This window comes from Populus alba, chromosome 8 (genome assembly GCF_005239225.2).
Source record: "Populus alba chromosome 8, ASM523922v2, whole genome shotgun sequence".
NCBI classification, from domain to species: domain Eukaryota; kingdom Viridiplantae; phylum Streptophyta; class Magnoliopsida; order Malpighiales; family Salicaceae; genus Populus; species Populus alba.
Genome location: NC_133291.1, coordinates 10,104,030 through 10,237,011, shown reverse-complemented (window position 1 = coordinate 10,237,011; position 132,982 = coordinate 10,104,030). Strand labels below are relative to the sequence as shown.

At 34.3% G+C, this 132,982-nt stretch overlaps 16 protein-coding genes across 31 annotated transcripts; 3 read left to right on the top strand and 13 right to left on the bottom strand.

The window, feature by feature from the left end:
* Positions 1–10,011: 10,011 nt before the first annotated feature.
* Positions 10,012–11,931, bottom strand: LOC118055236 (uncharacterized). Of its 3 annotated transcripts, none has more exons than XM_035067089.2 (4): positions 11,626–11,931; positions 10,991–11,391; positions 10,659–10,825; positions 10,012–10,408 (listed from the first exon to the last, which is right to left on the bottom strand). In XM_035067089.2, the coding sequence occupies exons 2-4, from the start codon at positions 11,256–11,258 to the stop codon at positions 10,298–10,300; spliced, it is 546 nt and encodes a 181-aa protein (XP_034922980.1). In that variant the 5' UTR covers positions 11,259–11,391; positions 11,626–11,931; the 3' UTR covers positions 10,012–10,297. The 3 variants fall into 3 exon arrangements, with proteins under 3 accessions (XP_034922980.1, XP_034922972.1, XP_034922964.1); XM_035067081.2 differs by having other exon boundaries at positions 11,648–11,931; XM_035067073.2 differs by having other exon boundaries at positions 10,991–11,931.
* A 9,072-nt stretch (positions 11,932–21,003) lies between these two features.
* Positions 21,004–25,971, bottom strand: LOC118055231 (nucleobase-ascorbate transporter 6). Its single transcript, XM_035067059.2, has 14 exons — positions 25,311–25,971; positions 24,758–24,855; positions 24,487–24,663; positions 24,284–24,384; positions 23,935–24,010; positions 23,780–23,839; positions 23,471–23,655; positions 23,037–23,133; positions 22,489–22,575; positions 22,105–22,163; positions 21,887–21,978; positions 21,740–21,817; positions 21,495–21,655; positions 21,004–21,398 (listed from the first exon to the last, which is right to left on the bottom strand). Exons 1-14 carry the CDS (start codon positions 25,423–25,425, stop codon positions 21,180–21,182), a joined length of 1,605 nt encoding a protein of 534 aa, XP_034922950.1. The 5' UTR covers positions 25,426–25,971; the 3' UTR covers positions 21,004–21,179.
* A 7,126-nt stretch (positions 25,972–33,097) lies between these two features.
* LOC118055220 (uncharacterized) lies at positions 33,098–36,623 on the bottom strand. Its single transcript, XM_073410725.1, has 5 exons — positions 36,371–36,623; positions 36,119–36,279; positions 35,948–36,028; positions 33,537–33,660; positions 33,098–33,444 (listed from the first exon to the last, which is right to left on the bottom strand). The coding sequence occupies exons 1-5, from the start codon at positions 36,515–36,517 to the stop codon at positions 33,397–33,399; spliced, it is 561 nt and encodes a 186-aa protein (XP_073266826.1). The 5' UTR covers positions 36,518–36,623; the 3' UTR covers positions 33,098–33,396.
* Positions 36,624–41,449: 4,826 nt separating this feature from the next.
* LOC118055208 (xyloglucan O-acetyltransferase 1) lies at positions 41,450–43,550 on the top strand. 2 transcript variants are annotated; one of them, XR_004688626.2, is made up of 3 exons: positions 41,450–41,896; positions 42,022–43,365; positions 43,497–43,550. XR_004688626.2 is itself a non-coding variant. In XM_035067033.2 (2 exons), exons 1-2 carry the CDS (start codon positions 41,707–41,709, stop codon positions 43,110–43,112), a joined length of 1,281 nt encoding a protein of 426 aa, XP_034922924.1. In that variant the 5' UTR covers positions 41,450–41,706; the 3' UTR covers positions 43,113–43,550. The 2 variants fall into 2 exon arrangements, 1 of the variants encoding a protein (XP_034922924.1); XM_035067033.2 differs by having other exon boundaries at positions 42,022–43,550.
* A 3,226-nt stretch (positions 43,551–46,776) lies between these two features.
* Positions 46,777–51,748, top strand: LOC118055188 (GCN5-related N-acetyltransferase 5, chloroplastic). Of its 6 annotated transcripts, none has more exons than XR_004688623.2 (4): positions 46,777–47,515; positions 48,405–48,710; positions 48,919–49,050; positions 51,610–51,748. XR_004688623.2 is itself a non-coding variant. In XM_035067003.2 (3 exons), the coding sequence occupies exons 1-2, from the start codon at positions 46,797–46,799 to the stop codon at positions 48,694–48,696; spliced, it is 1,011 nt and encodes a 336-aa protein (XP_034922894.1). In that variant the 5' UTR covers positions 46,777–46,796; the 3' UTR covers positions 48,697–48,710; positions 48,919–49,209. The 6 variants fall into 6 exon arrangements, 1 of the variants encoding a protein (XP_034922894.1); XR_004688619.2 differs by having other exon boundaries at positions 51,595–51,734; XR_004688625.2 differs by lacking the exon at positions 51,610–51,748 and adding an exon at positions 49,959–50,096.
* On the bottom strand, positions 49,130–52,484 carry LOC118055171 (probable serine/threonine-protein kinase PBL28). The gene is made up of 7 exons (XM_035066989.2): positions 52,361–52,484; positions 52,060–52,247; positions 51,576–51,774; positions 51,337–51,497; positions 51,071–51,175; positions 49,953–50,075; positions 49,130–49,845 (listed from the first exon to the last, which is right to left on the bottom strand). Exons 1-7 carry the CDS (start codon positions 52,428–52,430, stop codon positions 49,609–49,611), a joined length of 1,083 nt encoding a protein of 360 aa, XP_034922880.1. The 5' UTR covers positions 52,431–52,484; the 3' UTR covers positions 49,130–49,608.
* A 2,572-nt stretch (positions 52,485–55,056) lies between these two features.
* On the bottom strand, positions 55,057–60,513 carry LOC118055163 (WAT1-related protein At3g28050). Of its 2 annotated transcripts, XR_012170631.1 has the most exons (9): positions 60,177–60,513; positions 60,019–60,081; positions 59,824–59,937; positions 58,056–58,287; positions 57,806–57,964; positions 57,435–57,586; positions 57,091–57,271; positions 55,777–55,914; positions 55,057–55,321 (listed from the first exon to the last, which is right to left on the bottom strand). XR_012170631.1 is itself a non-coding variant. In XM_035066984.2 (8 exons), the coding sequence occupies exons 1-7, from the start codon at positions 60,353–60,355 to the stop codon at positions 57,118–57,120; spliced, it is 1,053 nt and encodes a 350-aa protein (XP_034922875.1). In that variant the 5' UTR covers positions 60,356–60,513; the 3' UTR covers positions 55,602–55,914; positions 57,091–57,117. The 2 variants fall into 2 exon arrangements, 1 of the variants encoding a protein (XP_034922875.1); XM_035066984.2 differs by lacking the exon at positions 55,057–55,321 and having other exon boundaries at positions 55,602–55,914.
* A 703-nt stretch (positions 60,514–61,216) lies between these two features.
* LOC118055153 (probable long-chain-alcohol O-fatty-acyltransferase 5) lies at positions 61,217–62,554 on the bottom strand. The gene has a single exon (XM_035066977.2). The coding sequence runs from the start codon at positions 62,362–62,364 to the stop codon at positions 61,318–61,320; it is 1,047 nt and encodes a 348-aa protein (XP_034922868.1). The 5' UTR covers positions 62,365–62,554; the 3' UTR covers positions 61,217–61,317.
* Positions 62,555–64,178: 1,624 nt separating this feature from the next.
* LOC118055128 (threonine--tRNA ligase, mitochondrial 1) lies at positions 64,179–74,500 on the bottom strand. The gene is made up of 20 exons (XM_035066948.2): positions 74,074–74,500; positions 73,759–73,996; positions 73,613–73,672; positions 71,662–71,751; positions 70,841–70,915; positions 70,595–70,723; positions 70,409–70,498; positions 69,436–69,524; positions 69,254–69,350; positions 69,087–69,173; positions 68,624–68,708; positions 68,250–68,344; positions 67,895–67,927; positions 67,719–67,805; positions 67,205–67,297; positions 65,900–65,992; positions 65,580–65,801; positions 65,104–65,175; positions 64,842–64,913; positions 64,179–64,482 (listed from the first exon to the last, which is right to left on the bottom strand). Exons 1-20 carry the CDS (start codon positions 74,316–74,318, stop codon positions 64,387–64,389), a joined length of 2,148 nt encoding a protein of 715 aa, XP_034922839.1. The 5' UTR covers positions 74,319–74,500; the 3' UTR covers positions 64,179–64,386.
* Positions 74,501–75,364: 864 nt separating this feature from the next.
* Positions 75,365–78,305, bottom strand: LOC118055138 (ATP-dependent Clp protease adapter protein CLPS2, chloroplastic). The gene is made up of 4 exons (XM_035066959.2): positions 77,849–78,305; positions 77,364–77,462; positions 76,836–76,945; positions 75,365–75,807 (listed from the first exon to the last, which is right to left on the bottom strand). The coding sequence occupies exons 1-4, from the start codon at positions 78,093–78,095 to the stop codon at positions 75,727–75,729; spliced, it is 537 nt and encodes a 178-aa protein (XP_034922850.1). The 5' UTR covers positions 78,096–78,305; the 3' UTR covers positions 75,365–75,726.
* Positions 78,306–81,239: 2,934 nt separating this feature from the next.
* On the top strand, positions 81,240–84,544 carry LOC118055113 (uncharacterized). Of its 4 annotated transcripts, XR_012170574.1 has the most exons (4): positions 81,240–81,598; positions 82,001–82,551; positions 84,064–84,240; positions 84,369–84,544. XR_012170574.1 is itself a non-coding variant. In XM_073411017.1 (2 exons), the coding sequence occupies exons 1-2, from the start codon at positions 81,245–81,247 to the stop codon at positions 82,430–82,432; spliced, it is 786 nt and encodes a 261-aa protein (XP_073267118.1). In that variant the 5' UTR covers positions 81,240–81,244; the 3' UTR covers positions 82,433–84,544. The 4 variants fall into 4 exon arrangements, 1 of the variants encoding a protein (XP_073267118.1); XR_012170572.1 differs by having other exon boundaries at positions 84,064–84,544; XR_012170573.1 differs by having other exon boundaries at positions 83,890–84,544.
* Positions 84,545–85,031: 487 nt separating this feature from the next.
* Positions 85,032–87,340, bottom strand: LOC118055101 (gibberellin 2-beta-dioxygenase 6). Of its 2 annotated transcripts, none has more exons than XM_035066904.2 (3): positions 86,538–87,338; positions 85,758–86,079; positions 85,032–85,403 (listed from the first exon to the last, which is right to left on the bottom strand). In XM_035066904.2, exons 1-3 carry the CDS (start codon positions 87,029–87,031, stop codon positions 85,170–85,172), a joined length of 1,050 nt encoding a protein of 349 aa, XP_034922795.1. In that variant the 5' UTR covers positions 87,032–87,338; the 3' UTR covers positions 85,032–85,169. The 2 variants fall into 2 exon arrangements, with proteins under 2 accessions (XP_034922795.1, XP_073267117.1); XM_073411016.1 differs by having other exon boundaries at positions 85,261–85,629; positions 86,538–87,340.
* Positions 87,341–95,172: 7,832 nt separating this feature from the next.
* On the bottom strand, positions 95,173–103,126 carry LOC118055068 (uncharacterized). 3 transcript variants are annotated; one of them, XM_073411021.1, is made up of 9 exons: positions 102,525–103,126; positions 101,764–102,352; positions 101,341–101,440; positions 100,767–100,823; positions 100,098–100,215; positions 98,343–98,422; positions 96,724–96,785; positions 96,517–96,613; positions 95,626–95,940 (listed from the first exon to the last, which is right to left on the bottom strand). In XM_073411021.1, exons 2-9 carry the CDS (start codon positions 102,144–102,146, stop codon positions 95,872–95,874), a joined length of 966 nt encoding a protein of 321 aa, XP_073267122.1. In that variant the 5' UTR covers positions 102,147–102,352; positions 102,525–103,126; the 3' UTR covers positions 95,626–95,871. The 3 variants fall into 3 exon arrangements, with proteins under 3 accessions (XP_034922785.1, XP_073267122.1, XP_073267123.1); XM_073411022.1 differs by having other exon boundaries at positions 101,764–102,254; XM_035066894.2 differs by having other exon boundaries at positions 95,173–95,723; positions 101,764–103,120.
* A 6,153-nt stretch (positions 103,127–109,279) lies between these two features.
* Positions 109,280–114,651, bottom strand: LOC118055059 (uncharacterized). The gene is made up of 5 exons (XM_035066854.1): positions 114,383–114,651; positions 110,826–110,924; positions 110,624–110,720; positions 109,928–110,102; positions 109,280–109,689 (listed from the first exon to the last, which is right to left on the bottom strand). The coding sequence occupies exons 1-5, from the start codon at positions 114,401–114,403 to the stop codon at positions 109,629–109,631; spliced, it is 453 nt and encodes a 150-aa protein (XP_034922745.1). The 5' UTR covers positions 114,404–114,651; the 3' UTR covers positions 109,280–109,628.
* Positions 114,652–116,786: 2,135 nt separating this feature from the next.
* On the bottom strand, positions 116,787–123,169 carry LOC118055051 (inactive leucine-rich repeat receptor-like serine/threonine-protein kinase At1g60630). Its single transcript, XM_035066842.2, has 2 exons — positions 120,278–123,169; positions 116,787–117,765 (listed from the first exon to the last, which is right to left on the bottom strand). The coding sequence occupies exons 1-2, from the start codon at positions 121,605–121,607 to the stop codon at positions 117,107–117,109; spliced, it is 1,989 nt and encodes a 662-aa protein (XP_034922733.1). The 5' UTR covers positions 121,608–123,169; the 3' UTR covers positions 116,787–117,106.
* Positions 123,170–125,359: 2,190 nt separating this feature from the next.
* LOC118055042 (uncharacterized) lies at positions 125,360–131,932 on the bottom strand. The gene is made up of 6 exons (XM_035066831.2): positions 130,203–131,932; positions 127,824–127,879; positions 127,506–127,736; positions 126,438–126,729; positions 125,950–126,146; positions 125,360–125,790 (listed from the first exon to the last, which is right to left on the bottom strand). Exons 1-6 carry the CDS (start codon positions 131,274–131,276, stop codon positions 125,637–125,639), a joined length of 2,004 nt encoding a protein of 667 aa, XP_034922722.1. The 5' UTR covers positions 131,277–131,932; the 3' UTR covers positions 125,360–125,636.
* Positions 131,933–132,982: the final 1,050 nt, after the last annotated feature.

The window sequence follows — 132,982 nt, the reverse complement described above, 5'->3', positions numbered from 1 at the left end:
TCGACAGTTTCAAGTGAGCACAATTGCGACAGTTCTTGGAATTACCCCGGAACACCATTAATGGCTCCGATCAGCGGGAGGGGAGTCTCCGATTGGCATACATTCTGGTGTTTATGGGCATGGGATATTTGAGTGAACAACACCGTGGAAAAACCAGTCCATATATAATTAATATATTGCTCTCTTTGTACAAGGCCTTGTAGTTGGTTCCAACGACGCGGATCCCAGAAGCCATGGTGTGTGTCGGAATCAACTTGGTTATTTATGTAATATCTTGAATTAATGTACTTAATTGGTCGTCGTATACGTACGTACGTACAAACCAATTTACTTAACGTGGCGTTTTTTCATTAGACCAGCTTGGCGAGAGCCCTGAAGGTTGGGACCATGTTATATTGTTGGCAATAAAATACAGTTCATCTTTTAATCTCTCCGACTAAAAGGTCAAGTTAAACAAATAACAGGTCTGGTTTGGTGTTCAACAACTGATATTTTTTTTATTTAAATGCTTACGAACTTATTTATTATTTATTATTGTGATAATAATTTTTTTTAAAATATTTTTTATTTAAAAATATATTAAAATAATATATTTTTATAATTTATTTTTTCAATATATTAAAGTAACATAAAATATATATAAAAAATTAAAGTAAAAAAAATAATTTTTTATTTTTCAAAAACATAAAAATAAATAAATTCTAAAAGATAGACTCACATTGACAACTAACAAACTGCGGTCCTTGGATCGTGATTACCAAACATATATATAAAAATCAAAATCTTATCCTTAAATGTAGTAAAACCCGGAGTCTGTTTATGCATAATTGCATCTACATGACCTTTATATTTATAAATACACATATATACAAGCAATTCTAATAAACGCAGGTATAGTTACAAATTATTTTTTGTTTAAAAATATATAAAAATAATAATTCAAATTTTAACAAAAAACAAGTTTAACCTCAGTTACAGGTGGAAGGCTTCTAATTTATTTGATATAATATATATATATAAAAAGTTGAAGCTGTAAGAATTTGGATTTTGTTAGCAGATGGGGACCACCACTATCCCCCACCATGCTATTATGCCAAGTGAGTTTGTGTTTGTTGATTAATTAGTAAATGGTAGCTATAATAATTCACCTATAATAGCTTATATCAAAAGAATGGATGCTATTAAGCTGCAGCCACTGTTCATAATCATCAGCGGCAAACACTCTTGGGGCCAATAAGAAGAAGGTTTATCTAACTACTATCAATAATCATGAGCCGCGAACACACTTCCGACCAATAAGAAAAAAGGTATATCAATCTCGATTAACTAGATCTAAATTGGGGTTTATATAGTTATGTTTTAAAAATATTTTGAAATTTTTTAGCTTTAAATTAATTTTTTTTTTTTGTGTTTTTAGATTATTTTGATAAGCTTGTATAAAAAATAAAAATAAAAAAAATATTATTTTAATGAATTTTTTAAATAAAAATTACATTGAAAAACAATTACAACTATATTTTTAAAATACCCTTCTCAAAATTTAATTTTTTTTATTAAAAATTATTATTTTTTTTATTTTCAGATTAATTTTTAATGTATTCATTTTAAAAATAAAAAAATATTTTAATAATTTTCTAAATAAAAAATACTTTAAACTTCAACTTAGGCTCCCTTTCTATAGCACCACTGTTCGTTCTCTTATCCAGACGCGTCATTTCTTCTTCCTTTTTCGCAAAAACAAAATGGTGTTCAAAGCGAGGAATCCTAAGTAGAAGCCAAAAGCCAAAAATCCTTTATCCCTCGCAAAGAAAGATGTGCGTACGTATGGGAGTGTAGGGAGCAGAACCCTACTCTCTACCTCCTTTCTTAGGGAAATTTCAACTTTATTTTGCGGGCATGACAAAAATGGAGGACCCTAAAATTCAGCCTTTAAAGATGATTTTTAGTCTTAACATCGTGCCTCGTGGGGTTGCTGTAAAAGGTTTATTGGCCCCTTGGGAACTAAAGAGTTCAAAAGATGGAATGATGCACGCAATATATCTCAGATATAGCCTGTGATTCTCTGCTGAATGCAAGACAGCACCTCTCTCTCTAGTCCATAGGGCACTCAAAAGTCGCCATCCTCTGTGTCATACTTTAGCCAAGAAAGAAAAGCTAAAAAGAAGGGAATATCTGATATCGAATATTATCCCACCTTGTACCTCCACAAATTAACATTTTGTCTTTCTAATAGTAGTAAATTCCTGACCTCAGGACAGCCACTATACGCCTACTCTTGCTCCTGTATCAGAGTATTTCCTCCCTGTACGTTTTCCGTCGGATCATGAACTTCACTGTGTGTGTTTATACAGCAAATTACATGTTCTGCTTGGCAAAATGCGTGTGGATAATGTCGACGCCATAAATAATGCTACTTGTATATGTTCATTACAGATGTCTTGTACGTGGAGTATTAGTATTGTAATTGCTAGCTAGATCATGATTTTATAGTTGAATATTGCCTGTAATGGGGAGGCTGAATATAAAAAAAGGAGGGGAACCCAGGGCTGGCTTTAGCTTTCCAACTCACATGAACTTCTTTGGATGCCATGGAAAAAGAAACTGAAAGGGAAGGAAGGGAGACTACTACTCTCGAGGGAGCGTCTTGCGTGTTTGTCGTGTTGTTCTTTATTGCCTTTGTGGTAGTGCTCGGACCTCTAAGGCAAGAGTGGAGACAAAAGGGCCTTCTCTTGTGTTCTGTTCAGTCACCAAGTTGAACAGCACCATCGATGACCACACCCCCTCGATCTCGCTCGATCGCACCCATGTATCACGAATTCGAGCGAATAGCACTATATATTCATGAAGAGATGTGTACACACACACACCTTATTAATTTATCTTAATCTGCTCTTTATAAAACGCTATTATATACAATAATTATAAGAAAAAACCCAGCAAAGCTGGCTGTGAGAAAATTAACGTTGCGGGTGGTAATTTCAAGAAAAAGAACGCCAAGGCTTCCAAAAATGGCATGAATTTACTCGGTTTGTGTCAGCGCGGTAGAAAAAGATTGGAAGGTTATTTGGTTGATCGATGCAAAAAAGACATTGCTGTTTAGCCGAAAGCTTCAATGTACTCCGCAGTTTCTTTAAACAAAGATGAGAAAAAGGCTAAAGAACAAAGCAAGTATGCACAGTGACAAGATTGATTGTTGATTAATCAGGGAAGGAGGGGAGCTTTATCAGGAAATTGCTTCTACTTTTTGTTGTTCCTATACAGTAAAAAGATGGGGCACACGGCCTCCTCCCATCAACAAAGCCAAAAAAACCCTTGTCCTTGAGGGCTGCACCTGGGTTTTCCAATAGAGATAGTTTGCAAAGGTTAACTTCAAAGAAACGACGTGGTGTCCATTGGAGACTGGTGTAAAGGATCCAACATGATTGGAGAGTGCCGAATTCGAACGCTGCTGGGAAGGGTTTGATGGAGAACTGGAGAGCTCAGCAACCGGGTTTAAAGGAAGATATGTTTTCGTGTTTTGTAATTAAAAAATTATCATTGATAATTAAAAGATCCCCATTAAAAATAACAGGATTTATTTACTATGTTCAATTAATTTAACTCTTCTTCATGGCATTTATGAGCTTTGTACTTGTTGCTAATTAATGTCCAATTAATTAAAGAGCAATTAAGAAAAACACAAAGCGACAATCCATCCTAGTGCACTCCACATCACGTTGTTTTCTAACTTCAGACAACGGGGTAAAAGAAAGAAAAGGCGTGCCGGAAAAGACGATCAAATTTCATTCTCTCGAGCTTATATATTTGCTAGCTGCGCAATATGTATACATGTACATGGGGTACCAAGCAAAAAGCTACCCTTCGAGCAAAAAGCTATTTTAGGTTTTGATTACTCAACGCAATTTCGAGTAAACTGTTCACTTTCTCTTGAAGGGTGTTTTTATTATTTACCAGACACCCTTTTTGACATGTATAACTTTCGATTTTTTTCTCTGCTCGGTTCCCTTTAGTGCTGCTGTTCACACCACAATGGAAAGATCTTGAGGTTAGGTTAGATGTATGAACACTGACCTGTGCATTTTTATACCCTCTCGAGGTGCTGATTTTCGTTCTGCCGAACATTTCCATGTGCCTCCATATACAATACCACGAAAAAGAAAAGGAAAAGAAAGAACTAAATCTTTGTGTATCCACATGTTTTTCCTCCAGGCCCTTTTTCCATGTTTAATGATGAGAATGTCCCTTCAAACATGAATAGAGTTTTTTTTTTTTTTTTTATATATATATAAAAACCCAGAAGAGAAAAAAAGGAAAAAAACCATGAGAGTATTATATAAACATGAACATCCAGGAAGAAATTGAAATGACTCGTAAATGCTTGTATGATGTATGATTATCTTTTCATATTAAATCAAATTAAGTGTAGATCTTTTTTATGAATGCATGTTAAATATCTCAAATGAAAAATTAAAAAAAAAATCAGATATGTAGTTGTGAATTATAGAATAAAAAAAATGAAAGATTAGTAATATGATTTTTTTTGTATTTGTACTTGCTTTAATTTAAAGTAAAACAATAACAGCTGGAAATAAAGGAGTTAAACAAGCTCTTAGTTTGGACATGCACCGTTTACTTAAAACTAAAATCAAGGAGGAAATTTAGTCGCACAAAACCAATCCTGAGCTTCTTGACCAGGAGAGGCCCATTTTTCTTTTCTGGGTTGACATAATTCAGCCTTATGTCTGTGGATTGCAAGACCCACATGTTTATAACTCATCCATTCAACAAATTCATTTTTGCTCAGAGCTTCTTCTCGCTTGAGGTAGTTCTTTTAATTAGCCATAGTTACAAGTTAAAAAGACCTTGATGGATTGCAAATAATTAAGAGAAATATGTAAACGAAATTTGAGCATAACCTATTTGGGAAAATGCTTAAGTGGGCAAAGCTGGCTATTATTTTTCTTTCATGGAAAATCATACGAATTTTAGTAAGGAGCTTAATATATTGAAAATCAACATGCTGGATACCTCATTGTATTACTAGAGAACTTCTTCTGGTGAGTATATATTTTAATTTATGGGTTGATGATAAGACAGACCGCCGGCATCTCTGTATCACTTCACAGCTTAACGATCAGATTCATCGTCACTTAACATGGTGGGTATGCTATAAGAGATGATAGAAATTTGAAAGGTTGGGATAGTGAGAAGAGCCCGTTATATGATCTGAAATTCACAACAAATAATGTCTGCATGCAGAGCATCAAAACATGGACCTACCTGTCACCATACATGTAATAAAACTTCAACAGAACCGGAGGCCCTGTTTCACGGTCAGTATCCTTGCATTGGAGTAGAAAGCATGCATTTATGTTGGTGACAATATCCTTAGTCGTCATTAGCATTAAAAGTGTGCCTAAACTAGCATTAATAATTTAGTGCCAGCATTCTTACAATAAAAGGAAAATCGTGCATCGAGAATGTCCACTAGATTTTCCTGCGCACTCAGGGTACTAGGTACTTTAAAGGATTCTTACAGTAAAGGATTCAACACAACGTAGTTGTTTCATCTTGACTTTCTGTAAGAAAAAAATATTGTTTTATCCTGTTGACTGTCGATGTGATTTGTGTGGTCCTAGGATTTGACGCTATTCTCTACCTTGAACGTGTATGGATTATCATCCACGAAATCAGTTACAGGTGTCTCCCAATTCAACTTGAATTTGATTTATTGTACATGGCCGAGTTGTGAAAAACAGGTTCAAAAATTAGTAGAGGATATAGAAGGTGACTGGAGAAAGGAATTGTCAACATGATATGATAGCAAAACTGCTGATCATGAATGGAAAGGTTGTAAAAGTGTTGAGGATAATTGAGTTCGACAACAGTTATGTGTTTCTGGAGTTCAAAGTGGCTGATATGCCATTCATTTCTTGTTCATGTAAACCGAGAGTGATGTTACAATCTGATGAGCAAGAAAGGTCGTGGTAAGAATTTAACCCAAAACACCAAATTGGGCACAAAATGACGTGAAGTTTGCTTTCTATGTTGAACTTTGTGGGTAGTGGTTTGCATGTTTCTGGCAAAGCTAGTTAATTTCAGATAGCCCTGTAAACCATCAGAGCTGCGTTCCTTGAACATAAGGTGCAGTTTCATGGTTAATTTGTCGAGATCCTTTATCAGCTTAAAGTAGCCTCCCCTCTCTTCTCTTGGTGGGTTGGAGAGTCAAATTTAAAACATTATAGTTGACAGATATTTATAGATAAATTTTCTACCTGGTATAATGATTTTGGAAAAGGGAACAATTCTAATCTTTAAGCATTGATATGGCTTTCTTTTAAAGAATGACCAGACTTTGTTATTGAAAATGAACAAGAAGAATGTCCCTGGGAAACGATTCAAATGAGCAATTTCTAGCAGGTACAGTGGCGGGCAAGAGGCAGGTTTTGTATTTTTTTTTTGTTTGTTAAAGAATAATATAAATTATATTTTTATTGAGGCTTTATAATTGTTGTAGCTACTGGTCTGATTGCAGGCTTTGTAGTTGTTGTAGCTGTACTTCCACTTCTTTTTCATCAAACATTACTGGTATTAATTTGCTGCTGGCTTGTACCTTGTTCAATCCAATTCCAAGTGCTCTCCTCATTAAAAACAACATCTGGACTGATGACAATCTTTTTCGTGGTGGGATTGAACAATTTGTAGGCTTTTGAATGTTCCCTGGATCCAAGAAACACACATTTTTCACCTTTGTCTTCTAACTTTTTTCTATTCTCATCTGGAACATATGCATATGCAATACAACTTTAAAGTGATCAACATATAGCTTTCGTCCGTTCCAGGCTTCTTTAGAAGTCATGTTTTGAACAACAAATGTAGGACTGCAATTCAAGACATATATGCTTCATTTCATAGCCTCTGGCCAGAAATTCTTTGGAACTCTCATATTTGCCAACATGCATCTCACTATATTTAGAATAGTTTGGTTTTTCCTCTCTAATATTTCATTTTGTTGAGGTGTGTATGCTACAACTAATTGTCTTTGAATTCCATATTCATCACAAAAAAATTCAAACTCTTTTGAATAAAATTCTCCAACACAATCGTATAGTTTTAATGGTCCTGTCTACTTCTTTTTCAACATGTGTTTTGAAGCTTTTGAATGCATTAAAAGCTTCAGATTTCTCCTGTAAAAATTAAACCCATGTTTTTCGACTGTAGTCATCAATGAAGGTGATGAAGTATCGTTTACCTCCATTTAAAGATGGGTTATTGGTCCACAAAGATCAGAATGAACTAGCTCCAAGATCTTCTTTGCTCTCCATGATTTTCTTTGTGGAAATTCTTTATGATGTTGTTTGCCAATAACACAGTTTTCACACACCTTGTTGAGAGGAATATTATTGGGAAGACCAATTACCATGTTCTTCTAAGAAAGAGTCTTTAAACCATTGAAATTCAAATGGCCTTAACGATAATGCCACACCAACATTGAATCAATCTCCCTAGCTATAAAGCAATGTTGGAGAGTCTGAATTTGCAGCAGAAACAACCTATTCAGTGTCATCTTACCATAAGCAATTAGATCCTTTGTAGGATCATAAACTTCACAGGCACCATCCTTGATTGTAGCCATGTAACCCTTCTCTTGTAGTTGTTCTAAACTTAGTAAATTGCTTTTCAAATTAGGAATATAAAATACATTTGATATAGTCTCAATTTTATCTTCTTTAGTTCTGATTTGGACATAACCCTTTTCCATAACATTGATTTTAGAATAATCACCGAAACTCATAATAGAGTGTAAGTCTTCATTTAGATGAGAAAAGAAAGACTTACTACCATACATATGATTGTTGCAGCCTGTATCTAAGTACCAAACATCTGGCTCACATTTGTTATCCTTTGCATGGAACACCATCAACAAAGTTTCTTCTTCTTTGTTCTCTATAAAGTTTTATTTTTGCCACTTTTCTTTGTTTTAAGGCAGCTGGGTATAACATTCAGAATGATAATGACCAAGGTTGTGACACCTATAACAATCCATATTAGTTTTTTCAAATGTTTGTTCACACTCTCTCCCTTTGCCTCTATCTTTGTTATCTCAACCTTTGCCTCTATCTCTTCCTCTCATGAGTGAGGATTCATCAAAGGTAGAAGCCTTTAAAGTATGCTCCTCTGTGATGGCCCTTCATTTCATCTTTTGTTCATATACTAACAAGGAGCTCTGAAGTTCATCAAGAGAAAGAGCTTTTATATCCTTTGATTCCTCAATTAAGCAAACAACATAATCATACTTTGAGGATAAAAATGTAGAATCTTTTCAATAATGATAACATCGTCCATTTTTTCACTATGAAATTGCATCTTGTTGGATATCCCCGTGGTCTTTGCAAAATGATCGGTGACTAATTCTCCATCCTTCATTTGTAGAGTCTCAAAATCTCACATGAGAGCTTGAAGTTGTGAACACTTCACCCTTGAAGAGTCTTGATATTTTTTCTTCATAGAATCCTATATTTGTTTGGAGGTATCTTTGCTAAGAATTGTCTCTAGTATAGAACAATCAATGGAATGAAATGAATAATTATTTGCCTTCAAATCTTTTAATTTCAAGTCGTTCAACTCTGTTTATTGTGCTTATGTTAAAATGATCCCAACTTCTAGTTATGTTATCCCAAAATCAACCACTTGCCATTACTCTTTTGATCATAAGAAATTCTCCATTAGCATGCTCCAATGCTTATAATGACCATTAAAACAAGGAATTGTTGCCTACATAAAACTTGTCTTTGAAGCCATCGTATTACTGCTTATGCAAAAGAAAGAACATGTAATAAAAGAAAGCTACTGCTATTGTGGACTCTCACAAAATAAAGTTACTACTAGCTACTGCTATTATGGACTATTTGTGATTCTCACACTATTTCGGGACTCTTACACTTTTCTCTTCTATTTGAGGCTCTGATATCAATTGGATTCCATAAATTAACGACGAAAAAAAAAATTTTTTCAAGGACACTTAGATTTCCCCAAATCTGAAACGGTTACGAGTTCGAATCTCACAATCCCTATTTATTTACTAAAAAATAAGAACAATGTAGTGCAGGTCTGTGTAAGTTTCAAGTTCAAAAAGCTTTCATTTAAAGAGGTGTGTTAGAGAATAATATAAATTATATCTTGGGACCTTATCTAATAGCTTAAGTTACTGGATTGAAATATTTCTTTGACAAAGTTTTCTTTCTAATTCATGTTATTCGATAATCTGATCAGGCTAATAAAGGGGTGTTTAAGCCTTAGCTCCTGTTATTGTAAGGCTACATAACTGATTGAGAGTGATGGTAACCATCAGCATTTAAGCCATTTTCTATTTCTTTTGGACCATACAACTTGCTAAAGTTCTGTAACTCCTAATTCCATTCTTTCATCTATGTTTTTTTTTATTATTATTATTATTATTATTTATTTTGAAGCATGGTTCCTTTTCTGATCTCGTAGGAGCCTTGCATTTGCTCGACTTGATAACAGTTAATAATTGAGCCCCAAAAGAAATATCTGACCTCACAACAAAATAAGGACAATCATTGAGACAACTTCCATCAATTGATTCCAACTTTTGTGCTTGTTAGGCCCAGCGTTGGCAGTGTCTCTATATGCTACCTGATTGTTTGATGCTTCAAGTAAAAACGCAGAGGATTAACATTTTAGGTTAATGCTACCTAACTTGTAGTGTTGGAACCAGTTATTTAGTGACTTCTTGCACTAGGACCATGGAGGACGACGACCTGGGACTTTATAGCCGGAGCCATTCACAGATGAGCTGTGGTTTCTCTCAAGGGTAAGAAATTTCCTGGAGCACCTTCGTCAGCAAGGGCATCTCTGTTTTGGATTGCGAAGCGAGGAACTCAAACCTACCAAACTGATTTTTTTTAGTTGTATTTAAGACCTTTTTCCAAGTTGTCTTGGCATTTTATTCGAATTCCTGATCATTAACCTTAAAGGCACAGGATATGGAGGCAACATAAAATATAATTGTTAAACAATATCAGATCCATTGCCTCTTTTGTAACTGTACAGGAGATTATTACTTGAGAATATTTTTTCTGCTGGGAGCTTAAGTTGACAATGGCACAGATAATTATCCACCGCCTTTGGTTGAATGGCTCTATTTTGCTGTGTATAAGACAATACTGGATGCATGGCACATCTGTCCATTTACTGCCAAATTCTGTTAATGGTGAAAGCAATCTGTTGCGCCTTTTATTGGCTATTAGGCAGGTTGTAATTCGACATATCCTCAGCTTGCAGCCTCAGAGATACTCTGTAAGGAGGGGCGCCATGACTTTGACCTTTGTGAAGCAGAGTTGATTGATGGCGTCCTGTGTCGATGTCTTTCATGTTTGGGTTCCTGAATTATCACAGAATCATTAGAGTCGTCATTACTTTGACTTTCGAACAGGGTTCAAACAATTAATTTTTTATAGTCGTTCTTAATCCTATTCAACATGCATCAAGATTGTTGGCGAAACAGAGCAGCCCTGTTCTTCTTTTTTGGCTCTGCCTCTCTCACTTGTATTAATTTGTGCATGTTATCTAGACAACAGTTACTATTTCAGAGTGGAAAAGAGAAAAGAAAAGTAGGTGAGAGGGAGAGATACCTTGCAATCCTTCTCTGTGTTAGGCTTCTTTTCTGCCTCACAATCTGTGCTTCGCTTCTTCTCTGGTGCTGCTACCTGCAGCTGTGACTTATTCTCGTCAACCGGCTCTGGCTGCTGCTGTCTCTTCAGTTTTGCGTACTTCTTGGCCCGTATCACCTTCATAACTTCTATAACCACATAGGAAAAAGGGAAAATCAGAATTTTATCTCCATACATATACTCGGCAGATCTTGGTTAATCAAAATAAGCATCATAGATGGAGAGTATTGAGAGACTAATCAATAATCACAAGCAGCAGCATTCTAGCGATATATATATAAATATATTCCAACCTTGAGTAGTAACAAGGCGATAAGCATGACCAAGTGTAAGAGTATCGCTTGGCCTGAGAAGCTTAACACGGGTGAACTGCACAGTTTTGACGTGTTCTTGGTTTTCTTGATCCCCAGATACAGGCAATGGAATGATCAAAGAAACATAGTGACCAGGGTTCATCCTCATCACCTCACTAACGCTAACTGGCCAATATAACCTCTCTATCTTCCCACTTGGATGCTGTATAACCAGCGCTGCAGCATCTATGGCTTGACAGTTCCCCATCTCTCTATTCTCTGTCAATCCCTCTAGGTGGGAGTGAGTGAAAGAAAGAAAAGGATGAAGAAAGATAAGGAAGGAGGCGAGGTGAGGTGAGTTGAGGTGAGCACAAGTCTCTTTCTACACAGCTCCCATCACCCTACAAATATGAGTACTAGTGTTAGTAATAAAGCTCTTATTCATCAAGCACAAGCAGCAGGCCATCTCTCATTTCCCAACTAACTCTCCTCTCCATGTGGGTCAATTTAAAACAAAAAAATAAAATAAAAAATTGACATTTAAATTCTCGGTATCGCTAAAACACAACTAACATCAATATTAAAGACTAGCACTTATCAATACGCTATGCAATATCATTAATTAAAATAAGTACTGGTGTTTAAAATTATCGGCACCGGCATGGATCCTGGAAGCTGGTGGGGTTGCCACGTGGAGAGGCGTCAGGAGATGGAAGCGTGGCCGGGCATCCTCTCCGGTATCGACGGGGCCAAAGGTTTTGACATTAATTTAAAGAGTTACACTATGATTTTTAGACGTGCAAATATAGATAGATAGAGGTTGTGCTATCTTAGTTCGGTTTGCTGCCGCCTCAGAATATAATGCCCGAGGCAAGGGTTTATCAGGTCAGGCGTGTGCGAGGGAGATTCCCTTGCTTGGACAAGGACACCCCCTCATCTTATCCACTTCCTTTGCTCTTCGCCTATTCTTTCTCACAAAAAGTTCATCAAAACTTTGGATATTTTACCACGTCCGAGCTTACATATTGCTTGAATTTCTATAGATTAACCTTGCAGAGTTTTCTTTTCTTCTCTTTTTTCATAAAAAAAAAAAAATGGAAAGGTTAAAGTCTTCTCGAGTTACACAATAGAGGGTAATTACCTCCTGTTACATAGTCATAATTGAAAGAAAAAATGTTCATTGGAACTTGAATCTTGTTTTAAATGCTAAATCTAGAGGCAATTAGGCATATCACTGCTAAATTAAATTTGCTTAATTACCTCTTGTCGAAGTGCTTTAGATGTTCTCATTTTCACATATGACATGCAGGGCATTGCAGCCATATAAGCAATTTAAGAATTCGATTTATTTATTTTTTTAATTTTTTTCTCAAGCAATTCTATACATGCATTGTTGGTTTGAATATATTATCATGTGATTGTGGGGTTTGTTTTTGTGGTCCGATATGCTTTAAATGTTTTTTAGTTTTAAATTAATTCTTGTGTGTTTTTGAAGTTTTCTAGCTATTTAATTTTAAAAAATATTAATTTAATAGATTTTCAAACTAAAAAAATTTTAAAAAATAATTTTTATTATAGATAAAAAAAAAAAGTAGCATAACTTTTTTGTGGGAGGTCCACAGACCACAGTCCGATGCAATTCAAATGGACTCAAATTAAAGTGACACATCTTGGTACAGAATAAATATTTTGTGCTTTAATTAATACATGTTAATTAACCAAATTAACAAGTAAGACAATTTTTTAAGTGTGTGGAAGGAGGTGGTTTTATGAATAGATGAAATGGAGACTCGATCAGCCCCTCGACGATCCAGTCAAGGGTGTTTTCGTCTTTTACCAGGATATGAAGGTATGAGCTATGCAAGATAGAATCATTTCTTAAATTAAAAAAGAAGAAGATAAAAGAATTAATCCCTTGCCTGCCTGGACATGTATTTTGGGACGATCAAGAATAGCAAGGAAGAATCTCTTTCTGGAAGGTTGTACCCTCTTTCCATTTAATACATTAAAAAAATAACAACAAACAAGACAAAAATAAATAAATAAAGAAGGAAAAAGGACGGATATATACTAATATAGGACCAACCAGCATTTAGAAAAGAGAGGGGAGCGAGAAGGAGGCTGCCGGATTTGATTGTTTGGAAGCAAAACCCACCGGCAGCCACCAACTAAAGTGTCAGTGCTGTGTCTTCCCTCGCAAAAGCCAAACGTCGACACAGGGATCTGACGCGATCGAAGATAAAACCCACGAATCATTTGTTTATTTATGTCTAGCTATCTAGGTCATCCGGCTGTTCATAATTTATGAATTCGTGATTGGATTACGAGCAGGATAACCTAACTGGGTTTTACGTTAAAGAGAAAAAAGGACAGTAATCTTCGTGAGGATCTTTGACTCTTGTGCTAAATCTACAGAGGTCCATGCTAGATTATCAGTTTCCCGATACGTATGAAGGGTTTACTTCCATGATCGATTCACATGTGTGCAAACATCTCTGATTACTTGTCAGTGCATGCAAGCCATGTGAGGTGTCGGGGTTTTTCGGATCTCATATTTAATGGTGAATGGACTCTTTCTTGTTCAAGCATGACTGCTGTAGGGGACTACACCCTCTAATTTAAAATGGAGGGTCCTTAGCCTCTTGTGACAATGGCGAGGCAACCATGTACTATTAAAATGGTAGTGGTCTAGAATCTATATTTATATGCTCTCCATATCATGCCAGTGGATGCAGCTCAGACTTTACATTAATGTTGAGAGATTGTAGCTCCTTGTGGGGGCAGCAAGATTAGGTCTCGTATCCCTCTATGAACATTCTAATTTCCGATCATAGCTTTCCTACCAAACGCCGGAGGATCAGTCCTGAGGGTGGTCTTGCTAGTGGGGTTATCGCTGTTTTCTTTTTTATTGTTTATACGACACGATGATCATCTTTAAAAAAGAAAAAGAAAAGAAGTTGCTTTCTCTACATTCTTCCCCTTTAATACAAAACACGAACTATCCATTCAAGAGTGAGTACTTGAAGGAATGTCTATTGCAAGACAATATGTGTAAGTTTAATTATAAAAGAGGAGATGGTCTTGAATGTTCACCTAATTAAGCTATCAGCTGGTGCCCACCGATCCCTTGGCGGTCGTCGTTTATGTACAGCGCTACCAAATATTCCAGCTTGTTAATGGACGTAAACACCATCACAGGTCAGTACGATTTGTTCACCAGCAGATCACAGAGAAACTAGATTTGTGTAATCCCAGGAACAGGAAGGTGGATATGGAAACAGTAAGCTAGCTAGAGGCATGTTCATGAGATTATGCATTTGTGTAATTTACTCCCTAATTAACCAGATCGTTTCCAGGTAAGGGTTCCATGAGCAATCTCGCACTCTTGTTGCTATTGGTTTCCAAAACAATGATTAACCAAATTACTCTCTGATTTTTGCTGCGGTATGCTATGATTATCCCTCTATTTAGCAACCAGGTGGACACTAAAGGGCTTGCTTTTAATGAACATTACACTAAGCTCGACGTAATCAGAAAGGAGAGGAGCATTGTCAACAAGCACTAGTGCTAAGATGGAGGGATTGGGATCAATTTGAAAATACAAGAACATACGTGTCCCATTTAGGGAAACGAAAAGGTTATTATATTCATTAACAGTGGTGTACTGTAGGAATATAATGGGATTTGCATCAACAGCATTAAATTAAGGTCAAAGATGTGGGCTTTCTCCACTTTTTAATTATTTATTGTCGTACGTGCATCAATAGAAAAACTAATCTGCCTAGTGTTTTACTGTTTCTTCTTTTGAATTCATTCGTTTTCACATTCTTTTAGATTTGCCTTTCCATTTTGCTTCAATTAGCTTATTATTGGTTCTGCCGTGTCAAAAAAAAATCCCAACGTTTAATTTATGCTCGATTTAAATAAAAAATTGGATTTTTTGTTTAATAAATAATTGAAAATAAATAAATTGAAATTAAGCTTAGTTTTAAAAATATTGTTTTATGCAACAAAGTGGAAGTACGCTCAAGAATCGAGGAAGGAAAGGGGAGGAAAAAAAAACTGCTCTTCATAGACCCATTGAAGTCTCATTGATTACGTCCTTGTTGGGAAATGTAGCCCAAACAAATATTTGTGAAAATTCAAAAAAGAAATTTGTTAATTTTAGATCATGTTTATTTTTTAAAAAGTAATTTTTAAAAAATTATTTTCAAAGTTTTTTTTTATTTATTTGTTATTAGAAAAGTTGGTCAACGAAAAATATTTTTCGGTTAACAGAAAACACTTTCCGGTCAACAGAAAGTACTTTTTAGTCAAAAAAAAATTTGACTTGGTTTTTAGGAAAATGTTTTCCCTTTTAGTTGTGTTTGTTTTCTGAAAAATGATTTTCAAAAAATCACTTTCCAAACTTTATTGTGTTTGTTTGTCATTAGAAAAGTTGGTCAACGAAAAACACTTTCCAATAAAAGGAAAATTTGGCTTTGTTTTCAGGAAAGTGTTTTCCTAAAAAATTTGGACGGGAAACACTTTCCAGAAGTTGTGAAAAATTTAAAAATGTTATTATTTGCTGATTATATCAAATTTGATCTTCAAATTTTTGATTGCTCTATATATACATATATATATATATATATTTATTTATTTTATTTTCGAATATTTATTTTTCAATTTCATCTCTTAAAATTTTATTTTTATATTAACTTTGGTCCTTATTTTTATAATTGGTATTTGCTTTTTTCTTATCATTTTTTTATTGAAATTTTTTATCTATCAAATTGGTTCTTATTCTTTTGATTATTACTTATTTTATTTGAAATAATTTATGAAATATTGATTATTATTATTTTAATTTCTTCATCTTTTTTTTTATTTATTTTTTAGATTTGATCTCTATTATTTGATTATTATTTATTTTATTTGAGATAATTTATGAAATTATATTTTTTTCAATTTTATTCTCATTCAACTTTTTAATTTGTAAGATTTGTTCCTTAATATTTTAATAAATTTGAGAAAAATAAAATATTAATAAGTTATTTTCCAATTCATTTTCCATAACATAACCAAACACTGGAAAATATTTTCCAACTTATTTTTCATTACACTATCAAACATTGAAAAATACTTTCCTGGAATTCACTTTTCCTGGAATTTATTTTTTCAAAAAGAAACTACTTTCAGCAAATAAATGGAGCCTTAGTAAAAAGATATTTTACTTCCAAACACCCCTTCATATATAACTTCCATGAAAAGTCCATCGATCTAAACGATATCAAGGCTTTTTTTTTTTTTTTTTTTTTCATTAAGTTTAGTCGTTGAATTATAATAATTTTTTGATTGAGTTGTGATTTTTATTATACTTGATTCCAAAATTTTTTTTCAATTTAATCCATGTTTTTCTAATAAATCTTTAATTTAATCTCTAGTTTATTCCAACCCAAAACCAACAAATACCCTTAAGAGATGAAGGAGAAGGAAAAGTAAAGAGATAGTCCACATTGTGGTTGTTTCAATGCATGACCGTAATTGTAAATTTGACGGTTTAGCTTGTTAGCTAAAATTGATTGGTCAATTTAATATATTACTGGTCAGATATTATATGAAAAAAAAATCACCCTGAAATTAATCAACTTGATCTTAATTAAATAAGGTACATCAATTCAAAAAACTATATATTTTTTAAGCATGTGCTTCTCGGTTACAAGATCTCGGCTTTTTTTTAATGTTATAACAAGCACCAATGCTTGCACATTTCTTTTGAGGCTGTGTAAAAAGATAATTTGACCCGCAGCCGAGCATAGTATAACTTTCTAGTAATGATCTAAACAAACAGAGCCTAAAGATTTTAATTAATACTATATGCATAGCCTTATCAGTAGTCGGCAAGTTCTTGAATATTGCATTAATTAAGCAACCTTCTTCTTACGCGCACCACGACTATTTTGAACATACTGCAAGCCCAGTAGGCAGTGACAGGCTGGTACTCTTGAGGATCGAACTCGGGACAGTTCAAGCCTTAAAGTTGACCACTAAGCTAGACCCTCAAGTGTAATTAAACAACCTTTGTATATATGGAAGTGTGATGATCAATGCTAGCATTGGTATATTCTCTTTATAATGGAGAATTTCAATGGTCCTTAAACTATATAATGCAGCTGCAAGCATCTTCTTCTGCATTCCAATTTCCAGCTAGTGAACACTTTTTAACTTGAAAAAGAATCAATCCTTTGTAATGGTGGGAATTGTTGTAGGAGATATTTGTGAATATAATAATGGGTATTTTTTTAAAAATTATTTTTGTTTGAAAATATATTAAAATAATATATATATATTTTTTATTTTTATAATGTCTCCAAAGACTTATAGTGTGAAAGACGTGGCATTGTTATTTCACAAGGAGCTCACTAAAGTTATCAATGGAAGAATAAAAAAATTCTCCTATTAATAATTATCTCCTATAATTTATGGATAGTGATACGCTTCTCTTTGATCAAGATCCTACTATGATGTGATTTTATAATCATAAATTGGCATCTTTATAAAACATAATTGGGTCAAAGTAGGTTATGAGCTCGAGGAAGGGGGAAAAAAGATTGCAGGAACTTTGTAATCAAGTACAACAAAGGAAACAAATGAAGGTAAACACAGAAAGATTGAGCATTAATCATAACATATTTTTTTTTATACAAAAAAAAACTAATAGTTTGAACAACTTTTTTGTTTTCTCTTTCAAATGATGCCCTACATTTATATGCTTTTTATTTTTATAAATGTATACGGTATCAAAGTCTAAATTCCAATAGGAAATGTAAAGTGTTTTTTTTAAATAATTTTTTATTTAAAATATATATATATATATAATATTTTTTAGATTTTTTTTTATTTTTGACATTGATACATTCATAATCAAAAAAAAACATTTTAAAAAAAAATTTATTTAATATTTTATCAAACCAAAAACATTTTTTAAAAAACACTTAAAAAACAAAGCACTCTCAAACACCTTAGGGTCTTTGTAAATCTTTTGCAGATAAATCATATTCAAAGTTGAAATCGCTTGCTGGGAATTACAGAAGAAGTAAATATATATCAAGACCAGCTAACAAGTTATAAATCAGTACTTATTTTTATAAAATTACGGATAGGGGCTGGGGCCCTGCCAGCCCTCCCCCCTCCTTCCGCCAAGCTCCGGCCACCAACAAAAAATCTTGATTGTATTTTTCCAATTGGCAAAATGCAAGAGGCATTATTAATTACATAAAACATGTTATGCTTGCTAAGTTTTGCTAAATACGTGATTTGTGCTGGCGTTTGTAGGAAAATTCATGCATGGGGAAAGAAAAAAAATCCACTTTTCGCAACTTTTGCAGTTGCTGATTGAAACCTTTGCTTACCGTGCATTATACGTGAAGATAAAAGGTACTTGACAAAAAAAAAATGAATTATTGGGTCTGGCAGGGACATGGCCGGTGGTTACATGAGAAATCAGACATAGACACGACGGCTGTGTGGTGGTCGCCTTGTCACCCTTACCCATCTTATGTTTATCATGTCAAGAATGCCGATTGTCTCACTGCGTGGAAACACTTTTAAAGAATATTCTATGCATCAAATTAAGGTAATTTTTCACATTGCGGTTAAATTATGTTTGTTAATAAAAAATTTAGTTTAAAATTATTATTGTTTTAATACATATAAAAAAAACTTTAAAAATCAAAACCTGAAACATAACTTTGCTTCATGTTAGACAGCAGCTTCAGCTTGCTGTCAATCTAGAAAAATCCATAGAAATCTTAATCCCTTTTTTCCTTTCACTAATTAAACATCAACTTAAAGTACCGATGCTCCGTTTGAATTCTGATGGGTAACTCTGTTGAATGCCCAGTACGCTTCCTGGGATTTCTTTCTTTTTCAGCAGTATTTGTCCGAGGTTGTTTCATGAAACATGAACAGTAAAGATTATTTCCAGTTCGGACAGCTTTTTTCTTCATTTTCTCATCAAACATGGCACCGAGGATGCTATACACGCTCCTATCTGTCTTAAGTTTTGCCAAATAAACGCAATGATCAATGAACAAATAAAGGTGCTGTATGAGTGATTGTACCTCAAAGTTGAAAACTGGGTATCTACATCAGCTAAAGTAACGGGGCGGTAGAGACTTGAACCTAATAAAGTGGCGTGCGTTAAGGGTTGATTTCAAAATTCTTTACAGGAGAGACACCGAGATCAAAGAGATTTGGCAGAGCTATTTTGATCAACTATTCGATTCCACTCATCAAATGACTTTGGGAACCTTAGGATTCCGTAGGAGGATGGGGACCTCAGCTACACCAGTAGAATTAGGTCTCCTAAAGTCAATGAGGCTTTGAAGAAGATGGGAATAGGAAAAATATGTGGCCGGAGGGTATCCTTTATTGAAGCTTGGAAGTGTCTCGGGAACATTGCAGTGGCATTAAGGATCTGTCTTGGCCTAGTTGTGAGTGAGCTAACCAATGGCAAACAGGCACGAAGCACCGTGATGTGTGCTTTTTGTCAATGATGTGGTTTTAGTCGATGAAATGAGTGAGTGACTCGACAAGATAAGCCATGGAAGAGTACCCTTAAAAGTAAGGATTTCAAAGCTCGGTGGAAGCAGGACGACGAAGAACATGCACCGAGTTTAGTTCTCCTAAATGGAAAAGAGGTTAGATACTTAGGAATTAGGATGGAGTTGTGTGCCGAAGTCTAGTTCTCCTAAAAATATTTAGATTCCTTCCTCCTAAAGAATGGAGAGGCAACATAGAATCGAATAGAGGGTGACTGAAGTTGAGGAGTTCTCCAATTATGTGGTATAAACATAAAATTCCTACCCAAAAAAAAAAAGTATAAGAAAACCATTTAAGTACAACATGGTATGGATAGTGGTATTGAAGGGTTTAAAATCTAACGGCGGATCTATAACTTGATGATATAACATGACTCATAAAAACCGACTTCATTTATTTTGAAATTGAGATTTTTGTCAAAGTTTTTTATTACTCATTACGAATCACCAAGCCTAAATTGTTTATAATAATTATAAAAATAAGTTTATATATATATTTATATTATGGTATGGATTTTTAGTATAAAACATTATTAAAGTTAGGAATTATGATGTTTCAGTATCAAATTTAGCTATGAGTATATGTTTATCCAAAATAAAAAGAAAGTGAATTTTAAATTAATTTCAAATAACAATGTTTATAACATTGTGTGCTCTGAAATTATAAAAAAAAAAATCATGAGAACGCAGAGAAGAAAATATATGTAAATATTTACATGACTTGGTATAATTTTCAGAAAGAAAATAGGAATGAATTCATTAAAAAAATAATATAATGAGAGAAAGAAAGGCAACAGTTCGAGATGGGCCTAGCACTTAGTCCATGTTGCAGATTAGCACACAGTCCGGCCCAATTGCAGCATCAAAAAAGGAAAAGAAGGCTCCCAGATCATCAAGCAGAGAAGCTTTGACGCGTCGTTCAGGTTGGGCTTCTGTTCTGATTTTCATAGCTTGCCGGCCATCATGCAAAACCATCTTTCAATTTTTTTCTCAAAATGCATCAAAACGTGGTTAATGATATTTTTGGTATGTATACCTCTTTAATTTTTTTTCGAGTATATCAGTTTATATTTTTATTATTTAAATGTGTGAACTTTTAATTTTTTTAATCAAGTGTTTTTATTAGATATTGTTGAGTACATGCTTACATAATCATTAAATTGTTGATGTGTTGATCACATGTATATTTATTGACCTAACAAGTTTTTGACCTTTTTTCAAATTATCCAAAATCCAATGGAGGGTTAGATACTTCGTGGTTCCAATGAAATTATATCCAATTTATTTATTTTGGTTATGTCAGTGGTTGAATTGTAAAAATGATTTTTTTAAAAAAAAAAATTAAAAACGAAACATGCCAGCCAAACTGTCTCAATGCTAACCAAGCTCTACTTCAACAATTTGAGATCTAAGAAGAAACATGACAGCTAGAAGAAAAGTAAAGAATTAAACAATAATTATACATGCATTTATACCACTGAAGTTTACTTGTTTTGTTGATCTGAGATGAGGAGAAAAGGTTCGTCTTGTAGTGTAGTGCCCAAAACGAGACATACGAGGGCATGAGAGCCACAAATATAAGTTCAAAATTAGATGTCGGAAGATCACACTGACGGGAAGAACTTGTTGAGATTGAAAGGCAGAGAATAAAATTCTTCACTTCTTGTGTCTGTCTTGAATGACCGGAACCTGTCCCACCAGTGCATCCCTCTGTCCTTCCTGGTTACCGTGTCTTTTTTATGCAATGTGACATCCAAGAACATTGCCAAGAAGCCAGCAACAAAAGGTTCTGACGAGAATGGCACGTTGATCATGTCATTGAACTGTCAGAAGATACAATATCATGAGCTTCCTCGTCGATGAACGGGACAAAATTGGTCAAAAAATCTGATAAGAGGGAGAGAGTCATAAGCAGTTACCCATCTTGCACCAGTGTGGACGGGGCCATAACCATGAATTGCTGTGTACTCATTGAAGTATTGTGGTATTGAAAGGCCCATGAAAACAGAGAACCCAAGAATAAACTTAGTTTTGAAGCTGTTTAGGTTGCAGAACTGGAGGATACTGAGACCTGCTGAACCTGTTCATATGATGAAAGGACTGTGATTTCTTGGCCTTGAACTGGATTATATGGTAAGAACTCAAAAAATTCAATAGGACATACCAACGTAGGCAAAGAAAAGGCAATATAAAGCTGCAATAATTGGAGCTGGAATTGAAGCAAAAACAGCTCCAAATTTTCCTGCGGGGAAAAGCAAGTAAGCAGTATTGTACTTTTTAATGGAGAGAGAGAGTTACATGATTCACTCACCAAGAATGGAAAAGAAAATCATGAACCCTGCTGATATTTGAACAACCCTTCGACTGCCAACACGTGTCAATGCCAACAATCCAGCATTTTCACTGCAGTTAACCGAAGCAAGTTTCTGATTCCAGTATAAGGGTGAAATAGAAAAGGACCAAATTTGGTGGGAGATTAAAAAGCTTTTTCAGTTCAAAGAAAAGGAGGATTCTACGCGTGAATCTTACACAGATACTGATGATCCACTCCCAGTTCCAAATATTCCGGAAAAGAGAATTCCAACTCCCTGAGATCAACATGAAAGAGATAAATAAAAAAAAAAGGGTTAAAACACTTCGGAAAATCACTCAGCCAACCAATCAGGTTGCAGTTACAAAGGGTGTCCAGCTTCAGCCATGGAAAATTCAGTGAGATCGTATCATTCTGTCATATCATTTAGTTTCAACTTGTATATAGTACGTTCAAAATATGCAAGGGCACGTAAAAATTTGAGCTTGATTGACTATCTATAGAAATTTGATTAAAAGAGAACTGCACCCTCTATATTTTCTGTTTGTGTACGTGTGAAACAAGTACACTGCAAAGTTTATAGCAAAACATAAAAGCTATACCTGCCAACCAACACCACGGCTAAGTATGGAAGGTGGAACTGGAGTTGCACTTGCATACCTAGATACAGCAATGAAGGCACCAGTGGACTGTTTGAACACAGTGAAAAATGAGCGAGTAAATTTCACATATTATGAATCAAGATACAGCAATGAAGTTACGGGTTGACTATTTGACCACGGAAAGTGGAAAATGAGCAAGTAAATTTCATAGATAATGAATCAAGAAAAGCTATCAAGTCCTAACAAGGTGTCGTCGTCAAGTTAAACATTTCACGGAGTAAAAAACTCAAGTTAAACAGAGGTTTTCTCCAAGTGTTGAACAAGAGCCAGAGATAAGGTGATTCCAAAATTTGTAATACATGCGGGGGGAAATAACATATTTGAGGCAATTTAATTATTAAATAGAAGAGAAACTGCCTGCTTCAAAATTTGTTGGGTTCGATTCCATAAGCATGAGCTGAGGAATGAAAGAAATTTGGAACACTAAATGGAGAAGGCACCAATTCATATTTAGTAATGCATCTGAGTCATAGCCAAAAGCAACCAACCTCTACTAGTGCAACAAATGAAGTAGCCATCATTGCAAAAGCCTCTCCGGCATCAAAAGTAGGAGCTCCCCATTGGAAAGGGTATGGAACTCTTATCCTACACCAAACAACATTATACAAACAACTATGAGGATCGGTGAGCACCGAAAATTATACTACATTTTGACCTTTTATTCATCAGAGCTGTGACTTTAAAGGAATATCACCGAAAATTATACTACATTTTGACCTTTTATTCATCAGAGCTGTGACTTTAAAGGAATATCCTTTTGATTACAATTGAACACTGTAATTAGTCGAATATCCTTTTGATTACAATTGAACACTGTAATTGGTCGCTTAAAGGAAAAACCCTAGTTTCTCATCCATATAGTTAATTTTGATGTGACATCAAAGTATGTTCAGGTTAAATGAAGATTCTGTAAGAGCCTTACCAAGGAGAAGCACCTATAATTCCTGCTCGGTCAGTTCGGCAGCTAGTTTGGGTTGTGGGTCCTGCATTCTTATATGCCCCACTGACAGTGAGGAGGTGAGCATAGATCCACACAATGACCACAGAGAATATAACAGCAAACCGATCAAATACAGCCCTCTCCCCTCGTATCAAATGGGGCATATACTGCAAAAGCAGTCAAACATTATTTACTCAAATATACACAACCTCCAAGAAGTAAGCCAAAACGTTGATGTTCTCATTAAAGTCCTCTAATGCACTTAAATGCACAGCACATAGGGATTTATACCTGAGAGAATATTAAAAGAAAGATGATCTGTGGTAGTCCAATCTCCACACATTTTGCAAGCTAGAAATCCCAAAGCCGAAGTCATTAATGAATACTAGTAGTAGATGCAGTTTTAAACAAGACCAAAGGAGGAGGAACGGAGCTTAAATACATACTAAAGGGAAACCAAATTCATAAAGCCCAAATCCAGATAGAGCAACCAAAGGAACGGTAGATAATGGACTCAAGAGCCTGGAGAAACACAAAACGTAAAGTGATTGATGTTATTGTGAGAAACTTCTTCGGTATAACCAAGCCATAGTGACTTTCCCAATTATAGAATCTGATAATTATTTGCAAATCAAGTTAGTATATCATGCCCAAGTCATTACAATTCAGAACTAAATCAAGTAAAACAAAAACTTAACTAGATGAGAGAGGAGAGCAGTTCAACAGAGTGAACTTCAATTAGAATGCTGCAAAAAACAACTGGCAATGATTTTAAATAACAAGAATTTATAAAACCTTGCAACATTTCTCCAAAGGCCACTGAAGCCAACAACAATCTGAAGAGTTGAGGCAACAATGAGGGCACCTTGAATTCCACGCATTATCTTTTCAAATTTCTGCAACACAAAAGATAGTTGAATAAGAATCATATATATCAAGTTCAATGTACACAAAGTTTAGTAAGGCCGTATTTACGCAAGGGAAAAATAAAAGGTAACCTCGACAGGATCCACAATGGCACTGTATCGACCGGCCAAGACAATCGAAATGGTAGTCGGCAAATAGCTATAGGAGCCTCCAATAACAGCAGGCAGGCGAGTACCAAACAATGTTTGCAAAAACGTATTTAATCCAGCCACGAATAGCAATGTTTGAATCATCTTCGCCTTTTCCTCCTGAAAACAGTAAGGAATTCACATAAATTTAGAAACAAATACATCGTAATTGATATAACAGAAGCAATAAACATCAAAGAGCAGAATCGCTTACATTTCTGCCCCCCATCTGAGGAACAAGAGTAGTGGGTATGAGCACTGTTGTCCCAAGCATGACCAAGTAATGTTGGAAGCCAAGCAGTATTGCCTCAGCTGCATTTTTTGAAACAACCCCAAGTATCATCAAATCAAGAAACAAATGGAGAGAAAAACGAATAAACATACAAATTAAATGGATTCTATCAAATTCATAAAAACTACAGCAAATGCCAGTACAAGCAAAAGAAAACTAGAAACCCCAATGCTCAGAATGTAAAGATTAACTGATTTTGCACTCAGAACAATTGAACCAGTCATGAAGCACCCAAAAATGATTCAAGAAAAAAAGAACAATAATGACCAAATAAAACAACACGGGAACAAGAAAACTTGGGATTTATAAACAGGAATAGGAAAATTTAAAAGGTGGCAACAAGGAAAACAGGGGAAGTGCAAACAGAAGCATCAAATGGGGTGATAACATGCATAGCAATGGGCTACTAAATATATATAAAAATGTAATATTCCATAATATACAAAAAAAAAAAAGAAATAAAAGAGAGACTGACGCCAAGGAGGAGGGCTAGTAATGCAGTAAGCAATATTTGGAAGCTGATCCTTAACAGGATGTGGCTGCAGCTCTTCCTGCTTTGGTGGTGGCGCGGGTCCTCCACCTCCTGCCATGTCCTTTCTCTCTTTGCTGCTCCTTTTGCTCCTTCTATCCCAAATCTCTCACAAAAATATATATAGTAAAACCCTAACAACAAATACCAAACCACTAAAACCAAGATGCCGCAATCTCCCAAAACGAACAAAAAAAAGAAAGAAACCCCAGAAAACCAGCTAATAAGATAAGAGGCCAAGCCCTGACTCAAAGGAAAGGTGAGTGAAATGATAGCTGTACTAATTAGTAAGAGAAAACAGGGTTGGAGCAGTGAAATTAGCAGAAAGAGAAGGTACAAGGAACTGAAGTAAGAAACATGGTGGTGCTATATATAGCGTAGTACGACAGCCAAGAAAAGAACCAGCTGTCCACCTGGTGAGCAAGCAACGTAATAAAGGTGAGTGTGAACGAAGGCAGAGAAAAAGAAAGAGAGGAAAAAAGCAAAAGCTAGTCTCCCCCAAAGTGAGAGAGAAACCAAAATATACACCTCCCTCTCCCTCTCAGCGCAAACCAAAGGAATCTGCCCCCCTCAAGCTCTCTTCTCTCATTGCTTTTTATTTTTATTTTACGTTGGGTATATTTTCTCTCTCTAGAGATCACAGCCTGGTTGCATCCAGTAACTTCCTCACCAAGTTTGTTATTTGTGTAAAATATCAAATGTTATATTTTAAAATTTCTTTATATTACCCCTATAATTGTTTAAGAAGTTTCAGTTTCACCCTTTTTGACTACCTAATGACTATTAAAGAAAACTCACCTTTCTTCGTATTCTTATCAAATGGGCACCTATATGTCGGCTGTTTTTTTTATATATATAAGTTACTTTTAACTATCTTATAGATTCATTAATGTTCCACTTCAGTGTTTATAGTCTAAGATTTTTCAATTCCACTTCTATATTGTTTTAAGAATTTTCAAATATTTCACCTATTATATACTATTGGATCGATGATAAAAAAAAAAAAAAGTTAAAAAATTTATCTTGTTGATATTTAAATTTTAACATTTCTTGTATTTCTTTTGCTTTTCTTCAATGATGATAATTTTATTTGAACATGATGGACAAAAATTATCATCGTAAAAAAGCACTTGAAAACTAAATTTAAAATTTCCTATATTTGGTTAGGGTAACACAAGAATATCTTGGAAACTAAAAGGGTAGGATTGAGAAATTGTATGTTACAAAAGTTAGAAGTGGAGCATTAGGAGGGGGAAAAAAAAGAAAAAAAAAATTTACGCTACTAGTAAATATCCTCTAGCTAGAAAGAAGAATTATTATTATATTAACTAAAAGCTTAAACTACTAGCTAGACAGATCAGATTCGGAGCAGAAGTAATTGATAAATCTTTATGCTTTCCCTTTTCTTGTGTTACTCTCCTGCTAGTTACTTTCTAGCTAGATAATTTATTAACTACTATACTCCCTATATATTTAGGCAAATTAATATACTGCTACTCATCGTAGTGGTGGGAGAAATTAATCCAAAGGGGACGTGTTAATTTGCACTGCAATGAGTACTGCTACGTATAATGTGCGGGCAATTTCTTCAAAATAAAGCAAGGGATTATGCACAGTAGAGATAGATAACATTTTTTATGTTGTTGCCGGGAAAGGAATATCGGATTTTGTAAGACCGATGGTGATTAGTCTCTCTTTCCCTTCAAGTGTTTGTCAAATCTCTACGCCAACCCCAGTTTTCCGTTCTGCACCTCTCTCTGTCGTTAATTTCTTGCTTCTGGTTCATCCGGTGGGTTCTTATAGATGAACAGGCCTTAATTTGGAAGTCAAAATTAACCTCATCTCTCTCCCTCTCTGTACACACAAACATATATTCACTCCTTCGTGCATGCATTAATTCCCAATCATGTTGTTGTGTTGTCTAGCTGCTGGTAATTCTACATTTGCCACATGAAATATATGCTGTGCTTTATTATCTGCTTATGCTGCAGGGAAAAGATGCATCCTCTATGGATATATTGTATGCCTTCTCAGTTGTCATGCAAACATATCTACAAACAGTTGGGGAGGGTGGAATTGATTATTGGGTAAAAAAAATTGAGGGCTAATAATTAAGGTCTAGAATGAATATATGCCTAAAAATCAGAGACTAGAGTGATTTAAAAAAAAACATTTGGGAGCCCATGGGCGATCGATGGCTCCTCGACCTATGCTTACGTGCCTCACCTGCATGCAAACTTCTCATAAAATGATAGTCATTTTAATTGACCGCCTATCTTATATTATATATTATATACATATGATTTAACCGTTAAATATCATATATATAGGTTATAAATTTTTTTTGAGAAATATATATTAAAAAAATCATGAACGGCTGATAATTAATTTCTCAATGATAACTTTATCATATTATAAATAATTATATTTTTATCGTAACTTTTGTGGAGGTTAATTTTATTACCCATGTTTAATGATATTTATTTTGATGTTTACAAGGAAATATATGCAACTCACATGTTACTTAATAGAAAACAATAAATAGAATGTACATAAATGGCTAAAAATTCAGGGAGTCTTTTGTATGAATTAGCTCTCAAACTTTGGATAAGCGTGCATGGCCTATGACAATTTATAGCTATATTACGATACGATCCACTGATATATTCATCTACTTCTGGGAGATGTTGATGTGTATTTATTTCTTATAACGTGATTTTCAAGAACATGAAAGTGATTAGTTTGTGTTAAAAAAAAATAAAAATTTTATGTCTTTGTTGGGTTTTAATTATACATTCCTGAAAATTCATAGATAATTTAAAATAAAATTATAATTAATTTTACCCTTAAATTAAGATTACTATCATTAGTAAAAGTATGAATATTGGTCCATTTAACAACAAATAATTTAGGTAAAAATATTTGTTCTTACATTTTGAAAGAAAAATTGTCCCTTGTTTTAGATGGGATGCAGTGCCCAACATTGTGTGAGAAAAAAAAAAGGACAAATTTTCTAGAAATTTAAGACTTTTAACCAGAAAAAATTTAAAATGTCTTTAAAAACATCTTTATTTGTATTAAAGAAACATCTTAATTTAAAATTTTAAAAGGTTAAAAAGAAACATTCTTATATTACTTTAACGGTAGTTCCCTAGTTATAGGCTAAGCCGGAGGATGCGGTTGTAATCTAATTAATAAATATATTAATTGTATTAAAGCATTGCTTATTATATCATATAGTGTATTATTAATTTAAGAAATCTTTTTAATATAAGTTTTTTATGTCAAAGGTAATATCCAAATTTTTTTAAAACACTTGATTTGTTGCAAGTGTAATTATGCTTTTAGAGATACACTAAAGGTTTTGATTAAATAAAAACCCATGTTAAAAATGAATATCTAACCACATATTTCCTTAAAAAAAAACTATTAACCTTATTTAAAAAAAAAAAAAAACCTTATTAATATACCCCTTTAGTCTTGGGCAAACTCACTTTTCCCATCAAGTTCTTATAGCACGCCCTCATCTTTTCTTTCATTAAAAGAAGGTTTAGTGTTGTCGCTCTCATATCTAGAATAAATTCTTATGGTTAGAGATTTTTGACTAATAAATATGTCAAATCTAAAATATTTGGATTCAATATTATCAAGTTTTTAAAATTATATGAATCATTCTAGATTATTCATTAAAATAAAAAAATATTGAAGGTATGATAAATCAACATATTTCTTCCATATAAAATTATTCGTACTGATATAATAATTTTTCACATTCATAAGTGTATCATTATATATCTGTTGTTAATATCATTAGAAAGCAAAAGACCTTCTAGTTTTTTTTTATTTTATTTGAAAACAATAAAATTTAAAGACTACAAATAACTCTTGAACCATTTAAGTAAAAGTTCATAACTTTTTTATCTCATGAGATAAACTTATAGATTTCATAGCATTAAATTCAGTTAAAAATTCAAGAATAAATATCTTTATTTTTAAAATTTAAGATTCTTTTCAAATATTTATTGTCTTTCCTATATATATTGACTTTATTATCGGAGGGTCTTTCAGTTTCCCAATTGAAACTATTTTTCTAGGTGTTGAAGTTTCAAGTCTATAATTTCTAAGACTAAAGAGATAAAATCCAAGGACTTGAATATATTAATTAATCATTATTCAAAACACTAAATCACTTGTTATTTATATATCTTGAATTTTGAAACATTAGAAACGATCTATGATATGTTTTGTCTGGAACTCTATTAATCAAATTATCATTGAAATTAATCATAATTATCGTTGAAATTTTATATTTACGATATCTAAAATATTTTTTCAATCTCCCAAATGATATCTTGAAATTAAAAATTATTTCAAAACTTTAATTAAACTTTTGAGATTTTAGTTTTTTAACCTGAAAAATCTAAGTCTTAAAAAGGTCAAATCATGTTATGATTGGGTTTAAAATTGATTCAAATGAACTCATATCAATAAGTAAAAAAAAAAAAAATGATGTTTTTTGGATTCCAGTGTTTAGTGGCTTTTAGCTTTTTTATATATATAATAAAAAAGAAGAAAAATTATGATCTCCGGTCTATATAAAGTAATTATAAAACTCACAGCTATCAATAAACTATTTATATTAGCTGAGAAAAAGAAAGTGTATTAATTTTAACTAAAAAAATGATATTGACACGTAAAAAATGTTCAAAATCCCTTTAACTAGCAAAATAATCAATTAGTGAACAAATTACTTGCGCAATTAAAGTATAATCGACAAAATCACATAAAAAATGAAGAAGAAGAACAGGGTAGAAAGAAAGGTAAGAACTCCTGTCTTGGGATGCAACGTTATTTTCAAAAAGCGCCATTATTTGGTATTGCGTTTGGAATCAGAGTTAAGTAATATTTTTTTTATTTTTATATTTTAATATATTGATATAAAAAATAAAATTTTAATATATTTTTAAATAAAAATATTTTAAAAAACAATCATTTCTTACATTTAAATTTCAAATATCCGTTTCACTCCGGCGCAGCACCGGTCATTGCCGTTGAGCTAAAGTTCGGAATTTTCATGGTGGACGCCATTTGGCGACCCCACCTAAAGGTCCTAAAACAAATTTAAAACGGGAAGGAATCCCTGCCCGGCGTACAAAAGCAGCCTCGCCTTCCTCCCTCCACCCTTAAGACGTGATTATCAAATAAATAAATAGACATGGATGCATCAACTTTAGAAAAAGCAAAGGAGATCAAAAAGCATCCTCTGCACAGAAACCCTAAAAATAGCAGGAACTTTGATTGATCAACTCCTCAGCCTCCACACTCATTCAAAGAGTCTAACTTTCAAAATCTTGATTAATCTATCCTTGTACTTTATTTTATCTTACAACTTCATCCTCCGTCGATTAGTTTCCTTTTATTAAACTCCAATTTTGTCAAGTAGAATACTATATAGTAGTTATGTCTTAAACATTAAAAAAAAAAAAAAAGGGATGAAATGACTTCAAATAAACAACTCAATTTATTTATTTTAAAAAAAATATATATTTATAGTTTTAATGACAATGGAAATGCCCAAACGAATCTTTACACATACTGATATGTCACCATCTAATGTGATTTCGGTTGACTCGGCAAGACCCAGTTACAAATATGAATGCAACCCGTTGATTTTTTTACTAAAACAGCGTCGTTTTGATTTATAAAAAAAAATTGATTCGGGTGACCAGATGACCCAGTCAAAACCCAGAACCCGGAGCCTTGGACTGGAGCGGGTCTAACAAAATAAGGTTTTTAGTTTTGTTTCCAGGTTTTTAAAATTTTCTGGGTTTTAAAGTTTGATTTTTCATTTATATAGTGATTTAAGGTGCATTTTCATATAAAAAATGGCAGAATGATATATGGTAGAGAATATAAATATAGAAGGGCATGTGAGAATGCAAGATTTACAAATAAAATAAACGTGAGAATGGTTCGATAAATAAACAAGGATAGATAAATCAATATCCTAGCATCGAAAATAATAAAAGGCTATGTTTTGTTTTTATTTTTCGGTACTCGTTCTTTAATTTCTTTTACAATAAACTAAAATTCTATTTAGTGAAATTTATTTTTGATTAAACACCAGAACATTCTTAAGAACTTCGCATACATGATAGCATAAAAATAAATAAATTTCAACACATAAAATGATATTAATATCAATTACAGAGATGAAATAAAATAAAGAAATGAAAAAAAAGAAGAAGAAGAAGAAGCAATGGCATGCTTGATGTCTTGTAAAGGAAGAACAACGCAGCATGGTGAAAATGATCGGGAGACACGGTGCTCCCTCTCCCTTTGACTACTGCTTAATTGCTGAGGCTTTTTGCCTTTGGGAAATGATGTGGTTAGAGCCTAGAGGTCTTTTTCAGTACGGCCTAAAGCGAATTTTTGTTCCCAAAATAGGTCCCATCATTTTGGACATGAAAAATTTATAAAAAAAAAATTCGAGAATTTTTTCAAACTTTAATAATAAGTTCTCGTTTTTGCCGTGTCTCCTACAAATACCTACAAGCCACTGATGATTAGGTAATTTTTTGAATTGTGTTACTGGTACTTTTTTAAATAGTTTTTTAAAAATATATATTAAAATAATTTTTTTATTTTTATCATCAATACATTAAAAAAATTTTTTTTAAAAAACTAAAAAATAAATTTAATTCTTTTTTATATCAAACCACTTTTAAAATACACCAAAAAACAGTTATGAACGCGCTCTTTTAATCCTTTACTTCCCACACAACTTTAGAAATAAGATTTTGCATGGAACATCTCTTTGCTTGCAAAATATTTTTCTAACCTTTTTCAAGTAATTTTTTTATCATTTATTTTTTAAAACAAGATAAGATACGGATTATAATTTTATCTAAACTCGATAAATGCTAACTCAAGTGGCTATAAATTTTTTAGATTCGATCAGGTTCATTAAAACCTGAAGAAAAAATCATTGTTTGAAAAATTACATGTATAACAAGCTAATTAATATTAAATAATTGTGAATTATAACATTTAAATTCAGTACATGTTCGTTTTATAAACACCCCCGAAACCTAATCATATTTCATACCCTGTCAGATTCACATTGAGTTTATATAATTATTTTAGATTCGGGTTCAGGGTTCATTCCATATGGAAAGTAAAAGACTCAACCCAGAAGTATTAATTGTCATCCCTATGATTGTGTTTGATTAATTCAAGCAAATAGTATATGCTACTTTATTTTCAAAAAGATTTAACCCTGCTCCTAGATACGACCACCCATCCAGGTTAGTCAATGGAGTATCATATCATCCGAATTTAACCTAAACAAGTCAATGTTTTAGCCAGTTTAAATAGAAACCTAACCTAGTATCCGAGTCTAGCTGTCAGGTTTCGGTCTAATAAGCCTAGGTTTAACAACAATGCACTCTACCGATCACATTCTACTTTCTTAGCAGACAAGGAATCCCGTTAAATAACCTGATAGAGACAGGTCTCAACTACATAATTGTAGACAGAAACGACTACAAAGAAAGCACTGGGCCGTCTTGCTTTCAACCCAAGAATAAAATATTAAACGCCCGATCACCACACCTTAATAGCAAATTTACAGGTAAAACTATATGGTAGGAGCTCAATAATGACGACTGTGAAGAAAATGACTGAGTATTTTAGTGATAGTTGGCAGCAGACTTATTTCACACACAGCTGAGGATATTGCAGCATGCACTTAACTTTTATTGCTAAAGAAACCGGGTTAACTTACCCATGCTTTACCGCACAACACCTGATAATGATACAATTAAATTGCCAGTTGGAGCACAGTGAAAGAATTGCTACAAGTTAATTTCTAGGTGAAAACTAAAATTCCCTTATCAATAAAATTAGAATCGTCTTAGCTTATGGAATTATGCTTTTCCCAGAGATGGCTGTGCCGCAGTCTGGTGGGTACCCGTAATAATCCATTTCACAAGGTGCTTCCCAGGCAGTCGCGGGATGAGAAGTAAAATCTTCACCGACTTGCACCACGAGCTTGCAACCTCTTCCTCTCGAGCTCGAGCTGCAAAGGGGCATACATGAACAAATCATTTTCTTTTTCTACTCAAACTTCTCAAAATAACACAAAATTTTGTACCCTGTTCAGTGTCTTACCACTTTCTTCACCCGGTCATTAGCAGCAGGAGTTCCTCCACTGACGCAATCAGCTAAGTATGGACTACTAACACGCACTTCATTCATAACAACTATGACTGTTTTGTCCCAGCGAACTGGAAGCCTGATTATATATACATTGACACCACTCGCAAAATTAGCCACTTCATGTGATCGAATTACAATTTGCATAAAAATATATAATATTGCAACTTGACAATAATTCATAGCCAAAATTTAAATGACACAACAAGACAAAGGCAATGAAGAATCTCTCAGAAGCTTATTCAATCAAGAATACGTGTAAATACACACACAAGCAAAAACAAAAGAATCAGCGTATTGTCCATGCACTCAAGACTGTGAAGGTCAAATGGTAGTTTACAGGTGCACAGCAACTGTTACTATATGTATGCTGTTGCTTCCGTCCAAAAACCTGTGAAGTCACTGCAACAACAGCAATGCCTGAATCCTAAAACGTATAGATAAGTTAATCAAGGAAATATATAGTGAAAAAGAATATGCTGCCTGGCATGAGAAGTTACAGTTAATGTCAGCGGTAATTCACTATTGGCTCTATAAAATGCTCACTCATAGATCCAGGAATAGTCCTTGCTGACATCACAGTCTCCAAATCTAGCGCATCCATATTATTAAGTTCATATAATAAATAAGAGTTCACCGGTATAAACAAACAAAGCACTCAAGAATAACATGCAGCTGGTCCAAATCAGTAGTGAATCCAGTAGCGATCCACAGAGCAGGAGGGATAAAGTGAGAGGAATCAATCATCTTTCATAGCACAGACAACTCTGATTCATGGGCACCGGTAATCAGCTAAACAGGTGGGACAACGAGGCAAAAGTCTTTCCGTGGATTCCTTACCTCAGCTAAACATAAACAGCATATCATCTGAATGAATATAAGAATAAACTAATTAAAACAAAAGTGTTATAATTTCTTAATTCCAGTTTAAATCCCTAATCTGTCACATCTTCTAGCAGTCAAATGCCCCTTTCTTCTTTCACAATTGCTTCCCCTTCAGTTTTCATATCAATTAATGACTTGTAAAAATACAGGTTCATAATTCAAGCATGGTTCACCATTACTTAAACCAGTGGTTCCGTAGGGTAGCTTATTCAACTTTTTAGCAGTCAATTTCATTTGATACAAACGAATTTTTTGGATAAAAGAAAAATTTGTGAGTGAAGAAAGGGAATTGAATTATAACAAGGAGAAACATTTGATACCACAGAGCCAAACACTATAAACAAAACTAGCAATTAAGATGGACTGCATGTGAGAAGAGAACTCACGCCAATATCATCCAGAGCTTTTTGATCTCTCTTAGCACCATCTGAACTCCACATTGCACAAACAATGTCCCTAACTCGTACATAATTTTCAAATCCTTCTCATCTGATTAACCAAACAAAGGAAATCCTAAATCCATTTTTAGCAGTTTTCCTAGAAATCCTGCAGTTTAATCTGTTTCAAAGCATCTATGCTTTGCTCCCAGACTTGGTTATCCTTCAACAATATTCAGACCCTAGGCAACTTACATATTTTGCATCAGTTCAAAGCCTCCACAATCCCAATATAGCAGATACCAGCCAACTAAAAAATACATTAGTCAAATTTCTTTAGCCAGTCCCTATTCGAAAATCACTCAATTAATTCATCAGTGAGTAAAAATAACCATCCTCTGTCAATGCTGAATCAATCCTATCACACCATTCCTTCAGTTCATTTGAGCTATACATGCACATCTCATCTTTTAGCATTTTCTGTTTCATATTATAGCCAGTAACCCTTGTTCAGCTCCAGCCTAGGTCATGCAGCATTGTGCCGTAGGCTACATCTCCCAATGCTCAACAATCAAATATCACTAACAAAATGCAGATTTCTAACCTTTCAGGCCCCTAAATATGCACTTTATTTCTCACCCTCTGATGTTTCCTTCTCTGTATCAAATAAAAGAATTCCGCTAAGAATAAACTATGTGCATCTATATAAACAACCTTGTCAAAGTCCAGTACATTAACGCTTCATCAATAACAAATCTATGGCAGCTTCAGAGAGCAAAAGCATACAAGGAGTCCAACAAAAAGCATTGCACGAAAAAACAATCTATAGCATAAATCAAGATTATCCGTGATAATTTCAACTAATATAACAATTAACAAGTAATAAGCTTTCTTACCAACTTACAAGTACGTATTCTATCATCATATTGCCAGGACATCTACAACCTCTTACATTATATGTTAAAACTCAAAAATCATTGCAGATTATAACGATTTGCGTGTGAGAAACTACGTGAATTCAATGAACAAGAAAAAATTTAGAAACAAAATACACTTGCTAGCAACAAGATATAACCCCGGAGGAATAAGAATAAGGGCACATACGTCTTAGACAAGGCATCAAAAATGCTCTGCGCCTCAGCAGTAACTCCCACTCCAATCCTCTCAGCATCTGCTTCTGCTTGCCTGCAAACCCAGTCCAATCAAGCGTTTCCCACAAGACTTGAAAGAGAAAAAAGAACCACAAACCCCCAGACGGGTTACAATGAAAATCACCTTAAAGCCAGTTCCTCCCTGGCTTGAAGACTATGGAGATCAATATAACACTTCTTGATGTCAAGTGGGTCCTCAGCTTGACCCAGCAAAGAAAACTCCTTGATATAATTTGCTTTCAAAAACCTTATGTTTCTCTTCGGCCCATGTTTCGGTCCCTCTTGTGAAACAAAAGAGTCAAGAAATCCCAAACAAAAAACACAAAAGTACTGATATTTAAAAGAAATATAAAGGAAGGTTAAAGTTAAGGATATGAAGAACGAGAATGTTGGAGGGGCGGTCGAAAGTCATGACTTGTCCATTGAATTCTTCGCCTAAGGTAGTTTTGATAGAGAGCAAGCAGCCCACCGCAAAGTCCTCGCCGCTGCTGCTGTTGGTGATGTTGCTACCTTCCATGGCCATGCCTGCTGTCTATTGTTCCTGCTCTTGATTCAGCTTTGCTTCCTTTCGCCCGGCTTTTCTTTCTTTTTATTTTTTGGGGTTATGTTTGAGAGCTGGGATTCAGTGGGTTCGTATGGCCTGAAAGCCCCATTTATTGTGTGGGCTGGGTGTTCAATCCTGATTTATTAAATTAAGAGATTTTTTTGAAAAATAATAACTTTGTTTACTTTAGTTTTATTTTTCTTTGATATTTTCATGTTGTTCTTGATGTTAAAAATAAATTTTAAAAAATAAAAAATAAAAAAATATATATATTTTCAAGAAAAAAATACTTAAAAAAAATCATTATTATACAATACAAATTACAATTTTAATTTGAATTTTATTCCATTTTGTTTCTAGGCATCATAATTGGAAAGAAAAAATTGAAAAACCAGTCTCTTTTGATGTATTTTTTTATTAAATGTATATAAAAAAATTTAAAGGAAAAATTTAACATTCAAAACATTCAATTCAAAAAATAAAAAATATATATATCCAAGTAAATTGGGGTTAACATGTTCAATCCACAATTTAGACCATGCACTCCATTGAATTTAATATTTTTTTATTTTCATAATCATTTTTTTGTTTAATTATACCTTCGAACATAAATTTTATATATATATATATATATCAAACAAGAATTTAAGGGGAGAAAAAATAGGAATTGTTTGTGGGGCTAAAATAAAAAATAACCTAATTTTTAAAAAATTTGATAAAAAAATGAGGTTTTTTTTTCTGGTTAACTTAAAAAAAATATTTTAAGATCAAAAAAATGATTGTGTTTTTTTTTAAAAAAAAATTTGAAGAGGTTAAAAACATATTAAATTTTTTTTTTTTAAAGTAAAGTATTTGGGCTTCCCACACGCCTGACCTATGAAAGGGCATGGCTTGTGAGCTAGGCTTAGTCCATAAGAAAATCTCAAACAGCAAATCATTTGTTGGTCTAGATTCCAACAAACCATAATTGTTGAAAAATCAGACCCTGGGTATTGTTTGGCCAAAAAAATTGATTTTTTACCTATTTATTTTACCTAAAACACCTATTATCCTATACACCATAAACACCTTAAGAAACTCATCCAATGCCTAAAAAATAAAAAATAAAAATACAAAAACCCAAAACTAATCCTAAAATAAAAAATATTGTCAGACTTATATTTGTTTTTTTAGACAATTTGAAGGTAAGCAAAATATATAAGTGAAACTTCCTTTATTAAATGAAACATATTAATACATAAATTGACTATTTAAGTTGCTGAAATTAGTGTTAATGGTGATTTTTATTATTGCTAGAATTCAGTGATTTTTTTTCTTTTTCCTTAAATCATAAACTGGAAAAAAAAAAAAAACAAAGTTTTGAAATGATTTATAAGATATTTTTGACAGAGATCAAATAAAATATACAGCAAATTAAAAATTATCTATACAAAGCTAAAATTAAGAAATCTTGCCAGGCATGGGAAGATGTATTAGGCCGCAAATTTATTATATCCTTGGATTAGTTATTGCACACGCGTAAAATTTCAATCGCTGAGAGTGTATTTAATTTTGATTAACTTGTAGACTGGTCTATTAAATAAACAAAATTTACGTAAGTGTACGCACCATGTCAAAATTACTGTGATAATCACATTGCCTACTCGCTAATTGTCTCTTCATAGTTTATTTTGTTAATACATAAGGATATATATATATATATATCTCGTTTCATAAGGTTTCAAGTTAAAATAAACATACTTGAATGTTATTTTATATGAATTCCTTTTCTTTCTTTTTTGATACGTATAACATTTTGTTTAAAATAATAATACTATAAAAAACAAAGTTATTATAGCACGATGACATTAAAGAAAAGAAAGTTGATTGGTAGTGTCTAAAACGTAAAAAAAATATTATTTCTGCAGGGTTTTTTTTTTATTACCGTGTTAATTCATTCATTCATCTATTTTAAAAAAAAAATTAAAGGTAAACCGTCGTCTGGAAATGAACGACACCATCATAGCCATTCACCTCCTCTGGCCAAGAAAGGTGGGTGCAATATAATGGCCCCTTCAGCATCATTTCTCTTGCGACAACTCAGCTGGCCTCCTTTTCTGTCTCGGCATGATGCATTGTTGGTCCATTATTCAAGAGCCAGCGCCTGGCATAACATTATAAAAACATTTATTCCTGTAGACTTCATTTTCTTATTATCTCCCGCGTGATCCGTGGTCTGTGGCACAAATTACCAAAAGAAACTAAAAAGGCTCACTTATTACTGCACACGTAGATTTATCCGTACTGTAGAATGAAATAGTTAAATGATGATTTTACTCCTAGAACCACCAAGCATAAATGGTCGTGGGAGCGTGCTACAATAATTTTTTTACTGTTTTTTTAACGCAACACGATGACTGGTATATTCTTCGAGTGAAAAATTAATCACTGACAGGCAGCGTTATTTTTAACATTAAAATGATCACACTGTCCTTGAACTAAAATTATCTTTGCTTTTGGGTTAAGGATTTTTTATGCTCCTTTAGCCTTTTTTTTTTTTTTTTTAATTATTAAGTTGATTAGAAATAATTTAATATTTAGATATATATAAATATATTTATTAATTTTAAAAAGTTGTTAGCGTTTCTCTTTCACGCGGATACATATGGGTGCTCTCGTGCTATTCAGATGGCATGTATAGTGTTTTTCGACAATCAAACCTAGGCTTTCACAACAACGTTTTAATTCACATTGTCATCTGGTGCGTGGTAAAAGATGAGAGTATGAATAATCTAGAAATTAAAAAAAAAAAAAAAACATCACATTTGAGATTAAAAAGAAGAAAAAAAAAGCATTAACCAAGACAATAATTAACAAATAAAGGCAGCAAATAAAAAAAAGGGAAAATCAGTTTAATTGATTTTTTCTCCTGGTTTGATTTTGTAATTAATTTTTTACTGGTTTCTACGGTTTAATTGGGTGGTTGTAATTTTTTTTCTACACCCCTGTTATGGTTCTGCTTAGGAGTATAGTTATAGTTGTTTTTCAAAATGTTTTTATGCTGAAATATATTAAAATAATATTTTTTATTTTTTAAAAAAATTATTTTTAAAATAACGCATCAAAATGATTCGAAAATATATATAAAAAATAATTATTAATAAAAAAATTAAATTTTTATGAAAACGTGATTTGTAGGTGGATCACGTTAGTTCAATATCTGGAATATATTGGGCCATTAAATCTTCTGTCCTTGCTCTGGATGCAACCATACATAACATAACATACAGGATGTCTAGATCGGATCTGAATCATGTATTCCCAGCCTAGCCAATGCAGCCATTAGCTGGAGAAAAATTATATTGTTCTCTTTAGTTTTGAATATTACAGATAAATATTTAGCTACGACGAGAGGTCCACTCCCGTGAGCCACCGGAATAGATTCTCATCGTTTAGCTAGCGTTTTCTAATTAACAATACAGATCGTGAAAGCATCGTGGTATAGCAATACGCATTCAAATTCATGGCAACTTGTCAAGGTGCGTGCGACCTCCCTCCCTCCCTCCCATACACAAAAGGTCAAAGAAGCAAAACTCCAAATTATATTGCATTCTTTACTTGGCAGGCTCATACATTTATTCAGCAAAAAACTAATATATGAGTGTGCTGAGAGCATTTGAAAAAAGCTGGGGGGTGCGTGCTTCAAGACATGATTGAAACCTAGCTCTCCCCCACTTGCCCTTCATATAATCGTGTGTGTGTGTGTGTGTCTATATATATATATATATCACTGGAAAACGTGGAGAAGGTCATGTGGACATGGACGATTGGAAGAGAAAACACAGTCACGTCAAATACAGGTTTTTTTTTATTAACATGTTTGTCTTTCTTGCGATGCTGGATCTCGATTTCACATGGTGGTCATGGTTTGCTTTAATTTTTTATTTTTTATAAATTAATATATTTTTAATAGTTTTAAATTATTTTAATGTGCTGATGTTACAAATATTTTTTTTAAAAATTATTATTTTAATATATTTATAAATAAAAAAAACTTTTAAAAAACAATTCACATCACATTTTGATGCTGAGTATTTCCAAGTGATGATGCTGATAATTTCCAAGTAACGAATTGATTCATTCATGCAATCTATTTAGCATTTATGCTTTAGCTATTTCTTGAGAAATAAAAATCGTTTTCTGGTCCAGCCAAACAACGAGTTAAAAGGATAACTACTTTTAATTATTAAAATGTAACATTACTATATACAACACAAATTAATGTTAATTTTATGTTATCTTAACTTATATTGTGCTTTTATTATTCTCTTACAATTTATGTGATTAAAAATATAAAGCAAAAAACAGTTAGAAATTATTTTAGAATCGTAAGATATTTTTCCTTAAAATTAACTCTCCGACCAATATAATGGCATCCTGCATGTCGGAAATAAACAGACAAAAGCAATACATTCATACCTTAGTTAAAGCCTCATAGAGATTTTACCCACACGATGTAAAATAAAGTTATTCACAATTTCTTAAAAACAAAGGGCATTATTTTATTATTTTGCTTTTTGCAACAGATGAATTTACTCATTATTTTTATTATATTTTATTTTATTGGATCGAATGCACTCATAGCCTAACAACCCGCAACGTGATTTAATTAAAGCTTACTGTACTTTACCCACAAAAACATAATATCAAGTTTCAACTCAAATTAAACTTGGAAAGTTGAATCTAAAAGCTTTTAAAAGACAAAAAATAAAAACAAACCCCACAAATCATACAAAGAAGAGGAGGGCACAGGGCTTGTACCAATCGGCAAACAAACAGACGTAAATACCCACAAGGTCCATAGATCAGGAAAAGGAAAGGATAAAAATAGGTCAGAATAGCAAATACTAGAACTACAAAAGAAGGGTAACAAGTAATATTCACAAGGAAAAAAAAGAAAAAGAAAGGTGATAAAGAGGAGTAATAGAGTGAAGCACCACTTGTTCCAAGAGCTATACAGCTTCGTGAAATGAGGTGGCAGAGCCATAATATAAATGGAAAAGGAGACGAGATTCTCGGCGTGACTCTGACTGCTCCATATCAGACCACCGCGACATGATCTCTCTCTTTCCTCTTCTCCCTTATCTCTCTACACTTGGCCAAACCATCTCTTCCCCCAGCATTTCAGAATGGGCAGCCCTTTCAAAGACCACCACCACCACTTCTCTCTCGCTAAGAAGCTTATTCCTTGGACCTTTTATGCGATGCTCCCTTTAGTTCTCTTTCGCTTGTACTTTTACCCTTACCCCTTCCACCACATCACCACTCCCATTCTCACCTCCTCCTCCTCCTCTGTTTCTTCTCCCACTCCTTTCGAAGGTACACTCATTTACTTGAAAATCAAAAGTAAACTACGAGTAATATTTCTTTAATTAAGAATTTATTGAAATCTTGCTTTACTCTTTGACACCAACAATGGCTTTTCATTATGTTCTTTATTGCAGAAGTGGAAACTTCTTGTGACTACACCACTGGCAAATGGGTCCGTGATAAAAGAGGTCCGTTGTATAACGGCTCAGCCTGTGGTACAATCAAGGAAGGACAGAATTGCATCGCTCATGGCAGGCCCGACATGGGTTATCTCTACTGGAGATGGAAGCCAAAGCATTGTAAGCTCCCAAGGTTTGAACCCAGTACATTCCTCCAACTCCTTAGAAACAAGCATTTAGCTTTTGTCGGTGACTCTATGGCGAGAAACCAATTGGAGTCACTTCTTTGCATGCTATCCTCTGCCTCTGCCCCTAATCTTGTTTATCGAGATGGTGAAGACAATAAGTTTCGTAGATGGTTCTTTGAGTCTCACAATATCACCATCTCAGTTTACTGGTCCCCATTTCTCGTGAAAGGTGTGGAAAAATACAATACCGGTCCCAATCATAACCAGCTGTATTTGGACCACGTTGATGAGAGATGGGCTGCTGATATGAATGGAATTGACATGATTGTGTTATCAATTGGTCATTGGTTCTTACATCCTGCAGTGTATTATGAAGGCGATCAAGTGCTGGGTTGTCATTACTGTCCTGGTCTTAATCACACTGAGATTGGATTTTATGATGTCTTGAGGAAGGCTATAAAAACCACACTTAAGGCTCTAATTGACAGGAAAGGGGCTAATAGCAATGGTATTAATGCATTCGTGACTACCTTTTCTCCTGCCCATTTCGAAGGTGACTGGGATAAGTTAGGTGCTTGTCCAAAAACCAAGCCTTACAAGGAGGGAGAGAAAGCACTTGAAGGAATGGATGCAGACATGAGACAAATTGAGGTTGAAGAAGTGGAAGCAGCAAAAATGAACTCTACACACCTTGAAAAGTTCAGATTAGAGGCACTTGATGTTACCAGTTTGTCATTAATGAGGCCAGACGGTCACCCAGGTCCATATATGCATCCATTTCCATTTGCCAATGGCGTTACTGAGCGCGTGCAAAATGACTGTGTGCATTGGTGCTTGCCTGGGCCTATAGATACTTGGAATGAGATATTGCTTGAGGTTTTAAAGAAATGGGACTATGAATCAAGAAGAGAAGAATGAGTCATGACAAGGTTACTGTGTAAGAATGTTAATTTCGATCTATCTGGGCGGTGGCTGGTTTCGACTGATCAAGAAGATGGGATAAATGGTGCCAACCATGATGATCTTTGTGGACCATGCTTTGGTCTGGCTAAAATGTATAGACGATGTCAACGTAAGAACATGGCCATGGTCCCAACAATTTGCAACCTTCCGCCGAGGAATTTGTTTGGGTGTGGGTTCGGATGCTGCCTAAACCCCTTTAATTTTAAATGTAAGTTTCTTTTTATTTTATTTTTTCAAGTTTACCCATTTCGCTGTGGAGTATGGAGATTTCTCAGTCAAAAAATTTACTTTTTATTGGTATGGAATAGTTTCCATGATATAAAATTATGGTCTGTTTAGGTGAATTGAATTGATCAAAGCAAGAGGCAATGCTGGTTCAAGCAAGTTGCAATACTGCAGATGTTGTTCAAAAACAGACTCCCTCGAACGTTTATTTGCTTACAACTGTGGCGGCATGCTCGCCGTCTCCCAAAAGTCAAATTGAAATATTATTATCCATAGCAATAAAATAAAATAAAATAAATTGAAACTCTATTCTCTTTTGATCTTTGTGGGGTTCCATTTCTTTGAGCTCAAAAACCTATGCAAGGGATCCGAAGTTTCTCCATGTGGCTTGTTCATGACGATGGAGACCTCGTTATATCACTGAATTCTCAATCATATTCCTTATTTATTTATTTATTTAATATGAATGTTTGGACTATCTTGTATATAATTTGATTAATTTTACAGGTCTAAAACTAATAACCATGTGAGTTTCCAATGACTCTAAAATTTATAAACTCGAATTAATAACTTTTTTAAAAAACAAATCTAAAACCTGATTAGTTAAGTTACACCTTTATATTATTCTCAATCATATTCTTTATTTGTTTTTATTCAACAAAACTATTAAGTGATCACATGAAATCTCGTAGTTTTTTTTTATTATTCTCAATTGATTTTACAATAGAATGGGAAGTAATTGCACAGTAATCTCTAATATAATTTATATATAAATTGACTATTTATTTTTCTGAATTGTTGATTTGACAACAAGTAATGTGATCTTATCATTTACCACGTCCTAGCATATTCTAAATCAAGAACGAATGATGTAGATTAAGTATATTTACAAATTATCAATCAAGAGGTCTTCTACCTATGTTGATATGGGAGGTTCTACAAAGCTGAAGATTCTTACTTATCCTCCGCAGTATATTCTATATTTAATTTAATACATGATGATATTACTATAAAGTTTATGTATTATAAATGAAAGTTTTAAATTTGTCGTCAAATTTGCTTCAAGTTCTTCGATGCAATAACTAATAAAAACATCAAAGACCATTTGATTAATACAGGATCAACAATAAAGATTATGGCAAAAAAAATTACCAGGAACCATGAAGACCGGCGCCGTGGCGCGGATCTCCGGGCTAGTGATCATCGGCTACTAGCCCGGAGATCCTTAAATAAGCATAACAGACAGGAGTTTACGCGATGCTTAGACGATCCATTACACATTGATTGTTTTGTGCAGCACAGACAGAATCTGAGGATTAAAGCCCAAGATTACATCTTTGGTATGAACAATATATCAACGAAGCTGCTGGTAAGCTTCCAGGATCAAAGAAATTGAGTGGAATCTGTAATAAAAGAACCAAAGGAACAATATTGAAAACATTGTGCCACCAAATTGCTCTCCGTTCTCCTTTTCATTTAATAAAATTCATGAAACTGAAAATCAAAATATGAAACAACATGGTTATAAAATTGAAGAAAGCGAGCTTGTGTTCGAAGAGATTGTGGAGGTTAGAAAAAGAGAAGTAAATGGATATTGGTTTATATATATATATATATATATATATATATATATATATATAAAAATAGGGTTTGTATTGTAAATGGTGTTTTTTAAAATATTATTTTTTAAGTTAATTTCAATAAGAATTAGGTAGGAAATCATAAGCTTTTTCAGTAATTCAATTTTATTTGAAATTTAAATTATTACTGCATAAAGATTCCAAAGGAATCTAAAAAAATAATTTAACCCTAAAATTAATTATACATCAACAAAATACAATAAAATAAATAGTAAAAGTATCAGATTAGGTAATGGTGGCTATCTAGGTAAATCCAATTTCTACTTCACCCAGTTTAACTCAATTAAATTGATCAAATCCGATTTGATTAAATTATTTATATTAGTCAGGATACATAAATGTTACTTTTAAAAAAATATAATATGAATTATATGTAAATGTTACCTTTTTAAAAAAAATTACATATATTATTTTTTTCGAAGCATAAAAAAGTGCCCACAATATTGACCACAAAGTCAACGATAGATTTTGTGTTCTTCACATATATAGATATCTGTAAAGTTCTATAAAGGCATTTTTAATGGCAAAAGTTATTTGGCATGGGCTAAATTTTCAATTATAGTATTTTAAATAATGTGATTTTTTAATTATGTGATGCTCCAATAAAAAAAGAAATATTTTAAAAAGTTATTTTATAGTTTACATTTTAAGACAAAAAATAGCTAGTTAAAATTTCCCTTTCATTTTATATTTGAAAAGGTAGTTAAAGTTTTCGTTTTCTTTTATATTTTCCCTTAAAAAACATATAGGAATCACTCTTTATTTTAATAAAAGAAGTTTTAACATCCCATATATAGCTATTTATTAAAGATCCAAAATCATTAAATAAAATTTGATAATTATATTTTTCAGCTCTTGTTAAAGATGCCCTAACATCTATATCATAAATAAAGTATCTACACGAGCGTGGCTAATTGGAGGTGGAACTTTTATCTTAGAAAGAATGTAAAGGCGAAATTGAAACAAATGGAATTTTCTTTTTACCACGTAAACAGAAGCTCATGAGGGATATTGCAAGTGGCAAGGACTTGAGTGAAAGATCAAGAGGCATTGGGCTCTAAGCTAATATTAGTCGGCGGTAGGTAGGTGGTGTTGGAAATATATTAATATATATATTAAAATTTATTTTTAATATTAATATATTAACATAATTTTAAATAAAAAAATTATATGTTTTTTAAAAATACAGTTCTAAAAAAACCCTACTTAATTCTCTTTCTTAAAAACAATCATAATTTATCTCAAACTTTTATGTTTTATTATTATTATTATTATAATTATGAATATTCAAGCATATATTTTAATTAATTAATTAAAAAAAAATAAATTTAAAATCTAATTAATTAAACTATACGTTACCTTTCTGCTTTTGATAGATGGCAATGATGCTGCCTGCTGTAAGAAACCCACGGCTTATAATTTGTGTGCATTTAGTAAAACGGTTTTTTCTAAAAATACTTTTAATTAAATATATATAGTTTTAGTTTATTTTTTATTTTTAATATTAATATATTAAAATCATATAAAAATACATAAAATAATTAATTTAATATTTTTTAAATAAAAAATTGAAAAAATAACTTGAAAAACAAAAACAAACAATTTTTTAAATAAAGGAAATTAGAAAAAATCTTCCTCGACTTTCTGGATTTGATCGATGGCGATAATATTGCTTGTGTTTATCTCATTAAAAAAAAAAAGAAAAAAAAGAAAAAAGAACAGAACAGAACTGGAACAAACTACCCTTCCTGTCTGTCTGTCTGTCTGTCTATCGATGGCTGCAGCAATCCCTGTCTCAGTTTCTCTCATTCTCTCCTCAGATTCTCAACCATCCCAAAGCCTGCCCGTAATTCTTTCACCTTCAAATATACAACACCCTTTCCTTTCTCTCCACAAATCTTTCAATTTCAGCTCTAGATTCCGTGTCTCCTCAAAATGTTCCTCTCCTTCTCCTTCATCCTCAACAACAACGACGACGACATCAACAGAAACAGAAACAGAAACATCTAGTGCTTCCATCACCTATTCATACCTTGAGGATTCATATAAAACAGGGAGGTTCTTGAGCAATGAAGAGATTGAAAAGCTTAACGCACTTCAAAATTTCAGATATTATCAACAACTGGAAACTGGGTCTATGTGTGTTAGGCTGATGAAGCCAGAAGAAATGGATATCACTGTTAAATTGCTAGCAGATTCATTTGTTGAGTCTATGTTGTTGCCTGTTGGTTACGTATCTTTGTTGAGGTACTTGGTGAAGCAGTACTTGATAGAAAGGAGAGCTGCAATGCCGCATGCCGTTACGCTTATTGGGTTTTATAAAGGGAAACAAGAGATGAATACTGGAGAAGAGAAGGAGGACCTCGAGGAGTTGGCAGGGACTGTGGAGGTTTGTTTTGACAAAAGGGGTGCTAATACTTCTCCTCCCACGCCTACCTCTCCAAAGAATGCTCCTTACATTTGCAACATGGCTGTTAAACAGTCACTTCGTAGGTAATTGATTTTTGCTTTTACTTTTTCTTTTTGTTTGGTGCTTAGAACTAGGAATTTGTAGTGAAAATATGGCAATTATACTCTTACTTGGACAATAGACATTTCTTGATAATCTTGTGAATTTTGTCTCGTATTAATTTATGACTAATGGGAACCTTCCGTAAACATTTAACTCTCAACCAACGACCGTTCTTTGTTCTGATTAGTTACAACTAAGTTTGAGAATGTGTGATTGTGAAACCATAGGATCACCGAAATCTTTCATGAACAAAAAATAACTTAAGGAAGATTGATAACATGTCCATTCAAGTCTTCGCTATCTGAGTATTCAAATAGGATTGGATTTTTAAGCTGGCGAGGATTTATGAGGATAATTTAGAGATAGACATATGGAATTCGAAAATCTTACTTGCATTCATGCCCGGATATGGTTTGGCTATTTCATCTTTTCTTTTTCTTGCGCTCTAGTTCTACCAGCACAAACACAACTTTGTAACGTGCTAACTAATTAAACAACACCAAAAGTTAGATCAAATTGATAGGAGGATGATGCTTTAATATATTATAACATTACCCGTTGAGAGAATTAGAACAGGATAACCTTTGTTACACTAGTATCACAGAGTATAGTTTAAGATTTTTGGATTTATGGTTTCTTTGATAGGCGGTGCCTTGTTTTACGACTTCATGAATTTGCCGATGCCTTCATGACATTTCCATGATCCACACTTCTTCAAAATACAGTTTATTACAATTTTATATGTTTATTGGTAGATTAATTACCTGTGCAAGATGACCCTAATCCACTAGACCAGTTTCAATACCTGCAGCATCTAAGTACAGTGTGTGGAACTAGAGTGGTTTAATTTAATGCGCGTGGAACTTCCAGGAGGGGAATTGGCTGGAATCTTCTGAAGGCAAGTGAGGAACTTATTTCTCAGATGAGTAGTGTGCGAGACGTGTACTTGCACTGCAGAATGATTGATTTGGCCCCCCTCAACATGTATACAAAAGCCGGTTACAGTATTGTTAAAACCGATAGCATAAGGGTCCTGTTGATGTTGCAGAGGCGCAAACATTTGATGTGCAAGAAACTTGCAGTCTTAAAAAATCCTTCTGAACTTGATATTCCAGGCTCTGATACGGAATTATCTTCACAATTGGACATGTTGAAATCATGACGTATGCTTCTAAGGTACATCAGACACTGTCTTGACTGGACACATAATTTTTCACGCAGCTCCCCTGTATTCATTTGCATTTGTTTATCATCTACATCGGTCCTTTACTTTCTCATCAATCTCATGAACATCTTTGTTTTCAAGCTTTTTCTTCTTGTTGTTACGATATTTGAATTATTGTCCGCAGCACTATCCTTATTCAAGATTTGGATTCTGGTTCAGGTCCTTCAGGGTATAGTCTGGCCAGCTAGTGGTGATTATCCAATTTGGTTGATTTTGGCCAGGAATTCAATCCGATGGTCTGGCATCTCGTTGTAATTTATCATATTTATGGGGAAACCTATAGTGCTACAGGTAATCTGCATCAAACATATGAAAGGCAGAATGTTAATATGTTTAAGATTAAGCTGGGACATAAAGTAAAACAAGAAAAAAAAAAAAAGGAATTCAGTCCCTCTAAATTTGGTTATGAAATCTCAATGGAACCTGCCATATTACAACTTTTATCAGCTGAAGAATGTGTTCTCCATGTTTCAACATGACATTAATATACAAAAGTTGTCATTAAGTGGAAAAAATAATTAAAGCAAAATGTTGATGCTAGACACAACCAGATATACAAATAATGTTTCTTGCTGATTGTAGTAGGTTCTCAGTTGTTTGCTCTCTGCATTTTTATGGTTCAAGTTCCTTACCTTAAAACCATGTTTTTTGGCCCACCTTAAAATTTTCTGCTGTAGTTAAATTACCAGAATTCTTTCTCCAGAATGAATCATTTTCTTTGTTGTGCGCTTACACTTTTAAAATCATAGGTCTGTTGCCTTCCAAGTTTTAGTAACCAAATGAAGCAAAAATAGAGGATCTTTATTGTTGATGTGACATTTTCAATACTGACGAGCCATTGGGGTTTTATTAGACCATTTTGAAAGTCATCATGCCCTTGCCGATGGGTTTTGAATTTATATAAATAGTTGTCTGGAGTTCTTTCACACATTCGGCCATGGAGGGTCTCTCGCTGCTCTCAATGCGGATGCAGCGTGAAGCCAATTTGGCAAACATGGCTATAGATTCCAATGTGTATGAACTCCGACTAAGCTCTGGATCAATTACCTTGCGTAGTTTCTTCCGATCATTCAAAATATGCCTAACCTGAAACGTAAAGGATCATTTAATTAGTATTTCAGCTATGATCATGGTTAATCTTCTCTAATCCTTGAAACTATAGCAGAAAATCTGTTGGGATGAATTTGCCGTACCTGTAGGACAAGGTTTTGATCACTCGGTCCCTGGTTCAAGTCCACCGCTCGACGTCCAGTTAAGAGCTCAAGAAGAACCACTCCAAATGCATAAACATCACTTTGTAAAGTGAGGTTCCCTGTCTGCCATTAAAAGAAACGGGCTAATCCTCAGATCTGACTTGCTAATCAAGCTAAGTAGCAAAAAGTAGGACTGAAGATTGTTCTGCAATAGTTCTGACTTCATCTAAGGCGTAGACTCCAACTAATTAGGGATTGAGGAGTTCAAGGCCTAGGTGCCTAACTAAGCTGAGTTAAGTTGATAATGAAGAAAGATGAGTTTTCATTGTACTTGGTTCAAAAAAAACTTGATGTTTGCCAGAGATTCTCAGATCCTTGCCCTGAAGGATAATTTGTTTTATTGTGCTGCTTTTTATTGAAAATGTTCTGTTCAAGAGTAGAACTTGGGTGGTGATTAATATGATTCTAGGCAGGCTGAGTTTAGAGAGTTTGTGGTGTAAACGTTCCTTCTGTTTGTATTTATTTGATAAACAAAATGGAACATGCAATGTTTGGTGTTTTATTATTTAAAATTGTCGCAACAACTGATACTTCTGTTTGACTTTGTAGTTGCAAATGAACCAAGAAATAATGCCAAGGAAAGTTGTGGAGGATAACTTTTAGTTTGTCTAAATGCATAGTTTTTATTTTTAGATAAAGATTACTTAGATCTAACAATTTGCTGCCGGTCAAATTTCCTGCCTTCTTTAATGTAAGACTTCACAGCTAGCAAGCTCTGCAGAGCTGCTAATCTGGTTTGTTCCTTGCTTGTGTTTCTTGGGAGCTTGGAGAAGTGAGTAATTAACTCTCAAGGCTAATTAGGTTCGTCTAGTTAGAACTCATAATTCTTAGCTATCAAGAAACATTTCTTCCTCGTACAGACCTGTCTAATCACCATGCTTAAGTGAGGTTGCAAACTGGCCATGGCTAAATATGTTAAACAGGTATTATTGTGATGGCTAAACATGAACCTTATATCTTAATTACGAGCTTATTCATGAAAAGAAATAGAAATTGTTGTTAAACAACAGTAATCGCTGTTTAGACATGCAAACAAGAAATTAAATAAAAGTGCTTACTGATGTATACTCGGGATCAAAATACCCAAATGTTCCGAGAACTCTTGCAGTCACAAATGTCTCCTGCCCCTCCGGCATCAACTTCGCAAGACCAAAATCAGATATCTGTAAAGGATAGGGATACAAAGTTTAACTATATGCTTTTCATTGTGATATTTGTAAGTATCAATTTTTTTATCAGCAGTAATTATGAACCTCCCTGGTAATATGGGACATAAGCATTTGTGGGTTCGTTGAGATTTATTAGAAAGACTCATAATTGTTACCTTTGCTTCAAAATTTTCATTTAGAAGAATGTTGGTGGACTTGAAATCTCTGTGGACAATTGGTATGCCAACAGAACTTGAATGTAGATAAGCAAGTCCCCTTGCTGCTCCGAGTGCCACTTTTAACCTCGAGGGCCAATCTACTTTTGCCTTTCCAAATCCTAGAATTCAGATGCAGATTACTAGATGTGCAATTAACAAGTGGGGAATGAGAATAGGATTTTGAGTGATAAACTGACCATTTAAATGATCCTGCAGATTCCCATTTTGCAGATATTCATACACCAGAAACCTGTGCTTCCCATCAGCACAATATCCAATCAAGGAAACCAGATTTGGGTGCTCAAGCCTGCTCAAGATGTCAACTTCTACACGAAACTCCCGTTCCCCTTCAGCTTCTTTGAATGTTGGCAGATCCATTTTCTTGATTGCTACAACCTTCAGATTACAGAAGAGAAGCAAGCTTGTGTGTTTTTCTAAAACTGGATTCAACTCTTCTTTGTTTTATCTCTTATAGTATATAGGAACTAAATTTGCTGAAGGTTTCCGAGAACTGAGAACTAAAACTGCATGCGTGAGCTATATATCTATTTGGGAAGTTCAGAATTTTAGCCTAATTGTCATTACAGACTTTTATTTGAACGATCATGTTAAACAACCATATCACAGGCTTCTTTTTTTTTTTTTTTCCAAGCATGATAAAATTCTGTTAGAAAGAAGTACCTCTCCTGACCGCAGGATGCCCCTATAAACTCGGCCAAATCCCCCTTTTCCAAGCAAATATTTTTCACTGAAAGAGCACGTTGCCTCTTCCATTTCCTTGAGTGTGAAAATCGATGATCCATGGCTTCGCTTTGTGGTTTGAGTTGCTTGGTCTTCAAGTTGCCAAAACTCCACAGGTTTATAAACCCCTGAAAAGTGGGTGCACAAATTTTCAAAATATGAAACTGCTCTTTTTAAATTTGCAAAATTGGGTGAGAAATTTTGGAGGTTATCAAAAGAAGAGGAGAGTAGGAGGACGTACAAGGGTCCGAGTGATCTTGGGACTTCCTTCTCCGTCGCTTGTTCCATGCTGAGACTAACCCGAAAGGCATAATGGTCTTCCTTGGGTAAATTTAACCTCTGCTTAAATCTGAACTCTTATGTTTTAATTACGAAGTTTAGTTGCTAGAATGTCAGTAAATACTATGAGGAAAATCATCTGATGAGTGCGTGAGCTTAGGAGCTGGGTTTTGGGGGAGAGATGTGTCAAGAAAAAGAAAAAAGTTGGGGTACAAGCAAAGAAGGGGTTGCTAATGTGGTGTTTTCGGCAAAATGTACCTTTGGATTAAGAAATAAGATTTAAAAATAACTTGCTTTGGAAAAATACACATTTTTACAACAAGAGGAAGTTATGTATTTATCCTTGCAGACTGATGAGGATTCCAACTCTGCCTTTACAGCTTAATAATTTTCAATGCTATCTCGTAGGAAAAATAAATTTAATATTATTTTTTAGGGTTAAATACCTGATGCAATTTAATGACGAGCCCACTTTTTTTTTTATATTATTTCTCTTAAGTATTTGTGTGTGTGTGTGTGTGTGTGTAAAGAAAACGATGAAAAAAAAAAGTGAACTTTCAATTAGATTTCGTTAGCTGTTTAACAGTTATGGGGAATATTGAAACATATTAAAAATTATTGTTATAAAATTGAAAAATATAAAACTATAGAGTAGAAGCGGAATTTTGATGCATTGATATGAGCAAATTTGAAGTTTACCAAGGCAAACACATTGACCCATGCTGCCAATTGTTTGTTTTTGGGATTGAAATGATGTTTTATGATTTTTTTTTAAAAAAATATTTTTATTTAAAATTAGTTTTTTTTATATTTTTTTATCATTTTAATATGTTAATGTCAAAAATTATTTTTAAAATTAAAAAATTATTTTCATTCAAATGTGTTAAGTACTCTCTTACTTTTGTTCTTTGGTGCTTTTTAGGAAGTGTTTTTAACTTGAAAAAATATCAAATTAATGTTTTGTTTTTCTATTATACTAATGTTAAAAAATAAATATAAAAAAATTATTTTAATATATTTTTAAACGAAAAGCTATTTTAAAAAGTATCTTGCCCCACAATTCTAAATATACATTATAAAAATATTAATTTGATATTTTTTCAAGTAAAAAATTATTTTTAAAAAAAACATTAAAAAGCAGAAGCAAAACCTCTCCCAAACTTACAAAGTTGAACTTAGCAACATGACATTAACTATCATTTCATTTTTTGGGAAGCTTGGTGATTAGTATTGTTTTAGATTTTTAGACGGGGCTTCAATATTGGCCTCTGGAAGTAAAATCACACCAAATAGATTGCTTCAATATTTTTAGGTAACCAAGACATCATTCACCAAAATAGTTTTTTTTTATATATAAACCTAAAATATTATTGCTCGTATATAAAATCTATCTGTTTTTAGATCAGCCTTAAATCTCATTAATTATATTGTTTCTTGAAGCAACCTCGAGTCTATAGTTTTCTTTAGGGTAATCTATAGGGTTTTGGAAACTTTCTACATGACATCACATATTCTATGTGAGATTCTTGATTTGCTCGAGTCTTTGGGGTTTAATGGGAAGGATTTATTTAATTAGGATAAAATGTGTATATAAATCTATTTGTTTTTATATTTTAAAAATATTTTTTTTAAAAAATAAAATTTTATTCTTTTATTTATTTTTTATTTTTTGTGTTTTTACATCATTTTAATGTATTAATATAAAAAATAATAAAAAATATTTCCAAGCAAAATAACATTTTAAAAAATAAACGTCATTATATTTTCAAAAACATCTTATAATTGCTATCAATCATCCATCATCTTATTAATTGACAAATAAATTAACCTTAATAATTATGAATCATGACCTTTTGACCAATAAATTAACTTAGAAGACTGCTAAAACACCTTGCAAACAAAGTTCCAAAAATCATTTATTCGAATTTAAGAAAATTACAGAAATTTGTATTTTATCTTTTAGTTTAAAGCCTTGAAACTCTGAAGTTTAGCAATGATTGGGGTTCAAAATTGATAATCTGGTATGAATGAATTCATGGTAATAATACATTTCATTTGTTTGTAGTCTCGCTACAAATAGTAAAAGATGAGGTCTGGATCTAAATAACCTATAGCTCACGTATAAGATTAATAGAAAAAGAATAATGCTAAATTATTAATAAAATACTGCTAGAAAAAAATCGCCACGTTATTTTATCTTGAAAAGGATAACAATAATTATTTTAAATTTAAATATAGATAGTACAAAAAATAACCCACGAGTATCCATCGCCATGACATTCCCAGAAAAAGATAAAAGGAAATATTAATCCCATTGCAACGTACATCTCTTTCTTGAAGGTTTGTCACACCATCTAGTCACATGCTTCGTAGAACACAAAAAGAACGAAAAATCCTGCACGCTTACAATCTGTTCTTTAATTTCTAGGATACGTAGACAAACACGTAGTACTAGTTTAACATTACTGTAACTCTTACAATTACAATTTAAAAAAACATTAAAAAAAGCTATAAATTAAAGTTTTTTCAACTATAATTTCAAAAAAGATTTTTCAATAGAATTTATATAAGACTTTAGTGGTGAATGTTGTTTAACAACACTACAAAAACAAACTAAGCCTTGGTGATTGTCCTTGGCCATATGACCAAATTCTAAGCCTCAAAGATCTCGGGGCCGGCGGTGTTCTGTTAGGTGTTTCCGGTTTCAATCGTCGCCATCCTAATCACATCACCATTTCTAGCAACTCACCACTCTTCTAACAAGTCATCAGTAACTATCAAGTATTATCCTTCAGCCATATCTAAATTAATGAATCGAAAATGGCTTCCATTATCTCCTTAAGAAACATGGGTACGACCTGAGCTATTTTTCCTTTTGAGAAATTACATATTTATTTCATTTCCCATATGAAAAGTTCAGCGCCTGACAAAGAAAATATCCATATAAAATAGAAATCAGAAAGTTCTTTCAGGTCATGAACATATCCGTCTCTTCAAATTGACATTCCTTTTCTAGACACTGATGTCAAAGGAAATGTGATATGGAGAAAAAGAAAGTCCATTCATTCTTAACTCAGAGCAACCTGTGGATCACGCGTGCAAATTCTGCCTTCATGATATCATACATATTTAATTATATATATTTAATAATATTTTTTAAAATTTATTTTTGACATTAGCATATCAAAATGATTTAAAAAACATTTAAAAAAAAATCAAATTTTTTTGAAAAGAACGGTTGAACCGCACTACCAAACACCTCCTATACAGGTGAGAGAACAATACATAATTGTTAATTAACAATCCAATAAATGTGGAGATTTTCAACAGATATTTAACCAGGATGAATTTCTTTCCCTTTTTAGGAAGTGAGCTTACCCTGTGCATTGCTGTTGGGTTCCAACTCTATTCCTCCTAGACATTAATCATCCCACTGAAGAAGGGGCTGACCTTCCTGATCTCACGACCCGAGTGTCTAAATACTTTGGTCATTCCACAAGCTGATATCTCTCATCTCTACATTATCAGAAACCGATGTGTTTATGCATTTAACATAATATTTTATCTGGACTTCTTCCTCCAGTTATAGACATACAAGAAACATGAGATGTTATCATTTGTAAATTCAAACAGCTTTCACGCAATGACTTTGTACAACTCATTATAAAAGGGAAGAAATAAAGAACAATACTAGAAAATGATACTGACACATTGACAAAGAAAAGCAGTAAAATATTTTCTAATTATTTTATCAGTAAAATATTGAATTTCTTCAAAACAGCGTTTTTTATAACATTTAGACTAATGATCAAATTTTAACAGTTAGTATCAATGGTCAAATTTGACGACATGCCCTGATTTTCCCAAAAAATTATATTTTGAAAATACAGTAGATCAAATTGAAAAATTTTGTGGTATTTAAGGAATAATTAGTAGCATCCTGTTAGTTATTTTTTGAGCTCATTTTAAAGAAAGAAACATACAAAGAAGAAAAAATATAAAATTAATGACCTACAAAAAATAATAAGAATATCTTCACCTATAATATCTCTATCCTAGTTATATCTTTTTATTTTTTAAAAGTAGACTCAAAGAATAACTAATACAATACAACTACTTACTCACTGATCACCCATAAAATTAATCTATCAAATCAGAAGTCCAGGCCTTATCTTACCAATCCATATTTTAGGGGTAAAAAAAACCCCAGATCATATTTTAGGGGTAAAATACGCCATTAAACCCCAGATCATATAAGGAATATTTTTGGCTGGTTCAACGCAAGCAGCTCTAATCCAAACCCAAACCTATTCCACATTAAGCAACCAGATGCTACTATACTACTGGGTGCATGAGTTATGGTACAATGTCGATCATATATTCAGAATGTAATGAGATTCATTTTGAGTTAACAAGCTTTCAATTAGCTAAAAGCACGACTGATACATAGGAAATGACTCCACGAGCTCAGTTGAATAAGAAATTGGAAGGGAATTACGGATAAAAGAAGCCAGGTAATGAAGTCCTGAACCACTCAATTTTCAACATAATGCAAGGGCAGCTTTTAACATGGGTGCCTTCAATGTGCTTACAAGCAGGCTTGTGTGTCGATCAAATGTGGTGCGAGCACTTGTTTTTTGTGTATGCATTCATGCATGGGTATGGTTTGTAGGTAAAGAGAATTGAAATTACCTTTCTTTTGTTTGCTGTACAAAACTACTATGTTTCTTCTGCATGGCTTCGCAGGAGTGGGACCTTTTGGCTGCTTGATTCAAAGCTCCTTACCCCATCATCCACTCCCACCTTTTCTTCTTTGGCTTTTCCCCACATCACCGAATAGAACCCGATGACAATCACAGTTGCACCGACCAAACTAATTATTTCAACTAGAATGGTAAATGATGTGTCCTTGTGTCTTCTCTTTATTATAGAGAGAAAGATAATATAACAAGGTAGGAATAGAACCAACTTGGCAGCATGATAAAATATCAAACCTATTACCACCTTCAAACAAAAAAAGAAAAAAGAAAATATACCTTCCAAGATACAAAGTATCCCTTAAGCAGATGATACTAACAGCAGCTGCGATGACAATTCCCAAGGGCTTGAACATTGCAACAAAAACAGGTCCTGTCTTATGCAGGCACCAAGTAGAAACGCCAACTTGGAATGCAGAGCCGAAAACTCCCTGTGTTACAACTTATTAAAGTTTTAAGTCATTATTTTCAAGTTAAAGAAAAACAGACATCATTCAGAGAAGCCAAGTAGGAATGAGAACCAAAATTGCTTACACCAATCCACAATATTAAAGCTTGCATTGGTAGGTGCAAAAGAGATTAAGCATGTAGATAGCAGATTATTATGTCTTTTTCTACATGAAAAATATGAAGATTTTTTCACTGCTTACCGAATACACAACAGCAATCCATCTTACAGTAGGTTTTAAACTCCAAGCACCAGGGTCCCTCTCCATAAACAAACAAACTATTGTAGACAGAATGGTCACAGTGAAGCAGTAAAAAAAGACTACAATAAGCCCTGCTGGATATTTCTTAAGGATCAATGCCTGAAACATGAAGAACACTAGTTAGAAATTCTTTTTCTGTAACTGTTGAAACTAGTTTTCATTTTCCTTCGAGATTTTTAATAAATATTACCTGTATAATTAGCCATGCAGAAGCCATAACACAATCAACTGCAAGGAGCAGTCCTCCAATAATCCAATTTTGCTGCTGCGAGAGAAGCTCATGAGGCAAGTTTGAAGTAGAGGGTGCCATCAGAAGTGGGGGGCCCTTATAGTAACAGACAATGAATGCCCCTGCAACCGATACTATTGTTCCTGTTGATTTAACTAAGGCACTGGAGCTCCTCCAGTCAAGTTTCTCCATCCTGAGACAACCGGTCAAATAGATTTATACCCATGTAATGTTTATGCTAATTTATTTCAATACTATTTCCCAGTAGCATCTCCAGTCTGCAAAAATTTCGCTGCTAGTCTTAATCAAGTATTTCAGCTCTATTAGAGAGCAGCACTTTTGTTTTGTTTTTATTTTCCTTTTGACAATAGAAATTCTGGACAAAATGGAAACAAAAACAAAGCAGCAAAAACATAAGGAAAGAAAAGAAAAGAAAATCAGATTCCAATGTCAAGGGAGAGCAATGGAGAGTAAAGCGACAACAGACAAGCTCCAACCTAGTGGTTCTTTGCCAACATAAAAAGGAAATTAAATGTACAAGGATAAATTTCTGTCTAATTTTAATAATTTCATTCTTAGAGAATTTTTGGTGAGTGAAAGATGGAATAGAAGTTGTAAAATGGAAAACCCAACTGAAGTTGATATTTCCATTGCCAACCTAAGAAAGCTGCTCTAACTTGTAGAAGCACTGGTTCCTTGAAAAAGGGCTTGGCTTTATTTAGAAGAATACCCTAGAAAACAATGATTTTGCAAAAACCAATAAAAACCTTTGAAAAAACTCAGGGCATAATCTCATGCACAAAATGAAGTAAACTAGGTGAATCTCTCTGCTGAATCACTAATTAAAGTAAGATCCATAATAACCTGCAGGCTTCCTCCATGACACGATCTGAGTACCCTTCATTACTAGCCCGGCCATTAGTAAGTAGGTTGCAAGTTCCAACGATGTCCAAGAGAAAATCTCCCACTCCAGCTTTCTTGTGATGAAAAATCACAATGAATCTTTAAACATCCAATATAAATAGGATCTGAGGGAAAACAATAAGGACCTGACTTGGAAAGGGCCCCTCAGATGCTAGCTCCTAGTGTGTATTACCGAATCAAAAAAAGCTAGAACTTCTATTATTGAGCCTAGAACATATTTAAAGAAAAAGAGAAGAAAAAATCAGATGTAGTGGTAATGAATCAAAAATTTCTTGTTCCAGCTTCCAAGCCCTACAACATGTCTATTGCTCCTAATAGTATTCCTTCTACAGGTTTGTCAATAGCTCTTGGAAGACACGTTCTCCAAGAGTTCTCTCAGTGATTGAGGAATTTATTTTTCCCCAGCATTGTGTTCAAGGCTCAAAACAGGATTCTGATTACTCCAATATGACCTGGTCAGCCTTCTTGATAGGTTTTCCAAGTGACTGGAAATTAAAAATTGAGCTGCTTTAACTTTTAACTAATCAGAAGTTGGACATCTTTGGATGCTGCCTGCCCCCAAAATCCGATAAGAATTTTTTTATCTAATAGCTATAAAAATCAACAGTATCAACATGCACGGACCTGACTTTTTTTCCATCTGAATTAAATATTTAAATGCCGTTAGTTTCATGAAATACCAGATAATATCATACTCACCGATAGAAAAGAAAGGAAATATGGACGTCAATTCTACTTTAAGAGTTCATCATAATTCATGGAAATCAAATTCAGTGAGTAAGCAAAATCAAGAGGAGAGGTTAACCTGAAAGCAACGGCAAGTATGAAAGTAAGACCAGGAATGAGGTTGAGCATGGCAGTGCCAAGTGTAGCAGAGCTCAAGTTAATCCCAGCATACCCAAATATCTGCGCCAACCAGCTGAACAAACATAGCAAATCATCCCAATCAAAACCAAATAAAGAAATAAAGACTCAATCAAACAAAATCAAAATCGCATACCCAAATAGACCAAGCAAGAAGAATCCACAGAGAATAGGGAAGGTGAGTGGAGGTCTCTCTGATCTGAAAAATTATGTAATCAAGGAATTTGAAACCCAAGAAAGAGAAACAACTTTTATTCAATAATAGCGCATGGGATGCAATGAAAAGTAGAATACCTGTGAAGGAAGAAAGAAGAAGGGAGAAGAATGAGGGAAGCAAGGGCATTGGAGTAAAGGACAAAGATGAAATTGGGCATGCCATCTGACATGGCTGCTTTGCTTAAAATCATTAGCCCAACTTGTGCACACTCTGCCATTACCATCCCCACGAATGGAACTGCTGCTTTCAAACCCATTTCCACTTAGCAGCAAGACAGCTGCAGCGATGTGCTATTAATGAATGAACTCCATACGTTGAATCAATATTCAGACAGGCTTTTCGGACCTCCTTGTCCCTATCACGAGGACCCCGTCTGGCATTTCGTTCCGTGTGGATAGATTTTGATTTTTTTATTTAAAATTAATTATGATGGTATTAAAAATAAATTTTAAATTTTATCACGGGTTTTTTATTTTCTTGTTAATTAGTGTATGATTGTCTAAGTTAAACATCAAATTTCACTGTACCGTTAAATATTCAATATACTTTTGTTTTTTGTGGCCGCCAACCTCCACGTGGACTTTAAAATTGCCTGTTGTCCTGTTCTATGTGATTTAGAATATAAATAAAATAAGTCTGTATATATATATATATAAAAAAATACTAACCCACCACCATGATAGTATTCCGTAATATTTTAATTTAAAGTTGTGTTTAGTTTGATATTAAAAATTAAGTGGCAGGGTTGTAAAAAATCAGTTGAAATGTGAATTGTTATGGCATGTTTCGCAGTGTGGTAGCGGTTGCTTTTCAAATAGTTTTTTATATCGAAATACATGTCGATAATGTTTTTTTATTTTTTAAAAATTATTTTTGACATCAACACATCAAAACGATTTAAAAAAATACAAACCAAACTTAATTTTAATAAAAACAATAATAATTCAAATTTGCACCAAACGCAGAGAAAAAAGGTGAAGTGTGAATCGTGGCGGGCGTTTGGTTTTTTAGTAATTAATTAGATATAATGGTGGAGATCAATATATATTAAAAAAAAAAAACTAAATATGATTTTAAAAAATAAATAATAAATGCTAGTGGAACCCAATAATAGATGTAAAATAAAAAAGAATGATCCTCTGCCACACTGATAAAGTTTCCCAGCACAAAAGTCAAAAGAGGTTAAATACAATTTTATGCAACGTAAGAAATACAGCATCAAATTAACTTTCCTATCCATTTGAGGCCCTCTTCTTTCACGAAGTGAAAAAACATCTTGCACTCCTCGATTGCGTGTTCGTCGGCACCCGATCTAATTAGTGGCGGAAAGAATAGCCACATGGCTGTCATCATTACGAACCCCACCGTCAATGGCCCTGAAACCGCCCAATGCAGCTGCCATCTACCCCCAAACCACCTCTTCATAGCAAGCTCCACGACCAAGCACACCCCTTGCAGCACAAAGAACAGCGTGACTTCCCAAGAAGGGCTTGCGCGTGTGACGCGGTAAAATAGGAGCTCGTGCATGAGACCGGAGACTAGGAAACAAGCCGCCACTGCCGGGAGCGGGGCCCACTGACCTAGCAGGGATCCCAAAGAAGACCTCACGGGTTTGTACACGGTATGGCGCAGTAGGTTTGTTACCATGAGGTTCCACCTTCTGCCCCAGAAATCTTGCAAAGATGTTGACAAATAAGGCTCATTGGACGGTGGTTCTAGCTCCATGTGTAGTATGGCATGTCCCGTAGCGTTGAATACACCGAAAATTATGTCCACCAACAAGTATACCATGCAACAGTACAGAGCAAGGACCAATTTTTGGTGAAACCTGCCCTTGTAATCATTCACGCCAACTAAGACGGCAAGAAGCAAGACTTTCGTCGCCAAATTCAGAGCTAATTTCGGTGAGTTTTGGGGTGTTTGAGAAGATGGGTACTTTTCATTTTGCTTTATTTTGATGGGAAGGAGAGCTTTAGGGATGAATTGAAGGAGGGAGTTGGATTGGTCACACGAAAGCGGGCCGTGATCGAAGGCAAAGAGGGCAAGCTTGAAATTGGCTAACCAGGAGATGAACAAGGAGGCAATAGCATTTGGAAATAAGTAGGAGAAGTAGAGAGGAAGGGTTATGAAGAGGTAGAAAATGGGAAGGAGAGAGACAAGCCTAAGCTTACCTTTTGGGATCTTGGATGATACGAAATGACAGTAGATTAAAGATGCCAAAACTGAGAGAGATGCCTTGATCAAGTTCTTGATTTCCCCCTCCATTCTTGCCTGTTTGTGTGTTTTTCCGTTTCCAATAGCTTGTAATTTGTGTCTGCAAATGGCTTTTGATTTTGAGAATGCCACGATGACATATACCTCTTTGTTTTTATTGATCGTCCACCTTACACAGCCCCGGTCACTTCGGTGCGCTGCCGACTTTCTTTACCACCGCACTACCTGACAAATCCTAAAGTATACTTTCTTTCCTTTCGGATACAAAGAATGTGATTCCATTTTTCACTGAAAAATCAACGGTGTTAGAATTTCTTACATGTATTATTTATTAACACACTTAAAAGTACTTGACATTTCAATATAGCAATAAACACGGAAATGGAAATCCTTTTTCATTTTTGGTACTCATAATTTTAGATATATTTTTGTTTTTTATAAAATTATTATGATACTCAATTTAAAAAAATTATGAGTTAAATTCTTTAATTTATTTTTTATTTTTTATATAATATTTTTTACTTGGATTTGATAGGTTAACTTGTATTGGGAATTTCTGAAAAATGTTTCAGATCACATGCCTTGTCGACAAATCTTAAGCACCAAAAACTTGCTTTGTTGAGATACAAACAAGGCTGGGAAACACAGAAGCCCAGCGTCCACCCAGAATAATATTAATTTTAATATATAAGTCAACAATAACAAACAATAACAACTTTCGTTCCCTGCAGTAACAATTGACTAAACTAATATATTAATATATATTTTAAAAAAAAATAAATAAAGGGGTAATTACCCCCCCCTGTGGCTCCGACAGGAGGCATCAGAGTTTTATTATCGCACAATCTTTCCCGGTACTTGTGGTGTTGCATGTGATCTCATTTTCACGTGCTTCAGGAAACTAGGGTTACATTTTGAAAATTTGCAAACTTTTATCACTTCTGATCAGGCCCCTATATCTCACAAGACTGACATCGTGATCTCTGCGTACCTCGTGTGCCAGGCGAGCAGCACTGCCTTATCTCACATTCTCAGTGAAATCCGGACCATGTATTAGCTTAATTATACGTTTTCGATAATCAACAATACTAGTTTACTCTAAATGTGTTTTCGGAAAATAAATCCATACATGCTTGTACTTGGGCTTTCTTTACTTTTATATCTTTTCTCTTTTTTTAAAAAAAAATTAATTAATTTACTAAACGGTCATAATTGGTGTTCATAATATTTATTCGTAACCCACCTTTTCTTTTATGAGCAAAGCAATCATCATGCATTTGAAAATATAAACAACGCCTTTAGTTCTCTGTTCTCGTGTGTGTTTATAACTAGTACGGTTTTTGGCCTCTAAAATATAAGACTGTTATTGGACCTATCAACCACAAGTTCTTGTTATTGAATAAAAAAGTTAAAACAAGACATTAAAGACGAGGTTGGTCCATCAACACCATAGAAGTACAGATACTGATTTCAATTTTCAAGCGCAGAAACCAGGAATATGAAAGACCTGCAATGAAAATAAATCCTGGCCTCTCTCGCCATCACGAGGACCCATTCACGACGCAAACAAGGAAAGCAAATTTAAAGACAGCATCTCTGTTGCTTTCCCGTCTGCTGGTTGCTCGATGAGTACATCTGTAGAAAAAGACCAGCTTTTCCTACTTCTCAGTACTTGACCAGTCTTCTCAATACTGAAAATATCTATGGATCCTCAAGATGCAACCATTGCCAGGTTGCTGGATAACTAGTTCTTACTAGAACACTGTTCATATGTTTTTATTCATTGAATAAAGACATGAAAGTTGGTGCGCATAGAAACAGACATGGAATTGAACATAAACCATCGTAAGAGGAAAGCGAAAGCCTGGAGGAATTTTCCCTTTCTTCGAAATCCAATGTGTAAATTGGGGAATAATGGGGGTGGGGGTGTACACACTCATACACACTAAAAGATTCTCTATTCTTTTCCCTTTGATGGGAAATCAACCTAAGAAGCAGCTGTTGCTCAGAAGCAAAACGTATAGTCATAGTACAAGAACACTAGTAATAATCACTTTGAACATGCGTATCCACCTAACGGAAATCTGCAACTAATTCCTTGAAGAGTCCGAGTAGGCTCTCAATACTCATCACTGAATGCTCAGCGTTATCTCTCACCCGCACACTCACCTGGAAACAACGCAGGACAACAACAATTATTTTTTTTTATTGGAAAAGAGAAGAAAAAACAGTCCAAAAATAGATCTTTTAGGAGAACACTGGGATATTATTTATTATAGTTTATGACAGTGGTTCCAAAATAAAAGAGTTTCCTAGAGCATAATCTCCAGATTCATGCTTAATATTTGGTGATTCCTAATTGAAAATAAGCTGATGATCTACATGGATTTGGAAATCCACAAAACTAATATTCACTTGTATCTAAGGCAAGTAAAATACTAAGTATCCCTATAAAAAGCAGCAGGTCATACTTGTTAAATCAAGCAGTCATGTATCCTTAGTTCAATTAATAGAAAAACTGTATTTACCTGTCCAGTTTTGGATTCCTCTTCGCCAACAACCAGTATATAATTGTACTGTGCCAACTGAGCTTCTCGTACCTGAACAAAAGGCTAAAAATTTACTAAAATCTAATTGTGTAGCATCCATATTTGCAATAATAACCACTGAAAGACCACAATTGAGCCAATGCATGTCACCAGAATCCAGGAAGGGCATTCATAACAAAAGAATATGTTATTGGTTTGTAGGATACTAATTTGATGTCAAGGATGGAAGTTGCAAAAGCACCTTTTTCTGGATCTTTCTGTCGGTTGCGTCCACATCGACAAAATAGCCAGCTTCATGAATCTGATCCCGCACCTATTAATTGTAACAAGAAAATGCATTGATTTGTGTTCAGTGCTATTAGGGTCCAAATATGATAAATAATACAATCAAAAAGCTATTTGCATTGCATCATTTCGCACCCAAAACTAGATCAATCCACAACTAAAAAGGACTCTGTAATCCACTATCACTGCAAGGATGGAATTAGTGAATCAGTTTCACAAACATGGGGCTCAGGTGAGTATCATGTCAGTAAATGTAACAAGAAAACCAAGACCCCTAAAGTCATGTGAAGTAAAACCCCATCACCCTGCATGCATTCCTATGCCCATCATAAGGTTAATGAAATTGTAAGGGAGAATTCAAGAGTGTTGACAAGCAAAATTTTATATGATACACTCCTCATCTAGGGGTTAAAAAGCATACAGCAAACTAACCTTTAATGCATAAGACTGGGATTTCTCAGACACAGGGCAGACAATTGCTTGACGGGGACTAAGCCAGAAGGGCCACTTGCCCTTGTAATGCTCCAATAGTATAGCAAACATACGCTCAACAGAACCTAGGATCGCTCTATGTATCATAACAGGTGCTTCACTTTTGGCTTCATCCTCTGCTGAATATTCCAACTTAAAACGATCTGGAAGCTGGAAGTCAAGCTGAAAACAGAGACAGACATTCATTCATTACATGAAAATTCTGTATTACTGTAAAAAAGCCAGAAAGCTAGAAAAACATAAATGTCAGCAATCTGAACCTGCAATGTGGCACACTGAAATTTCCTCTTTAATGCATCAGATACACTGATATCTATCTTTGGTCCATAAAATGCACCATCGCCTTCATCAATCTGTAGAACATGAACCAAAATAACATATCAGAGTTAAAGCAAACAAAAGAAAAATGAAAATATGTAATAAAGAAACCAATTATTTTCTAGACACTGCAATTGGCTGAAATTTTCATAGGGATAGAAATGGAAATAGGAAATAAGAAAAACCAAAATTCATCTATAAATCAAACCACTTTCTGTAGTTGACCACATTCTTCTAGACTTCAGAAAATTGGCATAACTTTCATATGATCCAAAGCCTCACATCTAATCAACGAAGCCTAAGCACAGTTAAATATGTTGCACCTAACTTTCATATGATTCAAAGACTCATCGAATTGATGAATTCTAGGCACAGTTAAATATGTTGCACCTAACTTTCATATGATTCAAAGACTCATCGAATTGATGAATTCTAGGCACAGTTAAATATGTTGCGATGGGTACAGTAACATACTCTAAACTCTGCAAGGGAAACTAAAAGGCAGTTTGAACAGCTACAGCCTCTGGTGTGTTTTCATCAATTGGTAGATGAACTAAAGATTAAAAATTCTGAATAAAAAATTGGGAAAAGTACTAATACGTTAACTTTTGAAAGATAAATGATTATAAAGTTCTATGATGCTTTTTTGGACAAATAAGTTCACTTTTATAATTTATCTTAAAAGAAAATTCTTATTTGGTTATGATAGCTATATTACCCTCCATAGTTAACAAAATTACAATTTGGAGTGCTTTTTATTTTCTTTTTCTTTGTTTTAGTTTGTTTAAACAAATTCTTATCACCATTTTTTAAATATTTTTTCTCAATTGTAAAATAGTTTATTATTGTAACCAATTGTTATTATATTGATATAATTCTAAACCTCAGAAAAATTCAAATGTAATTATGATTATAAAAAAGAAATAATAAAATTCTTCTTATTTGTAAATCTTAATTTTAAAAAGAAACAAGATCAATTATAATCTTATTTTTGAAATATATTGTCTGGATAACTTCTTTGAAAGAAAAACTTGATAAGTGAACTTGTTGGTCTTCAAAAAATATCATAGAACTTATTGATATAATTTTTCCAAGGAAATTAATTCTCTAGAAAATCTATAGTTGGCAGATTGCAGATGTCAGAGGCACGACAAACTGGCATGAAGAAGAATTTCAACTGCATATATGCAAAAAATCAGCAACCAAGAATTCAAGCAAAGACCTGAAGTACCTAAGAATAACATTACCTTCCATGGCTTCCCAAACTCATCCAGTGCTTCTGTAAGAGCTTTCTCAGCTTCATCCCATGTTTCCAAGACTCCTAGGTATTTCTCTGGCCTCTATAATACAGACATCAGGAGGCACAAAATAAAAACCTTTTTTTTCTTTTCTGGGAAGCAAGACACTGAAAAATCATCAATTTCTTCAAGAAAATGGGAAATGATAAACTTAATTTAAAAAATGTTTTCAAAAATAGCTGAAGAACAGAAAAATTGCATCAGTTCAAAATGGCTGAACCACAACTATCTAAACAAATTCAAAATATCTCCATCTATCTTTTATGCCTGGAACAAAGCTTGGCTTGGTCAAGGAATAAATCATTCTGTATATAAATCCACGAAGGTAAAGGCAAAACGATATTTTTTGAATATTAAGATTTTTCAAATTCAGGTTTCATTTAAGAACATGCAAAATTTTATCCGAGTTGACAGGATCGTTTCCCTAAGCAATCAATTTGCAAAAAATTCAAGCTCATCATACCGTAGATAGCTTCAGCTCATAAGTGAATCCAAATTTTCCATAAGTATAGTCAATGAATTCTAAGACACCTCTGACTTCATCTTTTATCTGAAAAACAGAACACACCATTTCTATTAGGGTTAGGCAACAAAAAGACATTTAAGAGGTTAGTCAGGTGTCAATGTAACTTGTATTACCTGAGATTTCCTGCAGAATATGTGAGCATCATCCTGTAGTAGCGAAATGCAAGACAAATGAGGGACAGGAGCAGATACAATGATAGCCATGTATTAAAAGCTAAAGTGATGGATTGGAAAATAAATAAATAGATTACTAGTACAATGCCACAGCTAACGACTGATCACATCAATATAGATGAGCTCTTGAACTTTGTGAAACTTCAACACCACATATGTGGTAAGAGTTCATTGCAGCTCTTAAAAGAATACGGATTAACTCAGAAACCTAAATTCATAACTTTTAAGTACAGAGCAGGCAGTTGCGCCACTAGGGTTAAAAACCTAAAATAAGTTTTTTTTTACTAATGCATACCTGCTGAAATCTTCGAACACGTGTTAGTCCAGTGAGTGCACCACTTGCTTCATTGCGATGCAAGGCCCCAAAATCAGCCAATCGAAGAGGAAGTTCTGGAAAACAAATCTAAACATTTAAGATAGGATGGCAGGAGTATAATGGACCCCACTCAAACATTCAAATCATTAGAGCTTTCCACAAACAGTAATTGCATCCTTATAATTAAATGCACATAATTTCCATACCCATGACACAAGAACACTCAAAAACACCTCAGCAATTCTGTTAAAAATAATCAAAGGGAAAAGAGTGCAAACAACCCTCACCTCAGCCCCCCTAAACAAACATAAAGATGATAAAAGTGGATAAAATTTCAAAGAAAATGAACTTACCTCTATATGAACGAACTCTATGTTGAAACATCAAACAGTGCCCAGGGCAATTCATTGGTTTCAGTCCAAATTCTTGATTTTCAATCTGCAGCACACAAAGTATCATCACGGCATTTTTTCTTAAATTCCAAGACGTAAAATAAGAATGCTCTCATCATTCAAAATGAAATGCACTGATTGTAGGTCCTTTGCAGTTCTGATCATTCAGAACTTTGCAAACATAACCCCTAGAAGAATTTTTTCACTTTACATAAATTTTTATTTGGTGCTTGTCAATCCATCAGCCTACCAGGCATGTTTTCACACCCCCCCAACAAAAATAATAATAATCAGTCACATGTATATCTGTGCTTATTTCCCATAATAACCCGTTATCCTTCAACTTCACACTGCAAATAACTTGCACCAATTGATCATCTACCTGTCCTCTTCATCAGAATTCAGAAAACTATATTTCACTCACCTCAAGCAGAAACATATTCTCCTTGTAATTGGCAGCATGACCAGATGTCTCCCAAAGTTTCATGTTATAAATATTTGGAGACTTAACCTGCCAAACTTGATAAAGTTAGGTGCTCAATTTTAGACATTATATAATATAAGATCCATACAAGCATTTATAACTTCAACCTCTTCGTAACCTCTTCTTCTGTACTCATCTTTTATAAATTGCATTAGTTTGTTGTAAACCCGAGTTCCATGTGGAAGGAAAAACCAACTTCCTGGACTGAAACACACCAAAGATGCAAAATCAGCATCATGGAATGCAACAACCTATAGAGATGAGCAAAATACAAGAGCCCATATCACACCTCAGTGGATGACAAAAGAATAACTCCTGCTTAATACCCAGCAACCTGTGATCGTACTTCTTTGCTTCTTCCAAGAACTGCTTATACTCCTGCACAAGAAATTAAAGTTCAGAAAAGAAATGGTGGCTTCTTAAACCAAAAATAATATAATCACATTTCCCATTTTCATATCACTGGTTTAACCTCTCCAAATCAGAGAAAGCTCATAGTTTTGCTAATAGAGATTAAAGATTCTTATGGAAAATAAACTAAGTGTTTACATTGTCCGATCTGTGCCACGCAACCCTGTTACACGTTTTTTTATACACACAATGCTGTGGCGCCTTTTCCAGTTTAATCAGACAGTAGGCAGCCTCCCTCAACAGTACACCTGAGCTATTGACTCAAGACACAACTTCTCTATGTCTTTGAATTTTTCTTGAGAGACACAAATCTAAGGCTTCAAAACAATAGTTCCGATTATGATTTGAACTCCTTGTTGGTTTCATTGGTTTAACTAGAATGACCGTTTGTTTAAACCCAACATTCATAGGCAAATCTTCTGTAGCAATCACAAATTTTATTTTGCTTTTGCTTTTGCTTTTATGGCACACTGATAAGTGCACACCATATGAGAATAAAGCAACCTGTTTCGGTGTTTATGTGAAAAATTTAGTCAGGGTATACACAATAAAACATTTTTTCCAAGAGAAAAAAGTCAAGACAAATATTTTTCATTCCCTTGTTTTTCTTTATTGGGACTTTTAACAACCAATATAGCAACCCTATGAATTAAAAATCTACCATGATATGAGTCATTATATGAGCCCATAACCCAGTTTGGACACCAAAACTGAAATCACACAAAATCATACACCATTTGAAAGCATTCAACACAACTAAATAAGGAACAGCACACAGTTGAATGTTGCAAAAGTCTCTGCAATTGAAAAGTAGAAATGCAGTTCAAAGGGCAGAGAGATGAAAAAGGCACCTGCAAACGTTTTTTATCAGGATAAGAAATTCCATACACTCTTTGTAAACTTTCACGATCTCTATTGCCTCTCCAATAAGCCGATGAAGCCTGCAATTACAAATTCAAAAGTAAAGCAGATTACATTTGATAAAGCAAATTGATTGTCTATGAAATAATGATTAAAAACACATGATAAAGTATCACCTTCAAGCATGCAAGAGCTTTCACAAAGGAGGTGTTAGGTATATGAGGCCCACGACACAAATCTACCAACGGGCCACATCTGTATACAGTTATAGTTTTGTCTGCGGGCAGATCTTTGATTATTTCAACCTGATAATAACCAATTTTTGAAAAAAAATAATGAGAAAGGTGGATTTCTTTTGTTTAGGAAGGGAAAAAAACCATTAAGAAATTTTTGTTTCAGATAAAACTGATACTTAAACTTGCCTTAAAATTATTGTCTGAAAACATCTCAAGTGCCTGTTCCCGCGATACTTCAATGCGCTCAAAAGGTTGTTTCTCCTGAAATGTAAAAGTTATCAAATCAGTAAGCACAACTCAACTGCACCACTAAGAACATTGAGAGCATGATGAAAAAGAGACATTGGTTACAGTAACCATGCATCAAAAAGAATCCAACAAATTAGAAAATCATTATAAATCTTGTGTTTGTATTCATGTGATGCAATCCTAACAAATATACCAACCCAACCCATCCCCACTCGTTATAATTAGTTACATTCTATATATTTATTGCATGAATAGCAATTATCTGCATGCCCTTCCACATGTTAAATGTATCCAGCTCTCATATACAAATATTTAGAACAAGAAATGGTTATATACAGTACTCTCTATCATTACTAACTTGACATTTTAAATCATTTACCCTGTTAAGTCACTTCTTATATTAACAAAATTGCAAAACATACTAACGATTGTCAACAAAAATAAGCAACACGTCAACCCAACCAGCCCTTGGTCGTAATAATGAGCTATATTATATTTATTTATTGCATGAAAAGGAATTATCTGCATGCCCATCCACATGTCATACAAAAACAGCTCTCACGGGAAGATGTTTAGAACAAGAAAAAAGAATCAGCTATATAACACTTTTATATAAACATATTTGCAAATCATACTCAAGATTATCTACAAAAATGAGCAATATAACTCTGCTAGACCAACAACAGTAAGCCTTCCTTTATATACTAGAGAGCCAAAACAACAACACGGCGATGCTGACTTAAAGGATGAAACAATACCGCAACAGCTTTCAACGCAGCTGCATCAATCTTCTTGAAGTGATCATCATTCAATCCCAATTCACCATAGAATGCATCATAATAGAATCCCTGCAAGAAGAACATATGAATTTCAAATTGAAACTTAGATAGGGCTTCAAAAAGAAATGCAGCGATGGAAGCAAAGGGCATGATGAAAATGATAATATTTTGTTGTTGGAGAGGGGGATTTATATAACCATCTAGATAGTTTCCATTTAAAGGATAAAAATGACAGAAAATTGTGCTGAATTAACACGAGCTCATACATTAAATGGTAAAAGAGATGATACGGTCCTGACAGAGCACCTAAAAGGGCCTCTGAAGAGCAATCATCAACAGGACATTATAAGAAAAAAGTTCAGCTTCATTGAAAAAGAAACACAAATCTCTGTACCATAAAAATGGGGAATATCACAGAAATAAACTTTCAGATATTACTCGTCACACGCACGTGTGTGTGTGTGTGTTGCTTACCCTGTCTGATAATTTAAACCAGGGTTAACACTAATTCTCTCCACCCCCTCCCCTTGGAAGTTTGATCTGAATCATGTGATCCCGATCGTTGTACATTAGCTTTCAAGAAAGTGAAAACTGGCAATTGCTTTCTTTATTATTAAACTTCATGATAGATTTGCCAGTACTTTTGTTTAAATATAGCAGTAAACATGTGAAACATATATAAACACATAATCAGAGTTGAAGAAATAAATTATTAGTTGGAATCTAAAAAGTTGCATATTTAGGTTGGACTTTTCAATTGTTGCCCTTAAAAAAAGGAAAGAAGATGATTTTGTACAGCTTCATGATTGAATAAAGTCAAAAAAATTTGGGGGGAGAGATAATTTGCAAGCTATTTTGTAGGCCAGGGATGGAAAATTTCTTTTTTGTAAGTTTTTGAGTACATGCACCAATATAAATATAATACTTCTATCTTTTGACTATACACGCATATATATGGAAGACCAGTATAAAAACAAATCACAACCCAAAGTAGAGATCCCTCATACTGCCTTCCGGGGGATAGCAAACACAATACTGTACATCACGTTCCAAGCAACATTTATTGAAACTCATATATTTTCTCTTGGAAGATTCCCAGCACACAAAACAACAATATAAAAAAAGTTTTCCTTACACTTACAACCATGAAATTCAGAATGAAAAAATTAAATAAAACCAAGACACACATTAATAGATATGAAAAATCTTTAAGGATAAAAGAAAATCCAAGAGAAACAATCTAACCTAACCAACCAGTACAATTTTTCATAACTCTTTGGTTGTTACTTAATCTAGCAGGCTGAATAGCTATCAGTGGAATTAGATGTACATTAGTGGAAAATAAAGAGATGGTTCATAAACCAGTCTTAAGAGCAACAGTATTAAATCATACTATATAGGAATACAGGTTGAAAAACAAGAAGACGGTTGCAGAGACTTAAGCATGGGAACTAAGTCTTGTAAGTTAAATCATCTTTTGTCCACATCAAATAAGACCCCTCGTCACTTTCTCATCTTAACTGACCGAATAGGCTCCAAACTTGGATAAAACGTATGTTCCCACCAAAAGCCCTTGAATCTAGGAAAAAGATGGTTTCTTATGTTCATTTCAACACGACAAACAAGTAACAGTTGTACTTGGTTCCATAAACTGCACTGCTGGTATAGTGAGTCTCATTATCAGATCTCTTGACAATTTTTGTGAGTTGTGACAGGAAATGATCTCACCAATAATTATTGACAACAGGTTACAAGAGGCAGACCTGATCAAGAAGTCAACCAACTTGGCAATCCCAGTAAAGTTTATTTTGTTATTGCAAGAACAGACATTATGGAAATAAGTCACATTGAACCAGAAACCATAGCAAAAAGGTCAACAAATAGAGGAATATTTGAATTTCCACGTATGTAAAATATATAAATATCATACCTCTCCTCTAGTAGTACAGGGCCCAATGCAAAGCTTGCAACCATACTCCATCTCAAGAGCCTGAACCTCACAATGATTAAACACGATATTAAAACTGAAGTAAAAAGATAGTAGTACATTGCCGCTAATCAGACCAGCACGAATACCTGGCCAAGAATGTGAGCACTGGAATGCCAAAAGGTGTCGCGTCCTTCGTCACTTTCAAAATTAAAAATCTTGAGCTCACAATCATCCTCTAAAGGCCTATTCATGTCCCACAACACTCCGTTGACTTGAGAGATCAACGCGTTCCCAGCCACACTCTTCCCAATCTCCTTTGCGATATCCATAGGAGACGATTCCCATCTTTTTCCTTCCTTCACTGTCCCGTCAGGCAAAGTAATCCTAAAACCAAAACGAAAATGAAAAAAAAATAGAATACAATTTTTTTTCAAAAAAATAGAGAAAAACTAGGGTTTTACTTGATGAAGTCGTGGGGAAGGGATTGGAGGCGGGAGAGTTGTTGAGACTGAATGGATTGGAAGAGCTGGATGCGTTTAGGGATTGCTATATTGAGATATTCTTCATCTCTTGCGTGAGACTTGGAGACAGCCATTGCCGTGGAAGAGGAGAAGGAGAGGAGACGGCGAGGAGAAATAGAAAGAAGTAGAGGAGAGGAGGATGAGAAACGGCGGAAAGGTGAGAGCAGCCGGGAACATATGCACATAGCACACAGAGACTGCGTGGGTTTTCCCCAGGAAAGTGGTTTAAAGGGAGTTTGGGCTATGGGTTTTCTGTACCTGTCGTCGGGATCGAGAAGTGGCCCATGTAATTACCCCCAAGGAGAGTCCCGCTCTAGCCCGTTTTCTTTATAGGCTTTTTGTCGTTGTTGGGCTTAACCTACAAGTCCCCTCAAATAGTCCTACATTAGACAAAACCCAGTCGTTAATCGACGCGTTTGCGGGACACAACATGACCACGGTCCACGGGTTTTTTTTTTTTTTTTTTTTAAATGTTCTGGAAAAACAAACCTACACTTCACTCATCCTCTTTCTATCATCCTAGCGGATATCCAGTTCTTAAGAGATCGTAACTGGCAAAGTGGCAATGCTACTTCAATCATACATTTGCGGGAAGGTAACTTTTGCGTTGATCATATGGCTACGATTGGGGGGAGGAGAAGCGGTTCTGTCCTCCTCCTGGTTTAGCTCCTCTGTTCCTTGCTGGTTCAATTGGAGTTAGCTTTGTTAGGTCCTAGTTTTTTTTGTTTCTCATTATCCAAAAAAAGAGTCTGAGCCAGTGTTTTCTCATGGGGATTCTCCTGCCATCAATGAGGCAATGTGAATGACTTGTCTGGATAATTCTTTTTAGAGCATGATCAAGCTTGCAAACACCAATTAAAAAACAAAACAAAAAAAAACCTTTGTTAGCAGGTCTATGAAAACTAGCTATCAAGGACGGCAGGAGCACTTTCTTGGCCTCGCCCAGTAAAGAGTCTTTGTTTCTTTAATCGATTGAAAATTGGTTAAAAAGATGCACAAAATTTTACAGGATATCATGCAAAACATGCCAGGCAATTGCCACCACCGGCAATGAAAGTAGCAAGATTTAACGTGCTTGCCGATGCCCTAATAAATTTTAATCACGTACAGCTTGCTGCTAGTTGGGAGCACTATAATTGAAGACACGAGTGACCTATTTTGAGTTTCAGCATTCCAAACCTTAAAATTGCTAGCAACAGTGGTGGAGGGGAAAAAGGATGGCAAGAGGCCCTGGTGATGAATCGCACTGCAGAAGTCATCATACTAGTAATTTAACTACCAGTACATATTCTACAGCCACAAAGCATATTCTAAAGAACTATCGGTTCAAGTTTCGAAGACAGTGTATAATTAAGCTCTTCTAAAGAACTACCGGTACATATTCTGCAGCCACAAAGCATATTCTATATTCAATATCAGCAAAATAGAAATACTGATCCTGTGTCTGAATCTCCTTCCCTGTTCTTTGCCTTTTTATGATTTGAAATGCCAATTCTCTTCTCCTTTCTCCTCAAAATGAAAAAACTTCGTAAATTTCAAAATTGCCTTAACCTTAACTTTCATCTCGCATCCACTGCTTTATAGCTGACAGCTTTACACATTACTCGAATCTGGCTCAATCACTGATCGTAATCCACCATGTATCATCATCTGGGAATAAAACTCCGCATGTTCCTGCAAGCCAGATTCCACATTTCAGCTATTATTCATCTTAGATAGCTTAACCTGGCAACTCATTCAATCATGGTTATCTAAATCCACCACCAAGTTCAAGTAGGACAACGGTGGTAAGGTGAATGCTAAACATTTTATCCATTGTCATGTTAAAAGCAGCCATCAATATAACATTTCCACATCATAACTGCACCAGCCAACTCTGCTGTCTTGTTAGGAAGACAATATGTGGTTTACTATAAAAGCAACAGTAATGATATTTCTTTCAACAAAATATTTTGTTAAAAGAAAAGGAGATTACGTGCTGTGTGTGTAATTGTGTATGAGTGCTATTACATGGATGAACGTCTTAATTTTAAATCACAATGCCATATAACTTGGATGGTACTTTCTCATTCCTTTGGGGAGTCGTCTATGATTTTCTACAGCAGTTATCAAGTTATGGTAAGGTTTAAAGTGTGATTTGAGTAAAACGAGAACGCATGTATGCTTTGTATCTTAACTAATGCACTTGGGGCCCATCATGTAACTCAACATTTGTGCTTAGCTACAAAAGCAATCACTCTGACACCAGTTGTTGACTTGCATGATATGCTGCCAAATGAAAATAGCTCTTTATTCATAGTACAATAAACAAAGGACAGCTATGACAACCGTTCGGTGTGTGCTTCTGGATGACAATGGGGCCAAAGGCAATATTTTGCAACGAGGTTGCTAATCTGCATGTCATAAAGGAGGTTATCATGCTGTTTATGTATATTTTGAAGTGAGATATTATCATGGCACCGCAATGACCTGCATTTTACAGCATGTTACGATGCAGGGAGGTTTGGTTACTAAAGGAGTTTTAAACAAAATTACACTACATTAAGGTTTGATTGATTAGACAACCCTTAGTCTTACCCTGACAATGCATATTTCTAAAATGAATATTATGCATCACCACGTAAACATTTAAGACATTGTTCAAACAATTATGCAGAAGCAAGATCTTCGAATAGCTTATATGTGCAGCGGAATAATTATACCTTAACTGTGACGATAACGACTGCTACACCTTTTTCGTGTGACTCGTGAAATAGTTTTCTAGCATCCTCAGGTGTGACTGATGGCACAGCTCGAGGTAATACCTTTGCAACTACACAGAAATGGACACTCATAGCAGTAAGTACAGAAGTAAAAATGTGAAATACAATATTTTAACTTTTCCTATAATTTGCTTAGTTCGCAGAAAAATTGAAAGTAAGAAGCAAAGAACTGCCTTCTGATTTCTAGCTTGTTAACTTTCAAGAAGCTTTATATATGCGGCTTTACACTGATCAAAGTTAGCAATTTTAGAACCCGAGAGCATGAAAATTTTATGCTTCCATCTACTTAATTGTTCAATTAAGTATTCAAATAGCCACTCCGCACACAGTACAGTGGGATCCATTAAATTCCGTAATGCTTGAGGCAACCAAAAGAAATCCATAAATTAGCCTTGCTGTACTTCTAGAGGGTATTCAATTCATCATTATTTGGATACATAAAAGGAGAAAGACGACTTAAACTCATACCTAAGCTTTCTGAATGGCGGCTATCATCAATTAGCAAGACTCTATAACTATCTCCACTCCCAACTCCTCTCTTATCCCTTAGTCGTCCGATATCCCCTCCTGTTTCGACAAAGAGGAATACAAGTAAGAAATCCAAAATCTAGCAATATAATCCACCGCAACTTTCACGGGTGCTAGCTATTAAAGGAATACAAGAAAAAACTGCTTCAGTTAAACCAAAAACGAAAAAAAGTACAAAGCAACAGTGTCAGCAAGAATGGAGAAGAAATCAAAACATTCTTATATAGACAAGAACAATAAAATTGAATGCTTCCTTTACAATCAAACGAAGAGGTAGTAAACAACTGCTACTGGAAAATCCCGATAAAAGTGCATCATTCACAGGACAGAGAAAAAACCCGCCAAATCTTGTCAACAATTATAATCTCCTTTTATGCATTCCTTGTCATTAAACATGGGACATAAAGAAAGGAAAAGATAGAGACCTTCGAGAACTTGAGAAGAAGGGTCGAACTGGGATTGATCAAAAGTGGGGCGTTCCAAGACGCCAGGACCTCCCTTGGTAAAGGAAGCCTTGACAGTGAGACCCGTAGACATGGTAATTGCTCTTTTTTGTGGGAAACTTGCCTTGAAGTTGCGAGTGAAAATTGAACCGTCATCGTTGTTGAACTGAACAGGCTGCCGGGTTGTAGAGGAAAACCATGTTGTTGATGCTGCTGTTAACACTGCCATTTTCCTTGTTCTGTTTGTTCTCCTATAAGGAAATCTTGTAGCTGTGCTAGAGAGTCTAAAGAAAGAAGACGAAGCAGATGGATCTGAATGGCTTTGGAGCTGTCTATGGCTATAATAAACCCTGGGTGGTTGTTTATCCACCGGCTACTATGGTAGAATTGTCTTTTACTGAGGAGATATTTGTCCGGCTGGGCTCTTCCGCTATCGAATTATTACTCATCGCAGTTGTTTGTTGTACTTACTCTTATTATAATTATTATCTTTATTTTTTTTAATTACTGCTACTACTATTTTTTCTTCCTCTTGTTTAAAATTTCTTATCCCTTAACCCATTCTTTTTTTCTTTTTTCTTTTTTTAATTTTCAGCACCACACCGGGCGCTGAAAAGGAGTGGCTTGGATTCAAATTTCAATTTGGGCCGCATCTCTTGTGAGAATTCTAGAGCCTTCCTTTTGTCGGTTCTTAGAAGATTTTTAGATGGATAGATTCTTGTTGGGCACCGAGATGGCCATCCCTTGTAGTGATAGTAACGGAGGAGGTATTTGTGGTGTTTAAAAATTATTTTTAAAATTAAAATATCAAAATAATTTAAAATTTTAAAAATAAAATAATTTAAAATAAAAAAAAATAATTTTTTCACAAACATTTAAGAATACAAAAACAAAAAATCTATTCAGCTAATCACCTTTATCACCAGCCATCAAAATAAGACATTATAACCATCGTCTTTTTACCGATATCTTTTTACCATATAATTATTATCTTATATCATTCTATAATAATTCTCAAAAACCAAAACGACTCCTCATCATTGTCTGGTGACTGGTTACTGGATATAATCTCCAGCTCACCATCATTTTCGCAATCACTGTCGTTGCTCTAGCTAGCATCATTGTTTCCGTCATGACTAATCATCGTGTTGCTGCCATGGCATCACCATTGCCCACCTCTTACCAGTATCATTGCACTCCGTCATCTTATTATCAAAGCAACATATCATCATTCCACCATACTTTCCGAGCACCACCATCACGCCAACGCCACTTCTTGATCCAGAAATATAAATTAGCATAATAGTTAAACAAAGTTGATAGAAATAACAACTGGTTATTTAAAACAGCTGAGCAGCTTTAAAAACATCACATGTCATAGAATTTACACACAGACTAAGCTTCTTCTTTACTTGTAATTCCAAAGAATTGAAGTATACTCTGTTAGTGGAACTTTTTCTCTACTATCCATACCACTCATCAACAACTGCTTCCAGTCCGGCTCGTCAACTAGCGTAGTTTCTTGTTCCCGAGTTTGAACATTGAGATCATCCAACGAAGAAGGTGAATCTTTCTTAAAAACTTTTTCTTCAATTTCCAGGCCAGGAAGTTCCTCCATAGAATTTTCGAGGTTTGTAGTTTTATGGGGTTGACTTGGATTTTGCCCATGTTCTTTTATCCCTTCCTCTTCTTTCTGATTCTCAGTGAAGTTCATATAACCATCATCCTGCACCAACCTGACACTACCAGGAATTAAGTTCATATTGTCCTCATCTTCATCGCCATATATAGTAATCACCATCCTGCACCAACCACCATTACTCAACCTCAAGACACTACCATAAATACCACTGGCAGCTCCTTCAAGCAACTATATATTCCCTGAAAATAAATGTTTTGGGTCTGCCGTTGGAGATAATTACACCACCAACAGGCAACAACCTCTCCTTCTCTTCCCCTACTTTTTTTTTTTCTTTTTAATAATCCCATGTCTAGCTGCTAGATTTGATGTCTTTAAGAGTTTAAATAATCACGAATATGATTGAATATCATGATTTTGTTTGCTTTTCTCCTTGATCTTTGGGATTTGTTTTTTTTTTGATCTGTGTCGATAGCAGATTTGTCCATCGATCTATAGTGGATCGTAGAATAGCTCGACAATGATGTATGGGATTTCAAGTGATAAAGTTATCGGATAACGCATCGGAGATGGTTTCAGCAGCTGGCCGCAACAATTGATTTCCATGTTAATGAGACCTGGCACTGCAGTATGTTCCCTTGTCGATTGATAAATGATAATAAAAGATTCTTGAAATCGAGATACGTTAAAAAAAGGTTTTTATCTCGGATAGTCTCGGAGGAAAAGGTTAAGAAAACTCACTGAAAAGTCTTTAAAATGGAGAGGATAATATGCTACTCAAAGTTTAAATAGTTACTGTTTTAGCTATTGAGCTTATTTTAACTCGATTATATTCAACTTTCATCTCTACTATCTACAATTAAATCTTCTAAAAATCAGAATGGCAATGCACTAAAATCATATCAATATAAATAAAATTATATTTTTCTATCAACTGTAATTATCAATATCATTATCGTTGCTTTTCTTATTTTATTATTGTTATTGAAAACCATAAAAAAAAAAAAAAAAACAATATCTCACAAAAACATATTTTTTAATGCATCCAAGCCATTAAAAATAAATTATTTTTTAACAAAATGCTTCCCGTGAAAAATATTTTTCTATAAACAAACATGTTTTTGATTTTTTTTTTTTAATTTTCTATGGGGTATTTTTTTATATTGATAATAGTTTTTGAGGATGTTTGTTTATCTTATATTTTAAAAATATTTAATTTTTTTAAAATTTATTTTTGATATTTTAAAATTTTTTTGATATAATAATATTAAAAAAAAAAATAATATTATTTTAATATACTTTAAAATAAAATAAAAAACTTAAAAAATAACCTGTAACACAATATTACGAGTTTAATTCCGAAGAATCAATTTCTTCACCCCTCGCTGGAGAATAAGATAATCACAAAAAACAGGTTACCCTTCATTTTAACTTTGCTCTGACCGAACCGAGGGCTTAAAGTGTAATTTTACTGTCCATTTGTATTAATCCAATTGAAAGAAGAGAGAACAGAAGGAAACGGGTGCAAAATCTCTCGAGTGGGGACATCATCTCTTATTTTCTGGGCAATCCATTAATCCACTGGTATGCGATTTTTCTGATCTGATCCCTTCGAATTATTATTTTTTTTGCAAATCAGAGAATATCAATCAAGCAATAGTTGGAAACTGGAATTTCTTTGTTTTTTTTTTTTTTTTTCTTTTTTCTCTAAAGGGTAAATCTAAAGAATCGACATGATAATGGTTGAGGAAAGTACACGGCGTCTACCTAATTGGATGCTAGGTGTAAGTGTAACTGCTGATAATGATAAGAATAATAATAAGAAGAAGAACATTACCGACGAGCCTGAAGATGAAGAGGACGAGCCAAATTTGGCAAAGAATTCAAAATTCGAAGCCAAAAGGAGAAAGAGGAACCAAGTTAAAGACAATAAAGAGCTGGATGATGATACTGACAACGACGTAAACAAGAAAACAAGCAATCGGCGTGGGAGAAAGCGAAAAGCAAAAAGTAAGGCGGGGATCAAAGCTGAGTGCGAGGAGAAGGAAGGGGAGGAGCTGACTGTTGAAGACTTAGTCAGCATTGCCGAGGAGGTGAGGTGATTTATTTAATTCTTAAGATGGATGTAATGCAATGTGGCGTATCATGTTTTACAATTAAAAGAAAGGTTGAAATTTTAGTTAAATGAAAGCCAACTCGGATGATAAACAACACTGCGTGCATAGCACGATTTTCAATGCCAACAGAGACTTGCGAATTGGAATTGCCTCATCATCATATTTACTCAAAACTAAGAACCAAATTTGTTGTTGAGAGGTAAATCATTTACGTTGCTGTACTTGAAAATTGAAATACACTCTTTTCACGGGTCAAGCAGTGCTTTTGGTGATTGATCCTAGGGTAGATTTGAAGGTTCTTACGAAATCATTTCTGCTTTGGTTTATTTTCAACATTATTGTGTGGAAAAATGTCAAGATGGCGTGATCTATATGCAGTATGTCAAAGCTGACGAGGATTCACGGAGAAAACAAACATCAGGCAGAGAATGTAAATTGCAAAGACAACTTCCAACAACAGCTTCTTCTAAGAATGATTTAGGAGAGTCTTTCATTGTTCTTGATGGCAAGCATATATCAGCTAGTTGTGAAACCACTTCTTATGGTTCAACTATGAATTTAGTTAGCGAAGAAAGTCTCATTTCCTCAAGTAGGACAGGGGATCCTGCTCATGACATGTTGGATTTATTTTTGGGTCCCTTGCTTAAGAAGCCAATGGAGAAAGAGAAGAGGTCTGAATTTACTACAATGGATGTTGATTTTACCTTTGAGTTGAAAAAGAAAAGTCGCCATGATTTTGGAGACGAAATGGTGCCCCCAATGAAGAAGAAGAGCAGTCTTAAAGACAAGGTATCCTTATTGCTTGACTGATTAAAGAGTCCAAAGCAGATATGTTGAGATGCTACTGTGATCCTCTCAATCTGGTTCCATCAAGCAAGCGATTTCTGGGCACTTCCATCTCTTCTTCACTTCAGATGATATTTCCCTAGGTGTGTTTTTCTGATGACAATTTTTTTTTTTTTTTAATTCACTTGTCAGAATGCTTTGACTGAAAATGGTAGAAACTACATAAGAATGACATATAACAGTTCCATCCGTGTTCTGTAAACTAACCTTTTATAAGGACTATACTTCCAATAGAGCTGGTACTTGGTCTTATAGACTTGTTAAATAGTTTTGTCTTCAATACCATGCTTCAGCTGCAGAATTAGCTTTCTTTTTTCCTGTTAGAACACAACCCTTTTCAACATACTAATATGATTTGGCAGTAGTAACTTGCATTTATACCATCTTAGCAATCCAAGAGCTTTTTCATGTTCAATGAAGTTATTGTCTAATTTATATTGTTTTATGATCTGTAAGGATGCAATATGATTGTGATTAAATCTAGGGTTACCATGTTGTGATCCGAATATTTCTTCTCGGGCCTGTAAAAGAACACTGGATCAAAATTATCTAGTAAAGTTCGTCATAAAACATTCCTGGGAATATGAGATTCCATGACAAACACAAGATTGGTTGCTATCTTAAATTCCAGGCTCCTGGGAACCCTGCTTATATTGTACCGAATGCAACCTTTGATATATTGGCGTTGTTATCTTCTTTTGATTAATTATTAAATCCATGATTGAACTTTATTGACTGAACATAGACAGAAAATGCTGCTTTCATTCTTTGCTTAAAAAGTAAGGTATCCTATGACGTGCTTATTTGACAATGCTGGTATTGATACAGATACCTTTTTATGAATCTAGGCCCTGCCATGCTTACAAACATGATCTTTACAAAAAGTTGACCATGTGCCAGTCTCAGTTTGTTGTGTCTGGTATACCAGTCATGTTTGTTTTATGATTGTAGAACTCTTGGATGTTAACTTTGGCATGGCAAGATAGCTGAAAAATTACGCATGAATGTCAAGTTGACTGGTTACAATTATCCTAAAATCATCTACTTTGGTGGCACTTTTGGGATACCTATCTGAACCTGATTCATTTGTGCGCGTATCATTAGCACCTTGGTATGTAGGTTACAAAAGTATATATTTTATCTAATGTATTTTGGGCTTTGAGAAACAATGAAAGATGGTGCATGCACAAGGGATCTCAATAGATGGTGATTTGCCTGATTTTAGAGGTGAACTATTAATATATTATTAATGTAACTGGCTATGATTTTTTCTTCTTTTGCTGATATTTTGTTGCTCGATTGACTTTCTATTGAATGCGAGGCCTAGTTCTTCATTTTCAGTTCAGTCTTGTATGAACGTGTGGGTAGGCAGTTCTTTAGATGGTCTTTGTACTGATCTGGTTTGTTCTTCCCTCTTTAAGGTTTGACTACAAAGCTTGCCCCTTATAAATTTGGAGTTTTGTCAAGTTAAATGGTCGTCGTTTGTAGATTAAGCTAAGAGACAAGGCTTTCTGAGGTTTATTCATCACAAAAGAAGTTAATGGCACCTGGTTGTAGCTTGATAATTTTCAACCAAAAGGCTATGTTTATTTCAGGTCTTCCTGATACATAAATAATAATGGGTGGCATGATTCAAGGAAAAGCATGGAGTTTGCCTGGAGCTAGGTTGGAGGAATTGATCTCTTACTTGCCATGCCTGCTGCTGCTGCTGAGAGAGAGAGAGAGAAAGGATGTCAGGAGTCAAGGACTTGCATGAAGTGGCCTTGCGCTGGGTAAGAATTTATCTTCTACACGTCATGACTGCTGAAGGTGTGGTGGCTTCCTGTGAAGTTAAAGCTACGGCTTTCTATACGAGTCATACGCGACAAGCTTTGAAAGAGACTTCATTGTTTGTTAACAGGTGCAAAGCTGGCTGGTTTGTAATGGCTATACGAAGATACTCCATTTTAGATTGGCAGAGCCTGAAACTCATTTTCTAGCCAAAAGTTTCCCACTGAAACAAATTGCTAGCTGAAGCGTGTTCAAGACAATGCTATTATATTTTTTATAGCTCTAAATTTATTTATTTTTTTTATATTTTTGAATTGTTTTGATTTAGTGATGTTAAAAATAAATTTTAATAAAAAACTGGAAATATGATTAGAAAAAAGAAAGGCAACAGGAAACATGATATCCATCTATTCTTCTTCGCATGTAGCCACATAATGCAGCACTCTCTTCACATGCATGCTATAACTATAAATTCAACGACTAGATCATGCGCGTATATTTGTTGAAGAGATAGATTCATAAGGTTAATAGAAATTGGTACAGTCTGTAGGCGGGAGGGAGGACATGTCTAGGGAGGCTCTTCAATCCAAGCAACAAAATTACTTATAGACTGGGCTGTCGATGGGCCCTTTGGCTACATGATTTTGAACAATGGGCTATCGAACTATTTCTGAAATGGCAGACTTGAGTCTGCATGTCTCCGATAACCTGAAGGGTGGCAGATTTTCATTGGGCTTAACTACATCAAAGCCCATACTGGCGGGATCAGACTTGACTTCTATATATATATATATATATATATATATATATATATATATATATATATATATATATATATATATATATCCTCCTCCTGCATATCTATTCAGCTGCTTTGAATGCTGTGTTGTGATACCTAAAGGCTGAAGGTTTTGTTAATGGATGGTATGTGTTAAAGTAGAAATCTTGGAAGGCCTATCTTACGGCCTGTTCTCTTGACGTCTTCCTGGACTTGGTTTCTGTACTCTCCGAAAGTGAATTTTCTGTATATAGAAGAAGGCTCTCTGCAACTGCCTATCAACGAGTCATAAGAGGGGCATAGAAAGTAGGCAATTGAGTATCTCTCCTTCTCTCGATTTGCCATGACTCTGTGCTCCACGCTCTTGTAGATATCATTGCTCCATGCCTGATATATTATTCACATTTACAGTAGACAAACCAACAATCAATTAAAAAATAAATCAGATTCTTACTTTATAGTATTCTAGGAATTTAAATTCAATAACTAGGTTTGACTTTCCCAAGTCGGACAAAGATTAAATGCCAAAATACGATGTGCTGTCTGTTAGCTCAAGGATAGGGTCGATGCACAATTATAATAACAATATCATAATATTATCGTTGTTCTGAGTCTTCACGTCCACGTCCACGAACAAAAGCAGGCAATAAAGGATTTTTTAATTAGTTACTTGGGACACTTGGTCAAATTCTAGCTTGAAACGCAGGCTAATGAAAACTGAAACTAGAAATTTAATCTTACCTGGGAAAGATCTCCGATGTTGACTATAAGAGCATCTGGATTGGGTTTTACAGCCACCCATTTTGAATCTTTCATGAGTTGGAGTCCTCCCACTTCATCTTGAGAGAGGATTGTTAGATAATCGCTATCAGTGTGGGGCACTAAGCCAGAAATCTCTGATGATATTGGACAGGCTGGGTAACGATTCAACCTAAGAAAACAATTGCTTTCTTGACAAGTGCTCTCAAACACTCCTCTTGGGTGGCCTACGTTTTCCGCTAGGACCCCAGCCAGTAACCTTGCCAGCTTTGACATTGCTGCTGCAAATTCCACCATCACTTCCCTGTTGATACAGGTCATCAAATTGATTAGAGTCTAGCTACCATATAATAACACAGGCATCTTAGAAGAAAGGGTGACTTCAATGGCTGTTAGGACGGCTTCTGAAGCTAATCAAGATATTTATATTTTTATCGCCTGATCATATGGTTGTGGTTAGTTACAAAATATGCGGACTCGAACATGGTGCCTGGGGTTGTAACACTAAAGAGTATTGTGAAGTTATTTTCCTGATCCCACGAGGAAAATAGTGCATGAAACTCCATTAGACTCGAGATTGAATTGAAATCAAGTGTTAAAGTTTTGGTGACTGTCTTTTGAAAAAAAAAAAAAAAAAACGATGAAAGGAGCCAGTCAAGAACGTAGATTTTGCAAGTTAAGAGTTGTGCTGTTCAAGTTAATTTCTAGAGGCAAACTGATGGAGAGAGACCAAATTGGAACATGGTGAAAATAGAGAAGCACCTTAAAGAGCTAAACTCCCCATAGCAAGCTTGCTCAAAAACTTTTGAGATAGGAATATGGAAAGCTTCAGACCAGGAGAATTGCTTCGGACAAGTAGCTGTTGGAGTTCCCCATCTATAAGAGTTGTTCAAAACCCCACAGGTCGCCTTTTTATCAAAAGGTGTTTGAAACAACTTCACTTGTTCCCTCCTCATATTCCGAATCAGCTCAGGGCTTATACCATGGTTCACTACTTGGAAGAATCCCCACTCTGACGAAGCTCTGCATATAGCGTCAGCACAAGCTAGCCGCACCTTTTCGTTGGTGCTACTTAGACAACTGAGGTCGATCAATGGGAGTTGGCCATATTCTTCCATGAGAACAGTACCATCCGGGAGGTCATTGCGTTCGGGTGTAGGAACCTGAGGTGGGAGGCGTGCAAGCTCTCCATAATGGTGAAGAAGAGGTGGGCTTGAATTAATCATGTTTACTGGTTGGCTAGTAAGATCGTACATGATGGGATTCAAAGATGGCAAGTGCTTTTATATAGATTTCAAGGGGGGAGGAATTGATGAGGACAAGGAACACAGAGAAAATAACAAGAGGAGAGCTCCCGAATCGCGACAGTTGTCACAAGGGCAGGATTTCCACTCTGGAATAATTGTGAAAGACAGAGAGAGGGAGAGACCAAGTCTTAACGAAGATACAGTAAAAACAATGTTTGATGAACAGCCAGAAATGAGAAAGCTTAACAGCGGGAGTGGAAGATGACAATATATGAACGGAAACCAAACCTACCATGTCCCAATATTGTCTCTCTCCCTCTCTTGACTTTGTTGAAAAATGCTTATTTTAATTAATTTGTAGGGGCCTTTCCTGTTAGATTGCCGATGTTTTTCTTTTCCAATTGACCAAGAGGAGCAAAGGAAAACTATTCTTCATATACTTGGACCTTTTTGGTTTCTTTCGTTGGTTTTTTATGTACCTTTCCAAATTGTTCCTAAATTTAATTCCACTAGCTAGTAAAACAAGAAACGCCAGAATTGAAAAAAAAAAAAAAAAAAAAAAAAAAAAACGCCAGAATTGTCTTGAGAGTTGCATTCCCAACTCCTTTCCGACAAGGGGAGGGAAAAGGCTCATCAAATCTAGCTAATTAGCCTAATTCTTTTTTCCCCAGCAATTAGCAGAGGGAGCTGGCCTTGAATCTGCAGGTCTTGCATTGCACATGCCTCGCCTAGTTAGAAGCAATTGTCTGCCTCATCGAGCGTCTCGTCGTGTGTACAATAAGTCGTTCATGGCTCTCTCCCACACATGATGTGTTAGTTTTTTTTATTATTAATATAAATATTCAAGTCATATATTATATATCTCAATTAATTTTATAAACTCTAAAATTAATAATTATATAAATTTTTAATCATTATTATATTATACTAACCACATCGATAGATTGTATAGCTCGAATGTTTGTGTGATAATTTGTTTGCATGCAAGGGCGAGAGAGAGCATCAAGTCTTACTTTACGGCCTGAAAGATTACAAAAAAAAAAAAAGGGACAAAATCTGTTTCCACAGTTTTTACTTGATTTCACGTACTGGTTGAAACAGGATCATAGCTATGAATAATGTATAATTTTTATTTTTGTTCAAAAGTATTTTTTTTAAAAAATAAATTTTATTTATTTATTTATTTTTAGATTATTTTAATGTCTAGTTAAAAATAAATTTTTTAAATTAAAAAATATATTTTTAATATATATTTTTTTAAAAAATAAACCACCGTACATTCAAGAACCCGGCAGCTCGAGAATCAAAAAGATTCTCTAGTGTTGCCACTGTTTACGCTTTAACAGGAGGCATGGCGATCGAAAGATTAAGGCAGGCAGAGGCAGCATTATTCAAAATAAACCAACAAAAAAACAAAAGGCGGCAAAGCAAGCAGCTGAGAACTAAAATGGAATCAAGGACTCTGTTGATTTGATTGTATGGCTGCTTCCCTCGCAAGTCTCTTTTTGTCAGCGCTCTGTGTGTGCTTGTTAATTTTTTAGTCGGCAATGCCAGTAAAATTTTTATTATTATTCCGTCACTGTTTTTATATAAAATTACCGACATAAATTATTTTTTTTTTAATTGTTTTCATTACTAAATTGTGAAATATCAATATTTTTAATTTTTTTTCAAGTTTTAAATTTATTTTTTAAATATCACTAATACGAGTTTTATAAATCTTAAAATTATTAAAAATTTATTGGGATTAATCGAAATATATTTAAATTGACTTGAATATTTATATTAATTTTAAAAACTATATATATTTATCCTGACCAATATAAAAGACGGAATTTAATAATAACGATGGAAAGTTTATAAGAGGATATTATTAAAAAAAAAAACCCAGAAAATAAAAATAAAACTGCCATGTCACAATAGCTCAAGTAAACTCCAAGGAGCAACAGAGTAGTATATCATGGCATCATTAACCTAACAGTCAGGAGATTCAAAAGGATGATTATTAGGATATTTCCTCCTCTTTTTCAACAAAATCAAAGTGGTTGAAAAATGTTACAAATTAATGTTTCTTAATCCTCAAATTAATTAATGCCTTTGGATTTCTCTCTCACCGGGTCGACATGGCCATGTCGACCGATGTCTTTCCGACGAAACGTTTTCTTTATCTGATTATGCATCGAGTGGTTTTTTTTTTTCCGAGCTCTGTGATGGACTTTAAAACCTGAACACTGATGAAAAAAAGAAGAAGCTCATGAACCATACACTAGTTCTGTTTCACAGAAGCATTCGAGACCCGAGGATTGAGAAAGAAAAGCTTTAATTATGAATTAATAAGATTATATATATTTCCGAATTCAAAAAAGGAATAATAAAACATGAGAGCACACATGTGTTGTAATAAATAGGAGAACCAGACATCGACAAGGGGAAACTATGCAATATGCATGAAAGAACAGGTTTCATATTGCTCGCAAAAATAAAATTAAATAGCCATATGATGAGCAAACATGCAACGTTGGCTACACGATTCTCTCTCGGGCTAAATGAGACATGTGATCGACATTGTGCCGCCCAGAAGAGCCCTGAATTTATGTAACCATGTTTTTTTTTTTTTTTTAATTTTTTTTTGACGTGGTATGCACGGTGCTGCCGACCATATATATACATTATGTTTTCTTTTCTTGACGACACGTGCAAGCCATGTCTTAATCAGGCTTATTTCTTCATTTAATTGCAGGATTAACATGGTCTTATTAGCCTTATTCCATTTTAAATTATTTTTAAAATATTTTTAGATCATTTTGATATGTTGGTATTATTATTACCATAAATAAATTTTAAAAACAAATAAAAAGTATTATCTTAATACATTTATAAATAAAAAATATTTTGAAAAGCAACCTTTGTAAAGGCCTGTCAAAAAAACATCTCAATCCAATAGCTTAAATTATTAGGTAAAGCTCCAAAATATAATTTATATTATTTTCTAACACACCCCTTCAAAACTTGTATAGATTAGATAAATTTTTAAAATATAATTTATATTATTTTTTAACATGTCCATATGCCATTCAAAAGAATTTGATAATTAAAATGAAATGATGTCCATTGTCCACGCTTGAATTGTTTGCATGTGCATATAATTCATATGGCGAAGCTACAAAAACAAGACGTTGGATGCGAACCTTTTGTGCTTGGAAGAGCATGTGACTGCCGTTTCGAACCAAATTTTGTGTCTTACTTATAACTAAAAAAGATATTCGTCATTCGAGACGGACAAGATAAGCCCATAAGATTCAGAGAACTCGAAGTTTATTATACCCTTCCTTGCTTTATCATTAGGGGAATATATATGGAACTTTCTTGCCTATTTTTCACGACAGGGATCAAAGTCAACCGGAGATGCTCTATTAAATTGACTGCCACTACATTTATAATTGATGTGACCAGGAAATTCCCTTTTTCCTTGGTGGCAAGTTGGTAATTTTGGAATCATGTATATCTGTGTGTGACTCAATTTGTATTTAAAATTAAATAATCTTTTTAATGGGCCAATATATTGTGAGGGCTAGTGTTCATACACTGTATTGGAAATGTCTTCGAGAGATTGATTTAATGGAGTTAGAACAATGTCCATTAAAAAGAAATCATTTTTTTTCCCTGTAAGCTGACCCAAAACGACACGTATTCTCTTGTATTGTTCAAATTTAACCATTTTAACATTGTTGACACTTAGGCTCCGTTTGTTTGCAGGAAAGTGAATTTCTTTTGGAAAGTGAATTCCGGGGAAAGTGAATTCCTGGAAAGTGAATTCCGGGAAAGTATTTTCTGATGTTTGGTAGTGTTATGGAAAATGAACTGGAAAACACTTTCCAGTGTTTGGTTATGTCATGAAAAATGAGCTGGAAAATAACTTATTAATATTTTATTTTTTTCAAGTTTATTAAAATAATGAGGAACAAATCTTACAAATTAAAAAGTTGAATGATAATGAAATTGAAAAAAATATATAATTTCATAAATTATCTCAAATAAAACAAATAATAATCAAAATAATAGGGATCAAATCTAAAAAATTAAAAAAAAAAATGAAAAATGAAGAAATTAAAATAATAATAATCAACATTTCATTAATTATTTCAAATAAAATAAGTAACAATAAAAAGAATGAGGATCAAATTTGATAAATAAAAAATTTCAATAAAAAAATGATAAGAAAAAAGCAAATAGCAATTATAAAAAATAAGGACCAAAGTTAATATAAAAATAAAATTTTAAGAGATGAAATTGAAAAATAAATATTCAAAACAAAATATATATAGTAATCAAAAGTTTGAGGATCAAATTTGATATAATCAGCAAATAATGACATTTCTAAATTTTTCACAACTTCCGGAAAGTGTTTTCCCCTCAAATTTTTCAGGAAAACACTTTCCTGAAAACCAAGCCAAATTTTCCTTTTACTGGAAAGTGTTTTCCATTGATCAACTTTCCTACTGGCAAACAAACACAAGAAAGTTTGGAAAGTGTTTTCCCGGAAACCACTTTCCGGAAAACAAACACAGCTAAAAGGAAAACACTTTCCTGAAAACCAAGTCAATTTTTTTTTTTGACTAAAATTGACTGGAAAGTGTTTTCCGTTGACCGGAAAGTGTTTTCCGTTGACTAGAAAGCGTTTTCCGCTGACCGGAAATTGTTTTCCGTTGACCAACTTTTCTAATGACAAACAAACACAGGAAAGTTTGGAAAATGGTTTCCCGGAAACTACTTTCCGGGAAACAAACAAGGCCTTAATGTAGTGCGACGGACATCCTCCGTCCACTATAAATATTAATTTATTGACGATGACGGGCTTCTGCCGCCCACTATAAATATTAATTTGCTCACACTGTGAGGGTATCTGGGGTTTTTTTTAAAAAAAACATTGCTTGGTAATAGATAAAAATAATATTAAAAAAAATTATTTTAATATTAATATATCAAACTGATATAAAAATATTTTAAAAAGTAATTTAAAGAAGAACATTAAATTTTTTTCAAAAAATACAGTAGAACATCACCGAAAAACACCCCCTAGACTTTAACTACTCACCTGGCATGCTCCTCATTGGCGCTTTACTAGCACTGCCTGCTCTTCCTTCCACGCTTCTTTTTACTTTCATCGATCGATCCATTCTTTTTTATTCATGGATTGTTGCTTTCAGCATCTCCTTCCTGACCAATTATTTGACATGTTAATTTCCAAGAACATTAACACGCAATATTGTCAAGTTACTATTTCATAAAATATTTTATGAATCTTCCTATCCAATTATTTAGTGAGATTAATTTCCGATGTAATATGAACTATTTTTGTGCAAAAACCATTTGTAGAGTTTGTGAAACCTATATATCTATCTATATAGAGAACAGCAGAATATTCTGTATGGTTTTGTGTGGGTTTACAGCAGCAATAATATTTTATCAGAAGAATTGTGGAAGAAAGGAGGGAGATCGGGGGAGTGGTTTGTGAGGTTACAGTGTTTTCCACCACAAGATTACCCCATTTCTGGGGAGACAATATTGTTCGTGGTGGGAATATATACCTAACAATATATATCTTGAAACCCTCCGATGGATAGGAATGGCAGCAGTCGGAGCCGGAGGACGAGCAAAAATGTTGGGGCATTTCGGAGGGGCAAGTGCGGCCCAGCATGTGCATCAATTATTGTTGACATAACATGTGTTTCACAGAAAATTAAATAAAAATGATTGCAAATGATTTCCAAGTTGTGTGTTTTTTCTGTCGCCAGCTGATGCCTTCACCAATGTGCACCAGTTCCTTTCACCTTTTCTTTTATGGGGAAAAAGAAGCAAAATCTTGAGAATAATTATAGCTGTAATCTCTTGCATGCCTCCCCATGCAGAGTATGGGACCTTTTGGGGGTCGAAAGGGACACCATTTATTTCTGATTGACATGATGATTCCAGTCATGTGAGCAAAAGAAAAGTCCAACAATCATTTCCAATTTGTATTTTTTCGTGTATATACGTTTAATAATGATTCGAAGTTGTTCGACCATGTGCTCCAGGATGGAAACAAAAATAAAAAAACAAAATCCAAGGAAATCCTTGGAAAAACTTCGTTTTCCATGAAATATACCTAACAATATATGCGGTTGTTGTTTATGGACATGTTTTTTATTTGGTATTGATTGATTTTTAAAGTATTTTTATTTAGAAATATATTAAAATATTATTATTTTTAAATTATCGCATAAAAAAATTCAAATTTGATTCAAAAACATATGAAAAATCTAAATTTAAAAAATAAATAATTTTTTGATGAACAGTATTTTACCTACAATGACAAACACAGTCTGTGGCTGCTCTGCTCGGTACGTGTAGAGTTCTTTGGAAAGGAAAAACACCTAATTCCTGTTTATATTTTAGAAAAAAAAATTCTTATAATTTATACAGCTCAAGTAAGGCAACCCTTTAAATCATCGGGTTCATATGTCACATTTTGCACCTGCTGGCACCAGAGCCCATGCAGAGCTGCGGACTCTGCTAACCAGAGACATGTTGGCAGTACAAAACAAAGAAAACAAGCTTTAGGTTTGTGGGCGTCCTTCAAAGCCGAAACTCCAACGTCTATCAGGACGAGTACTGATATGCATGCTTGTAGCGAAAATTATATCGGACAAAAGGAAAAAAAAAAGAGGAAACAGGGAGAGAGAAGTAGGGTATGCTTGTAGAAGAAGGGGGATTGTGGCCATGATATAACCCTCTCTAAACCTTCGAGGGGTTGAGCCAATCCGATCCATCGTTTCCCAGGATGATATTTGGGACGACAGTAGAAATCTCAAGCTCGATGTGTGCTCGCGATACACCTGCTTGGTTCGTTCTCACTAGGTCCACGAGCCTAATTACTTGCAAACTTGTATCATAGCCACTCGATCGAGTACCCTACCATCGAGCTCGGCAGGATAGATGAACTTATCCAGAGGATTTGAGCAAATAACCCAACTTGAATTAGGAACAGTGAGCAAAGAACAAATCAAAATCTCCACCGTCAGACGTAATTCCTCCGCCGTAAGACTAAGATCAGAGAAAAAAATGATCCGAATATATACCTCACATCAGGTCTTGGAATCTCATGCCCCATCTCTGTACAGCTTTCAACGAATATAGAGCCTCAAGCCCGTGATCTTTAAGTCGATCCTCCAGCTCCCTTCGCCTTGGACGTTCAGCAAAGTCACCATCAACTTCAAGTGTGTTTCTCACAGAAACTTAACATTGAGTATCAGAATATCAATGGTTGCTTTCAAGGTGCATGTCCTTTGAAAATTATTAAAACATGCATCCACCGTTCAAATTTTGGGGGAAAGTGGGAATTGATTGTAAAAGAACCAAACTTATTTTTTCTAAAGATATTTGCAAAACACTGAAACGCATAAACAGTAATGTTAAAACAACATATTAAAAGGAGAATTTTCTGTGACCAAATAAAAAAAATGGTAATTCAAGAGATTAAAAAATGGAAGAAAAAATAAAATTCAAGACTAATTAAGCACAAAGTAAATTAAATAAAGTTCGTTGATTTTTTTTTTTTTTAATAAGCCCACACTTGACAGTTTGACTTGGATGGAAGTGGAAGGACGGTCCACGTTACACAACGTCTAGAAGTACAAATGTCATATTAACAAGTTAAGTTAAGATGACGACAAGTAATAACAGAAACAAAATTACAGAAGGGGCAACCAAGTTGCTGTCCTCTGTGGTCTCAGGTTCAACTGGAGTTTCTCGTAATGATGGCTACTGGAGGCTTACATGGTAGTTAACTTTAAAAAAGTCGAAGTGCGCACACTATATTAAACTAAAAAAAAAAATAGCAGAACAACCAAGTCCTTTATTCACGAGTTCTGGGGGGGGGGGGGGGCACTAAAACCTAACAAGCTTCTTTTATTGGATGGAACTTGAAGATTCATTGAACTTGCTGAGAATGGCTTCACCAGTGTGCACCTAAAAAGGGGTGTAGGCAAACCAAAAGTCAAACTTGCTGGGAGCTATCCTCCTTTGGAAAATGGCTTCCTGACCTTTTCAGCTTTACTAATGTTTTCACTAGCAACGTCAGCAAAAGAACCGAAGCACGATTAAACATAGCATTGAGAAGAACCACTTCAAATCTTGTTAAAGAAAAAGAGGAGCAACGTGATCGAGGATCATCTATCGGTTTAATTGGGTACATGATGGATCACAGCAGCATAACGTGCTCAAAAGTAGTCATAATTTAAGCACCAAATATTCCACTCCAAGGCTCTCTTATCTCATGAATTTGTACACAAGAAACTTTCAACTCAAAATTCATCCAAATAACAGTGATCGGGTTAGAAATTCTCTCCCAGGCGCCATGGAGCAACGGGCAGCTGGTGTGTTCTTATTATCAGGTTCTTGAGTTTGATATCTGGTGAGGTAAGCATTTCTGGTTCCAAAAATGGGATCTCTACAAATTTTTCCACTGTGGGACCCATAATTGTGATGAGTGTGTACACAAAAAGGAAGAATGGCCTCCTACCATCTGCTTAGCATATACAGTAGTGAGATTTCTGTACTTACACAGACCAGATAAAATCCAAATCAGCCTCTCATGAATTCTCCATCAGCACCTTGGCTCCTGCTTCAGTTGTATTCCAGAAGGCGAGCCAAACATCATTGACTAGAGATTCAAGGAAAAGAAAACAACATTAACAAAAACACTCGATCAAAGCCTTTGTTATCTAACAATGTTACTTCAGCAGCACCAGCACACTCATAGGTCTAATGCCTGATAAAAGTTCCATATTTGACTGCATACCAGGAAAAAATCAATTCTCTAGCCACCAAAATTCGAACTGTCTAGCAGATTGGCTGGTGATTACATCAAAGTAATTGGACTTCAAAATATCACCCCAAGAAAGGGTCGAAATAAATGGGGAAAAAAAGGGACCGGAAAACACCAAGATAAACAGTTAATAAAACAACACATTACAACCAGAAAACATCATGAAATCTGCATCTAATGTTCAGGCCACAGGTTAAGAAAAGATATTCCGTGGAGGGGATGCCTAGGCAGAAATAAAACACACATAGATGATCAGCTAAGAAACTTAATGAGGTTCATATATCAATGAAACGAACCACAAAAGAAGACAGAGACTAAATGATCTCCACACGGTCCTTGCATAAATTTTTATTAAGTAATGATCAATCTGAAATATATTTAAGTTTTAATATATTCTTGATGTGTTACTGTATGTTAACTAAGGGAAAATATATATACCAATCATCCAGGGTCATCAGATCATCAGATCATCTGTCTGTATTGGCAATATACCAACAAAATGATCTCGCTTTTTTTTTTTCTTTTTTATTATTCATTGACATATATGAGTCTTAATGTGACAACACATAAAGAAACTCGTCACTCGTCCATTGAAATGTGCAATCAAGACAAGTTGTTTATAGATTACCTGAATTGTATTGGGCAATATACTATTTGCAAGATCCTCATCAATGGACACGGGCAGTGGTGGCATCCGACTCATTATTCCAGGCATCTTTCTCATACTGCAAAACACAAAGTAGGATTTTCCACAACTTAGCAATTTCGTAGACAACAAATAGTGTGGCATGTCACAGGACCAATACCAAAATGAAGATATTGAGAATCCACATACTCGTTCAGGATGGCAGTGATATTGTTCCTTGTGTAACAAAAGAAGTCAATGTTATCCTGCAACTGTTTATGAAAATGTTAAAACTAACTAACAGCCCATCCTTGGAAACCACAACTAATCTTCTGCCACTCTAGACCTCTTAACTCAAATTCGAAAACAGTATCATAAACTGGCTTCTCAAACCTCTTAAATCAATGAAAATGCCAAAGAATGTGGAAATAATTAAATAAATAAATAAAAGAAAAAATGTTAAGAAATAATATTAAAATCCTCATAAAGTAGCGAACCTTAGCAGCAAGATCTTGATTTGGTGGAATTTACACCGATGGTTTTAAATAGTGGAGCAGTTTTGCTAGTCATCACAGGCATTTAGGGCATAGCCATTGTTACCATGAATTTTTGGCAACTGAGCAAATTGTCTCTAATGTACATAGTTTAAACAATTTCACTACAATTAACAATGCTAATATTATAAATGAATAAACATCACCAATTTTAATAAAACACAGATGTCCTTTTCCAGCTAATTAACATTCACGAGAAATTTTTCAGTAAAAAAAAAATTATTCCTTTTTTTTTAAAATAAATAATAGTAAATCTACACAAATCTAACAATCCCAGACTAAAAAATTGTATGACTGCCTGTAAACTGAGCAATTTAAAAAACCAAATGGCTGAATTTTCAAGTGCAGCAACCATGATAGTTGCAGGCTGTATGGTGACATAACAGCACCATTATCCAAGTCCATGTTGACATCCCATGGGACCAGTTTCTCAGATATGCATGTAGAAAGGGAGATGATGCAAAGAAAAGATATGAAAATTCAACACAGAAGATGGAATTCCTTTCAATATGTTACATGGGTTTGTGCGCTAGTGTTCAGGGTCGGCTCACAGCTAGGTGTCAACAAAGTCAATTTTCATGATAATTTTGATATTTTGTTGAGTCTAGTACCCACATAACAGTGTGGATATGAGCATGACAAGATAAGGTCAAGCTTCCAAGTAACATGATTGTAAACATGAAGCTTAAGTACCTATACTCAGAAGAGAATTCCTTTTCCACAAGCAGAACATTTGCATATGTCCATCAAATTGCACTGTGGCATTTTGCAGTTTCAACCATACTTGCTATTCATTCCCTTTTGTATTAGTCAAAGTAGTAAAAATGTGATTTAAAGTGAGTGTGATTTGTAACAGGCCATGTATTTAATTTCAACCATTCAACGCAAAACCTTTTATGGCTATACGGTAAATGTGTTTTTTTCTTTTCACCAGTGGAACAAGGAAAGCAAATAACCAGCCCAGAAAAACACAATGTCATCTTCACAGAGATCAGGTTATAATTATTATGTTTAGAACAAATTCTGTTGAAAGGGAAAAGGGCAAGCAATGTTCCTAGAATAACAAAAGATGTTGTCTTTAATACATTGCATCTGAGTTCAACCCATTGATTATTGAAGATCGATCAAATTTCAAGAATTTTAAGAGAAATAGCAGCCACAACACTTCCTTTCCACACGGTGCTGAAAACTTTTGAATGTGCAACCACTTCTTGCTCTGAGCTAATATCTATGTTTTAAACCAACATTTAAAAGATAAAAATTAGTAGTATTCACCTTGAATGTAGAAAGGTTAGCTGATATCTTACTAAAAGCTTGAGCATTCTGGTCCAAGAGTCTAGTCGTCCCACTAATTCCTGAAAGCCACCAAAATAAATGGATATTAGTAGTATTATGAAGGCAAAGAGTAATTTGAACAATGAAATGAGGCATAATAGAAGATATAAAGCAAAGGGGAACAGTGGAGATAAGAGAACAAGTATTTTCAACAAGGCAGAAAATGTTGAATAATATATGACAAATTACAAAGATATTGAATTGAAAGAAAACAATCATATTGAGAAAACTGTTCCTCTACAGCCAACTTGTGACAATGTAACTTTTTCCAAATACCTTCTTAAAGTTCCTTTTCCTACTAATAGGCCATTCAATCACATAACTGCCCAGTTACCATGCTTTCTCTGGAACAGGTTATTGTTGCTCAATTGTTCCACAAAAGATCAAAACATTGCATTTTGATCCAACCAGAACAAAACACCAACATAACACCATGTTGTGGTCTGCACCGTAACCTAAAGCATCTCATGAATTCATCTGAGACTAAAGGCCCATTTCTATGCATGATCTCAATCCATAATCTCCAGATGTTTTTTTCTTTTTATTTGAGCTTAGCTTAGATTGGCAAAGTGGTCAGCAGAAGATCTGCCATGACCAGGATGGATATTGGACAGCTAAATCTCAAAATGATGCAGCCATTATATGGCTACAGAAAATGGTTCCAAAGGGAAAAACCAAGACCAGAAACATTCCCTAGCCATCCAGAACGCCCAATAATAATTCCACATCAATTACAAAAGCAAAATCCAACTAGCTGGTCATTACCAGCTGTGTCCATAAGAACTAACAGCTTTTTCATTGGGTTTTAGGACCCAAATTGGAAGGGCACATTTATTAAGAAAGAAATTCAATTCAACAACATAGGGTTCTTTAAATTGTTTAGTCACTAGCTCGACATCTGATTTTCTTCATGCTTTAAGTTCTCTCAGTGATGAGAGTCCTTTATGCAAAGTAATTTTAAACAGCTTAGAAACGCATAAATGGGCAGTGACTTTTAGTCATCAACAATCTCCTCACCACAAAGAAAGCTCTTTACCACAAAGCACTCTTTAAGATGCCCTGTTATGTTGAGCTATTAAATGAAAAGGAATTTTAGTTGCTTTACCAGAATCTTAGCGGTTATCAAGTTGTTTTCTTTTCGGTTTTCTTTCTAGCATCTTGCCTGTCAAAAGCAATTTGTCTCTTTAGCTCTCATTCAAATCTCAGCTACAGCATATTATTTCATCTCTGAAAAAATTAGATTATTAATTTTCTTATCCTCCCAAAACTAAATTTATTCTAACCTCTCCCAATTTACCACATCCCTTGCAAGATTGCCCCAATCTCACATTATCAAGTTATGAAACTCAAGCTATTCTCACATTATGCTACATGAAAAAAAGTAGAACAAGAATAATCCGGTCAAAGTGAAGAAATTGCAAGTCAGATTTTACACAAGTCTTCGACAACTTCAACAAAAAACAACGCTTGAATCAACAGCTGTGAGGAAACTCATACATACATATTGATAAGTCTAAATTGCATTTATACTATGCTGCTGATCTGCAATTTCAGTTCAAATCATATAGCAAACTCCACCACATGAAAAGAGAAAAAGAGATTTGCACAAATAGGAACCAGAAGTTACTTAACGCAGAAAACACAAACAAATGAGACATTAAACAAGGATGTTTTTCAAAAAATGAGAAAACTAACCTTCAAAAGGCATAGGTTCACTTTGGTTTGTATGGTGCATCATTAGAGGATATGAAGCCACATTCTGCAGTAAACCTGCAGCCATGTTCATCTTCGAGGATGATTCCACCAGCTTATCCTGAAGAAGCATGATCTTTAGAATAGTGATTCTTCAATCAACATTACATCCTAAAGACATTAATCATTTCAATCCATTAAGATAGAATTTATATTGTTGGTTCTAAGCTATATGTAAATAGGTTGTAAACATGAAGGTTATGTAATGGGATTTTTTATCACTTGTCCAGCCATGACAACGTAATCAAAAGCTGAATTCCTGCTTCCATGAAAATTAACTATATATATCTGCCAGCAGCAACAGGGGGATGGCCACTACAGTTTTCAACTTGGAGAAGGTATTCCCAATATAGATAAATTTCACATTTTAGAAAGACAATCACACCCAAAATTGTTACCCAAACCCATGAAACTTTTATCCAGAATGAGGGAATGCAGCCAAATTAACAATATTAGGGCCAAGCATCACATTTCTGTTTAATGGACCAATATAATTATGGCAATTAAAAGTTCAATATTGAAGGCTGGTGCATCCTTTAACCTTAAACTTAGGCACAATTCTCTTTTTTGAAGCAATGAACCATATGATAAAACAAAACAAGCTAAGGTTACCTTCCTGCTGTTGATCTTCTTTCCCATGTTATAATCTTCTGCCTTCCTTCGCTTTCTCTGCAGAAGATTTTCATTACTTTTTTAAAGTCACATAAGGAGATGTAAGGTTAAAGTATACAAATATTTAGCAAGCAGAACACATGATCCATGATATTGTCAACTAAAACAGGTTTTTGTCAGATAAGCATAAAGATAACTGTCATCAGATAATACATCAAAGCATAAAGACCCATCTGCCTAAGAAGATACCTAACTACAGTTGCCCTTGTACTTTCTTCCGTTTATTTAACAAGCTTAAATTATTATCACTCCAAAGCTCCAAACCAAAGCCTACATGAGCAATAAACATCCGATGCAATCTTCTAATTGCAGCTTGATTTGGTTCAAGGAAATGAATAAAATAAGAAATTCAACAAAAGAAGGTTGAATCTCACAACATTTATACTTTTTAATTGAAGAATGAACAAGAGGGAAACCAAAAGAAGCAAAATCTATTTGATAATCAAAAAGTTTCAATATGATGAACGATGTCTTTCAAAAATTTCCAATGAGCTACAGGGAAAGAAAAGCCTACCGTCATCCATCTACACCTCAACGCAACATCACGAACAGTTTTATCACGGAGCATGGCTGCAATCTTTATGTATCTCAGAATACGTGGTTCATCAGCATATCTGTAAATTTAAATTGACACATCACTGCGTGAAAATTATCAACAGAACCAAAATTAAGTAAAATCCTTCCTAATAGGAACCATTCCAGACCATATTAGAATAGACTAGTACAAATTTGGTTGCAACATAACCACATCAAACTAAACTTTAAAGCACAGAAAAAATGAGAAAGCTACTAAACCATCATCATCAATGCCAGGTGTAAGTACCCATACTACATATAAAATGAAGAAAACTCACACACGTGAGTTAAGACAAACAAAGTTTCAACTAAGATGAAAATGGGTGGAGAAAAATAATAACCCTAGCAGAAAACAACCTACTTTTGAAGGCCTTCCTCCAGTTTGTACTGCTCCTCGACGGACCACTCAACAGCCAAGCCAGCATCATGCTTTAAGCCAGGAACGGAATCAAGAAGCAACGAAGAAGAGGCAGAAGAATTCCCAGCTTGAGCTTGAACAATTCCATCACTTCCACTACCACCAGGACTGGTATTATTACTAATCAAGCTGGAACTCCCAGGCAACATCAAGCAACTACTAGTAGTACTAGTATTAATCCCAAAGTAAGACCCCATCCCCATGGGAATCATATCCGTTGTGCAGCCACTGTTTATAGCGTCAGATTGAAAAGAAATTGCATGCCGATTAAGAGCAGAACCTAAGGTCCCCTCTAGGTGAAACCCTGTGTTAGACTCTGCAGCCATTTCCTCTTCCTCTTCTTCTTCTTTTTTGGGCTTCAAACAACCTTCATCGTCACGTCCAAACTAATTGCGCCCCAATCAAGAATCAAAACACCCCCGAATCGCAATTCACTATCAAAAAAGCTGCTTCAGCTAACGTTTTCAGTTGAAGAAACAAACGAAACTGAAAATTGAGCCCGAGATATAAGAAGAATCTCGCAAATGGAACCCTAATAGACAAAAGGCCCCAACTAAGTATGGTTCCAAAGCTCAAAAGAGAAAAACAAAAACTAGTGTACAAAATAAGTGAAAGAAAGGTCTAAATAGAAGAGGAGGGGAATGTGGTAATAAGAATGAGAAGGAAAAAATAAAAAGGGAAAAGTGGGTGATTGAATGGTTTACCTTTTTGAGGGCTTACTTTTCCGACGAAGCCCTAATTGGTTCTTTGCCTTCTATTCTATTTTATTGCCTTCTCCCTCCCTCCCTCCCTCCCTCCCTCTCCTCACCCCCTTCCACTCCAACAACAACACGTACGTGTTATACTTTATTTATTTTTTTCTTTTATTATTCAAGATAATACTTGAATTCGAGAATTTTAAATAATATCAATCGAATTATAACTATCACACTTTACCCCATCGTGAAATCGTTTCTCTAAAAATAAAATGGATTGATTGAAATAAGAAGTGACCAGCTTGTACAGCATACGATATCAGAAATAACGAAACCAGAAATAACGAAACCAGAAAAAAGAAGAAAGGTTTTACAGGGGAGTTTTTCCGGTGGTAAGAAAACGGAGGATAAATTAATGTTGCATTGCATGTAATAGAATAATAATAAGGGATGGTGATGGATACAGATCTTGGAATTCAGGAACGGTGGCCATATCTTGGAATTCAGCAACAGTGGGGATCCCCATAAGCATTTGATGCCCAATTATTGTGGTCTCTCCACCTTCCCTTTTCCTTTCCTTTTTTTTAAAAAAAAAAAAAACGTTGTTTTTATCCTCTTGGTTTTATTAATTTCTCCCCTTTACAGCCATTCCTATTTCTCCTCCTGTGATTTTGTTTTGTTTCTATTTGTTTTGTATATTTTATTTTATAGACCTTTAATGATTTTAGCAACAAGGGTTTTGGATTCTTGCGGTTCCATTTTCATCCATAAGCTTTTGCCCAGACAAGATGGTACTCCTCCCATGTCTACGAGAATAATTAATTAATGATGCAATTATATATATATATATATATATATATATATATCGAAATAATTATTTCCCTTCAGCACCAGTAATTCTATCTGCAGTACGGTCTTTGGAAATGATAATCAAACTATCAAAGTCAAAAAATAAAAATAAAAATTATTATGCTTTGATTTGAACAAAATGTGTGATAAAGTATGTGGGAGGAAATCTAATCGGAAAATGACAGGTTTGATAAAACAAGATAATGAAAGTACATGTTCTCAAACAGTATATTTCCTTCCAATCGCCTCTTGCCGATTACCCTGACCAGTCTGCGGTCTGATAATTGAGTTATGGTGCTAGTCAATAGTATTGTGTTGAATATGCTTGGATTTCTACTAAGCTACTCTAATAATTAACCACTCCATTTGATGTCGGACTAAGTGTGTGTTTCTGATAAAGACGGTTCAAACTATTTTTTTTAAGAGTAAAAAATCATTGTTTTTTATTACTTTCTTTGTGGGTCCTATTTGAAAAACTTAACTACAATTCACCACATTTCTATTCCAATGTCATGTACGTGCTATACCGTGGGTTTCTGGTATACTCGTGCACTGTTATGAATTTGTGGGGGGGGGTTATATATATAGAGAGAGAGAGAGAAAAAAAAAAAAAAAAAAATTAATAAAGAAAATTTTAAAAAAAATTATAAAAAAAACAAAAAAAAACACATTGCAAGGAAACATTGTAGCAATTTACTGTATTTTATGAGAAAATCTATAATTATAATTCTTAACCAGCTTATTATTAAAAATAATAAAATCGATAAAGATAATTTTGAAAAATAAATCATTAAAAAAAATCATATGAGAGAACACTATAGCAATCGATAGTGCTTAAACTAAATTCTCAACCAGCTCCATATTAAAAAAATAATTTTGAAAAAAAAAATAAAAAAAAAAAACAATGAAAAAAAGTAGAAGACAAATTTGAAAAATAAAAATAACATGTATGAAAAATTATAATACTTTTCCTATACATTTTAGAATATTAATTAATACGCCCTAACTTGGAATCTTTTTCTTATTGAAGAGATAAAACTACATAAAGATCATCTATTTGAAAAAAAAAAAAGAAAAAAAAAAGGATGACAAGTCATTGCATTAAAAATGAGTTTAGAATACTAATTAACCCAAATTTAACAAACTTAAAACCCCTAGTTTTCCCAAAAAAAAAAGGATGTAGGTGTTGCCCAAACCCATGCAGCGTGTCTGGAATCGTTTTCTTCCCCTAACAAGTTTAAAAATACTTGCTTGAACCCAACACTTTCTCAGTAGTTTTCTAGGATCTCCACGCAAACCCTTCAATATTTGTACATTAATCTAATATGTATTATTTTGAGTGAAATACAACTCAAAATATCATACAAACGAAGTGATTTTTCGGTAACTCATCTCCGTAAAAGAACAAGACTCATGAGTTATAAGTATTCCTTGAATCCTTCAATCTCAAAGTTTACAATCTCTTCATTTTTAATGTTTTTATCATTCATATTTTAAAATTTTATCTTTCTAAAATATCATTACACTTTTTATCTCTAAAAAAAATATTTAAACATGTAAGAGTTTTCAATTCTATCAGAAACATTTGTTTGCAGATATCACTATTCTGGCTACAAAAATTTTATTAAATTACTAAAATCAAAGTATTAATTAACTATCTAGCAAATAAATCTTGCTTTGAACCTTAATTACCTTGTCAAGTACAAAAATAATTAAAATTACCATATCAATTAAATCATTATACCTGGATAAAACATAACCCATCAAATCCAAATATGATAGTTCAACTTCAACTGGCATTGGCCATGTATCTTACGATGTCAGCATTGTAGCAACCCATAAAGTCTTAAATTTATAATGTTTATTTATTTATTTATTTTAAGAAAGAATAAACATATGATGTCATAATGCCTTTAGGTATTGATTTTCATACAAATCAGTCATGAAGTAGGAATCTTTAGGCACCTACCAATTTGAGGGTGTGTGATGATATTAATGCTCTGTTTGTTTCAAGGAAAACGAATTCTTGGAATTCGTTTTCCTTACTTTCCCATGTTTGGTAACAAGCTGAAACAGTAGTTAACGGAAACTTAATTCCAGTCAACATAAAATCATTGCGGAAAGTGTTTCTTTTAAAATCGGTTAAAAGAAAGGAAAACACTTTCCTTTGGCGTGCGTAGCACACGCCTATTATAATTCACTGCTATTGTAGCAACAAATTAAAATGCAAAGGTTTCACTGCTGCAGTTTCACTGTTACTGTAGCAACGAATTATAATTCACTGCTACTGCAGCAGCGAATTAAAATGGAAAGGTGTGGTCTGCTGCTACTGAAGATGAAGACAAAACCGGTTCTCTTGGTTTATTTTATTTAAGTCCTGTGTTTTTTATTAAATAAAAGTTTAATTAAGTACTTAATTCTTCAATTAAACTCTTGATTTTATTAATTAAAATAATTTAAAATTTAATTAAATCAATTTCCAATTAAATCCTTGATTTAATTAATTAAACTAGTCAAGAGTTTAATTAAATCTTTTAAACTTCCAATCATGTTGCCCTTAACTCAAATTTTAATTCATCCTTCATTTATTTTATTTTTATTTTTCATCATTTTTTTGTAAATAATAAAAATAAAAAAGGTCAAAATTAGCTGGCATTGGCCATGTATCTTACGATGTCAGCATTGTAGCAACCCATAAAGTCTTAAATTTATAATGTTTATTTATTTTATTTATTTATTTTAAGAAAGAATAAACATATGATGTCATAATGCCTTTGGGTATTGATTTTCATACAAAATCAGTCATGAAGTAGGAATCTTTAGGCACCTACCAATTTGAGGGTGTGTGATGATATTAATGCTCTGTTTGTTTCAAGGAAAACAAATTCCTGGAATTCGTTTTCCTTACTTTCCCATGTTTGGTAACAAGCTGAAACAGTAGTCAATGGAAACTTAATTCCAGTCAACATAAAATTTGAGAAAGGAAAAAAGGAAAATTTAATGCCCAGCGAATTATAAATTCACTGCTACTGCAGCAGCGAATTAAAATGGAAATACTGAAGATGAAGACAAATTGGTTTATTTTATTTAATGTGTGTTTTTATTAAATCAAAGTTTAATTAAGTACTTAATTCTTCAATTAAACTTTGATTTTATTAATTAAAATAATTTAAAATTTAATTAAATCAATTTCCAATTAAACCCTTGATTTAATTAATTAAACTAGTCAAGAGTTTAATTAAATCATTAAACTTCCAATCATGTTGCCCTTAACCCAAATTTTAATTCATCCTTCATTTATTTTATTTTTATTTTTCATCATTTTTTTTGTAAATAATAAAAATAAAAAAGGTCAAAATTAGGTTATGGCAATTGTAAGTGATTAAATATTTTATATTAAATATTTTATATATATTAGATAAACTTGAAAAAAAATTAATTCATTAATAAATTATTTTCAGTTTATTTTCCATAACACAACCAAACACTGGAAAGTGTTTTCCAGTTCATTTTCCATAACACTACCAAACATCAGAAAATACTTTCCCGGAATTCACTTTCCCATAATTCACTTTCCAAAAGGAAACCACTTTTCTACAAACAAACGGAGCCTAATTGATTACAAGGGTCTGATTTTTTTAGTAAAATATTTCATGAATACCAGCGAGGTGATTTTTTCATATTTGATTTAAAAAAAATATTTTGATATAAAAATACATTTTAATGAGGTGATGGTTGGGAGATAATGATACGTTGTGAAGATAGTTGTAGAGAAGGAGATAATAGTAACATGACAGTAATAATAAAAAACATAGTGATTGTGGTGGTAATTAAAAAAAAAATGATGACAATGGTGACGAAGGAGATGGTCATAATAGTAATGGTGACATGATTATAGTGATAGTGATAATAATAATGAAAATAATTGTGATAGTGACATAGCAATGACAATGAATGAAATACTCGTGATGGAGAAAATGGTTATGATGGTGATTAAAAAGAAGGTAATGGTTATGATGGTGAGATGGATGTGATGGTTGAAATAGTTAGATGATATTATAAATGAATTATTATTTATAAAATATTATATGAAATTTATGATATGAAAATAATTTTTAGAAAATCAATTAAGTTTGAATATTGATTGTAAAATATTTTATAATGATTATTTTTTCTATAAAATATTTTACAGAAAAAAGCATAAAAAAATTATTTTTCAAAAAATATTTAACAAGAAATAAATATAAAAAAATCTAGAAAATATTTTTTGTATAAATTATTTTACACAAAACATACAGATTCTAAATTAATTTGGTTTACCATTGTCGTGAGTTGTTGAGGGAGCAGTTGAAAGTTGATTGTGCGGAGTTAAAAGGTGTTAGGTGCCTAGTGAGGGGGTGAAGATAGAAAAATATATCATTAATTAATTATTAGTTTATAGCTGATTTGATATTGTAGTGAAAGTTATTTTTTTAAAATTTTTTTATTTTACAATTTATTAAAATAATATTATTTTTTTTAAAAAAAAAATTGATCTAAGCACATCAAAATTATCTGAAAACATTAAAAAAATGAAATAATTTGAAACAAAAAATAAAAAATTTTAATTTTTTTTCAAAAATAATTTTAAAATATAAAAACAAACAATCTCTTAATAAAAAGAAGTTTTCTATTACTCCATCCTATTGTCAGTGTTTTACTGAAAATGAAACCTTAGTTGCATCAACTGAAATAAGGGCACAAAGATAATAAAATTATAATATATAAAATTGTTATCAAGATATATATATATATATAACTACAAAGTTTAATTGCGTTTTTATTTTTTCAGTTGTAGTCCACTTGGAAGGTTTTTTTTTTTGTATATAATTATCCATAAAAAATAATTGAAAGAGCTTTTAAACTAACCAAAACAAAAAAAAGGTTCAAGGATGTCTGGAAATGTAAAATCTTTTTGTGAGTGTTTGGTGGTAATACGGTAGAAGATATTTTTGTAAGAATATTTTTTAATTGAAAAATATTTTTTTTTAATTTTTGATATTATCATATCAAAATCATAAAAAATACACTTAAAAATATATTATTTTAATATTTTTTTCAAGTGAAAAAACATGTTAAAATACAGGTTGAACCGCATAAAATAAATACACCCTTCATCTCGTTACAGGACTTTTATTCAATATATTACAGGCCCAGAGGCACATGGAATGTGAATGCCATCTATTTTGTCAAGGTACAATCATAAATCCTCCTTTTCACAGAATTTGCATCTAAAAGTTAATTCGTATCTCACGTTTCAACTTATTGAGTTGGATCCCGAGTTGCTTAAAATTGGATCAATTTGTCAAAACAAAAACAGAGGAAGCAAGTTGGCTTTCTCGCATGAAAACCATATACAATTCGATGGCTAATCTCCCCATTTCTTCCGCGAAGACTCGAGAGCAAGCATTCATGTGAGAAATTCTCGTCTTAAGATGGACTGTAGTTTTCTTTCATTTTCCTGTTAATTTCGTGATAATCAACCATCCAGGGTTATCAGTTATAATTATGACACCCGTGTGAGAATATAGACAATAATAAGGACGAACAGGATTAATAACATAGCAATGCTTTGATGCATCCTAATTTATCATACCATAGTGTTACTGTCTCAACTATAATAATTAACCCTAAATTTAGATAAAATCAAGCAGTAGCCAAGTTTTCTTGTTCTTGCAAGACAGCTACAACATGTATGCTTGAAGGGAAACTTTGAGATTATAAGTGGACTGAAATTTGTCGTTTGATTCAAAGTTTGCACAATTTCATGCTATGCATCAAATTGGTCCTTGCAGAAATGGCAACCATCTAGTCGTATATGTAAGCGACATTAAGAAATCCAAGCTTTTCCATGAAAAAAGAAAAGAGATGCTCTATGAATCGAGAAAAAAAAGATATTTATTTACAAGCCTTGCTGATAAAAAAGATAAGAAAGAAAGAAATCATCCAGCTTCTGAGAATCTATCTGCAGCAAATACTTTGCAAACATGTGTAACCTGGAACTAATTAAAGAGGGACTAAATTAAGGTTGGATCATTGAGGACGTACAGCTCAAAATTTTGATCTTTAACCATCAGCAGGTAGAGAGAAGCGTTTTACCGTCAAGTCTAGCTGGAAGCAGTAGGCCAGCCCTACTACCACCACTGAAACAGCAGACGGAAATTAAAAAGAGGATGCAGTTGATCCACGTTGGCTTCTCATGACGGACGATCCTCAGTCTGTGCATTAAGTGCTTCTATTAATGGCGAGGGTGAAGTATATGAGTATCAGTGTGCCCATGCTGGACCTGAAGCAACAATTATGAGTGTCAATAATCACATACAAGGAAAACGTATGAGATTCAAGGAGGAGCATGCATGTGTTTCATCATCGAGTCCAATATAGATCTCTAGTCATTCCTAATGCCTGATCAACGATCATTGATTGCCAGATAAAGGAGAGCAGAAATAATAACTAAAGACATTTTTTATGATGATAAATCCAATTGTGAGACCTGAAAATTTAATCATGGGATGGATACTCACATGGTTGCAAACATTAAAAGGATCTTTCGTGGGTTGATTGCCATTAACCGGTTAAACCTCTTATTCCATCCATCAACTGGATCTACGAGATTAGGGCCACTGGGGATCGTCAGGGAGGGACCGAGTGCTTTGTTGATAACTAGTGGCTGCTTCAAAGGCTCCAGCTGAGAGCTCCCTGCCACAAAATATGCAGGAAACTTGAGTCGTATGCTAGCACCAAATACTTACCTGCCATAACATATATTTGAGAAGTAGCACAATAAGGCTAAATAGAATATTTGGGATTTTTCATGTTTGCTTCTCAACTAAGAACAAGATTAAATTAATCCCAAGTTCATACCCACAGATCCATGCAAGAGTATGCAGCATAATTAGCCTATTACTAAAGCTGTCACCCACCAAATTTCTTATTGTTATGGGTTTCATGGAATTGGAGAATGATTAATTGGTGTAGCTTCTCAAGTTTAACTAATTCATAGGAAGTAGTTGCATCTTCCACATGATCAATAGAATATGAATTGATTAGAGCTACTTAATTTACTGGAAGCCTTGGTTTACATTTGAGTATCTTATAGGCACTATTAAAATGATAGACATGAATTCATCTGTAAAAAAATGCCATAGCTTTACAATTGTTTAAACCGAATCTACCAAAGGACATAAAACCATATTGCCTTGGCAATCACATCCGCTTACCTTTTATTGGAAGTTTCTTTGCTGGTTCATCAACGTCTTCGTCTTCAGTACCAGTCCACCGTTCTGCTCGGTAAGACCATTTCCGAGATAGTGCTCTCTAAATGCAAGCCAAGAAAAAATTAAATAATTTGTCATGTATGCATGAAATACCACAGATATGAAATGAAATATTTTGGAATTGAAAAGGGGGAATGCTGCTCACTGTCATTTTTGGACTCCCAGAGCTCCTATCCAATGGTTGTGCAAGACTTGCGATGTCCAACACAACAGCAGCAGCTTTATCCATAGTTGCAGTATCATTCTGTTGGCATTGACATCTCTTCATTACTCAAATACCAATTAAACTTTATGATTGAAGGCATGCAAATTACTAGTAAGTTCATTCTTCTATGTTGCTTGCCGATCAAAATTATCTCTGAAATCGCAAATGCAGCAGTCGGAGAAAGAGAACAAATTCTCCATGGAGCATTCATATGCTTTGCCTAATCTGTATTGTTTCTATCATTTCATGGAGTCCACGTCCATTATCAAGGATGCTATAGACCAAAAACTCCATATTTCTTTAAACCACACAAACTTCACAAGTAACTTCTTCAAATATAGCAAAATCTCAGAACAATTTACCGACATAGATTTATCATAGAATAGCAATGCTGATATGAAAAATTTGAAGTCCTTGTCTAAGAAGTTTTGTATACATTGGTGTGCTGGTATATTGGTCTGCCAATAGTAATGTAAAATACAGAACTATCAAAAGAAGGAAAAAAGAAAAACAGAGAAGAAAACAATAACCAGCACACTCTGGACATGGTATTACTGCTGTTTTTTCCCATTAATATTTCATTGCCAGTTTTTCAAGACACGCTAGAATAATACTGTTAAGAGAAGCTAGCAAGCTTAAAGATCAATTCAGTTGGAAATCTTATAAAAGAAAAGAAGCGAAGGAGGTTAGCTACAAAATTGCTCACCATCAATAAGGTTGTTAACAACGTTACCCTCCTCCAATTGATTCACTAATTTTCTCCTTAACATCATCTAAGTGTTCAATGTTACCCTTTTGTTCATAGATCCTGTTCCATCCATAATCTCCCAAGCCCTAACTTGATCGTTGAAAACACTAACTAGGTGTTTAGCAAAAACAAATTATATTTTTTATTGCTCAAGAAGAACTTGGTTCCACTTGTATTGGATTCCACTTCAAAATATCTACTATAATATTCTCAATATTAATCATTTACGTTCTATACCTTGCATCCACAGATATAAATGCCTTGTATTTCATATTTGAAGTAACATGTATTTTTTTCCTTCTTATCACAGATACGTAGATAATTATGGACATTTATCTTATAAAACGCTGTTCATAATATGAAATGTGTGAATTTTTTTCAGAACTTTGAAATCAAAATAAATACAGGTGCAAAGATTAGATCAAGTAATTATATATATATTTTTTTAAAAAAGAAAAAGATTAAGTTAACTAACAATGAGAATGGTAAATTTATCACATAATAGTGAAATGTCAGATGCAACTGCCTGAGTGGCTGTGCAAGTGTATAATGATAGCTTAGTAGTAGTGTGGTGCACAATAGTATCCCATATCAAGGTCTGAATATTAGCAGAAAAGAAGGGATTTTGGTTGAAATTAATTTCCTTATGCATGGGCTCCGGATCATGCAGCGTGGAAAACAGGAAAAATATTACTCATGCCTAAAGTAATTCGAGACAGGATGAGTTTATTATTAATCCATATAAAACACAGTAATGAAACTAGCCCGGATCGACAAAACCTGAGATTCTAATAGTACAGGATGAATTGGTGGATGGGCTGCAAACTCAGCAAACTGAGAACAGAACTGAAAACGTCCCTTTTGGGAAGGTCTCGTGCTTGAGAAAGGGAAAACAACCTTAAACCAATGCAATTTTCATATAGCAGTAGCTAGCAAGTTGTCACCCCAGAAGATCAGGATCAAACATCTTGAAGAGGAGAAGTTAATTAGTCAAAGAATAAACAAAATGCCATTAGAGGCCTGATCCAACTAGGTACGTAAGCTTTCCGATCAATATTTCAATTAGCTATGAGAAGCGTGCGCTTAGCCACCTACTTCTTCAAGGACCACCCTCAATGCAAAGTGAGAAATCCGCGGCACCAAAGATTAATTCAAGTATAGAAGCTGTATCCCATTTGTTTCTATCTATTCTTTCCGATTTTCAGAAAAGATTTTATTTTAGTTGGCACGTAGCTACCCCATCATGATTAAGACAGGAATGCTCAGGAGGCCATCACCAAGCACACATGCATGAATGCAATGCAAGCTGGCCCAGAAGATTTATTTTGAAGAAGCTGAATAATTAAATCTCTCATCCGAAAATCATCTAAATCAAAACATCCAGGGATATGAACAACGAGGTTGTGACAAAGCCTATGCTTTAGCATCGGTATAACATCGATGGCTTCAGGCCACAGGAATCACTCACTTTGCCGTTTTATTAAATCCAAAGGCTTGAAGATCGTCTGCACTACACGATGCTTAAAACACAGACATTCCATCCGACAAGCTGACAAAATTAAAAGTGAATTTATCGGATAAAAAGTTTTTAGGAAAAAAGAAATCAAGAAAGAGGATGGTGAGGTTGAAGGCAGAAGTAGTCGTTGGCGGGCTAGGCAAGAGATGGGTCAGCCAGACCACTAACACACGTAAAAGTGATGGCATAACCAAAAGCTGTCTAATATTTGTCTTTTTTAAAGGCTGTTCCTGTTTTGGCGTTTCCTGGGATATCTGCTGTATCTCTCCACAAAGAAAAAAGATTCCCCTGCTCCTGTCCCTGCCCCCCTGCTCGTATGTTTCTCACTCACTCATGGCCTTGGACGCAAGAACTAGATTCCAAATTGCATAAATATAATATATAAAAAAAGGTCCCAAAACAGACTCACACTGTTACAGCTAGCATTCCGCTGTAGCAAATGCTAGCACCCCCGCCGGAAAACATCTTTTCTGGCTGAAGATCTCGAACCCATATCTGTAGTAAACCTTTTCTGAGTTCATGGCTGGTTTTGTTTCACGTACCTAGGTTGCACTCCTTGTTTATATTTTTGGTTTTAGTAACACTTGTTTATATTTTTGGTTTTAGTAACAAAGGCCCTACTCAAAAGATTCTCATGGATTCGGCCTCTATGAACCATCCCCCAATTCCCATTGCATATATCTTCTTCAATTAGGAACGTCTTTTTTCCTTATAAGTGTATGGGGTCAGGTAATCAACCTTACCAGTTAAAGATTTTTTTTCTAAAATAAAGAATTGGCTTTTCAAAAAAAAAAAAAAAAAAACACAATCGATTAACCAAGCTTTTCCTGTATAGTGTGTGCAGCCCCCACTAACCCTGGCCATAATTACGCCAGCTGGCATATTAATTGTCAGGGTCGCAAGGGATTCAACAAAAAACGATGATATCAATTATGTGTTAATTTAAGATAAACACAAACTGAAAAACAAGGAGCCATTGCAAACAGACCAGAAAGAAAAGAAAAAAAACAGATGATGCTTTGGTCGGAGAGGAGGCCATGGACGATTAGAAGCAGAGCCAAGAGGCAGCGTTAATCGTAGAACTAATCAACTTTGCCCATGACAAAAAAGGATATTGCAATATAATTAACATCGAATTATTGGGAGTGAATTTATTGAGCTAGAATGCAAATATATATGAATTACTGTATCTAAATTTAAGAGTCAGAGAACTATGAGAAGCTGCATCAGTACCTGTACGGACAACTCCTCCATTGTAAAGATAGAAGCTGAGCTGAGAGGCCAAGAAATTAAAGATCCCCCGCCCCCTGTTCAGTACCGAGCAGGCAAACGGATATAGATAATATACAACATATATATATATATAGCAGTCACTTGAATCTTGTAAGAAGCAAGCTCTTGTCTCTCTCTCTCTCTCTCTCACTGTACTCTTTCAGGAAGGAGGAGGAGAGTAGGAACAGCAGGTGGAGAAAAGGAACATCAATCTTTTTTTCTTGCATCTTCCATTATAAGCTGCTATTAAAAAAATAAGAAGAAGTGACAGATATGTAGGTGGAGCCCTTTCTTGGAAATGAGGTCATATGGGGAAGATTTGCTGTATCTTACTTGTTTACTGGTTATTTTAAATGTGTCAGTTATAGTTTTTTTTAATATATTAAAATAATATTTTTTAATTTTTTTAAAATTATTTTTGAAATATACAAAAATATAAAAAAATTCAAAATTTTTAAATCGTGCCACACCCACAATTCTCTGAAGTTTCTGTGTATTGTGTTTCTCTCTGACTCTGTTTGATCCGTGACATTATTTCTGTCGCGGCCTTGTTTTTTTTTAACCCCCCCCCTATATATTTAAATTTTTATTTTTATTTTGATTATTGAGTATCTTTACTATTAAAAACTTATCAATTAAATACTTATAATTTTAAAAACTAACGAGTAATTATCTTGTATTCTTATGAATGCCTATATTCCATAAATTTAAATGAAATTAAAAATTAAAATAGCAAAACAGTAAAAACAATTCATTAAAAATTAAAAATAAAATAAACATTCATAGTCACGTAACACCATACAAAAGCTAATAATGTTAAAGCCCTCAAAGATATACGGTGCTACGATAGTTGTTTTGATTGTAATTTGAAAAAAAGTTATTTTATAAAAAAAAAAATTAGTTGAGGTTTGTTTGAAAAAATATATATATTGTTGAAATTATGGTTGAAATTGAGGTTTAATAAAAAATAATTTAATGTGTTTGATTAATAATAATTTTGAAGTTGAAGTTATAAAATAATTTTAAAAAATATATATTACTATTGATAGTTTTTAATTTAAATATTGTAAATTTAACTATTGCTATTACATCATGAAATAAATAATAATTTATATAAAATATTTTTTATTTTTCCATTAAATTATTTACAATTCCATAACGTATTAAATACATCCGACAAGGACTGTAATGTTTTTGATTTCTTAAAAGCACAACAACTTCAGGTAAAATATAATTAGGAATAAAATTGGGATTGCGATCAAGTTCTGCAAATGTTACATCATCAAACGAGTTTCGTCTCATTTATGTAGTGTCATTGAATAATGTTTAACATTAGTTTTCAAATAAAACACAATTAAAAATAAAAAAATATTTTATTTTATTTTATTGGGTCGGATCTGGTTCAATGCATTTTTAGCTCTGGACCAAACCCAGTCCGCTAGGAATGGTAGAGAATGTCTCCACTGTTCACATGAACAGTGGAGCCATTCTCCAATGTTTAGTAATTTCTCCCCGCAAGAAACAACAAAATTATGCTTCTAGAAAATCTGTAGTACAATCATATTTTTGGGGGGGTTTTACCAACATGAACTTATGTTTTTTTCTTAATCAAACAATAATATTTGTAGCTACAAGTAAATCTCACCCACAACCATACTACTAAACAGTTAGATAAACATTGACCTAGATGCATCAAGAATCCCATTACCAATAAAAGCCATCTAACCAAGCACTCTCTTCTTATAAGTTGATATACTAAAAAAATCAGACTTGTAGAGCTCATTTTTGTATTTGGTAGTAATTATTTTTTTTTATTTTTTTTAAATATATTAAAAAAATATATATTTTTAAATCAATATATTAAAATAATTAAAAAACACAAAAAAATAAATTCTTAGAAAATATGATTTAAAAAAACGTTTCCAAATATACTTTTAGAAAGGATATTTCTTTCCTTGGCAGGATACTCCTCCCATTCAAGTTGTAATCTATCTTTTTATACACATAGATTGCAATAAACAGATTCTTGTTACGTAGTTATGTTTTTTTTATATAAAAAAAAAAATATATATATATATATATATATTTTTATGTTTTTATACGATGATGTAAAAAATAATTTTTTAAAAATATAAAAATATTATTTTAATATATTCTTAAATAAAAAATATTTTGAAAAATAATTATTAAACATTACTATATACCCCTATTCAAATCCTTCGGAGTTTGAAAGTGCCGTTGTTCAATAGGAAGTAATGTAATGTAATGAACAGCACAAATAATATTGTAATAGAAAAGAAAAGGGGATGTAACTGTGATTCCATTCCAAATACCAATATTACCTCGGTAATGCACTCGCAATTACTAGAAAAAAAAGGAGGAGGAGATGTTCTTCTTTTATGACCACGGGAATAACACCCAAAAAACAATAATCTCAGCTGAACAAGACAAGCAGTGCCCTGTGACAGCAGCAATATATCCCTTCAACAAATTTCAAATTGCGAAATGTGCAACTCAAAACTGCTATGGTTGCAAGCTAACTAAACCAAAAGAAATACGACGAAAGTGGGAAACTTTACATGATTGGACTCTACAAACGCCTTGTTGAAGAATCAATATATGGTTTGAGGTGGGGAATCAGAAGACATTGTTTTCCAAATTAAAGCCGCCAGGTTTACAAACCACTCAAATGGTAAAATGTTCTTCTCTGGGCAAGCTCTGAACTGTATCTGACCATCTTCCAGGTGAATAGTCACTGCTATTAGATGAAACTTGAGCCTCCGCCCTTGCGTCTCTGATCATCTTCAAAACATCCCTCATTGACGGCCGGTTCTCTGGTGTGAGTGAGACACAAGCCACTGCAATGTTTACAAGAGCCTGAAGTTTCTCCTCCGCTGCCTCATTACCGGAGGCAGGGTCATCTCCAGACTCAGTCTCTTCCTCGCGTACTGACCGAACCCACCTTGGAATATCTGGACCATGCTCCTGAACAAGGTCCTGGAAGGGAGTCCTTCCAGTCAGAAGTTCCAATAGGAGCACGCCGAAGCTGTAGACGTCAGCTGGTTGGGTGGGTGGTTTTCGTACGTCTCGGATTTCAGGGGCTCTGTAGAAGAGAGAGGTGGCACTGGGTTCCTCCAGCGATTCTGGATTTCGGAACGTGGTCAGACCATAGTCAGTAAGGCAGGACTCAAATTCAGGGCCTAAAAGGACATTCGAGGATTTCAAATTCCCATGGGTTGAACCAGGGTTCTGGTGGATATAAAGGAGTCCAGTTGCCAAGTCCTCTGCTATTTTGAGGCACGAAGTCCAGTGAAGAGGCTTTCCACCGCCTGAAGTTCTAGTTCCTGTACAAGAATTCAGAAACTGTCAATGCAAATCTACCAAGAGAAATCTCCAAATACGAATATAAACGCAGATGATAATTTTGCATTAGAGTTTCTATGGGCCGAGACCAAAATTAATGGATCCACCTTAAAAGGAAAGAAAATTCTAAGGTTATTTATGCAGAAGTGTATTGGTATGGCACCAAGAAAGGCCATTGATGAATCTTCCAAGTTTGAGCTGAAGTCGGAATCGCAGTTGCTTCCACCCCAATAATAATATACTAAAAAAACCTCTGAACATTTTGCTGTGCCTCATCTTCTAGCACATAAATATTCATTTCTCAAATCCAGTCAGTACTCGTGACGTCAACCTTCCGAGAACAAACGTGCATTCAGGCAGAAAATTTCAATACATCCAAGTTTGCGAGTCAACAATTACTGGGTTAGCAAGAAGGGTAAGGAAGCAAACATGTTACGTGATAAGACAATAACAAACACAACTTCAAGCAAAAACTATTTGAGCTCGAATCTTAAAAAAATCAATTCCAGCACAACATAAGAGGTTATAGTAACTAGTTTCGAGCTCTGCTCGCTAAGAGAGATGATGCTTAATTCAATAACCCTCAACCAGAGAACTCATACTTGCTCATTCTTATTAGGCTCCTGAGCGAAGATACAAGACCGTTTCAAAGAACCGGATTGAAGGGGAAACTCTCTAGGGTTCGACATAATGCACCTCGTGAAACAATAATAATATTCTTGCTGGTAAGGAAAATTAGCCTTAATTTCCTCTAATTTCTACAGAACAAATGTTGGGCATTGTCAGTACAATCTACTAAGGAAGCATAAGCGAAGAACGTAACCTGTTCAGCGGGTATATTTAGCTCAGCGGTACTCTCTTCAAGGAGAGGGAGTAAGATTTTCTTCGATTCCTAATCTTGTCATAAGAAGAAAAAGACTGGAAATGTAACCATGCATGGAAGCCCTATAACCATGCAAGAGACACAATGCCAGTCAATTCAAAAGAGGAAAAATGTGCAAGTAAGGAAGCCCAGAACAGCAGTAAAAAAGTAATCACGCACGTGCAAACCGGAGAATGATGAACCGACATCTACGGCACGTGTGAGTGGGACAAGTCTAACATGCGGGGCTGAGACTCGGACACGCTATCGGTTTATTAGCTGTCGATTAAAGGCATGAGCTTTTTCGAGATTGAGTTCTAATTCTTGAAAAAAGAAAAGGCTGTCCTTGTCTTCCTCAATCTCTAGGAGGAGGAGGATCGCCTAGTGATATATATATATATATATATATATATATATATATATATATATATAAAAAGTTATTACACATTATTATTATTATTATTATTATTATGGTGATTACCCTAGACCGATCACCATTAGATCCTCGCCAAGAAAGTATAAAATCTAAACTGGGTAAGCTCTAGACATGGGTACAAACAATGTCTATAACTATTTCAGTCAAAACCCTAGACCCATCACCATTTTACCTCATGTTCACTTCAAAGCCAATAACGATGGATATGATCAATATCTCCAAAAAGTTTGCATTAGCAGTCCTACAAAAGCGTTGTCAGCATTGTCTCTTCTCTTCTTTTCTTCTCTCTCTCTCTCTCTCTTTTAATGGTGCTGTCTCTCCTTTTTTGGTGTTCAATTTCTAATGGATGGCCCTGAGCTCCACCAACTCATTTTCCTGGGACTGGGGACACAGGGAGTACACAATAGAGGGTCCTGCACGGCCTAGTAGTACTAGATCCGACGGTCGACATGTTAACGTGTGCCAGTCCACTGTTTTTTACTTCTTTCTTTCGTCGACCTCCTCTTACAGAGTTTCTCACTCTTTATAAAATAGAATATAGCCCTATGAACATTCTCCTCCTCCTATCCAATGTGTCTGTGTCCATATAAACACAGTCTATCTAACGTGGCAGGTGGCCATGATTTTAATGGAGGGAAGGGAGCATGGTACCCCATTTAGCTCCTGGCATTTATGATATATATATATATATATGGGCAATGCATATGGAGGCTTTTAGCATTTGAATGTACACTTCAAAACCATATAATATTGCAAAATGTCTGCCTAAAGCTGAGCACATTCATTCAAGTTCTACAGACTAGCGTGGGTACTCACTAGCGCACGGAGCACTCCCTTAATGGTTTAATTCACATTGAACATTGTGCTTAAGAGTGAGGAGTTTGACCTAATGCCACGCTCTCTCGTTAGTTATTAGCAGTCAAGACATGGACTTGGCTTCAATGGTCAATGAAAACCGGTCCAGACTGGTACCCTAGAATTGAGGGGTTGAAGTTGTTTAATGTTCCATAGATTGGACCGTCAATATTCACATTAGGGTTTTTTACCATGGAGACTAGGGGACTAGAGGTAAAAAACAAAAGAAAAGGCAAAGGAAAGCAGAACAAAATGATTGATCAAATCAGAGAAATAAAGCAGTACTAATTTAAACTTACTAATTATTAGTAGAAAACATGTAATGATTTCTCCGACATACCGTGGAGGAGAGAAAAGAGGCTGCCGTTGGGGAAATAATCATATACAAGTAGCCTTTCCTCCTTAGCCTGAAAATAAGCCCTGAGTGGGACCAGGATGGGATGCCTTAGCCTACCAAGCAGTTCCATGTGTCTCCTGAACTCCTCAAGCCTAGGATATCTTGAATCTTTTAACCTTTTAACGGTCACGATGAACCCAGACTCCATCACAGCTTTGTATGTACTCCCTATAGTACCCCTACCCAAAGTCTCAGCTGACGCCTTCAATAAATCCTCTAAGCTGTAACACATCTTCTGATCCCCTGCACCCAAGAACACCAGACTCCCTAAGCCCTCACCCTCCCATGAAAACCCCCCCTGTCTCCCACCACTATTACCATCCATGCCGCCGCCTCCGCCTCCACCTCCGCCGCCTCCTAATGCTTCTCCTCCTCTTTCAGCACCAACCACCCCTAAAACCGATGACCCCTCTTTCTTGGGGCCATTCTCGAAACAAAAACAACGTGCCAAAAGTAGACAAATTATAACAAACATAAACCCGCCAACACTTCCCGCTACAATCTTGATTATCTTGCTATGTTTGGAGGATGGTTTTGAAGTTGGAGAAGTTGGACTTGGAGATGGTCCTAAATTTACGTTGTTGCAAGGATTTTGAATTTGTAGACCACAAAGATTGAGATTACCAAGGAATGAGGATGTGTTGAACCTAATCAATGACGAGGTTACAGGAATTTGACCAGAGAGTTGATTGTTAGACACATTGAAGAATCTTAGACTGGTTTGGTTCAACGGAGGGATTGCCCCAGTGAACTTATTATCTTCCAAGTAGAGAACATACAAACGACTGAGTTTGAGGAGGGACGCTGGGATTGGACCAGAGATTTGGTTTTGAGCTAAAACTATGACTTTTAAACGGTGTAGGCCTGTAATGGAATCTGGGAAATCACCAGAGAAGTTGTTGGTTTGAAGGAAGAGAGATTTGAGATTGACGAGGCCAGAAAGACTTGGGATTTGGCCTGAAAGTGAGTTCCCTTTGAAGCTCAAGACTCGAAGTTGATCTAATTGGTTTAGGATTTTGGAATCTAGAGTACCACTCAGGTTTTGGTACTCTACAACAAGCTTTGTGACCCTTCCATTCTTGCATTCTTTGACACCTTGCCATTTGCACACATTGATTCCTTGTTGCCATGAGAGGGAGTTTAGAGGATCAATGGCCGATTTGAGGGTTAAAAGAGCCTCAGCATCGCCTGATCTAACTGGGGAAAGAAGCGAAACAACACACAAGTATAACAATAAGAGGAGAAATGGATACCTCGAAACGAGAGGTTCCATCTTAATCTTTGAATTGAATGTTTTTTTGAAAAGTTGACTCTAGAAAAGAATGGAGGATTAGTAATTAAAACAGAATCTCTGAGATCATGGTCTTAACTCTTAATCGAGACTCTTGACAGGAAATATTGGACTATGATTAAATTTTGGTTCTGTGTTTCCAAAAAGAGCTGAAGAACACCAAAACCTATAAATACAGGGTATCTTTGATGTGCTTACCTTGTTCTAGTAGTAAAATCTTTCCGAGGAACTAAAAGGCCAAAAACACTTTCAGGTCCTTTTTTGGCGCTTTTAATTAAAATTTGCCCGGTCACTTTCACAACACCAAATCTTCAAGATCTACCATTAACATAACATACCACCATAAGACTTGAGAGCTGGAAGAACCATCTCCATCAAAGAAGACGCGCCAAATTTTTAGTCATTTTCAGTTGACTGAATAAAAACAGCTGGGAAGCTTGGAAGTAAAATTTTGAAGCAGAAACACGCGGGCGGTAATGGAAGCTCGCCTGCTAACTCAGGTCATTGGATGGGGATCTAAGGCCAACGAAAGACTCGTTGTTGAAGTGAAGTCTGAGATTCAATCAAGGAAGACACTGGGACTGACCATTTGGCATCGTTTCTCCATCTCTTTGCTTTGAGCTGCTTGCAAAAACTCACGGACATCACAGTACTGAAAAGCCCTCTCGTGAACTGAGCTCAGAACTTGCAGACTAGAAAAGAGTAAATCTTTCTTTTTTCCTCTCTATGATTTCTGGTACTTGCTAATAATATAATTCTCGAAAGGCATCATTGAACAGAGGCGGCAAATTACAATACTGCATCTATTTTATCCTTTTCTGTTCAATTTCTTGGGCTGCTCAAAACCCACACCCCTTTCTTCTTCTTTCCCCCCCTTTTTTCCCAAGTAAATGTTGAATCTTTGAGTGAGGAGATCCAATGTGAACTCCCTCAGCTCCTCCTCCACTTCTGCAGATCAGCATGGAAATGCAAAACCCAACTCAGAAAACAACCACCCCATTTCCCTGCTTTGCTTCACGAATCAAAGCAAGTAGATAGCAACTCTACCTGCCAGAGCAGTTTGTTAACTGAGAGAAGAAAGAATAAGATAGTAGTTTCTTTGTGGTAGTTGATGAATATGAAGCAGCAAGAAATGCAATAAGATTCGAAATTCTGAACGAATGAATGATACAGCTAAGCTACGAGAGCCCGGCCCTCTCCCTCCCAAATGCTAGTCTATTAATCACAAATCCACTTCAAGGGTAAATGAAATGTTGTGGTAGTAATAACTCGAAAGAGAGAGAGAGCGTGTATATATGCATGTAAGAAGCAGTGGGTAAAGTAACTTGATCAGTAGACGAGAGAGGAACATCCGTAGCTTTTGCTTACAGTTGGAGTCTCAGGAAATGGGTGAAGGAGTTGAAGGCAGGCAAAAGGAGGACATGCTTTGTTTGTTCATCAGCAACCAATTTGGAGTTAATTAGCATGAAACGTGTCGGCATTAAATGGGATCAAGGTAGGTGGGAGTAGGATCACTTAGTAGTTGAGTTCACGTTAAGATTATTTTGGTGGTGAAATGCAGTCCTGATACAGTACGGGAGACTGCTAGCAACCAGCGACTGCTCTTCTTTTTCTCTCTGTTTTTTTTTTTAAAAAAAAAAGAAATTGTCTGGATGAATGGTCTAACAACTAGTGTAGCTAATTGCAAGCTGTCACGTTGAATTTTGTCGGCAGCCAAGGTGATACGAAAGAATATGATTTGCCGGACAGCCCCGACGTTGTTGCCTGAAATATAGGCCAAAGATTTTGATCGCACGACCTTGTTGAAGGGGTCCTTTGATTTCCTTCTTCCTCGTTCGGGGGGAAGCACCGAGAGCTTTTAGCTTCAAGCTAGTTTTTATACACCCCAAAATGGATGTAAAATTAGTCGCGGGTCATTAAAAAAAATAAGGGAAAAAAAAATTATACATCGGCAATGTATCATTTAAAATAAAATAGATTTTAAATATGAATTAAAAAAAAATTAAAAAAATTTAATTTTAAATTAATTTAGTGTTGAATAATAAAATCAATACAAATATTATTTAATTAAAAAAATAAAACAAACATGAATTAACTAAATAAACTCATTGAGAAATTTATGCATGTCATGGGTTCAATAAAAATTTTATCCAAGAAATATTTTTTTATTAAATTACATGATAATAAGGTGAATGATAACTTATTTTATGAAACATATTTTTTAAAAGTAAAAAAAAAGAATGAAAATATATTTTTCAACAAAAAAATTATTTTTAAAAATATTATGTAACACATTACCAATTAAAATTTTCACCTTTTTATTTTCTATTTAGGCCTTCCCCACGCCTAGGCTGAATTTGCATGTAGATTAGGCTTCTTGCATAAATGATTTTTGAAGTGGAAAACTGAACAAGAACTGTATTTGGTAGTTTTTTTGAAAATTATTTTTAATTTTTTTTTTTTATTATTGAAAAAATTGATCAATAAAAAATATTTTTCTAGAAAATTTAGCTTGATTTTTCAGGAAAATATTTTTTTTATTTTAAACAGAAAACACTTTCCTAGAAGTTGTGAAAAATTAAAAACATTATATTATTTTCAGATTATATCAAATTTGATCCTCAAACTTTTAATTGATATATATTTTGGTTGAATTTTTTTTTATTTTATCCCTTAAATTTTGATTTTTATATTAACTTTGATCCTCATTTTTATGATTATTATTTGCTTTTCTCTTATCATTTTTTTAATTGAATATTTTTATCTATCAAATTTGATACATTCTTTTGATTATTACTTATTTTATTTGAAATAATTTATGAAATTATAATTATTATTATTTTAATTTCACATCTTTCAATTTTTTTATTTGTTAGAGTTGATTATCATTATTTTGATTTTATTCATTTTATTTGAGATAATTTATGAAATTAGATTTTTTTCAATTTCATTCTCATTTAACTTTTTAATTTATAAGATTTATTTCTTATTATTTTAATAGACTTGAAAAAAAATACATTAATAAACTATTTTTCAGTTCATTTTCCATAACATAACTAAATACTGGAAAAAAAATATTCAATTTATTTTTCATGATACTACCAAACATTGAAAAATAATTTACTTTTCAGGAATTTACTTTCAAAAAACAACTTTCCAGCAAATAAACAGGGCCTTAAGATAGCAACTCTATTCTTTTAGTTATTTTATATGTTGTTTGGAATTGTGTTTTAACTTGGTTTTTATTAAAAAGTTAATTTTTTATTTTTTAAAATTAATTATTTTAGTATTTTTATATTGACTTGATATATTGATGTCAAAAATAATTTTTTTAATATATTTCTAAATAAAAAATAGTTTGAAAAATAACTCTACCATACTATCATATAAATCATATCAATTTTTTAAAAGGAAAAAAAATAGTAGTACTAAATCATCAAAATAACTCTTCTTATATAATACACTTTAGCCCCGAAATTTCTTGATCAATCGGAAAAGCTACTTGTACAAAGTTGAATAATGCGCATGAGAAAACATTCTCTTAATTGTAGCCAAAATGTATGGGCTATTTGAATTGATATCAAGGAGGTAACGGTGATGAACCTTGCCTTGCATTAAGAAGAATATGATGATTCCTTGGCTCCTTGATTATTGCAGAGCAGTGAAGGCCTGAAGGGGATCGCTGTCGTGAATCATTCCCGGTGCAATCACCATGAAAGAAAAAGAAAAGGAAAAAACACTAGAAAATATGAAAGCTGATGGCAAAAAGTTTGCGGCAACATTGCTTTCCTTTCTACATATATCAAGAAAGTTCGCATTTAGAAATAGACACAAGCAGCAACAGTGGCTTATGCCTTCTTGTGAATCAATAATTTCCCTATATTCTTCTGATTTCAAACCTCTGATCATAGCTAGGTGATGGGTTTCAAATTTCATGGTATTATATACAGATCTCTGGCCAGTGCAGTTCCACTCTGCCTAAATCTCCGCGACGGCAGCGCTGTGGGATTTCTAGGAATTGATGGACCAATCATAATCTTGGTACACAATGTTAACAGGGCCTCCATCTCCCAGAAGATGTGTTAGCAGACCTGCTTTAGTTGCATCCAAGTAGTTGATAATGCACCTCAGGATTTCTTTCTCTTGGCCAAAATCACCACTGAACCTGCAGACCAAAAGTTTGCAGATCATATATGTGATATTTTTCACTTGAGATGCAGCGAAATGCAAATGATTACCATGCAACATCAAATGGACACTTCTAAGTTTTGACCCTTAATGAAAATGTAAAGCACAGACATGAAGTAGGCACTCCGTGGCTCACCACTTGATAATCCGTGTAAGGTAAACTGTCCTCTTTTCCAAGTCCACCTCCATTCCACTCCTTTGGAAGAATTCTCTTGCAGCACTTCTTAATTCAGCTTCGATTCCTTGGGATGTGAAAAACCTCACTGTGGGGCTTGATCTTGTACCAATGCAGAGTCCAAAATGAATTAATGGATTCACTTTAGGAAGAGCAACCTGCCATTTCATTGCAGACAGTTCAAGTTCTTACCCACCGTCTCATTTAAATATATGCAAGTTAACTTAGAAGGTCAATTCACTTTTCTCATTCTTTTAAACTCAACAAGAATTAGAGTTTGAGGCAAGCTTTATCTTTCAAAAGGAAAATAATGCACAGGGTTGAAAGTTACTAATGCATTGCTAGAAATCAGGTTCAATTTCAAAGACATGACAGAATAAAGTTTTAAAATATCCACCGCCAAAAATAAACAACGTTTTGCAGATATAAACATCATTAGCGGAAATTACCTCTAAGCGTTTGTCTCCAGTGCCAAATGGCTTGACTAATGAATAGGGAGATCTTCTATTGCTTCTGAGGATTCCATTTGTAATTGTATTTAGAGAGAAGGAAGACCCTCCTACAATGTATTGAAAGTTGGAAGAGAAGGATCTCCTTTCAATTGCCCCTTCAGGACATCCTACTCTAATTACAGCGTGGATGATCATAGCATTGTGCAAGTTCAAGAAGAATGCCAGTTTCTCATCTTGTGAGAGCTTTAAGAGATCCACCCTGTGAAGATCTTGAACCAAATTGACATATCTGCATTCATAGATGGAGAGAAATGAACTTGGAGAAGCTAAAGTGACTTGTAACAATAACTGCCAAAATAAGAACACGTGGGTATATCTTAGTGTCCATTGTAGCAGAACCTAACACTCAGAGTAGAACCTTGTTAATGAATTTAAATATGATGTTTCTTCATTATAAATATGGCATAATGCCTCATATGTTGAAATAAACAGGACATGGGTAATATGGAAGTTTTACACAAGGATATAGGTATTTAAATCCTCGTGTAGTAAAGAATCATTTCAGCCTGGGCTATAATATTGACTTTTTTCACCTATAAGTATACCGTCTATATTCCCAATCCCTGTGAATGATTATGCCAAAACAGCCCTCTTCCCTATCATTCTGTTATTCAATTTTACCACTTATATTCAACCTGCCCTCTTTCCGATGTTCTTCATGGGCGACCTTTGGCCGAATGTTTTATACACGGGAAGCACTCCCCAGGTAAATTCTACCCGGTCAATTCCTGTCTTGATCAACTTCACTAAATTAACGATGAGACTAAACTTCCATGCCACCTTGTGTGAGCTATTCCAAAAATTGAACTCAGTGATTTAGCTTAATTAGGTACTTAAGAATGACAATTGGAGCTCTTTTGCAGAAAGTGGAAAGGTGATAGACTCTGATAAAAGCGATGTTTTCAGCAATAAAGTGGTGAATGCTTTTCCAGCAGATGTGTGAGATTGGAAGCACAATAATAAATGACATAAAAGTAAAACTAGTGAGAAAAGAGAACAGCGTACCTTCTGAATTCCTCGCTTTTGCTGATGCCAGCATAATCAACATGGCGCCTATCATCTGAGGCGTATGACTCTAGTATCGCAGACATTATCTTGTTGAGTCTTTGTCCAACCACAACTGCGGGCTTAGGCTCACTGTCATTCGTCGACCCTCTGAAATTGTAGCATTTTGGAATAAATGGTTCATGCTCAAGGAAACGATAATAATGGTTTCCATCTTCAAAATCATTTTCCCTACATACACATTGAATATAAAAGCAAACTGTTAAAAATTATGCTGATCAATACATATTGCATTCAGACAGGAGAAAAACTTCTTACCCGAAAACATGATGAATGAAGTGCTTCCTGGCCAGCTGCTTACCAATCTCAACAGCCTGCACATATTTTCATATGAAAATCAATTAGCATCAATAAACTCAATTGTAAATTCAAAGTGGTGGGCACAACCATGTCCATCTGGTTGCTTTCACTTTTTATTTGATTATGCACCATCAGTAATGATCACGAAATTGAGCATGGAAACTAGAAATACGAACTAATTTCTTTTCATTGCCATTTCCATTCCCAAATCTTTTCTTGTTCTTAGCGTTCTATGGTCAGTGAAAAAAACACAAGAATCCCACCTCCTTTTCTTTTGTTTTTTCAGGGCAACACGTCCTGTTTTTGATCCACTGTCATATATATATATATATATATATATAATTTTCAAAAGTCCTTTTTATGATTTTGTTTTCTCGGTATAACTGGTAGGACCTCGTTACATCTTCGACTGTCCACAACATACTTCTACGTATTGATATTTTTGTGTTCCGACTTCCAAATTTTGACCCAGTAGTTGATCGGTCTCCAATGCCCCGTGACTATGAGAAGCACACCCAAGCCAGGGAAAGTACGTTATATAGAAAAACAACGAAATTGAAGAATAGCAAGCGTTTTTCATAGAACATATGTCTATCATCTGTGTGGGATGCCTAGGAATTGCACATAACTAATTTCATTGTGGGTCAAACCTCCAAAACAGTTTAATTGGTTGCTACAAGTATTATAAATGGCTAGTGTAATAGATCAAGATAGTGCAATTAGTTTGGTTTCACGAAAGATTGTAGGAGTTTTTCACTACAAATAAAAAATTTCGTGGTTGTCGGTACAGAATATCATCTCTCTCATTCTTGCTGTTTCATTATTTCTACCTACATAATACAAGAATTAAGGCCGGTGGATTTATAAATGTGGTTAAATCATCAAAAAGAAAAAAAGAATCAGTTATCAAAATGTAGATTGCTTGCAGAGAGAATTCACTTTGAAAAAATATAAACAGAGAATGCATAGCTTCCCCGATACATGGAACGCTTTCCTTAATTAGAAAACAAATTTTTTTTAAAAAAAAAAAAAAACAAGAACCTGCAAATGTTGGGAAAAGGCGGAATTTGGGGATACAAAAGCAAAGGCCAAAAAATGTGCCCAACATCATCAAAGCAACTTCGCCGTTGCTTTTTCGCGGGATGGAGCGGATCCAACGTTTAGGAGGGTCTGTATCATGATAACACCAGGGAGTGGGAGCTCTCAAACAGCTCCTTGGTTCTAGAGCCTTTTACGGCTTTTTACTAACTTTTTATGAATCAATCTAACACGTTGGGTTGGTCCACGAACCAAAAAGATCCATAAAAGCAATGTTGGGTCCATTAGGTCAATAAATTCGTATACAAAAAACGTAATAGAGGCGAAGGTATGAATTAGTTTCTGCTCTCTAAACAATTACTTTTTTATTTATTTTTAACTATAAGAAAATTAGCTGATAGTTAAAAATACAGGCGAAGGTCTGTATCACCCACGGCAATGTCATTAAAAATATTTCATGACTAGCTTATATAAAAAATATTAAAATATCAGATTTTTCCCTTCTTAGGGATACGAAAAGACACCTTTTATGCAAAAAGTTATTTCTAATTATAACTTATTTCAAGAGAGTTTTTAAATACAAATGGTAAGATAATATCAACCCAACTGTCCAGCTTTATAGTAATTCAATTAATTTTATTCAAATTAATAATATTAATCCTATCGGCAAGGAAAAGGAGAGAAAAGACTAAAAAAAATCATGTAAGCTTAGATTATATTGACAGGAGGGAGAGTGCTAATTTTGTTTGCGTGGTGACACTTCTAAATTTTGAGATTATTGTATTGCTTGAAGAATAATAATGAGCAGATTTCGACAGGCAACCTCTATGATTGCATTTGCGTGCAAATGCACTGCCTTAATCATATCGCTTACCAGAATCAGTTACCCCTACTGTAATAAGCTGCCAGTTAATTTAAGTGTAAGTGATTTATTAAATCATTTATTTTCTTTACAACTAACGAGGTGGTTAATCCTCCTTCCATAATCATGCCGTCTGCGTGTTCGCCATCATTGATGTTTTGTTCTCCTTCATTGCAATCACCACCACCTCTTGGTTCGCTTCTCTTCTCATTCATCAAAAACAGTATGTCTATTGTGGTCATTTCAATCTCCTATTTTAAGATTTTAGAATAAAATTAATTATCTTCCAAATATTTCCTATCCTCCCCAATAATGTGTTAGTCGTTATATCGAACTAGTCAAAGATTAATCAAGAGAAAAGGTCAAACTAAAATCTAGGAGCGCCACGAAACTAAAAAAAACTTAGATATGTTAAACGATAACGTTTTTAGACGTACCTTCTTCCTGCCGCAATCGAAGTGGTGAATGAGCACCTCAACCATCTCTCTCCCAGCAAAACAATTCTTAACTATCTTCATCTTCATCAGACGGTCCTGAATTGGCAATCTCTGCCTCAAAACCTTCACCATCCCAACCATGTCGTCCGTTGATTCCTCCTCATGATCATCAAATCCATACACTGGCGGTGCAGGCGCATCGCCTGAACATTTCTTCCCTAGCATCTCCTTCAACCTCTCCTCAAAACCTCCACTGTTCCTCAACGAATTCAACGCCACCAGACCACCAAATAATTTGTCGTTGAAGAATATCTGCGGTACTTGAGAACTTCCTGTTCTCTCAATCAATTCTTTCTCCCTCTGCCGATATACGTCGATGTTGATTTCAACAAATTTTAATCCTCTCTCTCTGAAAAACGAGCGGACTGCAGTGCAATCTCTGCAATTTGACCTTGAAAAGAAACTAACCCGTCCTTTAATTTGTTCCTCTTCGTCGTTGCTCTTGAGCATCACAACAACTTTGAGTCCCGATATTTTGAACTCTGTCACGCCTGAGTCGAATGATTTCACCTTATTATTCATGTAATCGTCATCACCGTCGTCGAATTTGAGAGAGGAAAATCTTTTCGAAATCCTTTCCGATAAGCTGTTGCTTCGTTCCTTGATGAATTTTCCGATAGACGGCATGTCGACCGCCGTGAAACTCTCAGACAATGATTTGGATCGGGCTACAGCGTCGCCGTTTTCGTATGGTTGAGATGGAGGTGAAGGTGAGAGACCTGGAGGCGCCTCTGGCTTTGGGAGATGAAAATCAGGCTGGATTGTTTGCCTATAGCCGTTGATTTTGGGTGTAACGGCTATAATATCTTCTGGCTTGGTGGTATCTCCAGCTGGATCATCCTGGTTAACATTTGAATTCGAACTTGGAGAGAAATGGACGGAACTGGAGAGATTCTCGTTTCCGTATCTTGTTTTAATAATCTCTTTATCCACAACCCCGTTTGACTCTGTTACCTTGATTCCTAATTTCTCTTCGCCAGCAGGCTTGAGGAGTTCTCCGTTTATCACCTCCATTTTATTCTGGTAACAATAACAATAAGAAGAAGAAGAAGAAGAAGAAGTTTAACTCTATGAAGACAAAGACATGAGATTATTTTAGAGAGACGGGGGCTTTTGATGAGGGTTAAAGAGAGCGTTGTAATCGGAGGAGGGGTTTAATGGGTACAGAAAACATATATGTACATGTGTGCGTGTGGGAGGGAAGGAAGGGAGGGGGTTTAACAAATCAAACAAACTAAGAAGTACTATTTTAAAATTAAATCAAAATAAAACAATAGGAGGAGGTAGGAGGAGGTCAAACACATGGTGACACTGGTTCTCTTTTGGTTTTTTTTTTTTTTTAATCAGTGTTCGATTGGATACTGAGGATGCCATATATGATATTCAAACTGATATATTTATAAAAATTATTTATTTGACATGGCATGAAAAATACACCCCGGGTTCTTGAGTTGTGACCTGCCAAACCAATGGAATCAGTTTAGAAACTGAGAGTAAAAATAAGATAGAAACAAATTTTTTTCTTGTTACGACTGCGATCACAAAGTTGCCTCGTCGTCGCCGGCTGACGACCATATGGAGCGGCCCCACCAAAACCGCATTCAACGGAGAAACTGGGTGTTCGTGTTGCACTGACTAAGATACCCTTCCATGCTGTGTTTTCGACGGGGATGGGATCTGTCTGCTTGAACTATTATAAAAGAAGCTGTAGATTATAGTTTAGTCCCTTTAGTCTCATCAGATAAATCGATCAGTCCCTTTTAGTTTTGAGAATAATTAATTAATATATCGACCACCTATGACCGTTAGATTATTAAAGCTGTAGATTACCTATGACCGTTAAATATATCAAATATTTCTAATAGTGTTTGGAATTATATTTTTAAAAAATTAATTTTTTTATTTAAAATTATTTTTATATATTTTTAAATTATTTTGATATGATATTGTCATAAATAATTATTTAAAAATAAAAAAATATTTTTTTAGATATTTTCTAACAAAAAAAATATTTTAAAAAACAATCTTCACACTCTCAAACTAGCGTTCCGTTCTCCTGCTCATCTTCTCCGTGACTTTTTATTGCTGTTTTCAATTTTATCTCGAAAGCCAGAGAAGCCCTCAATTTCTCTCCCTGGCCCCATGTAGTTGTCTTCCACATGAAGAACAGTTCCCTTCCTGTAATTACATTTACATGTTAGAACTCAAAATCCCATTCTCGTTCCCAGCAAACCTAGATGTGAGAGCTTAATGAGCTCGTCGATGATCGTGTTCCAGAAAAAATCCAAATAAACTCCTGTAGACCTAAGCATCGTTAGCAAGATAAAAGGGAAAAGCATAAAGGACCATTCGATGTCAATATGAAGCTTTAATTTGGTTCTCCGGAATATACCGAAACATCGTTAAATTAAAGTTCCGGTGTCAAGTTTGAGATCTTGTGTTTTCCCTAAAAGTACATGATATACAGAGACGAATCCTGTGTGGTCACGGATTTTGTTATTATAATTTTATGCGACACCAAACAAATTATGGATTAAGGATGTTTTTCTACTTGTCTGGGTGGACTTTGACATAAAGTGATATGGAGGATTCTAGACCAAGGTTGACACAGAATTCACTCCTGAATTTCCTTTTACAATCCGAGCCTTTTGTTTTGAAGTTTGTGCTCCATAGATTCCATTTAGCTGATCTTTTTAGCAGAAGGTTTTATTTGGAAACGA

Coding starts and splice junctions, on each gene's coding strand:
- LOC118055153 (XM_035066977.2), bottom strand. CDS start 62,364: ATGGAGGGGGAAATCAAGAACTTGATCAAGGCATCTCTCTCAGTTTTG.
- LOC118055101 (XM_035066904.2), bottom strand. CDS start 87,031: ATGTACGATCTTACTAGCCAACCAGTAAACATGATTAATTCAAGCCCA. Junction 86,080..86,537: donor GGGGAGTTTAGCTCTTTAAG/GTGCTTCTCTAT, acceptor CTGTATCAACAG/GGAAGTGATGGTGGAATTTG. Junction 85,404..85,757: donor ACATCGGAGATCTTTCCCAG/GTAAGATTAAAT, acceptor ATAATATATCAG/GCATGGAGCAATGATATCTA.
- LOC118055113 (XM_073411017.1), top strand. CDS start 81,245: ATGGTTGAGGAAAGTACACGGCGTCTACCTAATTGGATGCTAGGTGTA. Junction 81,599..82,000: donor TAGTCAGCATTGCCGAGGAG/GTGAGGTGATTT, acceptor ATCTATATGCAG/TATGTCAAAGCTGACGAGGA.
- LOC118055128 (XM_035066948.2), bottom strand. CDS start 74,318: ATGTGCATATGTTCCCGGCTGCTCTCACCTTTCCGCCGTTTCTCATCC. Junction 67,806..67,894: donor TATTCTGCAGGAAATCTCAG/GTAATACAAGTT, acceptor TCTGTTTTTCAG/ATAAAAGATGAAGTCAGAGG. Junction 65,176..65,579: donor CCCAGTCTTATGCATTAAAG/GTTAGTTTGCTG, acceptor TACAATTAATAG/GTGCGGGATCAGATTCATGA.
- LOC118055231 (XM_035067059.2), bottom strand. CDS start 25,425: ATGGCAGGAGGTGGAGGACCCGCGCCACCACCAAAGCAGGAAGAGCTG. Junction 22,576..23,036: donor CATTTGTTGCACTAGTAGAG/GTTGGTTGCTTT, acceptor GTGTTCAAACAG/TCCACTGGTGCCTTCATTGC. Junction 21,818..21,886: donor GATTTTCTTTTCCATTCTTG/GTGAGTGAATCA, acceptor TTTTCCCCGCAG/GAAAATTTGGAGCTGTTTTT.
- LOC118055051 (XM_035066842.2), bottom strand. CDS start 121,607: ATGGAACCTCTCGTTTCGAGGTATCCATTTCTCCTCTTATTGTTATAC. Junction 117,766..120,277: donor CCTCTTTTCTCTCCTCCACG/GTATGTCGGAGA, acceptor ATTCTTGTACAG/GAACTAGAACTTCAGGCGGT.
- LOC118055208 (XM_035067033.2), top strand. CDS start 41,707: ATGGGCAGCCCTTTCAAAGACCACCACCACCACTTCTCTCTCGCTAAG. Junction 41,897..42,021: donor TTCTCCCACTCCTTTCGAAG/GTACACTCATTT, acceptor TCTTTATTGCAG/AAGTGGAAACTTCTTGTGAC.
- LOC118055068 (XM_073411021.1), bottom strand. CDS start 102,146: ATGGCTGCAGAGTCTAACACAGGGTTTCACCTAGAGGGGACCTTAGGT. Junction 100,824..101,340: donor TGAGGTGTAGATGGATGACG/GTAGGCTTTTCT, acceptor AATCTTCTGCAG/AGAAAGCGAAGGAAGGCAGA. Junction 95,941..96,516: donor TATTGCCCAATACAATTCAG/GTAATCTATAAA, acceptor GATATTTTGAAG/TCCAATTACTTTGATGTAAT.
- LOC118055188 (XM_035067003.2), top strand. CDS start 46,797: ATGGCTGCAGCAATCCCTGTCTCAGTTTCTCTCATTCTCTCCTCAGAT. Junction 47,516..48,404: donor GTTAAACAGTCACTTCGTAG/GTAATTGATTTT, acceptor TGGAACTTCCAG/GAGGGGAATTGGCTGGAATC.
- LOC118055059 (XM_035066854.1), bottom strand. CDS start 114,403: ATGGAGGAGTTGTCCGTACAG. Junction 110,721..110,825: donor CTGGGAGTCCAAAAATGACA/GTGAGCAGCATT, acceptor GCTTGCATTTAG/AGAGCACTATCTCGGAAATG. Junction 110,103..110,623: donor AAAGAAACTTCCAATAAAAG/GTAAGCGGATGT, acceptor ATTTTGTGGCAG/GGAGCTCTCAGCTGGAGCCT.
- LOC118055138 (XM_035066959.2), bottom strand. CDS start 78,095: ATGGCAGTGTTAACAGCAGCATCAACAACATGGTTTTCCTCTACAACC. Junction 76,946..77,363: donor CCGCCATTCAGAAAGCTTAG/GTATGAGTTTAA, acceptor ATTTCTGTGTAG/TTGCAAAGGTATTACCTCGA. Junction 75,808..76,835: donor TCGTTATCGTCACAGTTAAG/GTATAATTATTC, acceptor TCTGGCTTGCAG/GAACATGCGGAGTTTTATTC.
- LOC118055163 (XM_035066984.2), bottom strand. CDS start 60,355: ATGGGTTTGAAAGCAGCAGTTCCATTCGTGGGGATGGTAATGGCAGAG. Junction 59,938..60,018: donor TTCTTGCTTGGTCTATTTGG/GTATGCGATTTT, acceptor ATGTTTGTTCAG/CTGGTTGGCGCAGATATTTG. Junction 57,587..57,805: donor GGATTGCTGTTGTGTATTCG/GTAAGCAGTGAA, acceptor GTTGTAACACAG/GGAGTTTTCGGCTCTGCATT.
- LOC118055236 (XM_035067073.2), bottom strand. CDS start 11,258: ATGGGGAACTGTCAAGCCATAGATGCTGCAGCGCTGGTTATACAGCAT. Junction 10,826..10,990: donor TCGCCTTGTTACTACTCAAG/GTTGGAATATAT, acceptor ATGTGGTTATAG/AAGTTATGAAGGTGATACGG. Junction 10,409..10,658: donor ACACAGAGAAGGATTGCAAG/GTATCTCTCCCT, acceptor GTGATAATTCAG/GAACCCAAACATGAAAGACA.
- LOC118055220 (XM_073410725.1), bottom strand. CDS start 36,517: ATGGCCATGGAAGGTAGCAACATCACCAACAGCAGCAGCGGCGAGGAC. Junction 33,661..35,947: donor TTTGATGCCTTGTCTAAGAC/GTATGTGCCCTT, acceptor ATATATAATCAG/GCTTCCAGTTCGCTGGGACA. Junction 33,445..33,536: donor ATGACCGGGTGAAGAAAGTG/GTAAGACACTGA, acceptor GCCCCTTTGCAG/CTCGAGCTCGAGAGGAAGAG.
- LOC118055042 (XM_035066831.2), bottom strand. CDS start 131,276: ATGGAGGTGATAAACGGAGAACTCCTCAAGCCTGCTGGCGAAGAGAAA. Junction 127,880..130,202: donor TCGATTGCGGCAGGAAGAAG/GTACGTCTAAAA, acceptor AAATATGTGCAG/GCTGTTGAGATTGGTAAGCA. Junction 127,737..127,823: donor TTCATTCATCATGTTTTCGG/GTAAGAAGTTTT, acceptor ATGTGTATGTAG/GGAAAATGATTTTGAAGATG.
- LOC118055171 (XM_035066989.2), bottom strand. CDS start 52,430: ATGCCTTTCGGGTTAGTCTCAGCATGGAACAAGCGACGGAGAAGGAAG. Junction 51,498..51,575: donor TCTGCAGGATCATTTAAATG/GTCAGTTTATCA, acceptor TCTGAATTCTAG/GATTTGGAAAGGCAAAAGTA. Junction 51,176..51,336: donor ATGAAAATTTTGAAGCAAAG/GTAACAATTATG, acceptor TATCCTTTACAG/ATATCTGATTTTGGTCTTGC.